This window comes from Hyla sarda, chromosome 2 (genome assembly GCF_029499605.1).
Source record: "Hyla sarda isolate aHylSar1 chromosome 2, aHylSar1.hap1, whole genome shotgun sequence".
Classification (NCBI taxonomy): Eukaryota; Metazoa; Chordata; class Amphibia; order Anura; family Hylidae; genus Hyla; species Hyla sarda.
Genome location: NC_079190.1, coordinates 401079008 through 401223186, shown reverse-complemented (window position 1 = coordinate 401223186; position 144179 = coordinate 401079008). Strand labels below are relative to the sequence as shown.

Below are 144179 nucleotides of genomic sequence, written 5' to 3'. Positions count from 1 at the left end.
GGGAAAAAAGCATTTCTCTGTCTGATCGTCAAGTAAAATAGCTTTGATGCCTTTAGATAATCCTGTGCAGAAATAATCTATCAGTGTAACCTTTTCCTTTGTCATAAATGTCACAGATAATGGCTGAAAGTGATATGTGTTCTTTCGCCCAAGCTGTGAAAGGGAACTCCAGGGGGTGACATTATAGTCAACAACTGAGTATGTGCTGTATTATTTTTGACATCCAATTACAAAATTCCCACAACAAATATGACAGCAATGTCTTGACACTTATGCCACATACATACATATACAGTACTTCTAAAGTCAATGGTTAAAGCACTACACCATATTATAATTCCCAGTGAACAAATATAGAGTGACATATTTGCATTACTTGATAATGCGTACAAAAAGAGTTAAATTCTTTGATGGGATAATTACAATACAACAAATAGTGTCGTTGAAGAGTAACATAAAATAAAAAGTATTAGCCTTGTTTAAAGAATAGAATCATCTCTGATGTACCTGAACTTGTTTACTGCATATACAGCATTAACTTCTATAGAAATCATGTCTATAAACAAATTACAGAACATACCCTAACATTAAACAAGACCTCAGACCACTAAATAAATCTGAGACCCCAAACCAGACCTCAAACCAGACCCTATAAACAAATCAGACTTTAGACTAGACCCGTAAATAATATAGTATCATAGGGACTGTAATGTGTGCTATCTACTTCCAAAAGCATACTGTGCCCCCTTTCTGTGTGCTGCCAGCCATGCTCCAACTTGGCATTACAGTGCTGCTGCGGCTCCTGTCCATAGGGTGAGTGCATGAACGTTCTTTGCGACTCAAAAAGCTTGCGTCTGTATCCCAGTCGATCACAATTGGTCATGTCCTATTATATGCTGCCACACATTCTAAGGTTGCCTTAGAAATAAGGTTTCTGAGTGTTCCAGCAAAGGTGGTCCTTGTCATTTATCAACAGTTAAATGACTTTGTACAGCCCATTGTAGTCTGTGTTCAAGCTGTTGGCAATAATGCTTGTGTCAGGAGTAATGAGCACTTTGCTTCAGAAAATAATTACATTTAATTATCTAATAGCTTTCATGCAGAACTTTAGGAACCAAGTAAGCACAGTCTGAAACCTGTGGTATGGGCATCAAAAGAGTGTGTCCCACTCATGATGCCTATGGCATACATATAAGCTAATCTGAGAGACTCAAGACTATTAACTTTCAAGTTACATGAAATAAAAATAAAGTTTAATTTGGACACACACGTCATTATGAAGTACAATAGGTCCTTCATAAATCAAGCCTTCATAGGGGTCTGTGGATGAAAAAATAAAAGCGTTATGGTTCCATGTGATTTTACAATTAAGTGACTTCTTTCATCTAAGACCCTGTGCTGAGCATTTCCTTTCCTTTGCATTGTCGAGATGTGGTGTGTCTGCACCAGCCTGTGCTACAGCCGACTAGAGGGTGAGCTGGACTGTTTCTTTCTATAGTAACTTAATTTACATTATATAATTTTATCCCATTTAACAGTTCATACTTTGAAAGCATGGAGGATGCTACTAAGGAGGAAGCCTAGATTCACATTCAACAGCTTTATTAAGTACACATATACGACTGTTCATTGGTGCCATTATCTAATTGGCCAATCATGCTACAGCATCTCATGCTGCCGAAATGGTCAAGAGATCCATTAGTTGTTCAGAGCAAGTTGCCCAATTAGAAAAACATAAGATCTGATAGATTTTGTCCATCAATTCATTTTTGGTGCAGACATGGTGAATTGACTATCTCAAAAAATGATGTCGTTCTGTGAGAAACAATTTCTAAACAATGGAGCACAAACCATCCAGTGAGCTATAAATAAGTGTACGGTACATTCATGGTATATATACATATATATACATATATATATATATATATATATATATATATATATATATATATATATATATAATGTGAAGAAAGTAGAGTGTCCAGCGCAACTGGATCCAACGGAGCAATTTATTAAATATAAAACCTCAGTACATAGACATTGTGGACACAGGTGACGTGTTTCGGCCCACCTAATGGGCCTTAGCCATACAGGTTACATATGTACACACAAGCCTTTTATACAGAACAGAACACACCTGGTACTCCCCCAGGAAGGAGGGGGAGAGGGAGAAGCCAGGTATGTGCCGTCCTCCCCATTTGCACAGATAAGAATGGACCAATAAATAGACGGCCCTAACATAACTCTGCAAAAGAAGGGGATAACAGAAGACATTCTTTAAAATGATAATGGGACACTGACCATATATCATAATACATATAAAAAGATATACAGACAAATCATTTTAGTAAACATATTCAGACATACTTAAAATAATTGTATGGCCAAGATCAGAACTATCGTTCTCTTACTAATGTGCTAAGAGAAAACGGTACAAATACACTATATACAAATGTAGTGCCTAATTCATACATGGACTGTAATACACTTAGCTAACTTATAAGAACAAAAAAGAATAAGGAATATAAGGATAATGTGATGAAATAAAGAACAATAAAATTAATGAACGGGCAGTATATATCTATGTGATGGAATATCTTAATCAAATCAATAATGTAAAATAGTATCTATTCTATTATTAAGTCCTATAGGAACATGGCTATCCAATCTCAAGAGCCAGTAGACCTCCAAGTCCAAGAGCTTCTGTCTTGTATTCCCCCCTCTAGGTAGGGATATTACCCATTCCAATCCCTGTAATATAAAAGATGATGTTTTGCCTTGATGTACTTTGGCACAGTGTTGGGATATCATTGACACATGCCTGGAGTTTGAGTCCAAAATATGTTTCCGGGTGCTGACTTTTAGGGTGGTGCTCGTGCAGCCGACATATTGCACCTCATCCTCCCTGCATGTAATAACATAGACCACATTGGACGTGTTGCAATTAATATATTGACCTATACTGCATATTACCTGTAAACCATGAGTGTTGATCCCTCATTGCAGGTCATCTACATGGTATATAGAGATGAGCGATTTTATTATTTTTTTTTTATTTCCCCCAAAAATTTGGTTCGGTCCGAATTTATTTGCGGTGAATCTGTATTAAAAACAATAGGAGTTTAGAACACTTTGCCTTGCTGTAACATGAATAGGGTGTGTGCTGGGTTAGTGAAATAATACTGTTATTCAGTATGACATGCAGATTAGAGGCATCGCTTTTAGAATCACTGTCGCAGAGCAGCACAATGACAGAGTGTGGAGGTAGCATCAGTATGAGGAGACCATATAGTGGCTGAATGACACAGCGTGGCGGTGGTGACAGCATGAGGAAATCATATAGTGCCTGAGTAACATAGTGTGGAGGAGACGCTAGCAAGAGCAGACCATACAGTGGCTAAATGACACAGCCTGGAGTTGGCGGCAGAATGCCACAGCATGGAGTTGGTGGCAGCATGAGGAGACCATATAGTGGCTGAATGACACAGCCTGGAGTTGGCAGCAGCAATAGCAGACCATATACTGGCTGAATGACGCAGCCTGGAGTTGGCGGCAGCATGAAGAGACCATATTGTGGCCGAATGACACAGCCTGGAGTTGGCAGCAGCAAGAGCAGACCATATAGTGGCTGAATGACACAGCCTGGTGTTAACGGCAGCATGAAGAGACCATATAGTGGCTGAATGACAAAAGGTGGAGGTGGCGGTAGCAAGAGCAGACCATATAGTGGCTGAATGACACAGCCTGGAGTTAACGGCAGCATGAAGAGACCATATAGTGGCTGAATGACAAAGGGTGGAGGTGGCGGTAGCAAGAGCAGACCATATAGTGGCTTAATGACACGGCATGGAGTTGGCGGCAGCATGAGGAGACCATTTAGTTGCTAAATGACACAGCCTGGAGTTGGCAGCAGCAATAGCAAACCATATACTGGCTGAATGACGCAGCCTGGAGTTGGCGGCAGTATGAAGAGACCATATTGGGGCCAAATGACACAGCCTGGAGTTTGCAGCAGCATGAGGAGACCATATGGTTACTGAATGACATAGCCTGGTGTTTGCGGCAGCATGAGGAGACCATAAAGTGGCTGAATGACACAGCCTGGAGTTGACAGCAGCATAAGAAGACCATATAGTGACTGAATGACACAGCCTGGAGTTGGCGGCAGCGTGAAGAGACCATATAGTGGCTGAATGACACAGCCTGGAGTTGACGGAAGCATGAGGACACCATATAGTGGCTGAATGACACAGCCTGGAGTGGATGGCAGCATGAGGAGACCATATAGTGGCTGAATGACATAGCCTGGAGTTGGCGGCAGCATGAGAAGACCAAATAGTGACTGAATGACACAGCATGAAGGTAGCGGTAGCAAGAACAGACCATATAGTGAATGAATGACATATGTAATGTGTACAGTTACATAGTTACATAGTTAGTATGGTTGAAAAAAGACATACGTCCATCAAGTCCAACCAGGGGATTGAAGGGAAGGATGTAAGGGGATAAGGGAAAGGGATGTAGTTTTATAATTCTGCATAAGCATTAATGTTATTTTGTTCCAGGAATGTATCTAACCCTGTTTTAAAGCTGTTAATTGTTCCTGCTGTGACCAGTTCCTGATGTAGACAGTTCCATAAATTCACAGTCCTCACGGTAAAGAAGGCGTGCCGCCCCTTTAGACTAAACCTTTTCTTCTCCAGACGGAGGGAGTGCCCCCTCGTCCTTTGGGGGGGTTTAACCTGGAACAGTTTTTCTCCATATTTTTTGTATGGGCCATTTATATACTTATATACGTTTATCATATCCCCCCCTTAAACGTCTCTTCTCAAGACTAAACAATTGTAACTCCTTTAATCGCTCCTCATAGCTAAGATGATCCATGCCCCATATTAGTTTAGTCACGCGTCTCTGCACCCTTTCCAACTCCGCAGTGTCCCTTTTATGAACAGGCGACCAAAACTGAACAGCATATTCCAGGTGAGGCCGTACCAATGCTTTATAAAGGGGGAGTATTATGTCCCTGTCCCTTGAGTCCATGCCTCTTTTGATACATGACAATATCCTGCCGGCTTTGGAAGCAGCAGCCTGACATTGCATGTTATTTTGTAGTCTGTGATCTACAAGTACACCCAGATCCTTCTCTACCAGTGACTCTGCCAGTTTAATCCCCCCTAAGACATACGACGCATGCAGGTTATTAGTACCCAGATGCATAACTTTACATTTATCCACATTGAACCTCATTTGCCAAGTGGATGCCCAGACACTTAGTCTATCCAAGTCATCTTGTAACTTATGCACATCCTCTATAGACTGTACCGTGCTACAAAGCTTGGTGTCATCTGCAATGATAGAAACAGAGCTGTTAATACCATCCTCTATATCATTGATAAATAAATTAAACAGCAGCGGGCCCAGTACTGAACCTTGGGGTACACCACTAATAACCGGGGACCAATCAGAGTACGAATCATTGACCACCACTCTCTGGGTACGATCCATGAGCCAGTGTGTGTGTGTGTATGATGCATGTACAGTATGTAATGTGTACAGTGTGTGTGTGTATGATGCATGTACAGTATATAATGTGTACAGTGTGTGTGTGTGTGTGTATGATGCATGTACAGTATGTAATGTGTACAGTGTGTGTGCATGGCGCAGATAGGCATTGGCCAACTGACTAGGTAGAATGTCTTTGTAGTAGGTCAGATTGTCCTCCCTCTCAGTGGGTGTAAAAAAGGCCCCCGTTTTGTGCAGGGGTCCAACAAGGTGGAGAGCCAGAAGTCATCCCCCTGCCGAATGGTGACAATTCGGCGGTCACTATGCATGCAAATGAGCATGCATTGTGCCATTTGTGTAAGTGACTTGGAGGGACTCCCTGCCTCCATCTCCACTGTATACTGCCACGATGTGTCTGGGTCCCCTGTCTCACCTTCCTCATAACCCTCTAGCTACTCCTGCTCCTCCTCTCCTGTCAGCCTCTCGCAAAACATAAACTGTGATCAACTGTGCCCCGCCCCCTCCTCCTCCACTTCTAGTTCAGCCACAGCAGGGCTCATATGACCATGAGATGTAGGTACCATCTTTCCAACACGTGTTGTAGTAAATGAAGCAGTGGAATGACGTTCATCCCGTAATCCTGGCGACTGACTAATAATGGGGCTTCCTCAAAGGGCCTGAGAAAACAGCAGGTGTCACGTATGAGCTGCCACTGGTTGACATTGAAGTTACACAGGGGAGTCCCCCTTTCTGCTTTGATCATCAAGAAATCGGTACAACATATGGAGGATGGAATTCCAACATGTGTAAACGTCGCAAATCAGACTATATTGGGGGATACCGTTCTGAAGCTGCAGCTCAAGGAGGGTGTGCTTTGCAGTGTACGAGTGGCTGAAGTGCATGCAAAGTTTCCTTCCCATTGTTAGGATGTCTTGCAGATGGAGAGAACATTTCAGGAACCACTTTACAACCAGATTGAACACGTGTGCCATAAATGGCACATGGCTCTGTCCGTTTCTCTCCTGTGTGACTCTGATCGCCATGGCAAACCATGTGAAGAACAGCGTGACACCACTGTGCCCTGCACACATGGTATGCTGGAGGGGCACTGAGACTTGTCCGTGCAGTGCAGGCTGAGGACACGGTGGAGGATGAGGAGGCAGAGTTGCACACTGTCACAGGACCAATGGCCTGAGAGCGGGGAGGTGAAAGTGGCGTGACCTGTCCAAGTTGCGGTTGTTGCTGTGCGGGAACCACATTTACCCAGTGGGCCGTAAAGGACATGTATTGTCCATGACTGTAGTTACAGCTCCACACGTCTGCTCTACTGTGCACTTTGGTACACACCGACAGGCTCAAGTACTGGCCCACCTTCTGTTCCACAAAATTGTGCAGAGCTAGTACTGCCTTCTTCACAAAGAAACGACAGCTTGGGACTCTCCACCTTGGCTCGGCACAAGCCATCAATTCTCTGAAAGGTGCAGAGTCCACCACTTGAAATGGGAGGGACTGCAGCACCAGCAACTTGGACAGGAGCACATTCAGCTTCTGCACCGTTGGATGAGTAGGCGCATATTGTTGTCTCTAGAACATGGCTTCGCTGATGGATTGCTGGCAGAATGACTGACTCTAAGTAGGAGGAGCATCTGGAGCGACAGAAGATGGGTATGACACACAGCTGCCTTCGGCTGAGGTGGTGGAGCCTTGGCTGGCTGAAACAGGGAGCGGCGTGCCACTGGGTGATGCAGCAGGCTGGATCACCATATCGGAGCCACGGTTCTCCCAGGCTGCTTTATGGTGACGCTGCATATGCAGGCCCGTCGCTACAGGACAGGCAAACCAAGCAATTGCTTGGGGCCCTGAGCTGGCTGGGGGCCCCCAAGCAAAGCCAGTGCTTGCCCGTCCTGTAGCGATTAACAATCCTGCTCTTGGAGTTTGTGCTCCAGGCCCCAGGCACCCAGTCAAAAAAGAGGAACCCAGAATGTCTGACATTTTTTTTTAAATAAACTCATTTGCAGCTTTGGAGTTCTTCTCACCTCAACACAATTGTGCTCCCCCCACCCCCGCTGCACTTGGTATGTTCCCTCAGCCCCGGACTCTTCTCTCAGCCGTCTGAGCAGGAGGAGGGGGAGGGGGGAGGAGAGAGCACAGAGCTGTGAGGAAAGGAGACCGCAGAGGCTGTACAACATGGGGCCTGACTATAGTAGGTGTCCCTGCATGTATTTGTGTATAAGCGTGTGTGTGTGGATATATATATATATATATATATATGTGTGTGTGTGTACATATGTGTATGTCTATGTACTGTGCCTGTGTGTGTGTTACTACTGTGGATGACTATATGTAAAGTGCATGTGTGTTTCTATACCAGTGTTTCCAAACCAGGGTGCCTCCAGTTGTTGCAAAACTACAACTCCCAGCATGCCCGGACAGCTAAAGGCTGTCTGGACATGCTGGAAGTTGTAGTTTTGCAACCTCTGTAGGCATCCTGGTTGGGAAACACTGATCTATTTTATCTGTGTGTGTATGAAGCATGTATAGTATGTAATGTGTACAGTGTGTGTGTATCATGTATGTAATATGTACAGTATGTAATGTGTACAGTGTTTGTGTGTATGATGCATGTACAGTGTGTAATGTGTACAGTGTGTGTATGATGCATGTACAGTATGTAATGTGTACAGTATGTTGTGTGTATGAAGCATGTATGACTAAGAGCGCCTATAGCGCTTGAAACGCGTTACTTGTTCCTTCCTTGTCCTATGGATTAAACCTGATTTTATCTGCATTGAGCTGAATCCGATCTCCTTCATTTTCTTGCTATGAAGCATGTATAGTATGTAATGTGTACAGTGTGTGTGTGTATGATGCATGTACAGTATGTAATGTGTACAGTATGTGTGTATGATGCATGTACAGTATGTAATGTGTACAGTATTTGTGTATGATGCATGTACAGTATGTAATGTGTACAGTATGTGTGTATGATGCATGTACAGTATGTAATGTGTACAGTATGTGTGTATGATGCATGTACAGTATGTAATGTGTACAGTGTGTTGTGTCTGTATGATGCATGTACAGTATGTTATGTGTACAGTATGTTTGTGTATGAAGCATGTACACTATGTAATGTGTACAGTATCTGTGTGTGTATGAAGCATGTACAGTATGTAATGTGTACAATGTGTGTGTGTATGATGCATGTACAGTATGTAATGTGTACAGTGTATGTGCATGATGCATGTACAGTATGTAATGTGTACAGTATGTGTGTGTGTATGATGCATGTACAGTATGTAATGTGTACAGTGTGTGTGTGTGTGTGTGTGTATGATGCATGTACAGTATGTAATGTGTACAGTGTGTGTGTATGATGCATGTACAGTATGTAATGTGTACAGTGTGTGTGTATGAAGTATGTACAGTATGTAATGTGTACAGTGTGTGTGTGTATGATGCATGTAAAGTATGTAATGTGTACAGTGTGTGTATGATGCATGTACAGTATGTAATGTGTACAGTGTGTGTGTGTGTGTGTATGATGCATGTACAGTATGTAATGTGTACAGTGTGTGTGTGTATGATGCATGTACAGTATGTAATGTGTACAGTGTGTGTGTGTGTGTGTATGATGCATGTACACTGTGTAATGTGTACAGTATGTGTGTGTGTATGATGCATGTACAGTATGTAATGTGTACAGTGTGTGTGTGTGTATGATGCATGTACAGTATGTAATGTGTACAGTGTGTGTGTGTATGATGCATGTACAGTATGTAATGTGTACAGTGTGTGTGTATGAAGCATGTACAGTATGTAATGTGTACAGTGTGTGTATGATGCATGTACAGTATGTAATGTGTACAGTGTGTGTGTATGATGCATGTACAGTATGTAATGTGTACAGTGTGTGTGTGTGTGTGTGTATGATGCATGTACAGTATGTAATGTGTACAGTGTGTGTGTGTATGATGCATGTACAGTATGTAATGTGTACAGTGTGTGTGTATGATGCATGTACAGTATGTAATGTGTACAGTGTGTGTGTGTATGATGCATGTACAGTATGTAATGTGTACAGTGTGTGTGTGTATGATGCATGTACAGTATGTAATGTGTACAGTGTGTTGTGTGTGTATGAAGCATGCATGTACAGTATGTAATGTGTACAGTAGCTGTGTGTGTATGAAGCATGCATGTACAGTATGTAATGTATACAGTGTGTTGTGTGTGTATATAATGCATGCAGTGGCAGATTCAGTGGGGGGAAACGGGGCAATTGCCCCTTCCCGTGCGTGCGCCCATTGGAAAGCAACGCGGAGGAGCAGAGCAGCGAACAGGACATGCGCTGGCCAGCATGGTAAGTGACCAGCGGCACATCAGCTTCAGTGTTCCGACCACCGATCCTCCAGTCCGGGGACCTACTGCTATGGTGGCCGGACCAGAGGTGCAGTGGTCGGAGCACTAAAGTAGGGCAGTAAACAGGCATACAGCCTCCAGCCATACACTGTATGGCTGGAGGCTGTATGTCTGTGGGGGAACATACTACACCTAATGTGGGGAACTATGCTGCACCTAATGTGGGGAACTATACTGCCTTATGTGGGGGAACTATACTGCACCTACTGTGGGGGAACACTGCTAGCCTAATGTGGGGAGAACTCTGCTGCACCTAATGTGGGGAGAACTCTGCTGCACCTAATGTGGGGGGAACTCTGCTGCACCTAAGGTGGGGGGAACTCTGCCGCACCTAACGTGGGGGGAACTGAGCCACACCTAACGTGGGGGGAACTGTGCCACACCTAATGTGGGGGGAACTGTTCCGCACCTAACGTGGGGGGAACTGTGCCGCACCTAACGTGGGGGGAACTGTGCCGCACCTTACGTGAGGGGGGGGGACTGTGCCGCACCTAACGTGGGGGAACTGTGCTGCACCTAATGTGGGGGCCTCGTATAGACGTTCGCTCACGTCGTGCTCCCAGCATTCAAGGGCCGGCGTTACTATGTCCTGACGCCGGCCCTAGAGCCTGACATGCGTGAACATCAAGGGGGGGGGGGCCTCCATGTCCATTTTGCTTGGGGCCCCCAAATTCCTGTGGCCTTGTGCATATTTTGCCATAGGGCCATGGTGCCAACATTGGGACCCTGGCCACACTTCACCTTCTGCCGACACATCTTGCATATGGCCAGCTTAACATCCTCCAGATGCTTGATGAAAAACTGCCTCACCTGTTCCACTTCCTCCCGAGAAGGCTGGCTGCCTTGAAGTCGGTGGCCTACCCCTCGCATGTTTAGCTCCAGACTTTTCACTTCTGCCACCATGCTGACTGCCAACCATGCTACAACCTTGCTGGCTCAGCTGCTGCCTCACGGGCAACCTGCAACCCTCTTCTCCTGATAAGAGGTTGTTGTTTAATTTATTTATCAATGATATAGAGGATGGCATTAACAGCTCTGTTTCTATTTTTGCAGATGACACCAAGCTTTGTAGCACGGTACAGTCTATAGAGGATGTGTATAGGTTACAAGATGACTTGGATAGACTAAGTGTCTGGGCATCCACTTGGCAAATGAGGTTCAATGTGGATAAATGTAAAGTTATTCATCTGGGTACTAATAACATGCACGCATCATATGTCTTAGGGGGGATTAAACTGGCAGAGTCACTGGTAGAGAAGGATCTGGGTGTACTTGTAGATCACAGACTACAGAATAGCATGCAATGTCAGGCTGCTGCTTCCAAAGCCAGCAGGATATTGTCATGTATAAAAAGAGGCATGGACTCAAGGGACAGGGACATAATACTCCCCCTTTATAAAGCATTGGTACGGCCTCACCTGGAATATGCTGTTCAGTTTTGGTCGCCTGTTCATAAAAGGGACACTGCGGAGTTGGAAAGGGTGCAGAGACGCGCGACTAAACTAATATGGGGCATGGAACATCTTAGCTATGAGGAGTGATTAAAGGAGTTACAATTGTTTAGTCTTGAGAAGAGACTTATGAAGAAATATAAAATCCCATCCCTTCCCCAATATTGCGCCACACCCCTACATCTTAATTCCCTGGTTGAACTTGATGGACATATGTCTTTTTTCAACCGTACTAACTATGTAACTATGTACTATAATGATGAAGCCCCTTCTGCACCGGCTCCCATCGGCTTCATCATCATCGAGTTGTGTCTGCACATCACTGATGTCCTCCTCAGGTTCCTCAACAGTGTCTGCTTCAGGAGCCTGAATGCTCGCAACACCACCTCACACGGCACTCTCCTCATCACTACTTGCCCACCTAGCAGAGGAAGCGGCAGATGTCTCCCCCACTTCTTGGCTGGGCAGTAGCTGCTGACTGTCCTCTATATCGTCCCCATTAAATAGTGGAGCTGAACCCACAGCATAAGATACTTCTGTGGTGGAGGAAACAGCATAGGACAGAGGCAATGGGAGCACAGGGACTGTTCCCGGGCCATGCCAACTGAGGGTTGTGTCTGAGGAACCCACCGACTTTTGACAGGGGGTGTAAGATGTCACTTGTGATTAAGTGGATGATCGTGTTAACCAATCGATGACGGCAGATGGGTTGCTGTTCGAGACACGACAACTAGCTGATCCCAGTAGCTCAGGCCTCTCGCTGCAACTCGCCCCTAGTCTGCTGCTATTTCTGCCTGATGAATTTACGCCTCTGCCACTCCTCCGTGCACATCCTGGCACTTCTCTGCCTGACATAATTAGTGGGTATATGAGGGGAGTACAATGCGCTCCACTACACTTAACCTCTTAGGGACCCATTTTCACCTTAAGAACTCAGCCCTTTTATGCAATTCTGGCAACTCTCACTTTATGCATTAATAACCCTGAGATGCTTTTACCTTTTATTCTGATTCCGAGGTAGTTTTTTCGTGACATATTTTACTTTAACATACTGGCACATTTTTGTCTTTACTTGCATCCTTGCTTTTGAATTTTTCAGGGACCAGTTAAAGTAAATGTCCGGTGCGGACTATTCCTATTCCATCCTGCCCGGACTGCAAAAAAAAGAGAAAACAAACTTTCACTTACCTTCCTACATTGCCCCGGAGCTCCGCAACAGCTGATAGGTTGGCCGGGCTGTCTGCTTCCTACTTCCTTTAGCCTGGGACCTCACACGGCGTTACAGCCTATCACTGGCCGAGGTGGGACATTGCTTTGGCCGGTGGTAGGCTCAAGCGCCGCGTGACTTCCCAGGCTAAGGGAAGTAGGAAGTAGATAGCCCAGCTGACCAATCAGCTGTTGCGGAGCTCCGGGGAAACGTAGGAAGGTAAATGAAAGTTTGTTTTCTCTTTTTTTGCAGCCCAGGCAGGATGGAATAGGAATAGTCCACACTGGACATCTCCTTTAAGTTTGAAGTGGATTTGAGGGGCTTTCTGTGAGAAATACCTCATAAATTATAGAAACTGCACCCCTCAAAGCATTCAAAATGACATTCAGAAAGTTTGTTAACCCTTTAAGAGTTTCAAAGGAATAGCAGCAAAGTGAAGGATAAAGTTAAAAATCTTCATTTTTTACACTTGCATGTTCTTGTAGAGCCATTTATTTTTATTTTTGCAAGGAGTAAAAAGGACAGAAATCCACCCAAAATGTGTAACCCAATTTTTCTTGAGTAAGGAAATTCCTCATATGTAGATGTAAAGTGCTCTGTGGGTGCACTAGAGGCCTCAGAAGGGAAGGAGCAACAATGGGATTTTGTAAAGTGAATTTTGCTGAAATGGTTTTTGGGGGGCATGTCGCATTTAGGAAGCCCCTATGGTGCCAGAACAGCCAAAACAAAAACACATGGCATACTACTTTGGAAACTTCACCCATCAATGAACGTAACAAGGGGTCCAGTGAGCCTTAACACCGCACAGGTGTTTGACGACTTTTCGTAAAATTCAGATGTGTAAAAGAAAAAAAAATGTTTTCACTAAAATGCAGATTTTCCCCTAAATTTTACATTTTTACTAGGGGTAATAAGAGAAAATTCCCCCCCAAATGTGTAACCCCATTTCTTCTGAGTATGAATATACCCCATGTGTGGACATCATGTGCTCTGCTGGTGCACTACAGTGCTCAGAAGCGAAGGAGTCACATTTGGCTTTTGGATAGCAAATTTTGCTGAAATGGTTTTAGGGGACATGTCGCATTTAGGAAGCCACTATGGTGCCGCGCAACAGCAAAAAAAAAAAAAAAAAAACACATTGCATACTATTTTGGAACGTAAGAAGGGGTGGCAGTGAGCCTTAACACCCCACAGGTGTTTGACGACTTTTCGTTAAAGTCACATGTGTAAATTACATTTTTTTTTTCATTAAACTGCTGTTTTTCCCCTAAAAGGTAAAATTTTTACAGGGGGTAATAGGAGAAAATGCCCCCCAAAATTTGTAAACCCATCTCTTCTGAGTATGGAAATACCCCATGTGTGGACGTCAAGTGCTCTGCTGGTGCATTTTTTTTAAACTACACCCCTCACAGAACTTAATAAGGGGTGCAGTGAGCATGAACACCCCACTGGCATTTGACAGATCTTTGGAACAGTGGCCTGTGCATATGTAAAATAAAAAAATGTCATTTTCACGGACCACTGTTCCAAAAATCTGTCAGACACCTGGGGTGTAAATCCTCACTGCACCCCTTATTACGTTCTGTGAGGGATGTAGCTTCCAAAATGGGGTCACATGTGGGGGTCCATTGTTCCGGCACCATGGGGGATTTGTAAACACACATGGCCTTAAAGTCTGGAAAATTTTCTCTACAAAAGCCCAATGGCGCTCCTTCTCTTCTGAGCATTGTAGTTTGCCCATAGAGCACTTTACATCCACATATGGGGTATGTTCTTACTCAGATGAAATGGTAATAAACATTTTGGGGGGCTTTTTTCCTATTTTCCCTTGTGAAAATGAAAAATTTAGGGTAACATCAGCATTTTAGTGAAAAAAAAAATATTTTTTTTCATTTTCCCATCCAACTTTAAAGGGGTTCTCCGGTGCTTAGACATCTTATCCCCTATCCCGCCCTCCCATAGGCTTGCATTGAGGAGCGGAGCGTGACATCACATGGGGGCGGAAGCGTGACCTTACACGCCGTCGGCCATGTGGTCGTCGGTAATCAGACCCGGAGCGAACACGCTCCGGGGACTGATTACAAACGGGGTGCCGTGTGCAAGATCGCGGGGGTCCCCAGCGGCGGGACTCCCGCGATCAGGCATCTTATCCCCTATCCTTTGGATAGGGGATAAGATGTCTAAGCTCCGGAGAACCCCTTTAACGAAAATTGTCAAACACCTGTGGTGTGTAAAGGCTCACTATACCACTTTTTAAATTCCGTGAGGGGTGTAGTTTCCAAATTGGGGTCACATGTGGGTATTTAAATTTTTTTTGCGTTTATGTCAGAACCGCTGTAAAATCAGCCACCCCTGTGCAAATCACCAATTTAGGCCTCAAATGTACATAGTGCGCTCTCACTCCTTAGCCTTGTTGTTTGTCCGCAGAGCATTTTACGCCCACATATGGGGTATCTCCGTACTCAATTTGCGTTACAAATTTTGGGGGTCTTTTTTTCCTTTTCATTTTTGTGAAAATGAAAAGTATGGGGCAGCACCAGCATGTTAGTGTAAAAAATCTATTTTTTTTACAATAACATGCAAGTGTAGACCCCAACTTTACCTTTTCATAAGGGGTAAAAGGAGAAAAAGGCCCCCAAAATTTGTAACACAATTTTTCCCGAGTACGGAAATACCCCATATGTGGCACTAAATTGTTGCCTTGAAATACGACAGAGCTCTGGAGTGAGAGAGCGCCATGTGCATTTGAGGCCTAAACTAGGGATTTGCATAGGGACGGACCCGGATGCAAGAATTACACTTTCCTCCCATACCAAAATTACCCTACCTCAGTGTTTCCCAAACAGGGTGTCTCCAGCTGTTGCAAAACTCCCAGGATGCCTGGACAGTCAGTGGCTATCTGGCAATACTGGGAGTTGTTGTTTTGCAACAGCTGGAGTCTCTGTTTTGAAAACAGTGCCATACCAGATGTTTATTTATTTATTTATTTTTTTTTTGGGAGGGGGGGGGCATAACTGTGTAGTGGTATATTTAGTGTTTTACCCTTTATTTTGTGTAGGTGTAGTGTAGTGAGTTTCGGCTGGGAGTTTGAGCTGCAGTTGAAAATTTGCTGCATCTCAAACTTGCGAGAAACTAACTGTAAACCCCCACCCTGTACATTCACATGGGTGGGCAAACCTCCAGCTGTTGCAAAACTAAAACTCCCAGCATGCCCTTTGGCTGTCGTGCCTGCTAGGGGTTGTAGTTATGCAACAGCTGGAGGCACACTGCTTGCACAACGCTGAAAATGTGTTACTTAACTCAGTGTTTCACAACCAGTGTGCCTCCAGCTGTTGCAAAACTACAACTCCCAGCATGTATGGTCTATCAGTGCATGCTGGGAGTTGTAGTTTGCAAAAGCTGGAGGGAGACTAGTTGCGAAACACTGATTTAGGTAACAAACTCAGTGTTTTGCAACCAGTGTGCCTTCAGCTGTTACAAAAAGCTACAACTCTCAGCATGCCCGGACAGCCAATGGGCATGCTGTGACTTGTAGTTATGCAACAGCTGAAGGCATACTACTAAAACTCCCAGCATGCCCTTTGGTTGCCCGTGCATGCTGAGGGTTGTGCATGCTTTGGTTGCCCGTGCAACTGGAGGCAGGGCCGGATTAAGACCATCATGGGCCTGGTGATAAATATTGTGATAGGCCTTTTTATCAAAGTATATAAAATGAAAACTCAACACAAAGCAATTTTGTCACATGTTTTACGCACATTTAATTACCAGGATAGCTGAATATATGTTAGTGTATATAAACTTTGCATATCTTTATAGAATCTATTCTTTAGCTAAAAAAAAAAAAATACTCACTTTTATGGGGACCCAGAGTGTCAAAGAGGTGTGGTAGATGGTCTGCTATACCCCCCAGACTGTAATACCTATCCGATTTGACGTCACATCTGCTGCTTCTTTGGTTAACACGCAGGGCTTGCTTGCCAGTGACTTGTTGCCACTTGTGAACCACAATCCCTATTCATGGTGCATGCACAGGATGTCAGACTGCTCATCCATCACAATCCCCATTCACGGTGCATAGGGGATGCATGTGTCAAAGAAGGCGCAGAGAAGTGTTGCCTTAGCGCACCCTAGCCACTCCTCTTTCACACTCAATGCATCCCTAAAATAAAGGATCAAACAACATCTATGAAGATATGCAAAGTATCCATACACCAACATCTTTTATGGCTATGCTAGTAATTTCATATGCATAAGGCTTCTTTCACACTGCCGTTAGCACACGGCAGTATGATGGCCATCGAGGGAGCCTGGGGGAATAGCGGGAGAAAAATTATAGTAAATGGGATCCATCGGGACCCATTATTGCACGTTGTGCCCCATCTCAAAAACTGCAGTTGAAGGCTGGAAAAAAAGGGGCCTAACGGCCGTTTATAGGGGTGCTCCACTGCTCAGCGTTTGGAACAAACTGTTCCGAACGCTGGAGCCGGTGCTGGAAGCTCGTGAAGTCACACCCCCTCCCATAGACTTGCATTGAGGCGGCGGGGTGTGACGCCATGAGGGGGTGGGGCAATGATGTCACCAGCTTCCTGCTCCAGCGTTCAGAACAGCTTGTTCCAAACGCTGAGAAGCGGGATACCCCTTTTAAGAACGGGGCAAAATAGCAGTGTGAAACTAACGTACGACAGATGCACTTTAAACCATTTTAATTTTCACAAGTGTAAAACCCGCCTATCTATAGTGCCCAAATGGTTATAATGCCATTTCTTAGTGGGACTCACAGGCAATATCTTCTCTCATCAGCGTCGTCCTCTTGTATTTTATTTTCCATCTAGCTCGGACCACTGTGACGATTCCTTCCAGACGTATATAGTTTCTGCAGAATTGGTAGGGAAACATTTTAGGCGCAGCAATTACCCAGCACTGCATTAAGTAGTACAGCTATAAGAAGATATGTCATTCAGAAACAAGGAAAAGCTCTTCACACCTAGCTTTTTCATGCTCCTGAATGGCATATCTGCTTAGCTCAGCTATTCTAGACGAATTTGCCTATAACATATAATCAAAGCTGTCTATAATAGCTGAGCTATGATAAGCAGATATGCCATTCAGGAGCATGAATAAGCTAGGTGAGGAATTGTCACCTAGCTTTTCTGGGCTCCTGAATGGCATATCTCCTTATCATAGCTCAGCTATTATAGATATATTTTCCTATAACTTTTAGTCTAATCTGTCTAGAAAAGCTGAGCTATTATAAGCAGATATGCCATTTAGGAGCATGAAAAAACTAGGTGAGAAATTGTAATGTAGCTTTTCTGGGCTCCTGAATGGCATATCTGCTTATCATAGCTCAGCTATTCTAGACAGATTTGACTATATGTTGTAGGGAAATATGTCTATAATAGCTGAGCTATGATAAGCAGATATGCCATTCAGGAGCCCAGAAAAGCTAGGTGACAATTTCTCACCTAGCTTATTCATGCTCCTGAATGGCATATTTGCTTATCATAGTTCAGCTATTATAGACATCTTTGACTATATGTTATAGGCAAATCTGTCTATAATAGCTGAGCTATTATAAGCAGATATGCCATTCACGAACCCAGAAAAGCTAGGTGACAATGTTTCTCCTAGCTTTTTCATACTCCTGAGTGGCATATCATATCTTCTTATAATAGCTCAGCTACTATAAACAGACATGCCATTCAGGAGCATGGATTGGTGAGACATTGTCACCTAGCTTTTCTGAACAACTACTAAGCAAAGGTAATGACTGGAAAAAAGCGCACACCACCAGTAATATAATTATAAGTGCAAAAGTTTTTATTTGAAACATCAAAAAAGCCATATATAGAGAGATATTTAAAAACAATTAAAATAGCTAAAAATAAAGCATAGCACAACCCTGGGGAAGGGCCATGAACCCCCTCCCACAGGTAAGTGACCCCGTCCGTGATAAACATTCAGTAATACTGATGGCAATCAATGTATAAAGTAACACTATGTCACAATCACCTAACCTGCCCCACAATAGCAAAAAGTTTTACAATAAGAATGGTGCTAGATAATACTTAGGCAAGAGACAGAGATGGACATCCAATGTGTAGAAAGACAGGGCCATGCCAGAACACCACGTGTTCCGTCGCAGAGCGACTTCCTCAGGGGTGTTGTTCATGCCTGGTGGACTAGTGATACCTTTGGGGGAAACTCCTGGGGCAGAGGCAGAGAGTAATGTGCGCCGGTGGCGGGACCTCAGGCAGGTGGCAGCTACAGCACACAATAGTTTTTTAAACTTGGCGGGCGCTGGCCGAACGGGGGGGGGAGGAGTCTCATACTCTACCCTGATGTCATGTGGGGCACGCAGGTCAGCAGGTCACGCAGCCACATCACCACCAGGGCCGTAGGTAAGCCTGTGGGCCGGCCTGGGATATTGCAGGGCCAGCCCTCTTTTACTGTTAACCAGAGACGGCTCTAGAACCTGTGAGGCCTTAGGCGTAACTCGAACATGAGGCCCCTGCATCATTTTCTGCAGACTTCACATAGTGATCCGATCGTCTGTGAGATGGCAAATTCTGTCTAGTTCCTCGAGACCACAATCACCAATAATACCAGTATACAAGGAGGGCAAAATTGAAAAAAAAAATACCATATAGCAACTTTTGGGGTGCGTCCGATTCTATGTAGTGCACTTTCAGATAAAAAGACTCAATCTTTATTCTGTAGGTCCATACGATTAAAATGACACCATTTTATATAGGTTATTTCTATTTAACTACTGTAAAAAAATTCTTGTATAAAAAAGGAGTATGCTTTAAAGTTTCTCTTCTCACCCCTATAGCCCTTTTATTTTTCCGCATACAGGGCTATATGAGGGCTCATTTTTTTGTGCTGTGATCTGAAGTTTTTATCAGGACCATTTTTTTTTTTTTACAACACCTTTTGACCGAGTTTTATTTTTCGTCCAAAAATACGCACTTCTGGACGCTTTTGCCTTTCACTGTGTAACTCAATTAACATTATATTATATTAGTTCAGACATTTGCACATGTGGCGATACCACATGTTTATAGTGTTTTTTTTTTACATTATTTCATTTGAAAAATGAGAAAAGGGGGGGATTCAAACTTATTAGGGAAGGTGTTCAATCACATGTAGTTAATTTTTTTATCATATATTTATATATATTTTTACACTTTTTTAGTCCCCATGTATAGGCTGGCCAGGATAGGCCAGCGAGAACAGGGACATAATACTGCGGGGCTATATACATCGACTGTGCTGTACCCACTGACCTGGTTACTAACTATATATGCATATGTTTATATGCATATATATGTAGCAGCCAGGGCAGTGGGTACAGTACAGGGCAGCTGATGTATATAGCCGCGCAGTATTATGTCACTGTATACCAACGACTGTGCTGTGTCATCTGAACTGGCCCATACTACATATATTATATACGTAATATGGGCCAGGCAGGGCAGAGAACACAGCACAGTCATTGATATACAATGACATAATAATGTTGGGCTATATACATGCATATAGATAGATAGATACATAGATAGATATGTGGTAGCCCTTGGGGGGTGTATAGTAGTGGGGATGTTGTATCGGTATATGAGGGGTTAATGTTAACCCTATAGTTCGTGACACCAGGCTGAGGGCTAGTATGCTGAGGTAATTCTCCGGCCTATCGCCGCCCTTCCCAGTAACGATAGGTGCATGAAATGACTGAAGGTCCACAAGGAGATTTAACTTGAACTTGAACAACTTTACTTAAGTGCTTACGGTACATCCAAGGCACAGTAACAGTCTAATATAACAGTCCTTATATTGCTCAGTGACTGACAGTTATTGCGGACCTTGATGTATTTAGAAAGTCTCTGAATTTAGGGTAGGTATTGCAGATCCGTCCGTCCGGTGATGCTGCAGAGTTTCTGGGGATTGATACACTCTCGATTTAGTATTGATCAGCCGTCGCCGCAAGGCTGAGGCCTAACTCACTGCGAGAATAGCTGCGCAGGTCCTTCTCGGTTGACAGCCCAGGAACAAGAGAGAGAATTATTGCCGCCGCTCCCTTATATGGCCAGGGGCGGGGTGAATCTGATTGGTCCGAATACCTGTCATTCACTCGTACACATAATGATGGGATTGCATACGTCATAGGGACCTCCACAGGTCCTCAAGCAGAAATACCATAGAGTTCACCTAGTCACGTAACCCGCAGGTCCTAGTATGCTTCGCGCAGGTAATTAACTATTCAATTACATTCATATAACTATATTTACATAAACCTTGCATAAGTTACTGGTTTACTAGATGGAATAGAGGTGACAAGGGGTAAACTATACAACATGGACCCCTACGTCCTAGGGACTCTGGCTATGGGGACCCATACACATAAAGGGACCGCATAGAATGCGGTACCGGGACACCACAGATAGATAGATATGCGCATATGTATAGCAGCCAGGGCAGTGGGAACAGCACAGCACAGCTGATGTATATAGCCCAGCAGTATTATGTCACTGTATATGAGTGTTTCCTAACCAGGGTGCCTCCAGCTGTTGCAAAACTACAACTACGGCATGCTGGTAGTTGTAGTTTTTCAACAGCTGGAGGAACCCTGGTTGGGAAACACTGCTGTATATCAATGACTGTGCTGTGTTCTCTGGCTGGCCCATACAGCATATACTACTATATATATATATATATATATATACATAGGGGATAGGGGATAAGTTGTTTTTGGCCGCAGAGGGCCATTCATGAATGCAGCCTGAGCCAGGCCAGGCCAGGCCACTGGGACTTAACTACAGAGCTTGTCACCTTCTGACCTTTTTCGCACTGATGGCCGCCTCTGCAGGTCGGAGACTGCCAGATTGGATGGAGCTCTGCTCACAGGGAGTGAAGATACAGACCGCAGAGGCTGTAAAGCTGTGAGGCAGTGTCTCTCTCTCTATTCAGCTCTGCGGTGAGCAGCCAGGGGAGGGGTCGGACGGGCAGGGACTATTAACTAATAAGCTGCAAGTCTTTGGCACATGACCAGCCCAATCAGCCCCCTCTCTTAAAGGGGCAGCAGGGGCTGGTCAGAAGCAGCGCTGGAGCCCAAAGGAAGTGTTTTATTTTTAAACTTCATTCCTTGCGGTCGGGGCCGGAGAGCAGGGAGCTGTGGCAGTCGGGCGGTCTGTGCGGGCCGCCGGGCATATTTTAACGCAGGGGCCTGGAGCTGCCGCTCCATCCGCCCCTACGTTAATCCGGCCCTGCCTCCAGTGTGCATATACATTCCCCCCGCTGCCCACACCTCATCTTCAATGACAGCACACAGCAGGGACATGTCAGTCTATTCCCCGCTGCTCATCCCCATACCCGACGGAGATGAGCAGCGGGGAATAGACTGACATGTCTCTGCTGTGCTCTGTGATTGCACTTGGAGTACGGGCAGTGGGGACATGTACCGACGGTGAGGGATGTAGCACAATGACAGCGCACAGCTATGGAGATGAGCAGCGAGGAATGGACTGACATGTCCTCGCTGTGCGCTGTCATTGAAGATGAGGAGCGGTCAGCAGGGAATGAATTTGCACACTGGTGGGGGGGGGGATAAATTAATAAATGCAGTCAGGAGGATGAAAACTCAGCTGAGAGCCCTCCAGTGTCAGCCATCCAGGGCTCCCAGCGGGGGATTTAATGGAGTATTCCAGGAATCTTTTTTATTTGACTATGCTACCGGGGATGTAAAGTTAGTGTAGTTCATAATATAGTGTCTGTACCTGTGTGTGACGGTTTTCTCACAATTCTTCTGTGATTTTCATCCCAATATTTATTTTTGACAGCATACAAAATGACTCCTGTCTCGGATTTTTCGCAGCTTGCAATGCGGTCGAGACCTGACTCACTAGTCAGCTGATGACAGGGAGCCTGTCTGATTCAATGGGTGGAGAGAGCAATCTGCTAGTAATGCAACAGCTGGAGGCACTCTGATTGAAAACCACAGGTCTGCAGCTCATTTATGTTTCAATGGGTGGGTAGCTTATGTGTGGGAAGGAGGAAAATGGTATCATGGGATTTGTAGGCAAACAAGAAAACTGAAAAAAGGAAATACAAGTTCACAGAAAGCTAGCCACAGTGTTATGGTAATCTGACAGTATAGCCATTTAGCCCAAGACAAGCGCAGATCCTTCCTAAGCATGTCCATTACTGCCTGCCAGGTACGTACTAAAATCACCTTATGTTGGATAACCCCTTTAAGGATGAAAGTAAAACACACAATGTATATGGCAGGGGAGCGGAGCATGCCACCCGCTTCCCTGTTTAACCCTTAGGGACGGAGCCCATTATGACCCTAAGGATGGGAGCATTTTTTGCAAATCTGACCAATGTCACTTTAAGCATTAATAATTCTGGGATGCTTTTACTTATAAATTTGATTCCAAGATTGTTTTTTCGTGACATATTCTACTTTATGGTAGTGGTAAATTTTCGTCGATACTTGCATCATTTCTTGGTGAAAAATTCAAAAATTTGATGAAAAATTAGAAAATGTTGCATTTGAAGCTCTCTGCTTGAAAGGAAAATAGACATTCCAAATACATTATATATTGATTCACATATACAATATGTCTAATTTATATTTGCATCATAAAGTTGACATGTTTTTACTTTTGGAAGACATCAGAGGGCTTCAAAGTTCAGCAGCAATTTTCCAATTTTTCACAAAATTTTCAAAATCGGAATTTTTCAGGGACCAGTTGAGTTTTGAAGTGGATTTGAAGGGCCTTCATATTAGAAATACCCCACAAATTACCCCATTATAAAAACTGCACCTCTCAAAGTATCCAAAATAACATTCAGTAAGTGTGTTAACCCTTTAGGTGTTTCACAGGAATACAAGCAAAGTGAAGGAGAAAATTCAAAATCTTCATTTTTTACACTCGCATGTTCTTTTAGACCAAGTTTTTTTTAACTTTTACAAGTGGTAATAGGAGAAAATTTTTAACCCAATTTCTCTCGAGTAAGGAAATACCTCATATGTGTATGCCAAGTGTTCGGCGGGCGCAGTAGAGGGCTCAGAAGGGAAGGAGCAACAATGGTATTTTGGAGAGTAAATTTAGCTGAAATGGATTGTGGGGGGCATGTCGCATTTAGGAAGCCCCTGTGGTGCCAGAACAGCAAAAAATACCCACATGGTATACTATTTTGGAAACTACACCCCTTAAGGAACGTAACAAGGGTACAGTGAGCCTTAACTACCCACAGGTGTTTGAAGACTTTATGACTTTACGTGTTTTTTTTTTTTTTTTTTTTTTTTTTACTAAAATGCAGTTTTTTCCCTAAATTTTACATTTTTACAAGGGGTAATAGGAGAAAATGACCCCCAAAATTTGTAACCCCATGTCTTCTGAGTATTGAAATGGCCATGTGTGGACGTCAAGAGCTCTGCTGGCAAACTACAATGCTCAGAAGAGGAGGAGCACCATTGAACTTTTGGAAAGAGAATTTGTTTGGAATAGTAGTCAGGGGCCATGTGCGTTTTCAAAGCCCCCTGTGGTGCTAGAACAGTGAACCCACCCACATGTGATCCCATTTTGGAAACTACACCCCTCACAGAATTTAATAAGGGGTGCAGTGAGTATTTACACCCCACTGGCATTTGACAGATCTTTGGAACAGTGGGCTGTGCAAATGAAAAATTAAATTTTTCATTTTCACGGACCCCTGTTCCAAAAATCTGTCAGACACCTGTGGGGCGTAAATGCTCACTGTACCCCTTAATACATTACATGAGGGGGGTAGTTTCCAAAATGGGGTCACATGTGGGGGGGTCCATTGTTCTGGCACTAAGGGGGCTTTGTAAACAGATGTGGCCTTCAATTCCGGACAAATTTTCTCTTCAAAATCCCAATGGTGCTCCTTCTCTTCTGAGCATTGTAGTTCGCCCGCAGAGCACTTTACATCCACATATGGGGTATTTTCTTACTCAGAAGAAACATTTTTTTTTTCATTTTCCCATCCAAATTTTATGAAAATTCGTCAAACATCTGTGGGGTGTTAAGGCTCACTATACCCCTTGTCACGTACCGTGAGGGGTGTAGTTTCCAAAATGGGGTCACATGTGGGTATTTGTGTTTTTGCGTTTATGTCAGAACCGCTGTAAAATCAGCCACCGCTGTGCAAATCACCAATTTAGGCCTCAAATGTACATGCTGCGCTCTGACTCCTGAGCCTTGTTGTGCGCCCGCAGAGCATTTTACGCCCATATATGGGGTATTTCCGTACAAATTTTGGGGGTCTTTTTTTTCTTTTTAGTGCTTGTGAAAAGAACAAGTATGGGGCAACACTAGCATGTTAGTGTAATTTTTTTCATTTTTTTACACTAACAGGCTGGTGTAGCCCCCAACTTTTCCTTTTCATAAGGGGTAAAAGGAGAAAAAGCCCCACAAAATTTGTAGTGCAATTTCTCCCAAGTACGGAAATACCCCATATGTGGCACTAAACTGTTTCCTTGAAATACGGTAGGGCTTCGAAATGAGAGAGTGCCATGCGCATTTTAAGACTAAATTAGGAATTGCATAGGGGTGGACATAGGGGTATTCTATGCCAGTGATTCCCAAACAGGGTGCCTCCAGCTGTTGCTAAACTCCCAGCATGCCTGGACAGTCAGTGGCTGTCCAGAAATGCTGGGAGTTGTTGTTTTGCAACAGCTGGAGGCTCCATTTTGGAAACACTGTTGTACAATATGTTTTAAATTTGTTGTGGGGACAGTGTAAGGGGGTGTATATGTAGTGTTTTACCCTTTATTATGTGTTAGTGTAGTGTTTTTAGAGTACGTTCACACTAGGGTGTTACGGTGAGTTTCCCACTAGGAGTTTGCGCTGTAACGAAAAATTTGACACAGCCCAAACTTGAAGCAGGAAACTTACCGTAAACCTGCCCATGTGAATGTACTCTGTACATTCACATGTAGGGGGCCAAACCTCCAGCTGTTTCAAAATTACAACTCCCAGCATGTACTGACAGACCGTGCATGCTGGGAGTTGTACTTTTGCAACAGCTGGAAGCACACTGGTTGGAAAACCTTCAGTTAAGTTCTGTTACCTAACTCAGAATTTTCCAACCAGTGTGCCTCCAGCTGTTGCAAAACTACAACTCCCAGCATGTACTGACAGACCATGCATGCTGGGAGTTGTTACTTTTGCAACAGCTTGAGGCACACTGATTGGAAAACCTTCAGTTAGGTTCTGTTACCTAACTCAGTATTTTCCAACCAGTGTGCCTCCAGCTGTTGCAAAACTATAACTCCCAGCATGTACTGATCGCCGAAGGCCATGCTGGGAGATGTAGTTATGCAACAGCTGGAAGTACGCAACTACAACTCCCAGCATGCCGAGACAGCTGTTTGCTGTTTGGGCATGCTGGGATTTTCAGTTTTGCAAGATCTGGAGGGATACAGTTTAGAGACCACTGTATAGTGGTCTCAAATTGTAGCCCTCCAGCTGTTGCAAAACTACATATTCCAGCATGCCCAAACAGCTGTCTGGGCATGCTGGGAGTTGTAGTTTTGCAACATTTGGAGGGCTACAGGTTAGAGAACCCTCCAGATGTTGCTAGGCAACTTACCGTCTTCCGTAGGATCCAGGGAGCCTTCCTTTTCTGCCGCACGACATCGCCGCCCAACGATCACCATCGCACGTTGCCTCCGGACGGGTAAGTGGATCTTCGTCGCCCGATCCCCTTCGGTTCCCCGTTCTGCCCCGCCTATTGTGGGTGGGCAGGACGGGGAAAACGAAAGTTAACCCCCCCCCCCCGCCCCCGATCTGCTATTGGTTGTCGCTTCTGGCAATCCAATAGCAGGGATAGGAGGGGTGGCACCCCTGCCACCTCACTCCTATCCCTTCAGAGGGATCGTGGGTGTCTTAGACACCGCGATCCCCCTTATATTCCGGGTTGCCGGGTCATCATAGACCCGAATGACCCGGAATCGGCACAAATCGCAAGTGTGAATTCACTTGTGATTTGCGCCAATCGCCGACATGGGGGGGTCTGATAACCCCCCTGGGCATTTGCGCGGGGGGCCTGCTGATCGATATCAGCAGGCACCCCGATCTGGTCCCCGCCCGGCGCGCGTCGGGGACCGAAATTTCCATGACCATATGGATACGCCCTCCGTCCTTAAGTACCAGGACGCAAGGGCATATGCTTATGCCCTTCGTCCCCAAAAGGTTAAGAAGTTCTGATTGCATCGGGTGTCAGAAGTGAGACCCGGTGCGATCAGTCCCTCAGCCCCTGTACTACTACCCCAAACATGGAACAGACTCTGTTCAATGATAGGGGTAGTAGTACAAGCACTAATGTAGCCTCCCCAGCCATTCCCAGACTCCCACAATGGGGGAGCTACTTCTCCCATCATGGAAACAAGTCTGCTCCATGATGGGAGTAGTAGTAGTCCCAGCTGCAGTGCAGGAGTCAGCTGATTTCCTCTCTTCTAAACATGCTCAGAAGTAATAACGGTTCAAAAACGGATATTATAAACCAGGTGCAAATGGATGACATTAACCTCTTAAGGACCCATGACGTATGCATACGTCATGAGTCCCGGTCCTGCGATATAACGCGGGGTCACACGGTGACCCCGCATCATATCGCGGCGGGCCCGGCGTCATAGTGAAGCCGGGACCCGCCTCTAATAGCGCGCGGCACTGATCGCTGTACCGCGCGCTATTAACCCTTTAGCCGCGCGCTCAAAGCTGAGCCGCGTGGCTAAAAACGAAAGTAAAAGTGCCCGGCTAGCTCAGGGAGCTGTTCGGGATCGCCGCGGTATAATCGCGGCATCCCGAACAGCTGTAGCACAGGAGGAGGTCTTCTTACCTTCTCCTGCGCTGTCCGATCGCCGAATGAATGCTTCAAGCCTGAGATCCAGGCTTGAGCATTCAATCGCCGAAAACAATGATTGATCCATTCCTATGGAGATGGATCAATCAGTGTAAAAGATCAGTACATGCAATGTTATAGCCCCTTATGGGAGCTATAATGTTGCATAAGAAAAGTGTAAAAAAATCATTAACCCTTTCAATTATCCCTTTCCCTAATAAAAGTTTGAATCACCCGGCATTTCCAAAAATAAAAAAACATTATGTAAATAATAATAAAAATAAACATATGTGGTATCGCTGCGTGCGGAAATGTTCGATTTATAAAAATATACCGCTTTTTAAACCGCTCGTTCAATGGCGTACGCGCAAAAAAATTCCAAAGTCCAAAATAGCGCATTTTTGATCACTTTTTATACCACAAAAAAGTGAATAAAAAGTGATCAAAAAGTCTGATCAGAACAAAAATGGTACCGCTAAAAACTTCAGATGACGGCGCAAAAAATGAGTCCTCAAACCGCCCTGAACACAAAAAAATAAAAAAGTTATAGGGGTCAAAAGATGACCATTTTAAACGTATACATTTTCCTGCATGTATTCATGATTTTTTTCGGAAGTGATACAAATTCATACCTATACAAGTAGGGTATCATTTTAACCGTATGGACCTACAGAATAAAGATAAGGTATCATTTTTGATAAAAAATGTACTGCGTAAAAATAGAAGCCCCCAAAACTTACAAAATAGTGTTTTTTCATCAATTTTGTCGCACATTGATTTTTTTTCCCGTTTCACCGTAGATTTTTGGGTAAAATGACTAATGTCATTACAAAGTAGAATTAGTGACGCAAAAATTAAGCCATTATATATAATTTTAGGTGAAAATTTTTAAGAGTTATGATTTTTTAAAGTTAAGGAGGAAAAATTGAAAATGAAAAAACGGAAAAAGCCCGGGTCCTTAAGGGGTTAAAGGTTCATCCATTTGCCATAGACTTCAATGTAAAATTTATAATATCTGTTTCTATTCCGTTATTTTTGACAGGAGAAAAAATACTGTATGCAAAGTCTTTTCCCTGTCAAAAAAAATGGAACAGGAAGCAAACGGGTGCAAACGGGTAATAAATGACATCAATGGGATTATTTTACAGCCGTTTGCAGCCAGTTTGAAAAATTATCAAACTGATTGATAACAGGCATTTATTAAGGGGGGGGGGGGCAGACGTTAATGTGAATGAGCCTGAGTATGCAGTTTTTTTTGTTTTAAGACGTGGGAAGTCTCAGGGTTAAGTAGTGAGTGTTCATGGAAAGACTCTTTAACTTGAAGATCCTGGGCCCAAATACATGTCTAAGAAAGTCACCATATGTCATGTGCCATGAATAGTACTATTGTCTTGGTATGTTATGGTGTCCACAGGGAGGATAAGTGAAGTAGGGCAGATGAATGAATAGTCCCTCTAACAAAGTCTCTTGTGTGGTCATGGTAGCTTGGTGGCAAATTGACCCTGTATATACACTGTGAACCCTTAGAATATAGGGTCTGTACAATGGGGAAAGCCCTTGAGGGGTACAAAATAGTAGATGTAGAGTGTATCCGTAATGGTATGTGCAATTAACTTAACAGAGACACATGGGTGACTTAAAAACAGTATATTTAGAAGACTTTACTCATGGATAATTGCATTATGATTCCTTATTGCAGGACACAAGGTGAAAAGATCATGCTCCCAAAGAGTCCAGTGTTGGTAAAAAAAAAAAAAAACAGTCCTTGTACAGCTGCCCTCTCTTCCATCTAGACAATTATCCCTCATGGAGTGTTGCTAATGTATACAAATGCAGTTCATTAAAAAAAATTGTGAATATATTTAAAAGACTTTACTCACATATAGTTGCATTATGATTCCTAATCACGGGGCATAAGATGAAATGGTCATGCCCACAAAGAGTCCAATGTTGGCAAAAGAGCCCTTGTACAGCTACTCTGACTCTCTAGACAATTCTCTCTCTCAGAGCAGAAACAGGAGTGTAGAGATTAATACCCTTTCAGCATGGACTGGGAACTGTTTTTGGGTAAAAAATCCTTTACCACCGCAACCAACCCAGAGCTCACTCAGATTAGACTTTATCAACTGCGAACTTGATAATAGGCAAAGCCAAGGCTGAGCTAACTTGTTGCATATCAGCTTTGATTGGCAGGGAAAAACACTAAGCTAGTCATAAACTGTCCCCTCACCTGGCCTAGCCAGGACCAGGCACACGCTACCCTGCTCACTATCTTAAGCTACACTAGACTCAACCAGTTTAAACTGGTTCTAGCACTCTGGGAAGTTGGACTTGGGATATTCCTCCCTCAGGAATTTCTAGTGGCTTCTAGCAGAAGCTGAGGAAAGGTCATGTGATCCAGATCTTATGAATCCTTACATATAATCAACCAATGATGGCAGTACAGAAGCATTAACCATTGTAACAGACAATATGACAGGTTATTGAAAAGCTCATTTTATTATGCTTTACATATACAGTAATATATATCTATATACAGTGACCCCCCGACCTACGATGGCCCCGACATACGATAATTTCAACATGTGATGGCCTCTCAGAGGCCATCGCATGTTGAAGGCAGCATCAACATACAATGCTTTTGTATGTCGGGGCCATCGCATAAACGGCTATCCAGCAGCGCAGACTGCTTCAGCTGCTGCCGGATAGCCGTTTACGGTGCCCTGTGTGCTGCGGTGATGGTCTCCTACCTGTCCTCGGGGCTCCGGAGCGTCCTCTTTGGGATCCCCTGCATCGCCGGCGTTCTCCATCGTCGTCATCACGTCGCCGCGCACGCCGTCCAGTCATCCAATAGGAGCGGCATGTGTAGTGACGTGATGGCGGCGACGGAGAGCGAGGATCCTCGGGAGGCAGAGACGTCTGGAGCGGCGGGGACACCCCGGGGGACGCGGCGACAGCGATTGAGGGCGATATCCAGGGCAGCGGTGACGAGCAGTGACAGGTCCGGAGCGACGGGGACAGGTGAGTATTACGTCCTATACTTTACATTGCACGGATCCCTCAACACACAATGGTTTCAACAAACGATGGTTAATTTGGAACGGATTACCATCGTATGTTTAGGGACCACTATAAAACTCAAAGTGTGTGTATGTATGTGTGTGTGTGTGTGTATATGTTCCAGCATCACGTCCAAACGGCTAAAGATATAACATGAAACTTGGCACACATGTTACTTATATGTCAACAACAAACATAGGATAGGTCATTTAACCCTTACTCACCCCCATTTGCCAGGGGCGAGGTTTATGTTTAACCCCTTAAGGACCGGGGGGTTTTCCGTTTTTACATTTTCGTTTTTTGCTCCTTGCCTTTAAAAAATCATAACTCTTTCAATTTTGCACCTAAAAATCCATATGATGGCTTATTTTTTGCGCCACCAATTCTACTTTGTAATGACATCAGTCATTTTGCCCAAAAATCTACAGTGAAACGGGAAATAAAATCATTGTGCGACAAAATTGAAAAAAAACGCTGTTGTAACTTTTGGTGGCTTCCGTTTCTACGTAGTACATTTTTCGGTAAAAATGACACCTGATATTTATTCTGTTGGTCCATACGATTAAAATGATACCCTACTTATATAGGTTTGATTTTGTCGGACTTCTGGAAAAAATCATAACTACATGCAGGAAAATTAATACGTTTAAAATTGTCATCTTCTGACCCCTATAACTTTTTAATTTTTCCGTGTATGGGGCGGTATGAGGGCTCATTTTTTGCGCCGTGATCTGAAGTTTTTAACGGTACCATTTTTGCATTGATAGGACTTATGCACTATTTTGCACTATTTTGGACTTTGGAATTTTTTGGCGCGCATGCCATTGACTGAGCGGTTTAATTAATGATATATTTTTATAATTCGGACATTTCCTCACGCGGCGATACCATATATGTTTATTTTTATTTTTATTTACACTGTGTTTTTTTTTTATTATTGGAAAAGGGGGGTGATTCAAACTTTTAATAGGGGAGGAGTTAAATGATCTTTATTCACTTTTTTTTTTCACTTTTTTTTTGCAGTGTTATAGGTCCCATAGGGACCTATAACACTGCACACACTGATCTTCATCATTGATCACTGGTTTCTCATAGGAAACCAGTGATCGACGATGCTGCCGCATGACTGCTCATGCCTGGATCTCAGGCACTGAGCAGTCATTCGGCGATCGGACAGCGAGGAGGCAGGAAGGGGCCCTCTCGCTGTCCTGTCAGCTGTTCGGGATGCCGCGATTAGCCGCGGCTATCCCGAACAGCCCGACTGAGCTAGCCGGGAACTTTCACTTTCACTTTTAGCCGCGTGGCTCAGCTCTGAGCGCGCGGCTAAAGGGTTAATAGCGCGCGGCGCCGCGATCGTCGCTGCGCGCTATTAGAGGCGGGTCCCGGCTTCACTATGACGTCGGGCCCGCCGTGATATGACGTGGGGTTACTGTGTAACCCCGCGTTATATCAGAAGAGCAGGACCAAGGACGTACCTTTACGTCCTTGGTCCTTAAGGAGTTAAAGTCCCATACAAGTCAATGGGAAATATATGTTACTGCATAACTTCCAAACGGCTGGGGATATTTTGATAATACTTGGTCACATGTTACTTATATGTCCACTTAAAATATAGGATAGTTAATTTAACCCTTAACTACCCCCATTTGTGAGGGTCTGGGTTTTTGTTTAAAGTCCCATGCAAATCAAAGGGAAATGTATGTTCCCACATAACTTCCGTACGGCTGGAGATATTTCAATACCTGGTACACATATTACGGGTCAGGATAGAAGGTCGCGATATGAGGATTGGATAGGAGGATGGGATAGGAGGACCGGGATAGGAGGTCGAGATAGGAGGACGGGATAGGAGGATGGGATTGGAGGTCGGGATAGGAGGTTGAGATAGGAGGACGGGATAGGAGGACGGGATAGGAGGTCGAGATAGGAGGATGGGATAGGAGGTCGAGATAGGAGGTCGAGAAAGGAGGTCGAGATAGGAGGTCAGGATAGGAGGCCGGGATAGGAGGTCAGGATAGGAGGTCGAGATAGGAGGTCAGGATAGGAGGTCAAGATAGGAGGACAGGATAGGAGGTTGGAATAGGAGGTCAGGATAAGAGGTCAGGATAGGAGGTCGAGATAGGAGGATGGGATAGGAGGACAGGATAGGAGGTCAGGATAGGAGGTCGGGATAGGAGGTCGGGATACGCGGTCGGAATATGAGGACGGGATATGGGATTGGGATATGAGAACAATATATGAGGACGGGTTATGAAGTCAAACAAAGATTAGGAAGGAAAAACTGGGCAACACCGGGTACTCCGCTAGTATGTATATATATATATATATATATATATATATATATATATATATACATATATATATATATATATATATATATATATATATATATATGTGTGTAGACATATAACTTACAACATACATTATTCATGTTTTCAAATGGAAATCAATGGCAGACAATGAAACTTTATATGCATATAGTTGCATACTCCTGGGACATATGTTTAAAAAGATCTCATTGAAAGTAATTACCAAATGTGTGTAACCCTATCCTAAGGTATTCATGCAGTGCAATGCAATATCAAGGGTCTTGAGTGCCATTGAAGTGTCACTCCATTGCGTCAACACTGTAGCCTCTTTAGCATTGAAAAGAAATGAAAATATATAAGTGCTCATAGCCAAGTCATATACAGATTCATAAAATAGGAGGAAGGTATGAGTACTTTAGTGTAAGTTCCCATACAAGGTATTTTTGTGTTCAATATTTAGCTTAATAAATACATTTATTTTGAGAGTTTTTTTTGTGTTTTACTCTAAACAGCCATTCAAATCTGCTGAAGTGGAAGAAAAAAACAAAAACAAATGCAAATTATGTTTTACAAAAGTTTATGTTTACATGATAATTTCTTTGGATTTTCTAGTAGAAAGTCATTAGCATATTAAATTCCTTGGAGGAATGATAAATGCATACTTGTAAGTTCAATGCACATGCCTGTACACTTTTTGTGCTTGTAATTAGTATTCATTTTACTATGCTCTTCCTAAATGATGTTAATTGGCTAGATAAAACTTCGGCATACGTGCTTTTTTTAATTACAAAGTTAATTTGAGTATTTTTTAGTTTTACACGGGGTCAAGATGTCCAAAAAAAGCAGCGTCATTTAGTAAAATACATTCAAATCATAATGAGACTGAAAATACAGTTCATCACTATTGCAAAGCCTGGAAGTTGCAGAGGCATCATTCTTCCAAGATGTATCAGTATCATTAGCGCTTTCCATTTCAGTAATTTGAATAATGAAGTTTAATTTGTTTCCAATCGTTAGATCTAATTTATGATATGGTAACCGAAGCAGTGCAGTGCTCTGAAGTTTGAAAGTTGCTTTGCAAGTAATTCTAGTGGTACAGTATATAATTTGGTAATACATTCAAACCTACCTACATTCAAAACATTAACATAGAATGTATTATTCACTTAAAGGGGTACTCTGCCCCTAGACATCCTTTGAATAGGGGATAAGATGTCCGATTGCAGGGGTCCCACCGCTGGGGACCCCCGTGATCTCGGCTCTGGCACCCCAGACATCCGGAGCATGGAGCGAACTTCGCTCCATGCCTGATGACTGGCGATGTGGGGCAGAGGCTTGTGATGCCACGGCCACAACCCCTCAATACAAGTCTATGGGAGGGGGCATGGTATCCATCATACCCCCTCCCATAGACTTGTATTGAGGGGACGTGGCCATGACATTGTAGTGGATGGGGGTCTTGTGATATGAAATATACCTTAAAACATTAATCATATATGTCTATAATAATGTAATGTCTATGTCTCTTTAATTCACACTGCTATATTCAATCTTGCATCTCTGCTTCTAGAAAATATCAGCTTAAAAGTAACAGATGGCAAAAAACCTTCCTTCCAACGTGGCAGTTTCAGGATATTAAGATTGAACTTTGTTCGATTACTAATATTTCTGTTGAAAGGAAATAATGATGGCCATATCAGGATGTGTGTCCTGGACACACACTGATATGGGGATATTGCCTGCTTGTTAATACCCGATCGATAGAATGTCAGGGTGACCACCTGGAAGAAAAGTCAAACTCAGCGCTTAGGCAGCATAAAATAGGGCTATAAACTTATCGCCTGACAGATTGCACACACATACACACACGTCATGGAAAATATGATCAGTAATATGGGTGTTGATTTTATGATGATCTTGAGTCCTTATAAACCCATGTAAAACGTTTGAATAAACAGAAGAGATTTGGTTATCTGAACCGTGTGTCAGTTGTCTCATTTCTCTCCTCCGATGCATGCATCTTCTCATACCTTCCAGTCTGCCCGACAATAGATAAACCAGCAGCCTGACTGAAAAGGCTTTCTATTACAAGTGGCGCCCGAACAGGGACTCGAGTTTGGCCTGATGCCAATTGCGACCAGAGCCATTGGGTTAACCAATCGTTGGATGGAAACAGACGAGAGTTGATCGCCTCCTGTACGGTAGGACAGAATTTTTCTTGTAACCTAACCAGTACACTGTCTCCCCCGCTTGGTTGCCTTATGGTTTAGTCAATTGTCTTACGGGCCACAAAAAGACAGGTATAGTTTTTGCTCGAGTTCTATTTACTGGACCTGTCAAAAAGTGTGTTTATCTATTGTTCGGATCTATGTGTTGATATGAGTGTGTGTGCTTGCTCATTACTTGTTCCCGGGAATGTATGGTGTATAGGTTTCTGGGGAATTGAATAGACCGAGGGCACTAATAACTGTTGCTGCAGAGACTTTTTGTTCTGTCAGTTATCAGGGTATTAGTGGATTAAATTGGGTGTTGGACACCTGGAAATTCAAGGAGTCTCTTGGGAGGCGGAATCTTGAACATACGTGTTGTGCTGCAAAGTATAATACGTGAGTCCCTCGGGTTATAAGATATTCCTGTAAGCCTTCTTTTACACAGAGTGTGTGTGTGGACAGATTCACAGTTTCACCGAGGAGTTGTATTACAGGGAATGCTAATAACCCTTCTTCCAGGAATCTGTGAGAGAAGGTATTAGTGATTATTGACGTCTGGCCAACAACCAGGAGATAAGTGCGTGAGCACGGGAGGAAATTCCCTGGTAATAAGACACCTCTGATCTGCCCAGAGCAGTGTGTTAGTGTATTGTATTTTGTTTGTATATGTCATGTCATGTCCTGATTGTGTTTGTGGGTTAATGCTAGGAGTTTCAGCAAGAGGGTGGAGATTGATTCAGGTTAACGTCCCAGGTTATCCTATTGAGTTGTTGGGGCGTCACCCTGTTTGGCCAGAGTTAGAACCTTTTTTAGTTTTCAGATTGAATATCCATTTTCCAATAGGAAATTGGAGAGTGGGATTGCTTTGGAGCGAAATAGAAAGTACAGCAAGAGCTAAAGGAATTGAACCAGTTAGGTGCCCCTGCCACCAGGAACAGCCAGAGGACTGTGAGAAAGACGAGCAGGAAAGAGCAACAAGGGTCTTTGAACTCCCACTGGGAGGGCCAAAGTAAAGATGGGACAGAAACCGGTAAAGCCGAAGAAGGGGATTTTAGCATGTGATTTGGTGGCAGAGAGAGAAGGTGAAGGGAATGTCAAAAAGATGAGGAAGTTGATGAAAATATGTAATATGCCACCTGTGATTGGTGGAAGGTTGCAACCAGAAGAGTGGCGGAAAGTGCTTAGAGAGAAAAAGGGATTGTTGGTTGATAATGATCTGTTGAAAATAGCAGAAGCATGGTACAATACAGCCAGATTTGTGGAACAGGAGAATTGGCTAGAGCAGGAGACGGAACATGGGAAGAAGAAAATGTATGTGTATCACAACTGTTCTGATAAAAAGTCCCCATACCCCATTAATGTGTTTGGACACCCACCGCCATATGCGGGAGAGCCAGGATGGGTGTGTTTTAATTGTGGTGCCCAGAATCCCCCCTGGCGAGATACATGTTATGCTTGTGGTGCCCATAGGCCTCGCCCACTTTCCTCCCCTGGTAAGGACTCAAAACTGCCTGCCCCCTTGTGTCCTATAATATCCAATCCAGCCCCACCCAGGGTGACACCAACTTCCGGTTGTGGCCATGCTGCTACTCCCAGAACTACCTCAATTTCCGCATCCGGAACTGGTGGCCATCTTGGTACTCCCGGAAGCATGGGTACTCCCACTTCCAGCCCCACCTCTATGTATCCCGTACTTAACCCTGATGGCTCATATTATGTTCCACCCACCCCTATCCTCCCTCTCTCCCAGGCAGATGGGTCCGAGCAGGGTGATGAATCAGTCAGAAACAAGTCCGGTATAGCTACCGGCGGGATAGAGGTGGATGACGGCACAGAACCACCCCCTGTAGGGCCAGACCACAGACGGCCGGCAGATTTGTATACTACCCCTGCCCGCTTCCAGATATCTGCCTATGGTCCATCTAGTAATCATACCACACCGATGGATAGTGCTGTAAGACAGTCTATGGGACACGCACGAGGGAATGCCCCATCTGATGCCCCTACAATGTATGTCACTTTCAACCCAAGTCAAGCAGCCACCCTTGTGTCTCAACTCCCAGACCCAGAGAAACAGCCCATGCCTTTTTACCGAAGGATCAGAGAAATCCAGCAGGCTTACTCTGCTTCATTTAAAGATTTACAGAGCTTATGTCAGATAAAAGCTGGTGACACCTACTGGCCAATAATGGAACCGCATCTCCAGAAGCGGTATTATCCTGAACACACCAGTTACCAGTCAGGTACCTTTTTCTGTGAGCGCCTCCTAAAGTGGGCTCAAGATAGATTGGCAGACCAAGCTACAAGTGTTCATGATGTTAGCCAGGATAAAACTGAGTCTGTTGAAAAATATTATGCCAGGCTCAAACAGCTTTTTCATGATTTAGGATTTGATTCAACCAACAAATCCCATACCCAAATGTTATCCTCTGCTTTTGTAAATGGTCTTAAGGACCCAGTGAAAAAAGGCCTTGTCCTCTCACGCCCAGAGTATAGAGTACTGCCACTTGACACCCTGCTACTTGTAGCAAAAGGCCTAGAATCCAGTCAAGCCATGACCAGAAAACCTGCCCCTCTCATGGTTACTAGGGACCAGCCCACCGACCATTCCCCACCTGAACGCAGGCAACTCCTTTGCTTTAACTGTAAAAAGCCTGGTCATTTTAAACGTGACTGCAGATCACGAAAAAGATCTGCATCCCCCCAATCCGATGGCCCATCTGACAATCAGGGGGAAAGATCCAATCAGGATCATGTTGTTCGGCTACCATAGGTCCTGGGCAAGCCTGTGTCTCACTCCCCTTCTATGGCAGTTACCTCAATTAATAATGATGGCCCTCTGGCTAAAGTGACACTACCCATTGAAGGGCACCCTACAACCTTTTTAATAGACACAGGTGCAGCCAGAAGTGTAATAAGGGCCCAGGATCTGCCAACTAAAACCTTTCTATCTAAAATAGATGTATCATGTGTGGGAGTTGATGGAGTTCCCCGTACTAGCCCCCTCACCAAGCCCCTCCGTATAGCCAACATACCCCACTTGTTTGCAAGATTTGTGGTCTCAGACACCTGTCCTCTTAATCTACTAGGTGCAGATGTCCTTTCTAGACTCCAGGCCTCAATCAAATTCAGTCAGGATGGTACTGTATCCATCTCATCCCCTCTGGAGGCTGATGATGTATCTGCTCTGTGTTCTCTTCCGATTATGTTGGCTCTTCAACAAACTCCCACCCATGCCATCCCACCAGAGGTGCTTGCCCGTATCCCAGAAAGTCTTTGGTCCACTGGTCCAGAAGACATTGGTAAACTTAAAATTCCTCCTGTTATGGTTACTCTTAAGCCAGGAGCTCCACTGCCTAGGAAACCCCAGTATCCACTCAAGATTGCCCAATCAGAAGCCATCTCAAAACAAGTTCAGACACTTGTTAATAAAGGGGCTCTTATCCCATGCACCTCCCCCTGTAACACGCCCCTATTCCCAATTAAAAAGAAGACTGCAAAGGGGGAACCTGAAAAGTACCGGATGGTCCAGGATCTCAGAGCTGTGAATGAAGCCACAGTGCTGGAAACTCCTATTGTGCCTAATCCTCACACTCTGCTGTCAAAAGTACCTCCAACTGCTAAATACTTCACTGTTGTTGATTTAAGCAATGCATTCTTCAGTATTCCTCTAGATCCCAGCTGCTGGTATCTTTGCCTTCACCCATGAAGGACAGCAATACACTTGGACTGTCATGCCCCAAGGGGCTCAGAACTCACCTAGCCAATTTGCTAAAGCCATGACTCTAATCCTATCCACCTGGCAAGAACAGAACCCATCCGTAGTGCTTATCAGCTATGTGGATGATCTTCTGTTATGTGCTGATGACCTCACATCTGCAGAAAAGCACTCTGAGAGTCTCCTCTGCTATCTAGCAGATCAAGGCTGCAAGGCCTCAAAGCAAAAGCTACAGTGGTGTGCCACTTCAGTTGTCTTTCTTGGTCACTGTATTTCACAAGGCACAAGACACCTTACGCAGGACAGGATCAAAGCCATACAGGCTATACCTGTGTCAACAAAGCCTAAGGATTTACATGCTTTTCTTGGACTAATTTCTTATTGCAGGTCCTGGATCCCAGAAGCCTCTCTATTGATGCAACCTCTCTACGATGCTTTGAAGACGGATCCCTTCGACCTCTCACAGGAGGCTATCTCAAGCTTCCACAATCTCAAGGCGGCCATCTCTACAGCACCTGCACTTGGCCTGCCAGACTACGACAAACCTTTCAAACTCTTTGTCTCTGAGAGACAAGGGCATGCCACTGGTGTCCTGGCCCAGTCTCAGGGCAACAAGACACGACCTATCGGATACTACTCTTGCAGACTTGATGCTGTAGCCAGAGGAGGTCCCTCATGCCTCAGAGCTGTCTTTGCTGCACAAGCATTGCTGGACAAAACATCTGACCTAGTTCTTGGTCATGATCTCATCCTCCTGGCTCCTCATGACATCTCTGCAATCCTTAATCAGACTCAACCAAAGCACCTCTCTACAGCAAGACACCTCAGACTGCAGTGCTCACTCTTGATCCCTGATAATGTCACCCTACTGAGATGTAATGTTCTCAATCCTTCCACCCTGCTTCCACTTCCTGAGGGGGGAGATGAGGAGGGTGATGGGGAGAATCAAGGTGAAGAGGTTATGGGTGATCACCCCCATGACTGCTTTGAGCTGATGAAAATGGAAACAACTCACTTACCATCTGTAAGTGAAAACCCACTGCCAAATCCAGTGCACCCTAACCAAAGTCATCATGCCTGTACATATCTTCAATCATGAGCCTACAGAGGAACCAGAGGTCCACCACAGGAGCAAAAGAGAAGCTCCCAGGGGAAGTCTAGACCCGCATGTATACATAGATGTCATTGGGGTCCCAAGGGGGGTCCCAAATGAGTTTAAGGCTAGAGATCAAGTAAAGGCAGGATTTGAATCTTTCCTGATGCCCCTAGTTACGATTAATAAAAATGTAGATTGGATTAATTACATTTATTATAATCAACAAAGGTTTATCAATTTCTCAATAGAGGCTCTTAAAGGACAAGCTGAACAACTCAGTGCTACATCTACTATGACATTCCAGAATAGAATGGCCTTAGATATGATTCTAGCAGAAAAAGGAGGGGTATGTAAAATGTTCGGGGATACCTGTTGTACATACATTCCAGATAATACAGGCCCCAATGGTAAAGTAACTCTAGCTATAAAGAAACTAGAAAGCTTATCATCAGAGCTCAAAAGAAATTCAGGAATAGCAGACCCCTGGGACCAATATTTTACTGGAATGGGAGGATTGCAAAAAATGCTGATGCAAATAGGAATATCAATACTAACAATTCTCATCCTCCTAGCCTTAATCGTCTGTTGTGTGCTACCATGTCTGAAGAAATTGTGTGAAAAAGCCGTGGACAGTACAACTCCCTTGATGGCAAACATCGACTATGAAGAATATCCAGACGAACCCCATGAACCCCTGAAAAGATATTCAACTACTCTAGTATTAAATATATGAGGGACAGCATCTGAAAACCTATGTACAAAGTCTGTGGCAAGGGGGGTCATGGAATAGCCATGACTCGTCTAACGTGCAGCAAGAAGAGAGTCGGAGAAGTACATAGGACAGATGAGATAGGAATTTAATTTTTAGGGAAAGAGTCTTGAAAATGTTTTAATTTATATTATCAAAAGGGGGAAAATGTAGTGGATGGGGGTCTTGTGATATGAAATATACCTTAAAACATTAATCATATATGTCTATAATAATGTAATGTCTATGTCTCTTTAATTCACACTGCTATATTCAATCTTGCATCTCTGCTTCTAGAAAATATCAGCTTAAAAGTAACAGATGGCAAAAAACCTTCCTTCCAACGTGGCAGTTTCAGGATATTAAGATTGAACTTTGTTCGATTACTAATATTTCTGTTGAAAGGAAATAATGATGGCCATATCAGGATGTGTGTCCTGGACACACACTGATATGGGGATATTGCCTGCTTGTTAATACCCGATCGATAGAATGTCAGGGTGACCACCTGGAAGAAAAGTCAAACTCAGCGCTTAGGCAGCATAAAATAGGGCTATAAACTTATCGCCTGACAGATTGCACACACATACACACACGTCATGGAAAATATGATCAGTAATATGGGTGTTGATTTTATGATGATCTTGAGTCCTTATAAACCCATGTAAAACGTTTGAATAAACAGAAGAGATTTGGTTATCTGAACCGTGTGTCAGTTGTCTCATTTCTCTCCTCCGATGCATGCATCTTCTCATACCTTCCAGTCTGCCCGACAATAGATAAACCAGCAGCCTGACTGAAAAGGCTTTCTCCATGCCTGATGACTGGCGATGTGGGGCAGAGGCTTGTGATGCCACGGCCACAACCCCTCAATACAAGTCTATGGGAGGGGGCATGGTATCCATCATACCCCCTCCCATAGACTTGTATTGAGGGGACGTGGCCATGACATCACGGGCGAGCATAGCCGTGACGTCACGAGCCTCTGGTGCGGCACCTGACGCTCCGTGGGGGAAGAACAATTTTCCATTGGACAGCCCTTTTTATTGTGAAAAAAAGGCAGCTACTATATGGCTCCACAGAGTACTATGGGTGCCATATTACACATAATGTAGGTACAGAGCCGCAATACATCCTTGTACACAAGCCCCTAGTCTGTCGCTAGTATTGAAGAGTATTTTCACCCAACACTTTTATTCCTTTATTGTACTCTCATCATATTTTTATCATGCTGTTAATTCTTACACATAGCTGCTTTCAATATTTTTTTTTTATATTCCACTATAGTTCCATTCAGATATGTGATCTAACAGCTTTGTTCAATGTGGGTTACTACCATCTAATTCCCAACAATTGTATTGCTCTTTATAAAGATGCTGGAGACATGAACGAAAGCCAGAAACTGGCAGCAGTGGAAGTTATTCAGGTTGGCCCTATTACCTATGCAAGGACTAAGACTCTAGGTAAGTAAGTTTGGTAAGACAATTCTAACATAAGTCTGATTTTACCTTTTTGTGTAAAGTTCCAAACCTGATGTAACTTCAATGGAATATTGTAAAATACCATTTAGAGATGTCTCATAAAGACAAACCCTTTTTAAAGAGAAGCCGATCAAACCCCTAGTGATCAGCGGACATTGTTCAGGGAAACTGTATCTGGATTTACAGTCGAATGAGCGGCTGTCCAATGCATAGACATGCCTGGTCCAACAGACTGAGAGCTTCGCTTACACAGCAGATTTCCATTCTGGCTCATAGTGGAAGTATAGTGGGTGGCTCTCAAGACCTTTATGATGCCCATATCCCCTAAGAGATTATATAGACAGGAATTGTGTTTTTAACCAGATTTTACTTCAACTCCTGCAGTGCATTGCATTTTTTCAAATTCAGAATAGGAGTAAGGAGAGGAACATCTGCTTATCTTCTCTGTGCCAAGCTAGCCTTTCATTGAACTTCATGAACTAGGGGTTTCCCAGTATGCAGATCATTGTGTCAAATAATTTGCACGCAGTACTCTTACCCCCCCCCCCACACACACACACACACACAAACATCAATAATGGTTGAACATTTTTCACTGTCTTTATTCTGCCCGTATATCATACCTTTCACACACTGCAGTCATAGCGATTATCACTTGCCAAATGTCTCTAAAACTGCAAATTGCCACCTTTGCGGCCCATGACAGACCTAGTAAGTCATAGTGCTGCTCACGGTCTATGGAGCGGGCTCCTGGCTTCAGCCCGCTCCATACCCTCTGACCCCCAGCTGTTTTAACCCCTTAAGGACACATGACGTTCTCATACGTCTCCATTTCCGAGTCCTTAAGGACACATGACGTATGAGAACGTCATGTGTTTTACCGGCCCCCCGCAACCATCTGGAGCGGAGCCGGTCCCCGATGCCTGCTGAAATCGTTCAGCAGGCATCGGGGCATATCGCCCAGGGGGGTCATTATGACCCCCCATGTCGGCGATGGCCGCAGATCGCTGGACAATTCAGTCCAGCGATCTGCGGCGGATTCCGGGTCAATCGGGTCTCCAGTGACCCGGTGACCCGGAATTACAGGCAGAGCCTGCAGGTGTGAGGTGGCACTGGTGCCACCTCACGATCGCCCTGATTCGTCGGCCGGATTACCGGCCGACCAATCAGGGCGCCTGCTGCGGGTGTCACTCCCGCAACCCGCTCCGCCCCTCTTCCGGAGGACGTGAGCGGGTGTGGGACGTGCACCCCGGGTGCTGGGGACCCCGATCCCCGGCGCCCCTGTTGGGATCGGGGCCCCAGGAGCAGCGGCGGCGGCGGAGACGACGAGGGACTGACCTGGTGCAGCGAGGATCGTTGGAGGTGAGTGACAGCCTCCTGCTGTTGCTTAGCAACAGCTCCCAGCATGCAAAAAGGGCATGCTGGGAGCTGTAGTTATGCAACAGCAGGAGGCAGACCACCACAACTCCCAGCATGCCCTTATGGGCATGCTGGGACTTGTAATTTTGCAACAGCTGGAGGCACATTCTTTCTATGGAAAAGTGTACCTTCAGCTGTTGTGTAACTACAACTCCCAGCTTGCACAATCAGCTAAAGTGCATGCTGGGAGTTGTAGTGGTGCATCTGGTGGTTGCATAACTACAACTCCCAGCATGCCCGTTGGCTGTCGGTGACTGCTGAGAGTTGTAGTTTTGCAACAGCTGAAGGCACACTGAGTTAAGTAGCAAACCAGTGTGTCTCCAGCTGTTGCATAACTACAATCCCCAGCATCCCCAGCCAAAGTAGTATGCCTCCAGCTGTTGCATAACTACAACACCCAGCATGCCCTTCCGCTGTCCGTACATGCTGGGGGTTGTAGCTTTTGCAACAGCTGAAGGCACACTGGTTGCAAAACACTGAGTTTGTTACCAAACTCGGTGTTTCACAACCAGTGTGCCTCCAGCCACCCCCCCCCCCCCCCCCCCCCAATGTGAATGTACAGGGTACACTCACATGGGCGGAGGATTACAGTAAGTATCTGGCTGCAAATTACCCCTTGTTACGTTCCCCGAGGGGTCTAGTTTCCAAAATGGTATGCCATGTATTTTTTTTTTTGCTGTCCTGGCACCATAGGGGCTTCCTAAATGCGGCATGCCTCCAGAGCAAAATTCGCTTTCAAAAAGCCAAATGTGACTCCTTCTCTTCTGAGACCTGTAGTGCGCCAGCAGAGCACTTTTCACACCCATATGGGGTGTTTTCTGAATCGGGAGAAATTGGGCTTCAAATTTTGGGGGGTATTTTCTGCTATTACCCTTTTTAAAATTGTAAAAATTTTGGGAAACCAAGCATTTTAGGTAAAAAAAATATATATTTTTTTACATATGCAAAAGTCGTGAAACACCTGTAGGGTATTAAGGTTCACATTACCCCTTGTTACGTTCCCCGAGGGGTCTAGTTTCCAAAATGGTATGCCATGTGTTTTTTTTTTTGCTGTTCTGGCACCATAGGGGCTTCCTAAATGCGGCATGCCCCCAGAGCAAAATTTGCTTTCAAAAAGCCAAATGTTACTCCTTCTCTTCTGAGACCTGTAGTGCGCCAGCAGAGCACTTTTCACCCCCATATGGGGTGTTTTCTGAATCGGGAGAAATTGGGCTTCAAATTTTGAGGGGTATTTTCTGCTATTACCCTTTTTAAAAATGTAAACATTTTGGGAAAACAAGCATTTTAGGTAAAAAAAAATTTTTTTTTTTACATATGCAAAAGTCGTGAAACACCTGTAGGGCATTAAGGTTCACGTTACCCCTTGTTACGTTCCCCGAGGGGTCTAGTTTCCAAAATGGTATGCCATGTGTTTTTTTTTTTCTGTTCTGGCACCATAGGGGCTTCCTAAATGCGGCATGCCCCCAGAGCAAAATTTGCTTTCAAAAAGCCAAATGTGACTCCTTCTCTTCTGAGACCTGTAGTGCACCAGCAGAGCACTTTTCACCCCCATGCGAGGTGTTTTCTGTATCGGGAGAAATTGGGCTTCAAATTTTGGGGGGTATTTTCTGCTATTACCCTTTTTAAAAATGTAAAATTTTTGGGAAACCAAGCATTTTAGGTAAAAAAAAATATATATTTTTTTTACATATGCAAAAGTCGTGAATCACCTGTAGGGTATTAAGGTTCACTTTACCCCTTGTTACGTTCCCTGAGGGGTCTAGTTTCCAAAATGGTATGCCATGTGTTTTTTTTTGCTGTCCTGGCACCATAGGGGCTTCCTAAATGCGGCATGCCCCCCAAAAACCATTTGTCGCTCCTTCCCTTCTGAGCCCTCTACTGCGCCCACCGAACACTTTACATAGACATATGAGGTATGTGCTCACTCGAGAGAAATTGGGTTTCAAATACAAGTAAAAATTTTCTCCTTTTTATCCCTTGCAAAAATTCAAAAATTGGGTCTACAAGAACATGCGAGTGTAAAAAATGAAGATTTTGAATTTTCTCCTTCACTTTGCTGCTATTCCTGTGAAACACCTAAAGGGTTAATACACTTACTGAATGTTTTTTTGAATACTTTAGGGGGTGTAGTTTTTATAATGGGGTCTTTTATGGGGTATTTCTAATATGAAGACCCTTCAAATCCACTTCAAAACTGAACTGGTCCCTGAAAAATAGTGAGTTTGAAAATTTTGTGAAAAATTTAAAAATTGCTACTGAACTTTGAAGCCCTCTGGTGTCTTCCAAAAGTAAAAACTCATAAATTTTACGATGCAAACATAAAGTAGACATATTGTATATGTGAACCCAAAAAATATATATTTTGAATATCCATTTTCCTTACAAGCAGAGAGCTTCAAAGTTAGAAAAATGCAAAATTTTCATTTTTTTCATCAAATTTTGGGATTTTTCACCAAGAAAGTATGCAAGTTACCATCAAATTTTACCACTATGTTAAAGTAGAATATGTCACGAAAAAACAATCTCGGAATCAGAATGATAACTAAAAGCATTCCAGAGTTATTAATGTTTAAAGTGACAGTGGTCAGAATTGCAAAAAACGCTCCGGTCCTTAAGGTATAAAATGGCCTGGTCCTTAAGGGGTTAAGTAGCTGGAGGCTGCCACTAATAGCCGGCATGCAGCATTTCAATCTTGGACTCAGGCAGGACGAAGTCTTGGGCCAGCCCTGACAACTATCATAAAAGATCATTTTCATTATTTGGACACTTTGACATAGATGTAATATGGGTGCTTTTTTACACCCAGACCTCCCAGAACTGAAGTTATGATGCTATAATTCTGGCACTGATGAGCAAAGGAGATTTAGTCAGTTTGTGGTGACCCAGGGTGAAACCACATGTCCTGTCAGGTGGATGTCACAGCCCACAGCTCCAGGTTTAAATGTCATTATTTATTCTAATGTGATTTCTATTGTTTAATGCGCTTGTATTTTCTCTGTCATGTAAAGTGTTAACTAATTGTGTAGCAGGATGTTTGGGGAATCACATGTACACTTTGCCCAATCATGGCCTCCTGCCTGCTCCCCAATGTCTGTCTAGATGAGGAGGAGTTAGTCAGTAGAGAGTTGTGTGAAGGAAAGGAGAGTGAGTGGAGGTCCAGGCCTCTGCTTTGTTACCTGTTCCTCACCATATGAGGACACGCCTGAAAGACCCAGTTGCTGCAAAGATTCCAGTTCTGAGTGACATCACCCTTCACCTGGATCGTGCCCACCAGGTCGTCCATCTGTCAATTTCAGGCCAGCTTTGGGGACAAGTACCAAAGAGCAATCAGGCCCCATAGCCAAAGCAAAGGATAAAGTAAATGAAGATTCTCTGGCCACTCCGATCCATACAAGTCCACCCTGGCAGTAAGCACTTACAATGGATTCCACAAAATGAAGTTGCAACAGTAAGTGATAGTCAGCTCCCAAGTCAAGCCCAATTCCAGTCAAGTTAATCTAGTCAGGTCAAGGCTAGGTCAGTCAAGTCTGTCAAAGTCAAGTTTGGACAAGTCAAGTCACAACTAATTTGAGGAGGACTACAAATCCTAGAGCAACATGAGAACAAGTGTGGTTCCCTATAGCTTCATTCAGCAAAATTGCACTGAAATTGAACTGTATTTTGTGTATTATCATGTTGCAATTACTGAAGTAAAGTTCACAAGTGGTTTTTCTAACCTTGCATTTGTGGTATTCCTTAACCGGCGCTTGGCAGTGTGGTGGGTTAACACTACTGGAGTCACAAACTCGTCATAGTCATTTATCCCATAAGTTTACATTTGTATGCCACCCTAGGCCACCACAATTGTGTCCATAATGCAGTAGCAATAAAGCTACTTTTTATGCCTACATAAAAGTATCATCAGATAACATGTGTTTCATTTGTACATGCCAAAGGTGTGAAAACTGTACTCGCTTCTAGAGGTGCAGAAAGTTCAAAAACCCTTGCCACATAATTGGTCATATCTCAGCAAATGAGAATGTAAAGCATTTGTTAATTATGTTATATATGTTAAGTTGTAGCATCCATTTTTGTATTACAGACTTGATTGGTTGTCAGTTATGAATTAACTTCTTGAAAGTTGGTGACAGATTGTCATTTGTCAGATTTTTTCATCAGTTACAGTATGACAGTTTTACCAACAGTTGCTGATATGGCTCTAATTTATTACTATATTTATAACAAACTTAGCACTCTTTATTATTTCTCAGTGTTTAAAATGTATTGGCTATCCACAATTTATCATATCACGTGACAATTTGGCCTTTGTAAAACAATCAAATTGTAGATGTAATGAAAAAATGAAAGGTGACAAGCAGGTAGGAGCAACAGTGCCCCAGGAGTGTCATGAGAGGAATTTACTTATATTTCATTAGTATGCATGATTACCAAACTACACTATCTGTACTGATATATAATTATTACCTAACAAGGCAGGTATGGCACATGCAATAAAAAGGTACTAGGAAAAATGACTACAATGGGTATAACCTGTGACCCAGTTCTATATAATGGAATGGCATGTCACTTTTGTATGCTAAGTCTATCCCATGTAACCACTGGACAGTGCCATACACAGTACATTTTATGTAAAGCTTCATACTCATGGCAGTTCCTCCAATGACTCCCTATTTACGGACTCAAAAGAACGAATAGCAATAAAGTTCAGGCACTTCTAAAAATAAGATAAGGAATGATGAAGTATCAATGGACAAATGTTTCCTCCATTAATTCTTTATTTGAAGGGACACGGGGAGATTTTCCAAAACGTGTGATGAGAAAAAGTTGACCAGGTGCCCATAGCAACCAATCAGATCGCTTCTTTCATTTTTCAAAAGGTTCTCTGAAAGATAAAAGAAGTGATCTAATTCCTATATGCAAATGATCAACTTCTTATCTGCACGAGTTATGATAAATCTCCTCTTATGCCACCTGTAAATGTTATATTTAAAGTGTCCCTGTCATTTATCAAAAATTTTGACAGAGACAAAGTCTGGATGTTCAGACCCCCATCAGTCATGAGAATGAGAGCACTGTGCTGCACACCTCTACAATGGGAGGAAGGAAACAATACAGGTGCTCTCCAGCAGGGGGAACTAGAAAGTGCCAACTCTTTCAGCGGTAGAGGGGGCACATATGCTCATTCATGATATGCAAGGTCACTTACATGATTTCGTGTCGTCACTTGTATATGCCTCCATCTTCAGACCCCATGCAGCGGCTAAACATCTACTGACTGTCATTTGTAGGAGGGCCTGTGCAGGAAACCGGCTGTCACTCAGGACTTGCATGCAAATGGAAAATCCCAGGCAGAAAGACCCTGTTTGCTCCAGAAGCTCCAATGAAAATCTGGCCCTGTATGCATCTACTTCTTGAGATCTCAGGCAGTCTGCACCTTCAAGATCCACTTGTTGGACACCCTGGATTGAATGTGTTTGTGGATATCCTGATTATTTATATAACAATTTTAAAAGAATCAGACATGTTGAATTCTAACATGCCTGATTCTTTTGACAGGGAAATAAGCTACTGCCAGAGGAACCTGGAGGATATTCATCCCACCCTCATCCAGAGCATATGCAGGTTTAGTGAAGCCAAGAGAGATAGCCTTCAGCCAAACACTCATGAGTGTATATGACCAGCCTTAGTGACATGTAGTCTATAATAACAACAAATTTAGAAAGAGTTTTCATAATCAGCGCAGCTGCGCCTTTCAATTAGTTGAAAAACACATTTACATTATAATAACCGCCAATGTGTACAATGCTAAAATTCTGAGTATTGCAAGCCCTGAGCAATTTTTTCATAATAATATGTAGTCAGCTTGCCATGGCTTTCCAACAGCAAACAGCTGCCAAACATGGGCTTAGTCTCTGCTTCTCACTGAGTCAATGCTCTACTGCCACTGGCAGTGATACCCCTTTGTTGTAGGCTGGGGTAATGGCATGTATGTAGACTGGTGAGTGATGTATCTGAGGTGAATGTTCTTGACACCAAGAGTGTAAACCCACCACACTCCAAGGTAAAGCAGTTGCCAGTGCCAAGTGCTGGGTAAAGAATACTTCCAATGCCAGGTTGGGGTAACCACTTGAATTATACTTAAACAATTGTAGGAGAGGTAGTACAAACAGTACAGTTCAGTAGATGGATGAAGGATGCAGTAAGAAACCACAGTTGCATTTAAGGGCTTGCTTGGACTTCTTGTCTTTGACCAACTCTGACTTGACTAGGACTGGATTTGACAGGACTTGCATGGACTTGACTAGACTTGACTAGATTGGATTCAGACTTCACTCTTTGAGAGCTGACTAGCACTAACTAAAGCTGCTTCATAATAGGGAATCCATTTTGAGTGCTTACCGCCAGGGTGGACTTTATTGAACAGATGTGGCTTGAGGAACTTCACACCTTTACCCTTTGGATTGGACCGCAGCGAGCCGATGAGTCAATATGGCGGTCAGAGGTCCCCTCATCTGCCTAAATAGTATTAGCAATCTAATGATCGCTATAAATAGTCGCCTATGGAGACATAAAAAATTTAAAATAAATTATGAAAAAAAAATGGGAATAAATCCCTTCTCCAATAAAAAATAAAATTGACCCTTTTCCCATTTTACCCAGTAGAAAACATATTTGGTATCAGCTAGTGTGTAAATGTTTGAACTATGTAAATATAACGTTAATGATGCTGTACAGTAAACAACGTAAACATTAAAAAAAATGTCCAAAACTCATCCTTTTTGATCACATTACATTCCAATTTTTTTATTTTTATAAAAAGCTATTCAAAAAGTCACGTCTGTAAGTGATACCAGAAAAAACTACAGATCATGGTGCAAAAAATGAGCCCTCATACAGTGAGCCCTTATAAGAAAAAAATTAGAACATTATAGGGGCCACAACAGGACAATATGTAATCATGGGTATCATTTTAATTGTATTGAACCACAGAAAGAGGAGAACATGGCAGTTTTACCGTAAAGTTTACAGGGTAAAAAAGGAAACCCTCAAAAGTAGTAAATTTTCTTTTTTTTTTTCATTTTTTTTTCTTTTTCTTCAATTTCCCCAAACAAATAATATTTTTAGTTTTTGCCATACATTTTTTGGTAAAAGGAGTCATATACTTACAAAGTACAATTGGTCACACAAAAAACAAGCCCTCACATGGGTCTGAAGATAGAAAATTAAGAGTTATGGCTCTTAAAAGGCGAGGAAAAAATAATGAAAATGCAAAAATAAAATTGTGTCCTCAAGGCCAAAATCAGCAGTGGTTAGGGGTAAAGGGATATTCCGGCTTTAGATATTTTATCCCCTATCCAAAGGATAGGTGATAAGATGTCTGATCTCGTGGGGCCCGCTGTTGGGACCCCCAACGATCTCCCTGCAGCACCTGCATTATGTGTGGAGCTGTGCCTCCAGGCTCGGACACCGGAAGTTTTCGGGACTGGAGACGTGACGTAATGCCACGCTCCCGTAACGGCCTTTGGATAGGAGATAAAATGTCTAAAGCCGGAATACCCCTTTAAGTAATGGCACAAGAAACCATTCTAAATGTGTCTATAGAGTGAACTGGCTAAAGTAATAAAACCAGAAGCTGATAACCTGTAAATGAGCTGAGAGTGATGAAAACACACTGTGAATAGAGCAGATTTACCACTTCATGTTTTCTCTCATATCCGAATTATATCAGATAACCTAAATATTTCTAGCAGCCAGCAGTCCCTGTTGCCCCATTAAATAATGTCAGTCATGCAATGCTCGCAGTCAGTCTCTAGATGGCACACTTACACACAAAGATGTTGGTGCAGCATGTGTCAGCAGGTTAATTGTGAAGGAAAGTGAGTATGTAGTCTATTTATTTCAGCTATTTTACAAGATGATAGGATAGCAGATAGGCTGCGGTGATTTCAAGCTAAAGAGTAGAACAAATGTGCTGCATCTATTGCCATTCTTCAAAACAGAACTAAGTATTGTAACCACTATCAATTTCTACACAAGCTGCAATCCCTGATGTATTTATGCTAGCAGAAATTGCTTTAAATATCATCGGGATCTTTACTTATAACCGTCCAATTCTGGCAAAATGACATTATCTAGCATGAGCATTATCATAAAGTAAAGCATCATAACAGCCGTGAAGTGAGGATTGTATATTGTTTGCTTGATTGTCTATTGGTTACCGGTCTGGTAGAATACCATATTTATTGATGTATTCTTTCCTAATTTCTGCATGCTATTATTACTCATGTGTACAGTTAATATTTCTTAGCATATTATTTAAACTCTCATTTTCGCAGAGTTGTTAGAACATATACCACATCGTAATAGCTTCATTTATTATGGGATGGCGGCACAAATACAGACAGTATTTATGACAGCCACGAAGCCTCCTGCTGAGTTCCAGTCTGAACTGAAGAATATGCTAATTATTACAGGAAATGAAAGTTCTTCCTCCTGTTACATTTGAAAGACATTAGCACAAAATGGTGCATTGATTGAAATAGCAAGATCAGTGTTGCATTATGTGCAAGTGTCTTCTGAATGGAGAAAATGAGCACATATGATTTCCTAGATTAATCTGCACGAAGAAACATTAGGATCATTAGATGACAGGATGTAAATGCTGCAGGTGTATAGATAGTGGCCACCTGGTGGCCATTTAGGGAAAAACATTCAGTTCTGTAGCTAAATCTGGCACTGCTTCCAGCACCCTAGGTCACACCATGAAACGTTATGCAGATCCTCACTAACCTCTTTTACAGAAGGATCAGGCAGACATACATTTAAAATAGTTGTTTTAGCAATGATATCATATACTGATATTAATACTATATACAAAACAAGATGAGCTTGTAAGATTGTATCTTTATGAATTTGCAGATGCAAAGATTTCCATCATAACAAAAAACATTCAAAATCATATACTAAGGGAAGGGTGGGTTCACAATGCATTTCTGTTTCTGTTTATCATACACATTTTATACTCGTAAGGGCCCGTTCACATGGGTGGATCCGCAGCATATTTTACACTGCGGATCCGCCGCCAATGGCCCCTACAGTGTGTTTTAGATGTGCCTGCTCAGAGTGGCAATCTGCCGCTACGAGCAGACACACTGCTGCGATGTGTGAGTCACCGCACACATGTGTGGTGTACTCGCACACATCGCAGCCACTCCTCCTGCTCCCTGAGTAAGGCCGAGAGCAGTCGTGATGTGTGCGAGTATAGTGCGCATGTGAGCGGCGACTCTCACATCGCAGTGTGTCTGCTTGTAGCAGTGGATTGCCACTCTGAGCACACTGTAGGGGTTCATCATCGGCGGATCTGCAGCATAAAATACGCTGTGGATCCGCCAGTGTGAACGAGCCCTTAAACGGAAACATCAACATTAAGGGTCTATTCACATGCACAGGATCCTGTGCATATTTAATGCTGCAGATTTCAGTGTAAACAAAATGACTGAACGCAGCTTCAAATCTGTAGCTTCAAATCCTGCACTTGATACTTTACTTGTGAATACACCCTACAGGATGCTAAAAAATGGTTGCTGATTGCTGCTGTATGCGTCCTTTCCCATTGACTTATATTATTATTGATATTTTTTATTTTATACATATTGCAATGTACAGTATACTTTTTTTCTTAACACACTAAAGAAGTTGACTTTGTTTTTGTATACAGCTAAATTGAATGTGCTGTAACAGAAACAGAGACAAAAACGCAGTGTGAAGCCGGTCTAACACATAAAGCATTAAAGCATCCATGGTTACCACAATGTATAACATATAACACAACTGTACAATTAGCTGCTTTGTTTTGTACTTTTTTTTTTGCAATATACATTTATAGAGTTTCATCATTTTCCAGGACCCTCGATGTTAAAACATGGTATCACAGTTAATATGTTCACAGGGACATGGTATAGATAAAACATTGAAGTGTATAAATAGTGTCACAAAGACAGTAGATGGTGGAATAGAAACTCCAATTCAGATAGATCTGGATAGTTAAGAATGATCTCATGTGACAAATGGCACATAATAGCTTGTGCTTTGTCACTATTTACTCATGAAGAAGTAAGCCGGGATGAGAAATGGATGAGGTGATCACTGATTACTCAGATTATCTTGTCGAAAATGAATGTATTGTCATGTTAAAGGGACGCATAGAACCATTGCATCACTACAGAAACAAAAAGACCTGATCGATGATTTGCCTGTATTCACATTGGGATCTTAAATGGGCACTGTCATGAACTTTTTATATGTTGCAGTACTGATGTACTACAACATATTTCTAATATACTTAATTTTTTTTTTTTTTAATGAAAACACTTTATTTTTATTTTGAAATCCGGCCACTAGGGGTCTCCCTCCTAGTGGCCGGCTGCAGCCTGGCGTGACGTCACGCCTGAATTCGGACCGATGTCGGCCGGGCAATCAGTCCCAATTCATTCAGCCTGCGCTCGCTCCCTGCCTGTCAATCAGAGAGGCGAGAGTAAGCGCTGAGAGCGCATTGGCTCCCTGGCCTCACATGCCGGCCCCGCCTCCCGCTGCTGCCTCAGGTAGGACTCAGGACTCACCAGGACTCACTTCGGTATGTCTGTTTCAGGTGGGGGTGGGGGGATTTTAGCACCGCGGACATGACATTTATTGCTTTCAGAGGGGGAGCGTTGCGGGGGTAGTGCCGCGGCCATTAAATTTATTGCTTTCAGCGGGGGGGGGGGGGCGGCGTAGTGGGGGTAGCACCACGGCCATGGCCATAACAAAGTTATTGTTTTCACCACAGGGTGCCTCCAGTGGTTTCACCACTAAAACTCCCAGCATGCCCTGACAGCCAATAGATGTCAGGGCAAGCTGGGAGTTGTAGTGGTGAAACAGCTGGAGGCACCCTGTATAGGTGAACTAAGGGCAGAAGTGACGTTGCGCCTGCTGGGGAAGTCTGTCTGGTAAGTGAGCACAATACCAGGCAGACAAAAAGGCATTTCCAGGATAGTAAAATAAAAATTAAAGGCAGGGAGGGGGTTAGGGATAGATGGGCAATAGGCAGGGACAGAAAGAAAAAAAAAGGATGGTGGGAGCTACTCTTTAAGTATAGAGTTTGAGACCTGTGTTAAGTATAGTCATATGTGAGATTTTTAGACTCTATATTAAAGGAGAAATATCATACAGCAAAACTTATCAGAAGGATAGGGGATATGTTTAAGATTATAGGCGGTCCGACTGCTGGAGCTTTCCTTGATCTCCTGCACAGAACCATGGCTCTCCCTGGAAACAGGGCATGTCGACCCCCACGCGAAGCGGCGGACGACACGTCTCCTCCATGTATCTCTATTAGAGATCCTGGGATACAGCCTTTGGCTATCACAGGCTCTCCCACAGAAATACATGGAGGGGGAGTGTTGGCCGCTGCTCTGTGCATGGGTCGACACACTCCTTCCTGGGGAGAGCCGGAGTCTGGTGATGGAGATTGCGGAGGTTTCAGGCAGTAAGAATCTACTCAACCTAAAACTTTTCCCTTATCCTTTGAATAGGGGATAAGTTTTTCTACATGAAACTTCCCCTTCAATCTCATGAAGTATAGCCCAATGTTTCAATGGACAGCTATTTCTCAGTTACTCCTCATATACAGTAGTGCAAAAAAGTATTTAGTCAGCCACCAATTGTGCAAGTTCTCCCACTTAAAAAGATGAGAGAGGCCTATCATTTTCATCATAGTATACCTATATCATAGTATACCTACCTCAACTATGAAAGACATAATGAGAAAACAAAATCCACACAATCCCATTGTCTGATTTTTCAAGAATTTATTTGCAAATTATGGTGGGAAAAAAGTATTTGGTCAATAACAAAAAATCATCAAAATACTTTGTTGTATACCTTTTGTTGGCAATGACAGAGGTCAAACGTTTTCTGTAAGGCCCCTTTCACACTATACGTTCATCTGTTTTTAAAGATCCGTTATATGTTCCGTTATGAAAACCCTGAAATCGGCCATTACAAAATCCCATTATAGTCTATGGGAAATTATCCATTTTAACCCGTCATAGTGCATGCAGTCCGTTTAACGGCCAATTTTCAGGGTTTTCATAATGGAACATATAACGGATCTTTAAAAATGGATGAATGTATGGTGTGAAAAGGACCTAAGTCTTCACAAGGTTTTCACACACTGTTGCTGGTATTTTGGCCCATTCCTCCATGCAGATCTCCTCTAGAGCAGGGATGTTTTGGGGCTATCGCTGGGCAACACGGACTTTCAACTCCTCCAAAGGTTGTCTATGGGGTTGAGATCTGGATACTGGCTAGGCCACTCCCAGACCTGGAAATGCTTCTTACGAAGCCACTCCTTTGTTGCCCGGGTGGTGTGTTTGGGATCATTGTCATGCTGAAAGATCCAGCCACGTTTCATCTTCAATGCCCTTGCTGATGGAAGGAGGTTTTCACTCAAAATCTCACGATGCATGGCCCCATTCATTCTTTCCTTTACACGGATGAGTCATCCTGGTCCCTTTGCTGAAAAACAGCCCCAAAGCATGATGTTTCCACCCCCATGCTTCACAGTAGGTATGGTGTTCTTTGGATGCAACACAGCATTCTTTCTCCTCCAAATACGACGAGTTGAGCTTTTACCAAAAAGTTCTACTTTGGTTTCATCTGACCATATGACATTCTCCCAATCCTCTTCTGGATCATGCAAATGCTCTCTTGCAAACTTCAGATGGGCCCGGACATGTACTGGCTTAAGCAAGGGGACACATCTGGCACTGCATGATTTGAGTCCCTGGCAGCATATTGTGTTACTGATGGTAGCCTATGTTACTTTGGTCCCAGCTCTCTGTAGGTCATTCACTAGGTCCCCCTGTGTGGTTCTGGGATTTTTGCTCACCGTTCTTGTGATCATTTTGACACCTCGGAGTGAGATCTTGCGTGAAGCCCCAGATCAAGGGAGAATATCAGTGGTCTTGTATGTCTTCCATTTTAAATAATTGCTCCCACAGTTGATTTCTTCACATCAAGCTGCTTGCCTATTGCAGACTCAGTCTTCCCAACCTGGTGCAGGTCTACAATTTTGTTCCTGGTGTCCTCGACAGCTCTTTGGTCTTGGCCATAGTGGAGTTTGGAGTGTGACTATTTGAGGTTGTGGACAGGTATATTTTATACTGATAACAATTTCAAACAGGTGCCATTAATACAGGTAAAGAGTGGAGGAAAGAGGAGACTCTTAAAAAAGAAGCTACAGGTCTGTGAGAGCCAGAAATCTTGCTTGTTTGTAGGTGACCAAATGCTTATTTTCCACCGTAACTTAAAAATAAATTCTTTAAAAATCAGACAATGGGATTTGATAGATTTTGTTTTTTCTCATTATGTCTCTCATAGTTGAGGTATACCTATGAGGAAAATTACAGGCCTCAAGGTCGCAGACCTAGAGGACCGCAGTCGTCGCAAAAATGTGAAGATCAGAGGGATTACAGAGATGTCCCCCCCTGCCGACATAATGCACTATGTCCATATACTTCTAAAAAATGTCCTACCTTCTTGCTCTCCCCAGGAGTTAGAGGTGGACCATGCCCACCGAGTCCCCAGACCCAGGCACTTAGATGATTCCGTACCTCGCGATGTCCTGGTGCAAATTCATTTTTTCTCTACTAAAGAGTGCCTCATGGAACTCTCCCGCAAAAATTATGGCTTACCTGGCCCATATCACCATCTGGCTTTGTATGCAGACCTCTCCGCTGCCATGCTACAAATGCGCAGAAACCTGCAGCCGTCACCAGCGCTCTTTTGACCGTAAAAATCCAATACAGATGGGGCTTTCTTGTCCATCTACTTATCCGCTGGGATAATCAAGTATCTGTTGTCCGCTTCCCTCAGAAAGGCCAAGATCTACTACAACGATGGAACGTTCCTGTAGAGCTCCCCCGAAACCATCCATCCCCTTCAATAACAAGCTCAGGGATGATTGGTCTACTGTAAGGTGACTTTTGTGCTCCTATATGCTCTTCGTTTTGTACCTGAGCTGATATGTCCTACTAGTCTCTGGCTTCAGCATGGACACTCGCCCCACCTGTGTCTATTGGCTCTTGCCATGGTTTCTTACCTTTTTTCAACATTTCTTATTGGTTGACAATTGTTTAATTTCTACTGTTTACACTGTTTACAGATATTACTGGTGGATTTTCTTACGTGTCCTTTTTGTGTTATTCCCACTATTGTGACCCGTATGTGCTGGCTGGGAGGCACACTGGGTCCCTATCTTCCCTGATAAACTGCTGTATTCTCTCATTACTATGTAAGTTCCTATGGTTCTCAAAATAATATGTATCAATGTAAATGGACTCAGCCCCCATAAGAGAGTTTTTCTATGAAAAGAAGCTTTGTCTTTAAGAGGAGATAAGTAGGCAGATGGACCGTAAGGGTAGGAGATATCGGCGTTGGATGAAGGAGCCAGGAAGAGTAGCAGCATAAAATCAAGGTAGGTTTATTGGATGCAATGCGTTTCACTGCGCATGCGCAGCTTCATCAGGCCTGCGCATGCACAGCGAAACGCGTTGCATCCAATAAAGCTACCTTGATTTTATGCTGCTACTCCTCCTGGCTCCTTCATCCAGCGCCGATATCTCCTACCCTTACGGTCCATCTGCCTACTTATCGTTCTCAAGGAGGGCTGCGGATGAGGACATACACACTTTCAGGCGCTTCCCATTGTTGTGTGTGTGCACACAACCAATTCTGGTAAGCGGCGTGGGATAGATCTTTTCCCCCTCCCTATGGGCCTGACCTGCTGATCCCACACATGGAGCGCCTTCTGTTTTCCTTTAAGAGGAGATGTCATATGTGCCCAAGAGACACATTTGCTTAGCATTGAGGCATACCATGTTAAACATCATGCTTACCCTCACATATTCCATTCTCACTACTCATCTAAATCTAGGGGTCAGAAATACTGTAGCTTTTTCTGTGACTTAAACGATCTCTGACCCCACAGGTCATTTTGTCCTCCTAGTTTTCTCTATCAATACTAAATCTTATACCATCCTATCCTTATACGCACCCAATCATGGGCAGTTGCATTTTATAGAACGCACACTGAAAACAGCCTCCCAAAACAAAGTAGGTCCTTTTATTATGTGCAGGGATTTCAACTTGGTACTGGATGCCACTTTAGATACTACTACCTCTCACCGCAACCCGCCCACCTTATTTGCTCATTTACTATGGTCCACTGAGTTATATGATGTATGGTGCATTATGCATTCTAATGAAAGGGACTATACCCACCACTCCACTACTAATAATATGTATTCGAGACTGGACATGTTTTTAGTTGAACGATCCGACCTAGATGTTATTGCTGATTCCACTATCGAAACAATCAAGTGGTGCGACCGCGCAGCCCACGCAGCTATTACTCTCTCCCTGCAATACTTGTGGAGAGCTATCCCCTTTCTACTATCCCATCTGACACATGCCCAGTCTCTGGGTATGGAACTCTCACTTTATTTTATGAATAATGCTCTTCCTTATACCCGATGACCTTGTGAAATTGCCATATGGCTTCCATAAGGGACTTTAAAAAAAAAAAATACTGGGCCTTCTGTAAAAGAGAATGTGACAAGCAACCTTAGCGCAACTTAATAGTCTTGAGGCACTTAAGGGTTACCCCTTCACCCACTACCTCTGCCCAACTGCTGTCCCTATGCCAGGAACTCAGGAACCTAATCTTAACCTGAGGTGTGTCAAAGCACAATATTACCTAAACCTGAGGTGTGTCAAAGCACAATATTACTCTCAAAATGATAAAGCAGGTGCTCTTCTGGCCAACAGACTAACAGCCAATCATGCTCGCTCCCGCATTGCCCAGCTGGTACACCCTTCCTCTGGTACCTCTTTATATACTCCCAAGGGTATCTCTAATGGCTTTCAAGCTTTCTATTCTTCCCTCTATAACCTGGAATGCACTATCCCTTACCCTCCCAACCTCTTTTCGTCTATTCAATCTTTCCTCTCTACCCTCAATCTCCCATGCTTAAATAATGACCAACTTGCATCCCTAAATTCTACATTCACTCCAGCTGAAATAAAGAAGGTTATTAGCTCTATCCCCTCTCAAAAAGCCCCTGGCCCTGATGGGTTTATTAACCTTTATTATAAAACCTACCTAGACACTATTTACTCCACTTGCATAATTTTTATAATTCGGCTATCCTTAAAGAAGCTTTTCAAAAGAAAATCTTCACATGCTGATAGTTACCCTTCCTAAACCGGGCAAATCCCTGACAGTATTACAGGCCTATTTCCCTGTTGAATCAGGACCTGAAGATTTTTGCTAAGCTGCCTTGGTCCTGGCTTTTGATGCCCAGAAGGCATTGAATAGGCTTTGCTGGTCATACGCCTTCTCAGTCCTCAGACATCTGGGTTTTGAAGGCCCTATATATTCCAGTGTAGGAATAAAGTGTCTGCGACACACGACATGGTTCAAACACAACTTTATTGTCAGCTTATGCAGCACACAGGCAACAATTGTTTAGCTTCCAAAGCTACTTCAAAGCCTGATTCCAGGAAGCTATCCCTCCCCTTAAGTAGTCCCAAAAATACAACAACTTTATTGACACTTACAAAGAATAGAAATGCATATTAAAAACATATCAAAATCAGCTCCACCATGTTGTGGAGCCTCAACTCTCTGTAAACCCAAAAATCTCATATATTTCAGATCCGCATTATGGAATTCACTCATGTGCTTGATTAACCTTAGTGATCCTATCTTAGTCTGTAGAGAATGGACATGTTCATTAAAGTGCTTAAATAAGGGCCGGATAGTCTTGCCAATATGAAAATGTTCACAGTCGAAAATAATGGCCTGTGCGCTGTATAAACTGACAAAGTTGTGCTGGATCAATGACATGTGTCGTAGACACTTTGGGGGAGATTTATCATGTGTGTCTAATTTAAGTCTGTGTTTAGAGCAGTGCATGTGTTAGACATCGGTCTAATTTGCGCCAAATTTACCAAAAGTCGCACGGACTTTGTTAAATTTGTCGCAAGATCTTCCCTCCTCCTTCCCTGGTCTATATTAGACAGAGCGTATATCACTCACACCCTAAGGCCTTGTCTTAAGGCTGAAACGCATCACTGTACCTGTACCTGTGTTCCTGTATGTGCTATCAAGTGAAATAAACGTTATCCTCCGAGTTTTGGACGCTGGACTTCCTTCTTTTGTTCTTATCACTCACACCCTCTCCAACTTCAGAAGCTGCCTTGTTAGTTTAACTTAGGTAGGTACTCCTTATATAGGGAATTTGGCTGTTCCCCCTTGCTTTCTTAATCCTGTACTCTTCAGCTAATCAAACTATGTGCATTTCCATTTTATTGGAGCTTTTTGAGGTGGTGTTTGCTGTCTTGCCTCATGGAGCCCTCTGCAACCCCCTGATGACTCTCATCCACTGGCTCCCCTTTCTGGCCAGGGGGAATCTGTTATTGGCAGTAGAAAGCATAAACTCAAGTCCAAAAATTTCTCCCAGCGCGAAACGAAAATTTTAGCTGAAGAGGTTTGTTTTTTCTCTTTATTTTTTTATTTAGTTTTCTTTTCCTTTTTTTATTTTGTTTCATTTTTTTGCCATTCGTACGTTCTGATTGCCTAGGAATGTGGGTGGGGGGATGGGGAATGTATTTAAATTTTTTTTTTTGTGTGCGAACTTGGGAAGAAGCTGAGTTGCCCCTAGCAAACAATCAGATCACTTAGTTCATTTTCAACAGGCCATTTGGAAAAAGAACTAAGCGATCTGATTGGTTGCTATGGGCAACTCCACAACTTTTGCTAGAGACAGGTTTAAATAAATCTCCCCAGATGCCCATATAAAGAAGTGGCCATAAACAAACAAAATACCCATGCCAACCTATGGGGTTCCTAATAGGGGCAACAGATGTCAGCAGAGAACAATGTGGTAAAAATGTGAACAACGCAAATCTTGAAAAGCAAAAGGAAAGGTTTTACTCTATATTATCCATCTGCTATAAATTCCTAGAAGGGTTAATTTATTAACACAAACTAGTTTTGTTTGACTTACATTTGATTTTCAATTTTCTAAAAGTTCACACCAGAGAAACCCTTTAACATTCCATTGACAATTAAGGTTAACAAAAAAAAAAAAAACATTTGTCCAATTTTTTATTTGACATTTATAGTTTTTAGGGTAAGAGATGAAACACTGTTTAATGAAGATGATGTTAGTTATAATTTCTGCTATAAATATAGCACAGTGCAAAAAGACATGTTAATTTATGTTTTTACATCCATACTGTTGGAGTTACCTTTGTAATGCAGAAAAATTACAATTAAACATGGTTTATTGCAATGCATTAATTGGACTTTATTTTAACAAATACAATATAATGAACTTTGAAAAAGGAGATGGAAACAAGGAAACTGAGGTCAAAATCCTTACATTTGAAAGCAAAAACCTTACTGCTCAGGTATGGCAGAAAGTAACAACCAAACAAAAAATAAAAGGGGATGAGGCACAAAATTAAAAAGTAAATGGACAATGTTAAAAAAAAAAAAAAAAAAAGTGGTTGCAGGGACAACACAGAATATATGCATGCATTTTTCGCTTATCTCCTTGGTGTTGCACTGTCAAACAGAGTGTAGGACCTACAAAATTATACTTGGGAAGACATTTCCGCCAGGTTTGCCTTGGTCTGAAGTTTCCGCGTATATAGGTGATTTGCGACTGTCGCATACGAGGTTTGCGAATGTCGCACATGATAAATACATGACTATGAACAAAGTCATTCTATTTTAGACATTTATGCTTTCGAGGAACAGAAAAGTTCTAAACCATTTGTCGCAGAAAAGTCGAAAAAAAAAAAGAACTGCGACAAACCATGCAACAAATTTAGACGAGAAAAAAGAGTCTAAACAGCTTAGTAAATCTCCCCCTTTATTCCTACACCTGTGTTATTGGAACTGCTACTGCTAGTCTGCTTTGTGCACCGTCCAGACCCCTGGAGCGGTCACCCGTGAGTCTGCTTACTCCATATAATACAGTGAATATTACAGTAATGCAAGCTACTTTCTCTATTTGCACGTTTGCATATACCTTCTCTCAAGATGCTAGAGCACACCGATAACGACCGTGAATCGGAAGATCCTATGTTGAAAGCACCTGCGCCGGTGCTTGTGGACATGGACCTGATTGCCATCTCAGCTGGTGTTGGGAGCCTAAACCCTGGAATGGAGAGTTTCCTCCTTAGCCGAGCGGGAGGTATAAGCTCTTCTGGACTTTACAATCTTTACAATCTTATTGCGCACATGAGAGAGCGCCGCGGGGTCTCCGCAGTTACAAGGAGATTTCACAATTCAATGAGGACATTACGTTTGCTCAAGCATAGAAAGATCAGCATGCTGAGCATGCCTTGAAATTAACCTGTTTGGTCATGACCCGCACGGAACAAGAATATGCTGCTGTAGCTGATGAGTTATTATGAGCCAAAATGGAACTAAAGACACAGTGAACATCAATTCAGTTCCAGAATTTCCTAAAACGGTTGGATAAGCATACCATTCCCATTCAGGAGGAAATTAAGGAGCACAAAAAAGAAAAATTTATCAGAGACAAATTGGACTATAAGTCGGGCACATTATTTCAATGGGGACTTACTAACCCTAGACAACGTCGTATGAAACCAAGGAGGAAGCAGCCACAAAGAAAGAGTGATTACTGGACTACAGACTCTGGATCTGAATCCAGTGTGGATATGCCTTTACCCGCTGCTCCCAGAGGAAACCCAGCCAGCCAGGTGGCTAAGCAGGACGAACACCCTTTAGGCGGCGCATCAGGAGGGGCCGCAAGAGACACAACAAACATAAAAAGCTGTGTGAAGCGCAAACAGGTCTGCTGGCAGAAGTAGGTGCTGCACTGGACACCACAGGTAATTCCATCTCTATAATTAATCTCACAGATATTACACTGTCTAAAGATTGCAGATCATTGTTATCTTAGGGTCTTAATTTTTGTATGCACCAGGAATTTGATTACACAGAGTTCCAATTAGATCTCAACAGGGCCATTCGTAAAACAAATTTGTTCAGATATTTTTGTACCCAGAATAGTGCTGTACCTGGTAGACCTGTGGGTATAGGGGAAGTGCCTGTCAGATCGGAGAGTGTGGGATACAGCTTTGGTGGCCTGATTTCTAGTCAAGAGCATAGGGTGATGCAGGATTTGCTTGAATTAACCCCTGTAGATCAACCCGTTATGGTGCCTGTCACTGAGACTTTTTCAGGTAGAATTCCCTCCAACTTCAATCCCCCTTTGCCTGCCGTCTGATCCATCGAACAATTCTGAGAACGCATCTTGGAAGAAGTCAGAGCCTTAGTGTATCCAATGCCTCCTGAGAATATTTCGCCATGGGAAAAAAAAACGCATTGAGATGGCTTTGATCTAGGCCTGACATCGTGGTGAAGCCGGCAGACAAGGGGGGCAATATAGTTATAATGTTTAAGGATTATTATTTACAGGAATCATACCACCAGCTGAATGATGTTGAGACTTATGCCCCCCTTGATTTTGATCTCACAAGAAGATACCAAGAGGGTCTACGGAGCCTTCTCAGGGAAGGGGTTGAGAGATGGGGTTGATTTGGAAGTTTCCAAAACGACCCTACTGGTATTTTATTCCTAAGAAGCAAAAGAGTGTTACTAACCTGCTTGGTAGGCCCATCATAGCTGGCAGGGGCTCAGTTACTGAGCCCCTGTCACGCTACTTGGATTGGTTGCTCCGTCCTATCCTCCAGACCCTGCCCTCCTATATCAAGGATGCAGGGGATTTTTTATGCCATCTTGACCAAATGATCTGGCATGAGGACTATAAGCTCATGACACTGAACGTGGAGAGCTTGTACCCCCGCATCCCTCAGGATGCGGGTGTACAGGCCGTAAGACACCAGTTGCGACATACGCAGTTGGATGGCGATTTTGCTGATTATGTTTGCAAAGTTTTATTTTTTGTCCTCAGTCACAATACCTTTTAGTTTGGTCAGAAGTAGTACTGGCAGCGGTCGGGGACCACAATGGGGTCCGCGATGGGGACGCCGGCCGTGCCAACCTTTGCTAATATTTTGTGGGGAATCTGGAGGAGTGGATGGTATTGTCCCTTAGCAACTAATTCCTGAGACATATACATCTATTTCTAAGATATATATGGACAACATTTTTGTCTGGGCAGGGTCAGAGGAAGAGTTTACCTCTTTTGTTACATATTTGAACAGCATTACATACAACATGGTGTTCACCAGTGATTTCAGAAACAAATCCGCCACTTTTCTTGATGTTCAAGCCACACTGACCGATACCAAAATACATACTACAGTTTATTTCAAACCTACTGCTACCAATGCATTATTACATCATGACAGCTATCACCCCTCTTACATCAAAGAATCCCTACCGTACGGACAGTTTGTCCTTTGCGATGTATCAACAATGATGATGCATCCTTTGACCTACAGGCCAAAACTAGAAGAACATGGATACCCTGTCCCATTGGTAAAGAAAGTATGGAACAAAGATAAGCACCGTGACAGACAGCAACTTCTTTGCAAGTTTAACAGTAATCAGAAGAAAGATAGTTTCTCTTTCATTTTTAGACACAGTCCTATGAATGAATGTATAAAATCTGCCATTAGAAGAAATTGGCACCTAGTGAATGAAGACCCTGTTTTGAATGTGAGAACCCAATTCAATCCTTTGGTGTCTTTTCTCCAGTGTAAAAACCTCAGGGATACACTCATTAAAGCTGGGTTGGATACCTCTACCCCCAGAAATTGGCTACGTGAGGCTACTCCTAAGGCAAACCATAAGTGTGGGAGTTGCTGATGCTGTGGCAGCTTTCTGGGGGTACAGTTTATTCTTTGCAAGTTGTTGTATTTTTGGGACTACTTAAGGGGAGGGATAGCTTCCTGCAATAAGGCTGTGAAGAAGCTTTGGGAGCAAAACAATTGTTGCATGTGCGCTGCATAAGCTGACAATAAAGTTGTGTTGGATCCATGACATGTGCTGCAGACACTTTATTCCTACACCTGTGTTATTGGAACTGCTGCTGCTAGTCTGCTTTGTGCACCATCTGGACCTATGGAGCAGTCACCCGTGAGTCTGCTTACTCCATATTATACTTGTATATTACTGTAGTGCCAACTACTTTCTCTACATGCACGTGCCTATATAAAATGCAATTATCTTGCTTTACTCCACACCCTCCATTAGGGTTTTTGCTAATGGCACCCTTTCAGAGGAGTTCGACAATAGCAACGATACAAGGCAGGGGTGCCCCCTATCCCCTCTCATTTTCATTCTATGTCTAGAACCGCTGGCACAGGCGCTGAGGCATCGGGACAAGATATTGGGTGTCTCTATTGCTGGGAGACAACATATCATATCCCTTTATGCAGATGACATTATTTTGTCACTCACTGATCCTTCTGCCTCGGTGCCTGCTGCCATGCTTCTGCCTCGGTGCCTGCTGCCATGCTATTATCCAATCTTTTGGCTTCCTCCCATACTATCTACTTAGCACTACAAAAACAAAGGCACTTCCTTTAAATCTAGCGCCATCTTCTGTCTCTGAACTTCGAACTGCCCATCCCTTTGACTGGCAAACCACCAGTCTTAGATATCTGGGGATAAACTTATCTTACCCCCATAAACTTCTATATTCTGACAACTACGACTCCTTCTTACGGGATATTAGCAAGCAAGCTGATCGACTAACAGGCTTTGATATATCGTGGGTGGGTAGAGTAGCCGCTTTCAAGATGTTACTCCTTCCTCGTTTTCTTTACCTTTTTCGGACCCTTCCTATTCCTGTCCCTAAATCTTTCTTCTCTAAAGCTCAATCACTACTTTCTAACTTTGTGTGGTCCGGTAATAAACCTAGATTAGCTGCTTTCATCATGACCAAACCATGAGATTTGGGTGGCCTGGAAATGCCTGATTTGTGGTTCTATAGTGTTGCTACCCTGGTAGGAACATTACGTGGCTGGCGAAAGGCCAACCTTTCTGCTCCCTGGGTGCACATTGAAAATTCTTGTGTCTCCCCTTATCAGATTAAAGATGTTCTTCTCCTTCCATACTGGTCTTCTTCTAACCTCTCCTTCTCAAACCCTATAGTGACAGTTTCCTATAAAGCATGGAAGGACTATCTTTCCATGGTTGGCACACCTACGCCCACTGATAGGGCTCTTATACCCTTGTCGCTAGTACAAGCCATGGTCCCCCACCTAGATATTAGAAACTGGGTACAGCTTGGTCTATCTCATGTACATCAACTGTACTCTCTTGACAACCTCCTTCCTTTCTCTTCTCTCCAATCCGCCTTTAAGATTCCCCATTCTGACTTCTACAAATACTTACAACTTAGGCATTCTCTTCCTACTACACCCCTTTCTTCTTTTCCTATTCATAAACCCTATCTGGATTTCTTATTCAGTAACATAAAAGTTCTTTGTCCTTTATACTCAGCAGCTTCCCACACTACTCAATTCTGTAAGTCACACCCTTTCTGCACATGGGATAATGAGCTGGGCACTGTGTTGTTGGAAGACTAATGGAGGAAGGCCTTTGGGTGTTCCCATATTGAATCCCTAATAAAATCTACATTACGGTGGTATTACACCCCTGATCGATTGTCCCACATGTATCCTAACACTTCCATGCACTGTTGGAGTAATTGTGGCCAGAAGGGCACTCTATTACACGTCCTATGGGAATGTCCACTTATTTTACAATATTGGTCCTCCTGTAAACATTTGTTGGAAGAGGTACTCCATATTGATCTAATGTGGTCCCCCCAAATGGCTCTACTATTTATTAACCTTGATAATATCCCTACTAAAGCCAGAGACCTAGCTTGCATTATTTTGATTATAGTGAAAATCTTTATTACAAGCCTATGGAAGTCACCTCAGGTGCCTTCACTGGACATGGTTGTACAAAAAGTTAATAACACATAAGTTCATAAAAGAATAATTGCCTATGGCTATGGGTTTTACCCAAAATTTCACGCCCATTGGCACCTATGGTCTTCTTCTAAATATGTTACTACTGTCAATTGATTGGTCAGCTCTGCATATGCTCCTTCTCTACTCCTCTACCCTCCCTTTCCTCTTCACCTTTCCTCCGTTCCCCCAATCTACCTCCCCTCCCTCCCTTTATCCCCCCCCCCCCTCCTGTTTTCCTTTTTCTTTCCTGCCTTTTTTTTACTTTCTGGATTGTAGATTGTTTTTCCATAGGTTGGGGACTGTTTACAGATCTCTTATGGAACCTGATATTTAATCTTCCATCATCCAACTTGAACTTGGATAACACAGACTTCCGATTTCCTTTGACTCTTTGGACATTTGACTTATATGGACAATATATCATTTATATTTGGCCCCACCAATGTTTTCAACCTTTTGGTTATATGTTTCTAACCTTTTGGCTAAATGTTTTCTCTTTTCCTATGAAATTTTGTGATACCATATCTTTTCCCTTGCATGGGACCTTTGTATTTTCTATTATATACCAAAAAAACTTGTTCATAAAAACTATTGAAACAGAAAATGACAGGCCTCTCTCATATTTTTTTAAGTGGGAGAACTTGCACAATTGGGGGCTGACTAAACACTTTTTTCCCCCCACATTTGGTTTGGCTACATGTTCATGTGTTCTGAATGGCCAGAGGGGGTCTAAGCATCTGCCAAACTGCTGGCAGCTTATCTGCTGGAAAATATACAGATTGGGTAGTTGAAATCTAATATGTCTGATCTTTCTCTTCCTCAACATCATCTGTCGGGAAGAGGCCCCCATACACATTAGACAGGGTCAGCCGACTTTTTACTAAAATCTGCTGGGGGCCTAAACCAAAGACGACAGCTAAATAGAGTTTTCATTGTCCCATATTTGCATGTTTTCTGCTCTACTGGGGACACTCATTGGTGCAAATGTTTGCAATCTCTATACAGCAGACTGCATAAAGGCAAATATATGTTGGTACCATTTATCAGCAAAACGCAAAAGTATAATTTTTGCATTCAGTAAATTTTTGGTGTTAGTGTACGTTTAGTCCACGTGGCAGCCATTGGAGGAGGACAGGAATAAAGAGTGCTCACTGGCTCTATAAGAGGAGGCACGTGCATATGCATTAACCCTATTGGACACGCCAGAACAGAAAATGTTGCAGCATGCGACAGTGCCGAAAAGAGCCTACAGCAAGGCAAAGAAGCTCCATACATAGCACAGTGCCAGAGACGTAACTTGTAGCTTCTGGCTTCCAATGCAAAATCTGCAACAGGGCCCCACATGCCAATTATAATACTGATCGCTTATGGGGAAGATGTGCTTTGGGGTCCCCTTAGGCACCAGGGTCCCTATACGACTGCTACATCTGCACCCCCCTAAGGCTATACCCCTGCATGGTACTGGTAATCAGCAGCACACACTGCATACCGGAGGACTCCGTCTGCCAGAATTACTGAGAACCACAGTTGGGATAGATCAATATGAATCAAATAATTAAGTCTCAAGGTTTATTTTTTTCTTCAGTAACAGCATAAAAGAACCCCGACCTGCGGCTCTTGGTCCTGGTGTATATTTAGAGGATATTTAGTTAAATAATAGATGAGTCTAGGTAGGTAACCCTCTTACAGGCAACACTACCTGCCATAGCTAGCACTTGCAATCTTGAATTGTAGATGAGATTTGGACTTTAAACAAAAAGTAGAATAATAGCTCACAACAGGGGTCAAGTCCTGTGAAAAAAAAGTGTGGGAACTCACCCAAGATTTCCACTCTAGGGCTGGTCCTGCAGGACTCCTGCCAATGGGAACGGTGTTCCTACTGCGGAAAAGGGGCAGGAACTCAGTTCCCATGCATTCCTGCACTTGAGCCCAGGCTCACAATTAACAGTGAACCACAAGCGACAGTGGCCACAGCTAGAAACTAGCATGTCCAATTCACCAACTGTGGGCTGCACATTGACTTGCCACTGTTTAAATCATTAAGCCAGGTTCTGCTTGCAATTCAGTAGCAATGCAAGTAAGAGGCAAGAGCCAAATAAGAGCCAAATCAATTATTAAAATAGTTTGTGTGTTTTCAGAAGTAATTTCCCATGCAGCTCAAAGCGCACAACTTAGGTGAGTACTTTGACTTACTGGCCCTCTCTTTCTCACTTAATTTCTAGTTTCACAGCCACACTACTCCATAATATTTTCTATTCTGCTGCAACTTTTGAGTGTGTGAGACCTAGAGAAGCAGGAACTCCTCTTTTCGCAGTGTTATGTGTATGGTAGACATCATAGCATCCAGTCTTTACCCAATCTGCATTTAAAGAAAACAATCAGAGAGGAGAGGAGGTGATAAACATAGGATGCAAGTCATCTGGGAGATTTATCATTGAGTTTAAGCATGGTCTTGGCTGAACTAAAATGGTAGCAGAATTTTACTGGAGACTGGTATGGGAAATGCTGGTCTTAGAAGAATTCCCCCACAATGGCAAGAAAAAGTACTTATTTTATGTAGAAACATGACAGCTTAGTCTGAAATGACAGTCGCTCTTTAAAGCTTTCACGCAGTGACCCTTAAATTAATGAATTAAAAAACTTTCATATGTCACTCACAACATTACTTAATGCAAAGTGTAATTATTAATTTGTTCATTGAAGCAGCATTTCAGCAGAAAGGTCAATTAGCTCTGTTTTACAATTTCTGAAACTATTTTTATGCATTTGCACAGTCACATGTTTTAAATGTGCTAACGCTGGGAACGCATTTATAACACAAAAAAAAAAAGTAGATTTTAATATTCTCTAAATGTCCTTTGTCTGCCTAGATTAGGGTAGAATTGATGCAGTGGATCAGTAGAGTCAGAGAAAAATTATATAACCTCTTAGAGTACCAGAAAGTCTCAACAATTTCCTTCACTAGGGTATTTCATTAGAGATAAATGCTGTACAATTTGCATCTAAAATTGGGAATACATTGAATAAGTAATGTAAAATGTAATGAGGCACATGGCTATTTCATTTTACGTACAAAAGGTTTATTTGAAGAGCTGAATATTTCAGAGACAAAAATCAGGTAATAGATGGACATTTCTCAAGCCAAAATTCACTAAAATACAGAATAAAACAATATATGTGCTGCATCATCAAAGCATTATATAATGTATTAGTGCTCACTTGTTATGAATTTGAGATATATTATTTCTGTTTAAGTAGTTATTGCCATTTTACTATCAAGAGGATTTATAATTATATATATATATATATATATATATATATATATATATATATATATATGCGCTCATTAGACCCCAATAAATTTTTACTATTAAATCTCTTTTCAAACTAGATATTGATAGTTTAAATGGACACTGTCAGATTCAAAAACTTTTTATATGTTTTACATCTTGGCAAAATATTAACCCTTCTAATATTTTATAACAAAATTGTATTTCCTTTTTATTGAAATTATGGCTTATAAAAAAAAAACAAATGACCACTAGGGGTCGCCATACAATCCAGAACATAATCCCGTCCAGCTCTAGCATGATCTTTGTCCAACTGAAGCACAGGCAGGGACAAATTCCAGTAAGCAGGACTAGCACTCCTCTGTACTCATTCCTGTCCTATTACACTCCTGTCTGAAAACAGAGGGAAGTTACAGAGCAGCCTGCAGTGATTGGATGAAGAGACCCATCACAGCAGACTAGGGAGGATGCTAGAATAGGTGATAGACACATAAAAGATGCATGTACATGATCAGGATTAGGTACTGAGTAACATTTTCTGGGATATGACAGGTACTCTTTAACGTATGACATTTTTCAACCCAAATGCAAATAAGTTTGCAAAATTTACAAACTTTTGGCTGAAACACACATCCACCCCACCTCATATGGGATAAGCATATTATTAAAGGGCAATATGGTAATTAACCCCTTAAGGATGCAGGGTTTTTCCGTTTTTGAACTTTTTTTTTCTCCTCATCACCTTCTAAAAATCATAACCCTTTAAATTTTGCACATACAGACCCATATGAGGGCTTTTTTTTTTGCGCCACCAATTGTACTTTATAATGACATCAATCATTTCACCACAAAATGTACGGCAAAACCAGAAAAAATATTTGTGGGGCAAAATTGGGGAAAAAAAGGCCATTTTGTAACTTTTGGGGGTTTCCGATTCTATGCAGTGCACCGTGATCTGAAGTTTTTACTGCCACCATTTTTGTTTTGATGGGACTTTTTGAACGCTTTTTATAAATTTTTTGGGGGTATATAAAGTGACCAAAAATACTAAATTTGGGACTTTGGGCTTTTTTTTACGTGTATGCCATTGACCATGCAGTTCAATTAACATTGTATTTTTATAGTTTGGACATTTATGCTCGCAGCGATACCACATATGTTTATTTTTATTATGTTTACATATTTTGTAAATGGAATTTGGGAAAAGGGGGGTGATTCAAACTTTTAATATGGAAGGGGTTCATGTGTGTTTTTTTTTAACTTTTTTGTTTACACTTTTAGTCCCCTTAGGGGACTTTTAGGAGGAATCATTAGATTCCTCATACAGATCAATGTGGTTCCATAGAACCACATTGATCTGTGTACCCTGCGCTCGATTGACAAAGCCTGGTCCTGCCAGGCTTTATCATTGTCAGAGCCACAGCCAGCACAGGACATCAGGTAAGCCCTCCGGCTACCTCCACAGGGGATCTCCCAACCCCCCCTCCCCCCGATCACGCTTTGACAACGGCAATCTAAAATGTTAATAGCCGGCCGCGGCATGTGGGCTATTAACGGAAGCCCCCAGCTACAGGAATAAGCTGGGGGCCGGCCGGCATGACACGGGCTTGAGTCATACACCGCTACCCGTCTCAGGACGAGCCTGCTCATCCTTAGATTGCAACCGGTTAAAAGTTATCAAACAAAACAACATAACCTGACAATTTTATTACTGGCTCTGGCAATCTATTCTGGCAGACCATATAAATAGATCACCAATATGACTGATCAATGCTATGTCTATCCAAAGGCACTTAACAGTATTAGCTATGAAAATATGACGAGATTGCTATAAACAGTCCTTTGTGAGGACTTAAAAAATGTAAAAAAAAAAATGTAAAAAGTTCCCCAATAAAGTCCCCCAATAAAAAATGTACTGACCCCTTTTCCCATTTAACACATAAATGAAAGTAAAACAATTAAATAAATAAACATATTTGCTATGACCACATGTGTACTTATCTGAACTAAAAAAAATATTATATTATTGATCTGGTACAATGAACGATGTGAATGTAAAAATGACCAAAGTCCAAAATTGTTAATTTTCGGTCACTTCACATTCCAGAATAAGAGGAAAAAAGCATCAAAAAGTCACACATACACAAAAGGGGTATCAGTGAAAATGACAGAATACAGCGCCAAAAATTAGCCCTTATACTGCCACATATACAGAGAAAAGATATAGGGGGTCCGAACAGGGCAATTTTAAGCATACTTCTTTTGTTAAAAAAGTAAAATTTTTGAAAAGCTGTTCAATAATAAAAAGCACATAAACATGTGAGATGAGCAAATTTTTGGAAAATTTGATTCGACCGAGTGGCCGAATTTTCTGAAAAAATTAGATTTGATCCGAATTTATTCACAAATCGCTATTAACCCCTTAAAGGGGTACTCCGGTGGTCAATGTGTTTTTCCGTTTTTGATTTACCCTATTTGTTTTGTTTAATTTCTATTCTTGTTGTTTAGCCTACTCTATTTCTGTTCTTTGTTGTCTTTCTATCTCCCACTTTGTTTTCCAATCTTTTCTTCTATTTCCTGTTTCTTGCTGTGCTGGAAACTATAAATCCCAGCATGCCACATACCTTGCTGGTTTGGGGAGGCTCCTTTTTTTTGTTTGTTTGTTTGTTCCACCCTTTACCCATCCTACTATTTTCCTGTATCGGCCCCCTTATACACAGCACACTAATATAAATCAGCCCTGGTTGGGATACACTGTCATACACACACAAAAGGGACTACAACTCCCAGCATGTGTCATTCAGGAGTCTTCAGTCTGTGGTATAACACCAGCATGCTGCCTCTGTAGTCTCCTGGGAGTTGTAGTTCACCACACCTCTGTAGGGCCTACACGAGTCTTTCCCAACCAGGGTGCCTCCAGGTGTTGCAAAATCTACAACTCCCAGCATGCCCAAAGTCTGTCAGGGCATGCTGGGAGTTGTAGTTTTGCATCAGCTGGAGGTACACTGGTTTGTAAATATTAGCATACACACACACAACAGGGACTACAACTCCCAGCATGTGTCCTTCAGAAGTCCCCTCCCTCCCCCTTCAAACACAGAAATCATCCCCAGTATGAGATTTATTCCCCTGCAGTCTATACATCCCCAGTCTGTGCACCTTGTTATCCTCCCCTTCACATAACACTTATCTTCTCTGTATTTCTTCTCCTGTGCAGACCTGCGTCCTTAGAATACAGAGCAGGGGGAAGGGGAGGTGAGGAGCTGTGTACTCAGCTGGATGAGATGAGGGGTGTGGCTTATTTTTCTCATTCAGACAGAGAAAAAAAAAAGCGGTGACATCTTGTCCACAACAGACTCAGAACTGTGGACAATAGTAAAAGAAAACCCTCTGAACTACAGAACTTCCTGCCCAACAAACAGGTAAGCAAAACACACACATGCTGCCAAAGCATATAACACATGTATATTGCAAAAAAACTAAACTTACAAAGAAGATGAAATATAGTCAAAAAAATTAACCACCGGAGTACCCACATTAAAGTTATTTGTTTTTGCAGCCCTGGCACAGGGAGAGTATAAAGTTTTTTGCTGCATTTCTCCTTTAAGGGGCTTATGTGCTTTTTATCTAGCCTATTGAGCATTCTGATGGTTTGACCAGTGATGGGTCTGACCTCCATGACAAATCAGTCATTGAAATGAAGAGGTCAGGGGGCTTAATTTTTTAAACAGGTGCAATAGCTGAACAGCAGAGCCTACTACTGAACCTGATTCCATTCATGTTAACAAAAGAAAAATTTTCTAGGTTAATATAAATAAAAATAAAAAAAGTTAAGGCTCTCAGAATGTAACAAATCAAAACCATTCCAGCAGTCTTAAAAGCCAGAATTAGCCCTGTCCTATAGCCTGCGGGGGTTATACCCTGGGGAATATTTCCTGCACACGCATACAGAGCACAATCCATGTACGCTTCAGCACTCAGTATGCAGGAGCAGGGACTCCTGTCCTTAACAGTAGTTCTGTATGTTGCGTGATATTTTATAGTAATAAAATAATAATGCTCACCACTTAATAGTATCCTCCCACAGCCAGCATGAGTCCTGGTCCCATCCTTAGCACCAATAACACTAAAAAAGTCTGAAGGTGTGATGAGATGCTAGAAACATGTTAGACCTGTGTGTTATGCATCTGTCTTTACCATTGTGCGATTTATGAAAAAATTTTACTTAGAAGAACCTTACCCTAATTGTTCTGAGAATTAATTGTAGTTTTAATATATTAAGACACCAAAGGAACAAATGCGTTTATGTGGATCAAATATTCAAACTTTATTGCAGCAAAAATGATACAAAGAATAGACAAATCACTGTAAAAACAATTAAAATCATGACAAAGAAAATTCCAAAAATAGTATTCCAGTGGACAAGAACCAAGTGACGGTGGCTGGGACAAGGAAGTAAATGTATATGGTAAATGGATCAAATACTGATCTCCATTAGGCATGTGCAGAAGAAAAATTTATATATTTTTTTTTTGTTTCGTTTTTTAACCTCTTCAGGACATAGGGCGTATGGATACGCCCTGAATCCTGAGTCCTTAAGGACCGAGGGCGTATCCATACGCCCGTGGGAATTCCGGCCCCCACCGCTAGCCGGTTGGGGACCGGAGCCGGATGCCTGCTGAAATTGTTCAGCAGGCATCCCGGCATATCGCCCAGGGGGTCATTATGCCCCCCCATGTCGGCGATCGCCGCAGATCGCTGGACAATTCAGTCCAGCGATCTGCGGCGATTCCGGGTCAATCGGGTCTCCAGTGACCCGGTGACCCGGAATTACTGGCTGTTCGGGGCCAGAGCCTGCAGGGGTGAGGTGGCACTGGTGCCACCTCACGATCGCCCTGATTCGTCGGCCGGATTACCGGCCGACCAATCAGGACGCCTGCTGCGGGTGTCACTCCCGCACCCGCTCCGCCCCTCTTCTGGAGGACGTGAGCGGGTGCGGGACGTGCACCCCGGGTGCTGGGGACCCCGATCCCTGGCGCCCCTGTTGGGATCGGGGCCCCAGGAGCAGCTGCGGCGGCGGGACTGACCTGCAGCGTCTGGATCGTTGGAGGTGAGTGACAGCCTCCTGCTGTTGCTTAGCAACAGCTCCCAGCATGCAAAAAGGGCATGCTGGGAGCTGTAGTTATGCAACAGCAGGAGGCAGACCACCACAACTCCCAGCATTCCCTTATGGGCATGCTGGGACTTATGGTTTTGCAACAGCTGGAGGCACATTCTTTCTATGGAAAAGTGTACCTTCAGCTGTTGTCTAACTACAACTCCCAGCTTGCACAAACAGCTAAAGTGCATGCTGGGAGTTGTAGTGGTGCATCTGCTGGTTGCATAACTACAACTCCCAGCATGCCCGTTGGCTGTCGGTGACTGCTGAGAGTTGTAGTTTTGCAACAGCTGAAGGCACACTGGTTGTGAAACCAGTTTTTTTTTTTACCTAACTCAGTGTTTCACGACCGGTGTGCCTCCAGCTGTTGCAAACTACAACTCTCAGCAGTCACCGTACACCATGCACCGTACATGCTGGGAGTTGTAGTTTTGCAACAGCTGGAGGCACACTGGTTGTGAAACACTGAGTTAGGTCACAAACTCAGTGATACATAACCAGTGTGCCTACAGTTGTTGCAAAACTACAACTCTCAGCAGTCACCGACAGCCAACGGGCATGCTGGGAGTTGTAGTTTTGCAACAGCTGGATGTTCCCCCCCCCCCCCCAATGTGACCGTACAGGGTACACTCACATGGGCGGAGGATTACAGTAAGTATCTGGCTGCAAATTTGAGCTGCCGCAAACTTTCTGCTGCAGCTCAAATTGCCAGCGAGAAACTACTGTGAACCCCCGCCCGTGCGACTGTACCCTAAAAACACTACACTACACTAACACAAAAAATAAAATAAAAAGTAAAAAACACTACATATACACATACCCCTACACAGCCCCCCTCCCCAATAAAAATGAAAAACGTCTGGTACGCCACTGTTTCCAGAACGGAGCCTCCAGCTGTTGCAAAACAACTCCCAGTATTGTCGGACAGCCGTTGACTGTCCAGGCATGCTGGGAGTTTTGCAACAGCTGGAGGCACCCTGTTTGGGAATCACTGGCGTAGAATACCCCTATGTCCACCCCTATGCAAGTCCCTAATTTAGGCCTCAAATGCGCATGGCGCTCTCACTTTGGAGCCCTGTCGTATTTCAAGGCAACAGTTTAGGGTCACATATGGGGTATCGCCGTACTCGGGAGAAATTGTGTTACAAATTTTGGGGGGTATTTTCTGCTTTTACCCTTTTTAAAAATGTAAAATTTTTGGGAAACCAAGCATTTTAGGTAAAAAAAAATTTTTTTTTTTACATATGCAAAAGTCGTGAAACACCTGTGGGGTATAAAGGTTCACTTAACCCCTTGTTACGTTCCCCGAGGGGTCTAGTTTCCAAAATGGTATGCCATGTGTTTTTTTTTTTTGCTGTTCTGGCACCATAGGGGCTTCCTAAATGCGGCATGCCCCCAGAGAAAAATTTGCGTTCATAAAGCCAAATGCGACTCCTTCTCTTCCGAGACCTGTAGTGCGCCAGCAGAGCACTTTTCACCCCCATATGGGGTGTTTTCTGAATCGGGAGAAATTGGGCTTCAAATTTTTAGGGGTATTTTCTGCTATTAACCTTTTTAAAAATACAAATTTTTTGGGAAAACAAGCATTTTAGGTAAAATTTTATTTATTTTTTTTACATTTGCAAAAGTCGTGAAACACCTGTGGGGTATTAAGGTTCACTTTATCCCATGTTACATTCCCCGAGGGGTCTAGTTTCCAAAATGGTATGCCATGTGGGGTTTTTTTTGCTGTTCTGGCATCATAAGGGCTTCCTAAAGGTAACATGCCCCCTAAAAACCATTTCAGAAAAACGTACTCTCCAAAATCCCCTTGTCGCTCCTTCCCTTCTGAGCCCTCTACTGCGCCCGCTGAACACTTTACATAGACATATGAGGTATGTGCTTACTCGAGAGAAATTGGGCTACAAATAAAAGTAAAAATTTTGTCCTTTTACCCCTTGTAAAAATTCAAAAATTGGGTCTACAAGAACATGTGAGTATAAAAAATGAAGATTGTGAATTTTCTCCTTCACTTTGCTGCTATTCGTGTGAAACACCTAAAGGGTTAAAACGCTGACTGAATGTAATTTTGAATACTTTGGGGGGTGTAGTTTTTATAATGGGGTCATTTATGGGGTATTTCTAATATGAAGACCCTTCAAATCCACTTCAAACCTGAACTGGTCCCTGAAAAATACTGAGTTTGAAAATTTTGTGAAAAATCGGAAAATTGCTGCTGACCGTTGAAGCCCTCTGGTGTCTTCCAAAAGTAAAAACACGTCAATTTTATGATGCAAACATGAAGTAGACATATTGTATATGTGAACCAAAAAAAATGTATTCGTAATATCCATTTTCCTTACAAGTAGAGAGCTTCAAAGTTAGAAAAATGCAAAATTTTCAAATTTTTCATCAAATTTACGGATTTTTCACCAAGAAAGGATGCAAGTATCAACAAAAATTTACCACTATGTTAAAGTAGAATATGTCACGAAAAAATAATCTCGGAATCAGAATGATAACTAAAAGCATTCCAGAGTTATTAATGTTTAAAGTGACAGTGGTCAGATGTGCAAAAAACGCTCAAGTCCTTAAGGCCAAAATGGGCTCCGTCCTGAAGGGGTTAAAAAAATTTCGGTTCAGCAATATTTTCAGTTTTGATTTTCAGATACATTCGGTATTCGGGTGTCCAGGTTTCATTTTTTTTTTTTTTTTTTATACATTTGGTATTCGGGTGTACTGTGGGTTAATTTTTTCAGATACATTTGGTATTCGGGTGTCCGGGGGACTCATTTTTTCGGATACATTCGGTATTCGGGTGTCTGGGTTTGATTTTTTTCGGATACATTCGTATTCGGGTGGGTTTGATTTTTCGTATACATTCGGTATTCGGGTACATTCGGGTAAATCTTTTTTAAGCAGGGGACCATTATCGGGAGTGTGTGCAGGAAAAGAGGGCAGCCGCAGAGATCGGAACATTGGAAGACAGGTAAGATGATATAAATTTATGTGATTTATAGTAATACATAATGTAATGTTGAATGAATGAATGAGTGAAGGAATGAATGAATGAATGCTGTATGAATGATTGATGTGTTTGATCGATGTGTTTGATTGTCGGGTGATTTATGTATAACATGATGTTATACATAAATCGTCCGACAATCAAACGCATCGATCAAACTGTTGCAAAACTACAACACCCACCCAGCATGTGGCTGTCTGGGCATGCTGGGAGTTGTAGTTTTGCAACAGCTGGAGGCACACTTTGGCAAACACACGCATGCTTTTTAATTCATTTTCAAATTCCGCTGCCTTTTGTCAGAGATGGGTTACCAGGTCAGTGACATGCATAGTAATTGCCGTAGGAACATTTTTCATTCATAAAACCGCAGACTTAATTGGATATTTGCAGTGTAGAATGTTTGGTGTCCTAAGCGTTCTACATGGCAATTATCCAAATAAGCCTGCAGTTTTATGAATGAAAAATTTTCCCACAGCAATTACTATGCATGTCATTGACCTCAATCACCCGACGATCAAACACATCAATCATTCATACAGCATTCATTCATTCATTCATTTATTCATTCAACATTACATTATGTATTAATAAATTATTAATACATACAGAAATGTTGAATGAATGAGCAAATGAATGAATGCTGTATGAATGATTGATGTGTTTGATTGTCGGGTGATTGAAGTCAATGACATGCATAGTAATTGCCGTGGGAACATTTTTCATTCATAAAACCGCAGACTTTATTGGATAATTGCAGTGTAGAATGTTTGGTGTCCTAAGCGTTCTACACGGCAATTATCCAATTAAGCCTGCAGTTTTATGAATGAAAAATGTTCCCACGGCAATTACTATGCATGTCATTGACCTGGTAACCCATTTCTGACAAAAGCCAGCGGAATTTGAAAATGAATTAAAAAGCATTGCGCGAATGCGTGTGTTAGCCAAAGTGTGCCTCCAGCTGTTGCAAAACTACAACTCCCAGCATGCCCAGACAGCCGCATGCTGGGTGGGTGTTGTAGTTTTGCAACAGCTGGAGGCACCCTAGTAACAGTAAAACAATATCTAACAATCAGAAACAGTGTAGCGCAAGGAACAATAAAAAAAATCAGAAAAAATTCTTTACTTTGGTTTTTTTACCGCATGCATTCGGTAAATAATTAATGCATTTGTTTTCGGATAACGAATGCATTCGTTTTTTTACCGCATGCATTCGGAGAATAACGAATGCATTTGTTATGTTGCTATTTGTTTTATCGTTGCTATTCGGAAATATTCAAAAAATGTTTTCGTGCATTCGGAACGGCCCGAATGCACGAAAACTGCAAAATTCGGTAAATTTGACATTCGTGCCGAACCGAATTGCACAAGTCTAATCTCCATATAGGGCACCAGGGAGCTACAGATCACTATAGTAAAGTGCAATCGTCCAAAAGTGCATAAAGAAAGGCTCCTTTGTTAGAGACAATATAAATAGATAAAGTGCAATAATAACAGTACATATTAAATAACCCTAGTCTCCATCTGAGTTACCAAAGGTTAATAAGTAAGTATTAAAGTGCAGTCATTCAAAAAGTGCATAGTAAGTACAACAGGAGACCTAGAGCGCAATAGTTAGTAATACATGCTATGGAGAACATATATCAACATGATAACAGATACATGATACAACCTGGTGAGTAGACCCAGCCAACCGCCAGACCCAACGTTTCGCTTATCGCTTCAACCGGGGTGTGGCCTATAGATGGAACTACCTCTTATTTAAAGGACAATGGAGCCAATCACATTTGGCTCCCTGTGTCAGCTGGTAGCGGTGTGGTAATATGCACATACTGGCGTCACTAAGTGGTGCCTGTCAGAATGAAGCCAGGCGAGGACGCCTACATAGGGCGTCAGAGATAATCCATACATTAGGATGGTGTAATTTTACTTTGGGTGAACCGGTGTATGGTGGGGAGTCCCGTGCGGTCAGCTGACCAACAAGCGGTGATCACGCGATCGCGCTCCAAAACATCCTCAGAGATGTATGGAAGCTGCCGTGGGACAATAAAGTGCCGCTGGTGCACAGAAAAATAGATGCCAGGGAGATATTGCGACGGATATAAAGAATCGGCCCGATGTCTCACGTGCGTCGCTCATTAGATGAAGGAACACACATCCAGGAGAGGGACAATGTACCTGGTAAATGAGAGTGAATATATATATATATATATATATATATATATATATATATATATATATATATATATGGAAAATTAGGGTATATAAAAAATATTAATGAAAGCAAATGAAAAATTTTAAATCATTGTATATGAAATATCAAAAAATGGTAAGTACATTGAACACATATATAAAGTGTATGTAAAATATATATATAAAAATAAGACACATAAGTATTAACGACATGCATAATATAAGAAATAATCATTATTTAAGATATTCAACCATGTATGCATGGTGTCAAAATGAGGCCGTGCACCTCTGGCGAGCATGTGACTGGAGTTATTGCATCAGTAACAAAAAAAAATAATTAGGGTACCAAGGGAAGTACCATAGTCCTCAAAAAAAAAAAAAAAATCAAACACAGCAAGGGAATTTATATGCATGAAAAATGAGCAACTACTTTTCCTTGTGTTCTTCTATTACTTTGTTAAATTTTGTGTTAGGTGGGGTAGGTGTGGGCTTTAAAGTCCCCATTGGTCTTGGCTAATGATAATTTCATAATATCATAAATCTTGTTTTCCTACAATTTCTTGTATATGTTCATGGAGTTGGATAATGGTGATTAGCTTCTTACCCATGTAGATAATACACCATGGTTATTAATGGTTCGATAAATGTTTTCCCTTGTAGGGTAAGTATTCTTTTCTTTCTACACTATGCACTATATCTGCAGACCTTTTCACTGGCACGGCACTTGTTTCTCCCTTTTCTTGTTTGTCTTCCCGTGTGTGTTTGATTTTTGATGACTATGGTACCTCCCTTGGTACCCCTAATTTTTATTTTTGTCACTGATGCAATAACTCCAGTCACATGCTTGCCAGAGGTGCGCGGCCTCATTTTGACGCCATGCATACCTGGTTGAATATCTTAAATAATGATTATTTCTTATATCATGCACGTCGTTAATACTTAACTGTGTCTAAATTTTTTAATATATTTTTATATACACTTTATATATGTAATCATTGTACGTCCCGTTTTTTTATAATTCATGCACAATAATTTTTCATTTTTCATTTGCTTTCATTCATATTCTTTATAATACACTAATTTTCCATATGAATATATATATATATATATATATATATATATATTCACTCTCATTTACCAGGTACATTGTCCCTCTCCTGGATGTGTGTTCCTTTATCTAATGAGCGATCCACGTGAGACATCAGGGCCGATTCTTTATATCCGCTGTAATGTCTCCCTGGCATCTATTTTAATGTGTACCAGTGGCACTTTACTGTCCCTCGGTGGCTTCCATACATCTCCGGGGATGTTTTGGTGCGTGATCATGTGTTCACATCACGAGACCGCTGTTTGGTTGCACCATCAGCATGGGACTTCCCACCATACACCGGTTCTCCCAGGGTAAAATTACACCATCCTAATGGACGGATTATCTCTGATGCCCTATGTAGGCGTCCTCGCCTGGCTTCATTCCAACAGGCGTCACTTAGTGACGCCAGTATGTGCATGTTACCGCACCGCTACCAGCTGACACAGGGAACCGAATAAGAGGTAGTTCCGTCTATTGGCCACACCCCAGTTGAAGCGATAAGGGTGTTGAAACTTGGGGTCTGGCGGTTGGCTGGGTCTACTCACCAGGTTGTATCATGTATCTGTTATCATGTTGATATATGTTCTCCATAGCATGTATTACTAACTATTGTGCTCTAGGTCTCCTGTTGTACTTTACTATGCACTTTTTGAATGACTGCACTTTAATACTTACTTATTAACCTTTGGTAACTCAGATGGAGACCAGTGTTATTTAATATGTACTGTTATAATTGCACTTTATCTATTCATATTGTTTCTAACAAAGGAGCCTTTCTTTATGCACTTTTGGACGATTGCACTTTACTATAGTGGTCTGTAGCTCCCTGGTGCCCTATATGGAGATCAGTATTTGATCCATTTAACATATACATTTATTTCCTTGTCCCAGCCACCGCCACTTGGTTCTTGTCCACTGGAATACTATTTTTGGAATTTTCTTTGTCATGATTTTAAAGGAGAACTCCAGAATAGGAAATTTATCATCCATGCTTTCGGCAGTAAAAAAATAAAGAGGTACATACCTTCCTTCGCTTCCCCGGTGCCTCCGGTAACCGTCTCTGGTCTCCGCTGCGATCCTCTTCCTGGTTGCCGGCGAGTCATACTACACTCAGCCAATCACCGGCCGCAGCGAAGTCCCAATTCGGTCGGCGATATGCTTAGCGGCAGTGTGAGAACACTTCAAGACACACAATTCTTCACTACACCGACACCTGCTGCCAGGGCCGAAAACGTGACACTGCCGCTCAGCCTATCGCCGGCCGAGTTGGGACTTCATTGCGGCTGGTGATTGGCTGAGTGCAGTATGACTCGCCGACCACCGGCAACCAGGAATAGGATCATGGCGGAAACCGGAGACGGTTACCGGAAGCACAGGGGGAGCGAAGGAAGTTAGGTACCTCTTTAGGGATTTGTCTATTCTTTGTCTCAATTTTGCTGTAATAAAGTTTGAATAGTTGATCCACATAAACGCATTTGTTCTCTTGGTGTTTTGCTAATTTAGCGTTGGGTCATTAACCCTTGTGGACTTTTCTTTGTGTACTTAATATATTAAGGTGAAGACACATTATTCAGTAATGGTGTTCTGAGAAAAGTCAGAACAAGATTTTACGCAGATTATTTATGAGGAGTATATTGATGGTGATACATAATCATATCTCACATATTGTGGCCTCTATTTAGTAGCATAGCACTAGCATTAGTATACCTGCTTTTTTACACAGTTCAATGCCAATTCACGAAAAACTACAAGGAGTTATATCATCACCCAATAGATATTTTGACTGGTAATGGCTTCTCTGGTTAGACATTTCCTCTGCAGCAGCCTCTGAAGGGGAAAGGTAAGGTTATCTTCACATTGCAGAAACTCCAGGCGGAGCTTCCAGTGCCGACTGGTTGCGAGGACCCATAGGAAGTTGATGTCTGCAGAGAGAATTCCACCTGAAGAATGAACATGTTCATTCTTTTAGCAGTGAAATTCTGAAGTCTTACTGTGCAGCGGAATTCAGTTGCCAGAAATGGGATTCTCCTGAGCAGAATTCTAGACGGAAATTCCGTAGTGTGAACCTAGCCTAACAGTAAAGAAATTGCTCAACAGCTTTTAATCGTAGCACATAAAGAGAGGGGAGAGCAAAGTCCAAAAAACCCAATTGAGGAATACTGAAATGACCTGCATCATAAAGAAAAACCCAATGTCAGGGGAATGTCAAGAGGCCACCAAACAGATGACATTGTCAGCCAGTCCTGTCGGTGTCTAATGTGTATGACCAACTTTATACACCACTATTAACATTTATGACAATGTACTATCAACAATCAGCACAGAAACAAGAAGAAGAGAAAGTACTCTTTTTATAACACTCATTAGAAATGCCCAGTATGTACACCAAAGTAATGAACAAGTATCAGGTTGTAAATAAGCAGCAACTTGTAACATAGAAAGCAGTTCTATTCTTTCCACATTTAAAAATATCTTTACTAAATAATAAGCCCAATTACTTTGACTATGCTAATCTGGTCAGACAATTTGTGGCACGTTGCTTCCCTGGTAATCTTCCAAATCTATTCACAGACATTAAATAGGTTAATGGAACCAAATAATTATAATGAGGTAATTTAATATAAACTTGGAAAGTCAAAATAATTGAAGAGATTATGCAGCTCTAAATATGATCAACATTATTTACCTCAATTAGAATTAACATGTAGTATATTCATTTCATAGAGTTATATTTAGCTTTAAGGCACAAATATATTCATAATCCATGTTGGTATGATCAGTATTGAAAGGGTTTTCTACTGTACCCTAAGGGATACTTATTTAATAGGTGGGGTCTTCTGTTCCTTATCACTTCACCAGTTACAATAAGGACCTCTGGCTCTAGAGGGGCTGTTCTGTTTTACACAAACAACCCCCAGTTTTAAATGGTCACTGAGTAACATTAGTGGCACTACGTGGAAAAAAGACACTATTTGCCCAGTTTACCCACTGACTAAAACACATCACTCAGGGCTCCAGAAGAAAGACCCTTTGTACAATCCTTTTTTTAGAAGAGTCCCTCGACAATAAGATGATTACAAAGTGGACATGCGTAGTGTAATCTGGATCAGTCTGTATGTTTCACGTTTATATATTTATTATAACTTTATCTATTTTTAAATTATTGACTGAAGCAAAATATGGAATGTATTCAAGCCTTGGTACATTGCTACAAATCCCATATTCAAATGGCATTATGAAATGTAAGATATGACAGATTCTTGATATGTGATATTTTTTTTTGCAGAACGTGATCTATACAGAACGTGATTGAGAAGTGGGTTTTGCTAAAAAGTTTTGTCATTCATCAGGAAAATAAATTAAAAAAAAAAAAGCAGGATGGATGTTTTTCTAATTTTTGTTATGCTGTATATTGGTGCCTGCTATGCACCTTGCTAACTCAATGTGTATGTTATTGGGAAATTAGAATGTGAAAGCTGATTTCTAAACGATGATTAAATATGTAAAAAAAAAACAAAAAACTTTTATTTATATGGGAATGTTTCATTCAAATAGCTTTGTTCATTGTCTTACTATTTACATATTTTCATATTGCAGCTCCCCTGCTGCTAATGCCCCAAATAGTCATGGAAAGATATGGTCACCCATTAAAATGAGTGAGGAAGAATGTAACACCTATTCATGCTGACTCCCAACAAGAGAACCATCCTCTACAACTTCCATGTTGTAGTCCTCCTAATGGTGGTCCTCCGAAAGGTCAACCCTTGTAAGTGCCAGTGATTTTTGCTCTGATAATACTATTATTTTTACCATTATACTGCTGATAATTCTTTGCATTTGTTATGATTCATCCATTGTCATTTACTTAAAGAAACAAGTTGTCCATGTTATTTTCAAATGAGGAAAGTACCTGAATAAATCTGACACTTTCCAGTTCAGTCAATTCAATTAGTTGAAGATCACTGGCACTATGAGCTCAATGTCTGCACTAATTAAAAGAACTGTGAATTTTTGAGGTCAGGGTAGGGACATGTATCTGCATATACTTTCAATTAATTGGTTGCACTCGTTCAGCAAGAAGAATAAATTATTTGCACTTATTCAGTTCATATTATCATTACAGGGTTCTGTCACACTGATTATAATAGCAATGTATTAAATGAAACAATGCAAGGGGGATACAAAAATAACACCGAAAAAGTGTTACATGTGTTGCTATCCTTTTGGAGACAATTTATAGTGATGCTAGTGAGTGGCTCACCTGTTCATGCTGTACTGTGGGCACAATGCCACTTTAACCTTGAAGAGTTCGGCCAGGACACCGCCGGTACTGGATCACAATCCATCATGCGAACTGTGTTTACAAGCTTCCGGATCACCAGTATTAAAAACATTGCTTTAGACTGGCATTCCCCTCGGCCATGTCCAAACTAAGTATCAGGTATTAACTGAGCATGGACACAAACATAATAGAACAATAGGAAGTTTATTACCAAATGTGTTTCAAAAAGTAGACTCTTTTCTTCATTAGGGCCTGTTTTTACTCCTGGTGATTCAGATGCATTCAGCAGATTAAATGCTATAGGTTATATTTCCATATCAGCCATAAAATGGGGGACAGGTATTCCTGTCAAGACATGGTGAGTTCATGGAGCAGAAGGCTTGGAAGCAGGAAAAATAATCAAGTATAAGGATCTGAGTGACTTTGGCATAGGTCATAGTGTGATGGCTAGATGATGGCGGGTCTTGTAAAATATTCCTGGTATACAATGATTAGTACCTACCAAAAGTGTTCAAAGGAAGGTTTTAAAGGGGTACTCCCCAGGAAAAAAATTTAATCCTTCCAGTACTTATCAGCCGCTGCATGCTCCACAGGAAGTTCTTTTCTTTTTGAATTTACTTTCTGTCTGACCACAGTGCTCTCTGCTGACACCTCTGTCCATTTTAGGAACTCTCCAGAGCAGGATAGGTTTGCTATGGGGATTTGCTCCCACTCTAGACAGTTCCTAAAATAAACAGAGGTGTCAGCAGAGAGCACTGTGTTCAGACAAAAAGGAAATTCAAAAAGAAAATAACTTCCTCTGGAACATACAGCAGCTGATAAGTGCTGGAAGGATTTTTAAATAGAAATAATTTACAAATCTGTTTAACTTTCTGGCACCAAAAATGTTTTCCAGTGGAGTACCCCTTTAAGCTTTGTGATTTAAGCACAGCTCCAGAAATAATGATTTTATTGATTTTTTTTTATCTTCCAGACATTTTTAATTAAGATTTAGTATAAGTTAAGTTTTAACAGTGAGATTGCTGGATTTTTTGTTTTTAGGAGATCTTGTCTTTTCTGATCCACTGAAGTCCCTAATATTGTTAAATGTCATGATAAACTTACTTCTAAACCTGTGGATCAGGTCTGTTGTTTGTTTTTGTCTCAACTGTCAATAGAACACAATGCTTTGGATGAGTATAGACACTGCAAACAAGCACCAAAATCTTATCCCAACTCTAAGGCAAAGTGGGTAAAGCATCAAAGATTCACACTGCTTTACTGAAGGAAGGAAGGAAGAGTTGATTCAAAATCAGAACATTGTACAGCAGTACATGACAAGTTGACAAGTTAAAGAGACTTTGGGTGATGCAAGACAATGACCCAAAGCAAACAAGTAAGTCAACTAAAGAATGACTGAAAAAGAAGATGTATGCTTTTGAATGGTTAAGTCAAAACCTGGCCTTAAAGTGGTTTTCCATGGAAAATGAATTGATGGTTTATCCATGGTCTATAATATCAATAGGTGATATTTCTACCGATTTCTGTTCTGTACTGCCTTGGCACCCGGAGGTAAACAATATATTACGTCCAAACCCTCAGCTCCATACATTGTATAGTGGTGACACAGAGTTACTGAAGCACAGCTCCTATTGAATTGAACAACATGTGCTGGAGCAACTGAGGACTAATATTACAAAATGTATTGAGCCAATGCAGCTGATTGGGGGAGGGGGGGGGTATGGGGTATCAGCACCCTGCCGATCAACTATTCATAGACTAAACTGTGAATAGGCCATCAATAAATTTCCCTGGAATAACCTTTTAACCATTGGGTTGTTGTAAATGAAGCTTTGCAGAAAAAGGAATCTCAAAAATACTCCAATATTCCACCTCAACATGGTGCAAATCTTTTTTTGTAGCAACAGTAAGTGTTTGGCAAAGATGGTTACTGCAGATGGGAGCCCTAAAGGTCATTAGCCTCTTCCATACCCATGTACAGTTATGGTGTGGGTTGGGTGAGGGAGTATGGTGTGGGTTCAGGAGCCAAGCCTGCGCTATACCTAACAGGTGCCAGCTGCTATCCGCAGCTAACACCTGCTGATAATGGCCAACATCAGAGATTCCTTTAATGTTGATTATTTAACTGCAATGATTATTAGCTATCATGGCATCTAAACAGTATTTAGGTGAATTATTGGTGGCACAGTGGAACCAATCAGCAGTCTGTAATATAATTGTCTGCTCTGCTAGGCCTCAGTGCCTGCTATGACTGAACTGCCAAAACCTATGGCAGGCTGTACCAGTAGAGTGCTGATCTAATAGATAAATGTAAAGTATATGCATAACATTGCTCTATATGAGTAATCACATTTTACTTATAAAAGCCCCCTAAGGGGACAAAAAAAATTAAAAAGATATTCAAAATATAGAAAAAAAATCCCTTCAAAACATTCAAATCACCCCCCTTTTCCAATTTACAAAAAAAAAAAACTATAGACAAAACCAAAAAAATTTTTATATCGCCAGATGCTGAATTTACTGAACTATTAAATTATCACATTCATAATCCTGTATGGTTAACATCGTGAACGCAAACAAAAAACTAAATACAAAAAAAAGTGGTGCCAATAAAAACTAAAAATCATGGCACAAAAAAAGGCACTTACGTAGCCCCTAGTTGAAAAAATTAAATCTTTTTGGGGTCAGAACTAGGGATGAGCGAATTGAATCTGAGGAATCCGAATTCGTTATGAATTTCAGGAAAAATTTGATTTGTAACGAATGCGAATATTGCCACGATTCGATCGCGTGCATGGCTTCGTTAAACTCCATTTAGTGCGGTCCAGGCTCCAAGGGCATCTAAAATGGCAGATCCACATGTGAGGACATGGGGAAAGGAATTCTGGCAAGGCGAGAACAAGGGTCAGTGGGATGACCCTGAATCACATGCAGCCGCCCCCTGTGATGTCACAGCCCTATATAATCGGCAGCCATCTTGCGGCCAGTCACATCAGCGTACTATTACAGAGAGAGACAGAGGGACAGAAAGCAGTGTGTGTTGCACAGAATAGCATTTGTACAGCAGCGATTCCCCTCCCAGTTACATCTGCGTTCTATTGCAGAAAGAGAGGGACAGAGAGCAGTGTGTTGCACAGAAAAGCTTTTTTACAGCAGCGATCCACCTCAAGCCCAAATCCAGCCTAGAAGCACTGATAGAGAAGGGAGTGAGATTAAGAGAGAAAGTTTTGGGTGTAGTACACAGCACACACTGGTGCGTGCAACAACTGAAAAGCTAATAGTAGCCAACCAGTAAGGGTGAGCAGAGCACTAAAAGTGTATTGTCCTCTATTAAGTGTAACCTAAGCGTACATCTAAGTGGTGTACCATTTTGTTCCTGTTAACCCCTTAAGGACCAAGCCCATTTTGGCCTTAAGGACCAGACCAATTTTATTTTTGCATTTTCGTTTTTTCCTCCTCGCCTTCTAAAAATCATAACTCTCTTATATTTCCATCCACAGACCCATATGAGAGCTTGTTTTTTGCGTCACCAATTGTACTTTGTAATGACATCACTTATTTTACCATAAAATGTACGGCACAACCAAACAAATATTATTTATGTGGGAAAATTGAAAAGAAAACCGCAATCTTGCAAATTTTGGAAGGTTTTGTTTTCATGCTGTACACTTTCCGGTAAAAATGACATGTTTTCTTTATTCTGTGGGTCAATATGATTAAAATGAAACACATCATATATGCTTTTATATAATTGTACTGCTTTAAAAAAAATCTCAAACCTTTTTAACCAAATTAGTATGTTTGAAATTGCCCTATTTTGACCACCTATAACTTTCTCATTTTTCCGTATATGGGGCGATATGAGGGCTCATTTTTTTTGCACCATGATCTGTGTTACGTCGAGCGCTCCAGGTTCCCGCTCCTCCCCGGAGCGCTCGCTACACTCTCGCTACTGCAGCGCCCCGGTCAGATCCACTGACCGGGTGCGCTGCGATACCGCCTCCAGCCGGGATGCGATTCGCGATGCGGGTGGCGCCCGCTCGCGATGCGCACCCCGGCTCCCGTACCTGACTCGCTCTCCGTCGGTCCTGTCCCGGCGCGCGCGGCCCCGCTCCCTAGGGCGCGCGCGCGCCGGGTCTCTGCGATTTAAAGGGCCACTGCGCCGCTGATTGGCACAGTGGTTCTAATCAGTGTGTTCACCTGTGCACTCCCTATGTATACCTCACTTCCCCTGCACTCCCTCGCCGGATCTTGTTGCCCTTGTGCCTAGTGAAAGCGTTCCCTTGTGTGTTCCTAGCCTGTGTTCCAGACCTCCTGCCGTTGCCCCTGACTACGATCCTTGCTGCCTGCCCCGACCTTCTGCTACGTCCGACCTTGCTTTTGTCTACTCCCTTGTACCGTGCCTATCTTCAGCAGTCAGAGAGGTTGAGCCGTTGCTAGTGGATACGACCTGGTTACTACCGCCGCAGCAAGACCATCCCGCTTTGCGGCGGGCTCTGGTGAACACCAGTAGTGACTTAGAACCGGTCCACTAGCACGGTCCACGCCAATCCCTCTCTGGCACAGAGGATCCACCTCCTGCCAGCCGGCATCGTGACAATCTGTAGTTTTTATCAGTACCACTTTTGCTTAGATTTTACTTTTTATTCATTTTTTATACATTTTTTTTTTAAATAAAATGTGACAAAAAAGCAGCAATTTTGGACATTTTTATTTTTTTTACGTTTACGCCGTTCACCGTAATGGATGATTAACAATATATTTTAATAGTTCATACTTTTACGCACGCGGTGATACCAAATATGTGTATTAATTATTTTTTTACGCTTTTTGGGGGGTAAAATGGGGAAAAACGGACGTTTTACTTTTTATTGGGGAGGGGATTTTTCACATTTTTTAAACTTTTTTATTTAACATTTTTTAACTTTTTGTTTTTACACTTTTTATGTCCCCATAGGGGACTATTCATTGCAATCATTTGATTGCTAATACTGTGCAGTGCTATGTATAGGACACAGCACTGCTCAGTATTATCGGTGATCTTCTGCTCTGGTCTGCTCGATCTCAGACCAGAGCAGAAGACCCCGGGAGACGGCCGGAGCAAGGTGAGGGGACCTCAGGCCACCATGCTGGATGATCGGATCCCCGCGGCAGCGCTGCGGGCAATCCGATCGTCCATTCAAACTACCGCAATGCCGCAGATCCTGTGATCTGTATTGATCACGGCATCGGAGGGGTTAATGGCGGACATCCGCGCAATCGCGGATGTCCGCCATTGCCGGCGGGTCCCTGGCTGCTGATATCAGCCGGGACCTGCCGGGCATGACGCGAGCACCGGATCATGTCGGCGAGTAAATGTACGTCATAGTGCGCTAAGTACCAAGTCACCATGACGTACATTTACATCCATTGTTGTTAAGGGGTTAAAGTCTTAAGAGCCTAGATACTGTGAAAGGCAAGCCAAAAGTACACACCTGCTGATGTTGTAGACAAATACTGTTTTAAGCATGCTGGAGAACATTGTCCGCCCCTCATAAGTGCATAAGACATACGTACATCTAAGTGGTGTACCATTTTGTTCCTGTTAAAGTCTCCAGCCACCTCCAGGCTCTCATCTTGCAACTATATGGCCTCCTCATGCTTCCAGGCATGAGCAGTCAAGCGGCAGAATCATTGATCAATGATTTCCTATGAGAAACCATTGATCAATGTAAAAGATCAGTTAGTGCAGTGTTATAGCCCCCTATGGGGGCTATAACATTGCAAAAAAAAAAGGGGAAGAAAAAGAGAATAAAGATGATTTAACAAAAGTTTGAATCACCCCCCTTTTCCCATTTAAAAAAAGAAAGTGTAAATAAAAATGAACATATGTGGTATCTCCGCATGCAGAAATGTCCAAATGATAAAAATATAAAACTGCACAGTCAATGGCGTACGCGCCAAAAAATCCAAAGTCCAAAATAGTGTATTTTTGGTCACTTTTAATATCATGAAAAAGTGAATAAAAAGCGATCAAAAAGTACGATCAATACAAAAATAGTACTGCTAAAAACGTCAGATCACGGTGCAAAAAATAAGTCCTCATACTGCTCCATACACGGAAAAATAAAAAAGTTATAGGGGTCAGAAGATGACAATTTTAAACGTATAAATTTTTCTGCATGTAGTTATGATTTTTTCCAGATGTATGAAAAAATCAAATCTATATAAGTAAGGTATCACTTTAATCGTATGGACCTACAGAATAAAGATTAGGTGTTATTTTTACCCCAAAAAAATTACTGCATAGATACGGAAGCCCCCAAAATGTACAAAATGCCGTTTTTTCTTAAATTTTGTCGCACAATGATTTTTTTGGGTAAAATGATTGATGTCAAATTAAAATTGGTGGTGCAAAAAATGAGCCATCATATGGATTTTTAGGTGCAAAATTGAAAGGGTTATGATTTTTAAAAGGTAAGGAGGAAAAAACTAAAGTGCAAAAATGGAAAACCGCTCAGTCCTTAAGGGGTTAAAAAAAATAGAAATCAAATACATGATAGATAATACGTACTGCAGAAAGCATATAAGCAAACAACTAGTCCTTGGGATAATATATTTCAAAAGCACTTTTGCATTTGCCTGATATTTTACTAACTACATGATAGCCAGATACATTTGTCAGGTGTTTTTTCTGCTAACAGAGTCGTTAACTTGTAGCCTCTGGGCCCCGATGCAAAATCTACAAGGCCCCATGTGCCAATTATAATACAGTTCTCTTATGGGGCAGATGTGTTTGGGGCCCCCTAAGGTACATAATAACATAGTAATATAGCTCATAAGGTTGAAAAAAGACCAGAGTCCATCAAGTTCTACCTATAACCCTCATGAGTCCCTACTAAGTTGATCCAGAAAAAGGCAAAAAGCCCTCATACCAGAGGAAAAAATTCCTTCCAGACTCCAAATATGGCAGTCAGAATAAATACCTGGATCAACGTTCTGTCCCTATAAATCTAGTATCCATAACCAGCGATGTTATTATTCTCCAAAAATGCATCCAGACCCCTTTTGAACTGTTTTACAGAGTTCCCCATGACCACATCCTCTGGCAAAGAGCCCCATAGTCTCACTCTTCTTACAGTAAAGAACCCCCGTCTGTGCTGGTGTAGAAACCTTCTTTCCTCTAAATGTAGAGCATGCCCCCTTGTTATAGATACAGTCCTGGTTATAAATAGATCATGGGAGAGATCTCTGTAAGGTCCCCTTATATATTTATTCATAGTTATTAGGTCTCCCCTAAGCCTTCTTTTTTCTAAATGAAATAACCCTAATTCTGATAATCTTTCTGGGTACTGTAGTCCTCCCCGTATTACTCTAGTTGCCCGTCTTTGGACCAATCTCCAGCTCCACTATATCTTTCTTGTACACTGGTGCCCAGTACTGTACACAGTATTCTATGTATGGTCTGACTAGTGATTTGTACAGCAGTAGAATTATGCACCCCATGATTTTATTTGCCTCGGCAGCAGTGCCCGACACTGATCACTACAGTTAAATTTACTATTAACTAAGACTCCTAAGTCCTTTTCCATGTCAGTCGTCCCAAGTGTGCTCCCATTTAATACATAATCCCAGCCCGGATTTTTCTTCCCCATGTGCATTATCAGTGTTGAACCTTATCTGCCGCTTCCCAGCCCAAACCTCCAACCTATCCAGATCCATTTGTAACAGTGCACTGTCCTCTATAGTGTTTACTGCTTTACAGAGCTTAGTATCATCTACAAAGATTGCTACTTTACTATTCAACCCCTCTACAAGGTCATTAATAAATATATTAAATAGAACAGGACCCAAGACGGCCCTCTGTGGTACCCCACAGTAACAGTCACCCAATCAGAATAAGTACCATTAATAACCACCCTCTGTTTCCTATCATTGAGCCAGTTGCTTACCAACTTGCACACATTCTCCCCCAGCCCCATCCTTCTCATTTTATGCACCAGGGCCCTGATGCGACTGCTACCTCTGCACTCCCTATAGCTATGCTCCTGCCTGCTAATGCTTGTAGTGCCTATTTCTTCTTGTCATACTGGCATCTAGTGAGAAGAAAAATAGATTTGCAATGGCAAATTCAGTTCTGAATTGCTCAGCTTACTAAAATGGAGTTAAAGTGTCAATGTGACAAGTAAATAGAAGAGGAGACATGAGGACAGTTTCAATCTATTCTGTGTCTGTTTTATTGCTGACAACAATGCCATGAACAGGAGCTCTGTATACAGACCTGCCCTTTGCGCATTGCTTCAAATGACCTTAAAACAAAATAGTTAATGATAGGTATAATATTTTATTATTACAGATTGGTCGTCTCCCCTGAAGATGAGCATGTGTAACCCTTACACATTTCTCTTTTCAACAGTTTTTCAAGAATTTTAACAATATTACCTTGTTTATTCCAACAACACAAAAGAAGAGCATCATAACACCTGGATAACAAGAAGTTCATCAATTATAAGTCCCATTCGCAGAGACATATAGTGATGACTGGGCATGCTCGAGTTACACTGTGTTTACAAATGATCATACAAAAGAGAAAGGGGGATATGTAATATTGTGCATAAAGCCAATCCTGCATGATGATCATGATCGTGAGGTAGATAAATATGGGGGGTCCCAGTGGGTGGACATAAGGGGACAGAGAAAGAATAATTTAATATCAATGGGAGTTTGCTAACCCAGGAATAAGGAAAGCAGGAGAAAACCTACGACTATGGCAAATAAATAAGAATGTTTTGAAGCCATTATTATGGAAGACATGGGAAGTACAAAAACTGGTTTTTAACAATAATAACAATAATAAGACAATTACCTTTCACAACTACTGACACACTCAACAAAAAGAGGGGTACTTATAAACTTTATTTAACTGGTAGGCCAGATGGAATATTGAAAGTACAGGTTGGGGTCACCTAGGTAATAGTGACCACAACATAAGTTTTCATTTACTGCTCATGTACTTTAATACAATATTTCATAACGAAGCAACAAAAAAACATTTCATAACCTGCAGGAAGCCCAATTTTCATCAACTAATGGTTGACTTTAATGACATAAACTGTGACAAACTGAGATAAACTGTGTCTGGTTTTTTCAGAGTAACACACAGCCCAACTTTCATTTTGAAACATGAGCTGAGATTGGCTGCTGTGGAAAAACCAGACCATTTCTGTCCTCAGGTAGATAAGTAAATCTGGGCCAATGTCTTCAAAAATAAATGTACTCTAACTCATTTTCTACCTACACAGGTCTTGTGAACAATAAATATTGTCTGTGAGTAAACACAGTAGAAACAGGATAAAACCAATGTAATTAAATAAAACTGGATGAGATTAAATAAATGTGAAAAAGTGTTTACGTTTCTGCAACTTGAAGGAATGAAGAATTATAAAGAGGAAAACAATTTAGGTAAAAGACATATAAAGGCAGTACCTACTGTAAAATAATCTTTTCTAAAGGGTAGAGTCACACATTGTTTTTTCAGATATATTTGATTTGTAAAAATGCAACCATTTTTTAACATTAATGTGCTGTATGTAAGTCTATGGGAAATTGGTTGTGCACACAATATGTGAAAAAAACATACACAGTTTTGTAGCAGCATAAATGCCATGTCACTTATTTATGCATCTGTAAAAATGTATCAAACTGTGAGAGAAAAAAATTTAGTGATTTCCCCACCAATCACAGCTCAGCTTTCATTTTACCAGAGCTCGTTAGCTGAGCTGTGATTGGTTGCTGTAGGAAAATCACAAAACATTTTCTCACACAATACATATATATATATATATATATATATATATATATATATATATATATATATATATATATATATATAGTCTTGGAAATAAATATCTCTATGTGTGTGTGTGTGTTTATTTCTTTTGTTAGGTAAACCCAGTGCTGCATTACTCTTAGCCTGAGGCGATGACCTATAAATGCAGCATTAAATTTTTTTGTATAATTTGTCAAACCTAAAGGCCACACAAACATGGTGTTTGAACAAAAATTTACTATGCACAATTCAATGAAAAACTTCACAATTCACTTTATGAACAGCCCAGGGCACATGGTACCCTTAATTGGTCCCTACTCACTAAACTTTAACCCTTTGTGGACATCAGGGTTTTTCATATTTCCATTTTAGTTTTTCCTCCTCACCTTCTAAAAATCATAACGCTTTAAATTTTCTACCTACAGACCGATATCAGGGCTTGTTTTTTGCATCACCAAATTTACGGTGAAACAAAAAATATATATTTGTGGGGCAAAATTGGAGAAAAAAAAACATTTTGTAACTTCTGGGGGCAGAGCAATTTTTTGTAAAAATGACTCTTTATCTTTATTCTGTAGCATGTTATTAGCATGTTTAAAAATTACCTCTTCCCACCCCTAAATCTTTTTTATTTTTCCACATACAGGGCTAAATGAGGGCTCATTTTTTTGGACCGTGACCTCTAGTTTTTATTGTTACCATTTTTGTTTTGATGGGACATTTTGATCGCATTTTATAAATTGTAATTTTTTTTACATATACTGCCATTGACTCTGCAGTTTAACTAACGTTATATTTTTATAGTGTGGACATTTATGCAATGTTTATCTTTATTTTTGTGTACATATTTGGTTTTATTAAAGGGGAAAAGGGGGTCGATTCAAACTTTTATTAGGGAAGGGGTAAATTCACATTTGTTAACTTTTTTTTTAACTTTCTTTACACTATTTTATAGTCCCCATAGGGGACTGTTACATGCAATCTTCAGACTGCATACACTGTTCAATGCTATGCCATACCATAGCATTGATCAGTGTTACCTGTGCTCGATTGCTCCAGGCTGCTGAGGCTTCCTGAAGCATAGAGCCACCGATCAGACAGAGAGGAAGCAGGTAAGAGCCCTCCTGCCATCCCTTTAGCTGATTGGGACACCGCATTTTCACTGCGGTGGTCCCGATCAGCTGAGCTGGAAATTTTTTTTTTTACATTTTAGATGCTGATCACAACATCTAAGAGGTTAATGCCAGACATCACTGAGATCGCTGATGTCCGGCATTATCCAGTCCTGAGCCAGCATTATAGAAGGGGACTATGTCCCCTACACTGACCTTGACACCAAACATCAGTTTCCTTAATGCACATGCAAATATCCCTAATAAAAACTGTAATCTGCAAGCCTGACCCTAACACTTATAACACACAGACAATAGGACCCAGAGACAAAACAAAGACTATGCAGTACTGAACCAAGGACAATTGTAATATAAGGAATATTGGGGAAAACAACACAGTCCCACAGATACAAAAAAGGGATAACACAAGGATATGGGCTAAGAACATAACTAGGCTAAAACAAAATACTGGAGAAATACATGAAACATACAGACATTATACACACAGTGCACATGCCATAATTCGTACTACACTGCAAAAGGAAGGGATCTTTAAAAAGAGGCTATCAATCAAACATTTCTACTCTAAATGAGCTGTGAGCTGAGCAGTCATGATCGGCTGATCCATCAGCTCACAAGCAAATCTCTAAATCAATGGGGAATATAATTAAAACTGCCTGTGGGGAAAAAAAAATATGTGCAACAGTGCATAAGATATTTTAGACATTTTTGCACCAAACAACGTACCACTTTTGGCACAGTAAGTCAACAGATGTGACAGTAAGTCAACTAGAAGGTGCAAACTTCAGTTACTAAGTTATATATGTGCCAGATTCTGAAATAGCTACAAATTCACTTATAAATTTTGTACATTCTTATACTGGCTTCTCTAAAGGTTCTATGGAATTAGACAGCTTTTAATCTCCCCTACTGTCTTTAAAAAAATACAATCCTACAACTGAAATATATGTCTAAAATTCCAGCCACTAGGGATCTTACTTTCACTGAATTTGCTGTTCACTATAAGAGTCAAAGGGGTACTCCCGCCCTAAACATCTTATCCCCTATCCAAAGCATAAGGGATAAGATGTCTGATCCTGAGTGGCTGAGAGGGGGGCTGGTACCCCCACGATCTCTCCTGCAGCACCCCCTGTCATCTGCTGCATGGAGCGAACTTCGTTCTGTGCCTGATGACGGGCGATACAGGGGCCGGAGTATCGTGACAACATGGCCCCACCCCTTGTGTCATCGCCTGCCCCCTCAATACAAGTCTATGAGAGCGGGTATGATGGCCACCACGCCCCCTCCCATAGACTTGCATTGAGGGGGAAGACTGTGACATCATGAGGGGGTGGGGTCATGATGTCACAATACTCCAGCCCCTGTATCACCCATCATCAGGCACAGAGCGAAGTTCACTCCATGCAGCAGATGACAGGGGGTGCTGCAGGAGAGATTGCGGGGGTTCCCAGCAGCGTGACCCCCACGATCAGACATTTTATCCCCTGTCCTTTGGATAGGAGATAAGATGTCTAGGAGCAGAGTACCTCTTTAAGGGAGCTTTTCAAAACTGGAGCTCACTAGGCTCACAAAACTTCAAAAATGTTTGGTTCACGGCAAACGGGTTGTCTCGAACTGGGAATACAATAGCCCTAAGATATGTGTTTTACACTGCCTAAGAGCTCTTAAGTCCTGTATAACACTGCTAGGGCCACATAGAAATGTATTCAAGAAGTTTTAAGGTGGTTACAGTGACATATGGTAACCCATGTTACCTAATAGCTTGTTTAAAAATACACTGCACTAGTGGATTTTGTATGCTTTTAAACACAAAATTAAGGGTGCATAAAGTATCCACACAGGAGTATCAGAAGACAGCATGGCTCTTTACATGTTATGTTATACCCAGGTTGAAAAGCTATATGTTTAAGTAAACCCAGAAAATACAGGTAACTTGGCCTAAAATGTATAAACCACCTTCTCTCTCAATGCTTTTAATGCATATTTATGTTAAACCCAAAAGTGTTTGCTTATGAATACTAGTGTGAACTGTGATGTCTTATCTTCTTTAATGATAAGTGGTGGCAGCATTTACCGATGATGTGTAGACTGGTTTGGGGGAGGTGGCCTTAACTCCTTTGTACTGGATGCAGTAGGTGAGCATAAAAGTAAGTGTGAAAGAAGAATTATCTTCTTCAGCCACATGCCAGGGTCACTTGTGCAGACTCTCATTTCTGAGAGCAAGTAGTACACAATGCAAAACCTCTGTATGGCAGTGTATTATGCCTTTCAGCTCATGCAGCCAGAGGCAGCGCAGAGTAGGTGTACTAAGATAGAAAACCTAAGGGCATTCATTAGGCCCATGGCTACCTTTGCAAACCATCAGCAACCTGTGATCACATCATCGGAGTGCCCCTTCCTTCTGTAAAATGGCTTTGATGCCATTGAAGTTGTTATTGCAGTTGCAGTAGAAGCCTGGTTATATGTATCAGCCCCACTCATGATCTTTTTGATGCAGGGCCAGTTCTGCCTATGGGCAAAATAAGCAGCAGCCTAGAGTGCCATCTCTGCCTGCTGCAAGAAGTTAGTAGCCAGCCAGAATCCGAAGCAACCGTCTCTCATCCGAAGCCCCCCCCAACCAGCATAACTGTTGCACCCCCTAACCAAATCCCCCCCTCCCTTCCATAATAATCTGCATTCTTCAGCCTGCCATACATCTGCCCCAACCTCTCCTGAGCGATCACATCTGTCCGCCTCATAGGAATGCTGCTTTCAGCGTCAATTTGCTCCTCAGAGGCAGACAGGCATGATTGCTGATGTCCTCTGCCTCATGACATCACAACTTGGTCTCCGCCCCTCCGCCACTGCTCAGGATATAAAGGAATATGATGGCGCTACTGACAGCCGATGGGGGCTTTTATGTGGATTCTCACAGCATGTACAGTGCATGATTATGTATGTTTGTTACAGCGTGTCACCCCAGTAGTAAGTAGATTACATGAGCAGAGGTTTGTTACAGTGTGTCACCTCAGAAGTAAGGAGATTACACAAGGAGGAGGTTGTTAAAGAGTGTCACCCCAGTAGAAAGGGGATTACATTAGGAGGAGATCTGATACAGTGTGTCACCCCAGTAGTAAGGAGATTACATGGGAAGGGGGTTTGTTACAGTCTGTCACCTCAGTAGTAAGGTAATTACATAAGGAGGAGGGTTGTTACAGTGTGTCACCCAAGTAGTAAGGTGGGGCATATAAAAGGGCGGGCCAATGGGAGGGGTCAAGGGGCGGCAAAATTAGCTTTCGCCTAGGGTGGCAAAAATCCTTGCACCAGCTCTGTTTTGATGTATACACCCATTATAGAGGATGAAGCATCACAAACTCATCATGTATAAATACATCATGGAGTGTAAAGTTAAAATCCCTTTTAAAGTATTTTATTATTTCCCTTGCATGAAAGGTAAGCCCTATATTAACACAATAATTATTTGTAATTGAAGACATTTTTGAAAGTCTGAGAAAGGACAATTATTTTGAACAAATAATAGATGGAATTAAAAAATTTAATTATCTTTTGTAATTCTCTCCTTACTGTTGTATTGATGTCATGTTTTCAAATCTTTTCTTCTGTGCCTCTTTTAAGATTTCACAAGCTTTTAGATCATTATTGATGAAGACTAATTTTGGTTTGTAAAGATTTTCGATGCTGGATTTTATCCCTTCGATTAAAGCTCACTTTGAAATGAATACACTGTAGACTAAGAGATGACCCATGGGGTATATTAAAGGGGTATTCCGGGCCAAAACTTTTTTTCATATATCAACTGGCTCCGGAAAGTTAAACAGATTTGTAAATTACTTCTATTAAAAAATCTTAATCCTTCCAATAGTTATTAGCTTCTGAAGTTGAGTTGTTGTTTTCTGTCTAACTGCTCTCTGATGACTCACGTCCCGGGAGCTGTGCAGTTCCTATGGGGATATTCTCCCATCATGCACAGCTCCCGGGACATGACATCATCATTGAGCAGTTAGACAGAAAACTTCAGAAGCTAATAACTATTGGAAGGATTAAGATTTTTTAATAGAAGTAATTTACAAATCTGTTTAACTTTCCGGAGCCATTTGATATATATAAAAAAAGATTTTGCCTGGAATACCCCTTTAACCCCTTAAGTACTCAGGGTTTTTCCGTTTTTGCACTTTCGTTTTTTCCTCCTTACCTTTTAAAAATCATAACCCTTTCAATTTTCCACGTAAAAATCCATATTATGGCTTATTTTTTGCATCGCCAATTCTACTTTGCAGTAACATTAGTCATTTTACCCAAAAATGCACGGCGAAACGGAATAAAAAAATCATTGTGCGACAAAATCGAAGAAAAAATGCCATTTTGTAACTTTTGGGGGCTTCCGTTTCTACGCAGTGCATATTTCGGTAAAAATTACACCTTATCATTATTCTGTAGGTCCATACGGTTAAAATGATACCCTACTTATATAGGTTTGATTTTGTCGCACTTCTGGAAAAAATCATAACTACATGAAGGAAAAAAATGTTTAAAAATGTCATCTTCTGACCCCTATAACTTTTTTTATTTTTCCACGTACAGGGCAGTATGAGGACAAATTTTTTGCGCCGTGATCTGAAGTTTTTATCGGTATGATTTTTGTTTTGATCGGAATTTTTGAACACTTTTTATTCATTTTTTAATTGTATAAAAAGTGACCAAAATACGCTTTTTTGGACTTTGGAATTTTTTTACGTGTACGCCATTGACCGTGTGGTTTAATTAATTATATATTTTTATAGTTCGGACATTTACGCACACGGCGATACCACATATGTTTATTTTTATTTTTTTTTACACTGTTTTATTTTTTTTATGGGAAAAGGGGGGTGATTCAAACTTTTATTAGGGAAGGGGTTAAATGACCTTTATTAACACTTTTTTTTACATTTTTTTTGCAGTGTTATAGGTCCCATAGGGACCTATAACACTGCACACACTGATCTTTTACACAGATCACAGGCGTGTCTTAACACGCCTGTGATCAGTGTTATCGGCGCTTGACTGCTCCTGCCTGGATCTCAGGCACGGAGCAGTCATTCGCCGATCAGACACCTAGGAGGCAGGTAAGGGCCCTCCCGGTGTCCGGTCAGCTGTTCGGGACGCCGCGATTTCACGGCGGCGGTCCCGAACAGCCCGACTGAGCAGCCGGGTCACTTTCACTTTCACTTTAGAAGCGGCGGTCAGCTTTGACCGCCGCTTCTAAAGGGTTAATACCATACATCGCCGCGATCGGCGATGTGTGGTATTAGCCGCGGGTCCCGGCCGTTGGTGAGCGCCGGGACCGACGCGATATGATGCGGGATCGCGGCGCGATCCCGCTTCATATCGCGGGAGCCGGCGCAGGACGTAAATATACCTCCTGCGTCGTTAAGGGGTTAAGGCCTTTATTTTCTTAAAGACACATATTCATTGTACCTCAAATAACCCTCCTACCATATTAGCCAGTTGTCCTTTTATTTATGGTAGAGCCATTATTCTTCTGACCATCTCTGCTTAAAGTCTGTATTCTTGATTCCTATGCTATCTTTGCTAAGTAGGCTAATAGTATATGTTAAGCCCCTCAACACGTTTATAACACTGCACAACATCTCTAAAGCCCTGTATAACACTGATAGGAATGTATGTAAGCATTCTAAAAATGTAAAGTGTTTTTAAGGCTTAGTTATGACAACATGTTTTGGCAACACATTTTTTAGGTTTATTCACACTAAAATTGAGCGGCAGTATTCCTGGCAGTCGTTGGATGCCTGTCGGTGCTAAAATGCACACACGGGTATCGGAATATGCAGTGGTTTTTTCCAAGTGTTCAAAAATTATCCTTATTTGGCAGTAGCAACGTGTGTTAGTGTGCCAAGCGAAGAAGATGGCATGAATTTTTTCAAGCATTACAAAAATTATCCATTTGTTAGAGGTAGCAACAGAATTGGTGTCCCAAAATAGTGAAAAAGAAGAAATTGCTTTTGTATTGACAGCTTAATTAAATTATCCCTTTTATTGGGGACGATGGGATGTATATGTGTAGACCTGGCTTGAAGTAGGGTGATGGTGGATTGGTGTTATTAGTAGTACCCACTGGAGGAGGCTGATTGATAACAGTTATGCACAGTGGGGTTTAGTTGTTGCTGTAGCCGGTGGACAGCAGGAGAACGCAGACTGGTAAGAATAGTAGTAGTCTACTTACAGTAGGAGGTTGAAATATGGATTTGATTAAAATTTTGCCAGACGGCCCAGGTTTGTCTGGAATTAGCAACAGCAAGAGGGACTAGTAATAGCCAGTGGACAGCAACATATTAAAAAATTGATTTTATAAAAATGTTGCCAGCCATGTGGCCCAGGCCTGTCTGAAATTAGTCAAATTGTTTACTGTATGCACTGTGCTGCCCACCGACAACAACATGGAGTCGCCCACTCTCTGCACCACATGATTGTGCATAGCGGGAACTAGTGGTAACTGTAGACAGCGGGCAGCAGACAGTGGTGAGGTCGTGCTAGCTGTAGCCACCAGACAGCAGATATTGGTGGATACTTGTAGCCAGGCCTTGTGATGCCTCTTCATGTGCTGATGTAGAGGCCTTATTTCTACAGTCGGACCCTGGCTGTGCCTTACTTTCTCTCTGCACATACGGCACTTTGACTGGTTTCCTGCATCTGTTTAAGAATTTCCACACAGTAGGATACTGTAAAGAGTTAGAAACATCACCACCCGACTGCGCCACTGTAACATTTTTCTCTCACCTGCTTCACAGCTGCTCAGACCAACATGCCTGCTAACATCCTCATCTTTGAACTCTTCTTTATCATCCCCAAAATTCCTCTCAGTAAGAACTTCTGATGTGTGATTGTGGCCTCCTTAGCACATCCACCATGATGCCTTACAGCAGTGTTTCCCAACCTTTTTCGGCTCGGGGCACCCCGCGAAAAAATCCCAACTCACAAGTGACGTCTTCTCTGATCAGCGTCATTCCCTGTTCTTCTCCGTCTGATCCAGACCGTCCTGACCATTTCTTCCAGCCACAACTCTTCACCATTAAACCTGCAAAACACTTCTATTAGGCTCAGCACTTTACCAGCATTAGCCTCCAGATTCCCCTTTTACAAGTGAAGAGGAATACAGAGGTGTATGGGTGTAAAGGGGTAACAGAGGGGTGCAGAAAGGTGTACATGGGAGAAAGGTGTGTAGAGAAGTGTACGTGGGTGACAGAGGGCTGTACATGGGGACAGAGGGGTGTAGGTGGTAATAGAGGGGGGACAGAGGCGTGTAGAGGAGTGTACATGGGTGGCAGAGGGGTGTAGAGGAGTGTACATGGGTGGCAAAGGGGTGTAGTGGAGTGTACATGGGTGGCAGAGAGGTTTAGAGGAGTGTACATGGGTGGCAGAGGGGTGTAGAATAGTGACAGATGGATGTATAAGAGTGTACATGGGTGACAGAGGGTGTAGAGGAGTGTACATGGGTGGAAGAGGGAGAGGAGTGTACATGGGTGGCAGAGGGGTGTAGAGGAGTGTAAATGGGTGGCAGAGGGGTGTAGAGGAGTGTACATGGTGGCAGAGGGGTGTAGAGGAGTGTACATGGGTGGCAGAGGGGTGTAGAGGACTGTACATGGGTGGCAGAGGGGTGTAGAAGAGTGTACATGGGTGGAAGAGGGAGAGGAGTGTACATGGGTGGCAGAGGGGTAAAGGGGGTAATAGAGGGGTGACAGAGAGGTGTAGAGGAGTGTTCATGGGTGGCAGAGGGGTGTAGAGAAGTGTACATGGGTGGCAGAGGGGTGTAGAGGAGAGTACTTGGTTGATAGAGGGGTGTATAATAGTGACAGATGGATGTAGAAGAGTGTACATGGGTGGCAGAGGGGTGTAGAGGAGTGTACATGGGTGTCAGAGGGGTGTAGAGGACTGTAAATGGGTGGCAGAGGGGTGTAGAGGACTGTACATGGGTGGAAGAGGGAGAGGAGTGTACATGGGTGGCAGAGAGGTGTAGAGGAGTGTACATGGGTGGCAGAGGGGTGTAGAGGAGTGTACATGGGTAGCAGAGGGGTGTACATGGGTGACAGAGAGGTGTAGAGGAGTGTACAGGGGTGGCAGAGGAGTGTACATGGGTGGCAGAGGGGTGTAGAGGAGTGTACATAGGTGACAGAGGAGTGTAGAGGGGTGTACATGGGTGGCAGAGGGGTGTAGAGGAGTGTACATGGGTGGCAGAGGGGTGTAGAGGAGTGTACATGGGTGGCAGAGGGGTGTACATGGGTGACAGAGAGGTGTAGAGGAGTGTACAGGGGTGGCAGAGGAGTGTACATGGGTGGCAGAGGGGTGTAGAGGAGTGTACATAGGTGACAGAGGAGTGTAGAGGGGTGTACATGGGTGGCAGAGGGGTGTAGAGGAGTGTACATGGGTGGCAGAGGGGTGTACATGGGTGACAAAGGGGTGTAGAGGAGTGTACATGGGTGGCAGAGGAGTGTACATGGGTGGCAGATTGGTGTAGATGAGTGTACATGGGTGACAGAGTGGTGTACATGGGTGACAGAGGGGTGTAGAGCGGTGTACATGGGAGACAGAGGGGTGTAGAGGGGTGTACATGGGGGCAGAAGGGTATAGAGGGGTGTACATGGGTGGCAGAGGGGTGTAAAGGGGTGTACAAGGGTGACAGAGGGGTGTAGAGGAGTGTACATGAGTGGCAGAGGGGTGTAGAGGAGTGTACATGGGTGACAGATGGGTGTAGAGGGGTGTACATGGGTGGCAGAGGGGTGTAGAGGGGTGCACGTGGGTGGCAGAGGGGTGTAGAGGGGTGTACATGGGTGACAGAGGGGTGTAGGGGGGTGTACATGGGTGACAGAGGGACAGAGGGGTGTACATGGGTGGCATAGGGGTGTAGAAGGGTGTACATGGGTGACAGAGGGGTGAACATGGATGACAAGATGTAGTCAGAGGGGTGGACAATGGGGGTGAACATGGGTGACACGGGGATGGACAGGGATGACAGAGGGGTGGATAGGGAATGGCATAGGTGGACATGGATGACAGAAGGGTGGACATGGGAGACGGGGTCAGAGGGGTGGACAAGGGTGACAAGCGGTTAAAAGAGGGGTGGAAGGGAGTGACAAAGGGACAGAGGGGTAGACTGGGGGTGGTCAGAGGGGTGGACAGGGGGGGTGAACATGGGGGACATAGGGATGGACATGGATGACAGAAGGGTGGGCACGGGAGATATGGGGGTAAACAGGGATGACAGGAGGGTGGACAAGGATGACAAGGGGGGATGGACATGGGTGATAGGGGGAGATGGACATGGGTGATCGGGGGTAGACTGGGGGTGAACTTGGGTGACAGGGATGGATAGGGGGGTGGACAAGGTGGACATGGATGAGAGGGGGGGTGGACATGGGTGAGGGTGGGATGGACATGGGTGAGAGGGGGTATGTCCATCCCCCCTCTCACCCATGTCTATCCACCCTTCACCCATGTGTATCTCCCCCTCTCTCACCCATGTCCATCTCCCCCTCTCTCACCCATGTCCATCTCCCCCCTCTCACCCATGTCCATTCCCCCCTCTAACCCATGTCTGTCCTCCCCTCTCACCAATGTTCGCCCCCCCTCTCACCCATGTCTGCCCCCCCTCTCACCCATGTCCATACCCATGTCCATCCCCCCGATGGACATGGGTGAGAGGAGGATGGACATTGGTAGGAGGGATGGACATAGGTGAGATGGGGGGACGGACATGGGTGAGGGGGGGAGGCGAACATTGGTGAGAGGCGGGGAAGGACATGGGTGAGAGGGGATGGACATGGGTGAGGGGGGAAGGACATGGGTGAGGGGGGATGGACATGGGTGAGAGGGGATATGTCCATCCCCCCTCTCACCCATGTCCATCCACCCCTCACCCATGTGTATCTCCCCCTCTCTCACCCATGTCCTTTTCCCTTTCACTCACCCATGTCCATCTCTCCCCTCTCACCCATGTCCATCCCCCCCTCTAACAGAATGTCTGTCCTCCCCTCTCACCAATGTCCGCCCCCCCTCTCACCCATGTCTGTCCCTCCCCCCTCTCACCCATGTTTGTCCCCCCCTCTCACCCATGTCCATACCCATGTCCATCCTCCCCTCTCACCTATGTCCATCCCCCCGATGGACATGGGTGAGAGAGGAGGATGGACATTGGTGAGGAGTGATGGACATGGGTGAGAGGGGGGGGACGGACATGGATGAGAGGGGGGATGGACATGGGGAGAGGGGGGAAGGACATGGGTGAGGGGGGATGGACATGAGTGATAGGGGAAAGACATGGGTGAGAGGGGGGAATGGACATGGTACAGTACCTTAAGCAAGCCATTTTTTCTTCCTTCTCAGGTAGGGCACTGACTCGGGGCTCCGGCAGGGCACTCATTCACTGCGCCTCAGGGGGAGGGGGGCGCTGGGGCATGGGTCACGACACCGGCCTGGCACAGTTTCCGCATTCTATCCCTCTCTGTCAGGGCACTCACTGGGCAGCAGGGGGGAGGGGGACCCCGGGGCATGCACGCACACACAGCGCACACGAACTTCCCTTCCCCCCTGCGATGACGGGGAGGGAAATGAAAAAAATCAATAAATAAATTTGATGGCAAAATCCTGCAGCACCCAGGGCACCCCTGTGTGTCGTGGCATCCCGGTTGGGAATCACTGCCTTACAGTATCCCCACATTGCCAACCACCACCATTCCCACTGGTGCTATGCTCGGCCACGTTATCCCATTCTACCAACTTAGCAACATGCTCCAAAGGCTGACTGTGATACAGCTCCTCCTTGTGGCCAGTGCTATCCTTCTGGGAAGCAGTAGGGGAGGGAGGAAACAAAGACAGTGATGAGGAAACAGAGCTTTTCAGACGGACAACCCCTTTACCAGACATATTGTTTAGGTATTGTAAATGATTTTGAGGTTATTTTGATCTTTTTGGGGTGATTTTTCACTCTCCTACTCATCAAATTTAACCTTTCAACACTTTAAATTGTCGTGTTATCTTACAACCAGGAAAGTATAAGGCAAGTTCAACCTCTTCAGGACACATGTCGTACCGGTACGTCATGGGACCCTGGTACTTAAGGGCCCATGACGTACATGTACGGGCGTGGGAATTTCGGTCCCTGCCATGCAGCGGGCAGGGATCAGGCCGGGGTGACTGCTGATATCGATCATCAGGCACCCCGCGCAAATGCCCAGGGGGGTCATTAGACCCCCCAATGTCGGCGATCGCGGCAAATCGCAAGTGAATAGCCCTTCAAATCCCCTTCAAAACTGAACTGGTCCCTGAAAAATATTATAATAAATTATGTGAAAAATTGGAAAATTGCTGCTGAACTTTGAAGCCCTCTGATGTCTTCAAAAAGTAAAAACATGTCAACTTTATGATGCAAACATAAAGTAGACATATTATACATGTGAATCAATATATAATTTATATGGAATATCCATTTTTCTTATTAGCAGAGAGCTTCAAAGTTATAAAAATGCTAAATTTTCTATTTTTTCATCAAATTTTTGAATTTTTCACCAAGAAATGATGCAAGTATTGACAAAATTTTATCACATAAAGTAGAATATGTCACGAAAAAACAATCTCAGAATCAGAATGAAAAGTAAAAGCATCCCAGAGTTATTAATGCTTAAAGTGAAAGTAGTCAGATGTGCAAAAAATGCCGGGTCCTACAGTGAAAATTGGCTGGGTCCTTAAGGGTTTAAGTAAACCAAGAATATAGACGTACAGTTGCTTTTGATGGATAATGTGTGTTGGTTGCACACATTTTTAATTGCCCTGCTATGTCACAACAACCAGGTAGATATAAAGCATGTTTAATGAAACCAAGAATAATTACGAACAGTGGCTTTACAATGTACATGCTTGTCACTTGCACACGCTTTTTAGTTCACTGCTATTTAACAACTAGGAAGATATAGGCCCAGATTTATCAAAGAATGTCTACGGTAGAGCTATTTTCCCATGTTTAACCTGTTGGGGACGAATGGCGTATGCATACGCCATTGCATCCTGGTACTTAAGGACGAAGGCGGGGCAGGACGGGGAAACCGGTGGGGACCGGCGGTGAAGATCCACTTACTGATCCGGAGGCAGCGGGCGACGGTGATCGGCAGGCGGCGATGACGTGCGGCAGAAGAGGACGGCTCCCTGGATCCCTCGGATGCCAGTAAGTTGCCTAGCAACATCTGGAGGGCTACAGTCTGAGTCCACTATACCACTATAGTGGTCTCTAACCTATAGCCCTCCAGATGTTGCAAAACTACAACTCCCAGCATGGCCAGACAGCTGTTTGGGCATGCTGGAATATGTAGTTTTGCAACAGCTGGAGGGCTACAGTTTGAGACCATTATACAGTGGTCTATAAACTGTATCCCTCCAGATCTTGCAAAACTACAACTCCTAGCATGCCCAAACAGCTGTTTGCTGTCTGGGCATGCTGGGATTTGTAGTCTTGCAACATTTGGAGGGTCACAGTTGGGAGCAGTGGTCTATAAACTGTAGCCCTCCAGATGTTGCAAAACTACAAATCCCAGCATGCCCAAACAGCAAACAGCTGTCTCAGCATGCTGAGAGTTGTAGTTGCGTACCTCCAGCTGTTGCATAACTACATCTCCCAGCATGCCCTTCGGCGATCAGTACATGCTGGGAGTTGTAGTTTTGCAACAGCTGGAGGCACACTGGTTGGAAAATACTGAGTTAGGTAACAGAACCTAACTGAAGGTTTTCCAACCAGTGTGCCTCCAGCTGTTGCAAAAGTACAACTCCCAGCATGCATGGTCTGTCAGTACATGCTGGGAGTTGTAGTTTAGCAACAGTTGGAGGCACAATGGTTGGAAAATACTGAGTTAGGTAACAGAACCTTACTGAAGGTTTCCAACCAGTGTGCCTCCAGCTGTTGCAAAAGTACAACTCCCAGCATGCATCGTCTGTCAGTACATGCTGGGAGTTGTAGTTAGGCAACAGTTGGAGGCACAATGGTTGGAAAATACTGAGTTAGGTAACAGAACCTAACTGAAGGTTTTCCAACCAGTGTGCCTCCAGCTGTTGCAAAAGTACAAGTTGTAGTTTTGAAACAGCTGGAGGTTTGCCCCCCCCCCCCCCCCCCATGTGAACGTACAGGGTACATTCACACGGGCAGGTTTACAATAAGTTTCCTGCTTCAAGTTTGGGCTGCGGCAAATTTATTGCCACAGCGCAAACTCCTAGCGGGAAACTCACCGTAACACACCAGTGTGAATGTACCCTAAAAACAATACACTACACTAATACATAATAAAGGGTAAAACACTACATATGCACCCCTTACACTGTCCCCCCCCCCCCCCAATTAAAAATGAAAAACGTATTGTACGGCAGTGTTTCCAAAAAGGAGCCTCCAGCTGTTGCAAAACAACAACTCCCAGCATTTCTGGACAGCCACTGACTGTCCAGGAGTACTGGGAGTTTAACATCAGCTGGAAGTACCCTGTTTGGGAATCACTGGCTTAGCATACCCCTATGTCCACCCCTATGCAATCCCTAATTCAGTCCTCAAATGTGCATGGCGCTCTCTCATTTTGGACCCCTGTCGTATTTCAAGGAAACAGTTTAGGGCCACATATGGGGTATTTCCATACTCAGGAGAAATTGCGCTACAAATTTTGGGGGGCTTTTTCTCCTTTTACCCCTTATGAAAAGGAAAATTTGGGGGTTACACCAGCCTGTTAGTGTAAAAAAAATAAAAGAATTTACACTAACATGCTGGTGTTGCCCATACTTTTTATTTTCACAAGCAGTAAAAGGAAAAAAAGACCCCCAAAATTTGTAACGCAATTTTTCCTGAGTACGGAAATACCCCATATGTGAGCGTAAAATGCTCTGCGGGCGCACAACAAGGCTCAGGATTGAGAGCGCACCATGTACATTTGAGGCCTAAATTGGTGATTTGCACAGGGGTGGCTGATTTTACAGCAGTTCTGACATAAACGCAAAAAAATAAATACCCACATGTGACCCCATTTTGGAAACTACACCCCTAACGGAATGTGACAAGGGGTATAGTGAGCCTTAACACCCCACAGGTGTTTGACGAATTTTCATTAAAATTGGATGGGAAAATGGAAAAAAAAAAATTCACTAAAATGCTGGTGTTACCCTACATTTTTCATGTTCACAAGGGAAAATAGGAAAAATCCCCCCAAAATTTGTAACCCCATTTCTTCTGAGTAAGAACATACCCCATATGAGGATGTAAAGTGCTCTGCGGGCAAACTACAATGTTCAGAAGAGAAGGAGCGCCATTGGGCTTTTGAAGAGAAAATTTGTCCGGAATTGAAGGCCACGTGTGTTTACAAAGCCCCCATAGTGCCAGAACATTCGACCCCCCCATATGTGACCCAATTTTGGAAACTACACACCTCACGTAATGTATTAAGGGGTGCAGTGAGCATTTACGCCCCAGAGGTGTCTGACAGATTTTTGGACAGTGGTCTGTGAAAATGAAAAATTTTATTTTTCATTTGCACGCCCCCCGGTTCTAAAGATCTGTCAAACGCCAGTAGGGTGTAAATACTCACTGCACCCCTTATTAAATTCTGGGGGGGTGTAGCTTCCAAAATGGGGTCACATGTGGGGGGGTCCACTGTTCTGGCGCCACGGGAGGGTTTGTTAACGCACATAGCCCCTGACTACCATTCCAAACTAATTCTCTTTCCAAAAGCTCAATGGCGCTCCTTCTCTTCTGAGCATTTTAGTTCGCCGCAGAGCATTTTACATCCTAACATGGGGTATTTCCATACTCAGAAGAGATGGGGTTACAAATTTTGGGGGGCATTTTCTCCCATTAGCCTTTGTAAAAATGGTAAATTTGGGGGAAAAACTGCACTCTAGTGAAAAAAAATTTTTTTTTCATTTACACATCCGATTTTAAAGGGGTAATCCGGTGAAAAACTTTTTTCTTTTAACCCCTTAAGGACCCAGCCATTTTACAGCTTAGGACCCGGCCATTTTTTGCACATCTGACCACTGTCACTTTAAACATTAATAACTCTGGAATGCTTTTAGTTATCATTCTGATTCCGAGATTGTTTTTTCGTGACATATTCTACTTTAACTTAGTGGTAAAATTTTTTGGTAACTTGCATCCTTTCTTGGTGAAAAATCCGAAAATTTAATGAAAAATTAGAAAATTTAGCATTTTTCTAACTTTGAAGCTCTCTGCTTGTAATGAAAATGGATATTCCAAATATTATTTTATTTTATTCACATATACAATATGTCTACTTTATATTTGCATCATAAAATTTATGAGTTTTTACTTTTGGAAGACACCAGAGGGCTTCAAAGTTCAGCAGCAATTTTCCAATTTTTCACAAAATTTCCAAAATCACAATTTTTCAGGGACCAGTTCAGGTTTGAAGTGGATTTGAAGGGTCTTCATCTTAGAAATACCCCACAAATGACCCCATTATAAAAACTGCACCCCCCAAAATATTCAAAATGACATTCAGACAGCATTTTAACCCTTTAGGTGTTTCACAGGAATAGCAGCAAAGTGAAGGAGAAAATTCACAATTTCCATTTTTTACACTCGCATGTTCTTGTAGACCCAATTTTTGAATTTTTACAAGGGGTAAAAGGAGAAAATGTATACTTCTATTTGTAGCCCAATTTCTCTCGACTAAGCACATACCTCATATGTCTATGTAAAGTGTTCGGCGGGCGCAGTAGAGGGCTCAGAAGCGAAGGAGCGACAAGGGGATTTTGGAGCGTACGTTTTTCTGAAATGGTTTTTGGGGGGCATGTTGCATTTAGGAAGCCCCTATGGTGCCAGAACAGCAAAAAAAAAAACATGGCATACCATTTTGGAAACTGGACCCCTTGAGGAACGTAACAAGGAATAAAGTGAGCCTTAATACCCCACAGGTGTTTCACGACTTTTGCATATGTAAAAAAAATTAAAAAAAATTTCAATAACATGTGTGCTTCCCCCCAAATTTCACATTTTTGCAAGGGTTAATAGCAGAAAATAGCCCCCAAAATTTGTAACCCCATCTCTTCTGAGTATGGAGGTACCCCATAAGTTGACATGAAGTGCACTATGGGCGAACTACAATGCTCAGAATAGAAGGAGTCATATTTGGCTTTTTGAGAGCAAATTTTGCTCGTGGGCATGTCGCATTTGGCAGCCCCTATGGTGCCAGGACAACAAAAAATACCCACATGCCATACAATTTTGGAAACTAGACCCCTTGAGGAACGTAACAAGGAATAAAGTGAGCCTTAATACCCCACAGGGGTTTCACGACTTTTGCATACGTTAAAAAAAAAAAAAATTCACTAAAATGTGTGTTTCCCCCCCAAATTTCACATTTTTGCAAGGGTTAATAGCAGAAAATACCCCCCAAAATTTGTAACCCCATCTCTTCCGAGTATGGAGGTACCCCATAAGTTGACCTGAAGCGCACTACGGGCAAACTACAATGCTCAGAAGAGAAGGAGTCATATTTGGCTTTTTCAGAGCAAATTTTGCTCGGGGGGCATGTCGCATTTAGGAAGCCCCTATGGTGCCAGGACAGCAAAATAACCCCCACATGGCATACCATTTTGGAAACTAGACCCCTTGAGGAACGTAACAAGGGGTACAGTGAGCATTTACCCCCCACTGGTGTCTGTCAGATCTCTGGAACAGTGGGCTGTACAAAATTTTTAATTTGCGCAGCCCACTGTTCCAAAGATCTGTCAGACACCAGTGGGGTGTAAATTCTCACTGCACCCCTCATTACATTCCGTGAGGGGTGTAGTTTCCAAAATGGGGTCACATGTGGGGTTTTTTTTTTTTTGCGTTTGTCAAAACCGCTGTAACAATCAGCCACCCCTGTGCAAATCACCTCAAATGTACATGGAGCACTCTCCCTTCTGAGCCTTGTTGTGCGCCCCCAGAGCACTTTGCGCCCACATATGGGGTATCTCCGTAGTCGGGAGAAGTTGCATTACAAATTGTGGGGGGCTTTTTTCCCTTTTACCTCTTGTCAAAATGAAAAGTATAGGACAACACCAGCATGTTAGTGTAAAAAATTTATTTTTTTACACTAACATGCTGGTGTAGACCACAATTTCACCTTTTCATAAGGGTTGAAAGGAGAAAAAGCCCCCCAAAATTTGTTAGTCAATTTCTCCCGAGTACGTCGATACCCCATATGTGGCCCTAAACTGTTGCCTTGAAATACGACAGGGCTCCAAAGTGATAGCGTCATGTGCATTTGAGGCCTGAATTAGGGATTTGCATTGGGGTGGACATTGGGGTATTCTACGCCAGTGATTCCCAAACAGGGTGCCTCCAGCTGTTGCAAAACTCCCAGCATGCTTGGACAGTCAACGGCTGTCCGGCAATACTGGGAGTTGTTGTTTTGCAACAGCTGGAGGCTCCATTTTGAAAGCAGTGGCGTACCAGACGTTTTTCATTTTTATTGGGGAGGGGAGGGGGGCTGTGTAGGGGTATGTGTATATGTACTGTTTTTTACTTTTTATTTTATTTTGTGTTAGTGTAGTGTAGTGTTTTTAGGGTACAGTCACACGGGCGGGGGGGTTACAGCGATTTTCCCGCTGCGAGTTTGAGCTGCCGCGCAAAATTAGCTGCATCGCAAACTGCAGCCTGATACTCGCTGTAAGCCCCCTGCCCATGTGAATGTACCCTGTACATTCACAAGGGGGGGACCTCCAGCTGTTGCAAAACTACAACTCCCAGCATGCACAGTCTGTCAGTGCATGCTGGTAGTTATAGTTTTGCAACAGCTGGAGGCACACGGGTTGGGAAACACTGAGTTAGGAAACAGACAATGTTTCCCAACCAGTGTGCCTCCTGTTGTTGCAAAACCACAACTCCCAAACATTCTCAGGCATGCTAGGAGTAGTAGTTCGGCAACATCTTTAGAGCCAGATGTTGCCGAACTACAACTCCCAGCATGCTTGGAGTTGTAGTTTGCAACATCTGGAGGACTACAGTTTGCAGACCACTAATACAGTGGTTCCCAATCTGTGCCCTTCCAGATGTTGCAAAACTACAACTCCCAGTATGCCAAAACTGTCCAGGCATGCTGGGAGTTGTAGTTCTGCAACATCTGAAGGGCCAGATGTTACAGAACTACAACTCCCAGCATGCCTGGACAGTAAGGGCATGCTGAGAATGTGTAGTTTTGCAACATCTGGAAGGGCACAGTGGTCTCCAAACTGTGGACCTCCAGATGTTGCAAAACTGCAACTCCCAGCATGCCCAGACGCCAAGGGCTGTCTGGGCATGCTGGGAGTTGTAGTATATAGGGTCCCAATACAGCAATGCATGTCGCTTTACGGCGATGTGCAGTGCTGTAAAGGGCCCGACCGCGGCTGAAGATATACTCACCTGTCGCCGCCGCTGCCATCTTCCTCGCCGGGATCCGGGTCTTCAGGGACGAGGTAAGTACCGGGGCCGGTCCCCAGCACTCCCCCGTCCCCCGCCGCGTCCTCCGGTCTTCCTCCCGTCCTCTCCGGACTTTCAGGGGCCGGGCAGGACGGGAGGAAGTAACCGCCCCCCCTCCTGCGATTGGTCGGTTAACTAACCGACAGATCGCAGGGAATAGGAGGAGGTGGCAGGCTTGCCACCTCGCTCCTATACGTTAGCATGGTCCTGGCTGTCTGTGACAGCCGGGATCATGCGAAATTACCGGGCGGTCGGGTCCCAGAGACCCGATCAGCCCGGTATCGCCGCAGATCGCAAGGGCGATTTCCCTTGCGATTTGCGGCGATCGCCGACATGGGGGGCATACATGGCCCCCCTCGGCGTTTGCCCTGGATCCCTGCTGAAGGATTTCCGCAGGGATCCGCTTCCGATCTCCGCCGGGTGAGCGGCGGAGACCAGGAAAAGACATGACGTATGCATACGTCATGGGTCCTTAAGACCCAGGGTGTGACGATGTATGCATACGTCATGGGTCCTGAAGAGGTTAAATCAACTGGTGGCAGAAAGTTAAACATATTTGTAAATTACGTTTATAAAAAAAAATCTTAATCCTTCCAGTACTTATTAGCTGCTGAATGCTACAGAGGAAATTCCTTTCTTTTTTTTAACACTGATGACATCACGAGCACAGTGCTCTCTGCTGACATCTCTGTCTATTTTAGCAACCATGCATAGCAGAAGCATAGCAGATGTATGTTAAGGGCAGCATGGTGGCTCAGTGTTTAGCACTGCTTCCTTGCAGTGCTGGGGACTTAGGTTTAAATCCCACTAAGGACAACAATAAATACAGCATTGCTATTATTATAATAACGTCAACAGAGAGAACTGTGCTCGTGATGTCATCAGAGAGCATTATAAAAAGAAAAGAATTTCCTCTGTAGCATTCAGCAGCTAATAAGTACAGGAAGGGTTAAGATTTTTTAATAGAAGTAATTTACAAATATGTTTAACCTTCTGCCAACAGTTGATTTAAAAGAAAAAAGGTTTTCACCAGAGTACCCCTTTAACGAAAAGTCGTCAAACACCTGTGGGGTGTTAAGGCTAACTGGACACCTTGTTACGTGGCTTGATGGGTGCAGCTTTCAAAATGGTATGCCATGTGGGGTTTTCTGCTGTTCTGGCACCATAGGGGCTTTCTAAATGTGACATGCCCCCCAAAAACCATTTCAGCAAAATTCACTTTCCAAAATCCCATTGTCGCTCCTTCCCTTCTGAGCCCTCTACTGCGCCCGCTGAACACTTGACATACACATATGAGGTATTTCCTTACTCGAGAGAAATTTGGTTACAAATTTTGGGGGGCTTTTTCTCGTATTACCACTTGTAAAAATTCAAAAACTAAGTCTACAAGAACATGCGAGTGTAAAAAATGAAGATTGTGAATTTTCTCCTTCACTTTGCTGCCATTCCTGTGAAACACCTAAAGGGTTAACACACTTACTGAATGTAATTTTGGATACTTTGAGGGGTGCAGTTTTTATTATTGGGTCATTTATGGGGTATTTCTAATAGGAAGGCCCTTCAAATCCACTTCAAAACTGACCTGGTCCCTGAAAAATTGCGATTTTGAAAATTTTGTGAAAAATTGGAAAATTGCTGCTGAACTTTGAAGCCCTCTGATGTCTTCCAAAAGTAAAGACATGTCAACTTTATGATGCAAATATAAAGTAGACATATTGTATATGTGAATCAGTATATAATTTATTTTCCTTACAAGCAGAGAGCTTCAAAGTTAGAAAAATGCTAAATTTTAAAAAATTTTATCAAATTTTTGAATTTTTCACCAAGAAATGATGCAAGTATCGACGAAAATTTACCACTACCATAAAGTAGAATATGTCATGAAAAAAACAATCTCGGAACCAAATTTATAAGTAAAAGCATCCCAGAGTTATTAATGCTTAAAGTGACAGTGGTCAGATTTGCAAAAAATGCTCCCGTCCTAGGGTCATAATGGGCTCCGTCCCCAAGGGGTTAAATGTGTGGAAAGTTTGACTAGTGTGCATCTTATTTATTAAGATGATATAGCAGGATGATTAATTTTGCGCAGCTCTGCTGTGGTGGGAAAAGCTCTACCACATACACTTTTTCTTGATGCTTGTGAGGGAGGGAAGTAGACACTTTCCCTTTCCTGAATTTGGAAGGTTAGGTGTTTTTTTAACCTTAACTCCTTGGGGACGAAGGGCGTATGCATACGCGCGTCCCGTCACTTAAGGATGGAGGGCGTATCCATACGCCCACTGCATTTCCGATCACTGCTGCTTGCCGGGAGGTGATCGGACCGGGATGACTGCTGATATCTATCAGCAGTCATCCCGTGGCAATGCCTAGGGGGGTCATGAGACCCCCCCATATCGGCGATCGCAGCAAATCTCAGGTGAATTCAGACCTGCAATTTGCCGCGATCCGGGCAAATCGGGTCACTGGTGACCCGATCTCCTGGAAAATAAGACTGATCGGAGCTGTCAGAGTCAGCTCTGACCAGCCTAAAGGATAGGAGCGAGGTGGCAGTGTTGCCACCCCCTCCTATCCCCTGCCATTGGTCGGTCAGGCTGACAACCAATGGCAGGAGGGGGGGCGGGGGGGTAAGAGTTCATTTCCCCCGCTCTGGCCACCGATCGGAAGTCGGTACACAGCGGGGGAACACGGGCGGATAGTGGGCAGCATGGCCCGGCTTACCCGGACCTGCGGAGGCGGCATCCCGGAGCAGCGGCACAAGCAGGAGGAGCAGCGGGCGGAAAGTGCGGCTGAGAAGGCTGCAGTGAAGATCGCGATAAGTGATCTTCACTGTGGCCTTCTAAAAGCTGCAAAACTACAACTCCCAGAATGCCCACACAGCCAAAGGCTGTCTGGGCATGCTGGGAGTTGTAGTTTTGCAACATCTGGAGGGTCACAGTTTGGTGACCACTCTGTAGTGGTCTCTAAACTGTGATACTCCAGATGTTGCAAAACTACAACTTTCAGCATGCACTGACTGTCTGGGCATGCTGGGAGTTGTCGTTTTGCAACATCTGAAGTGGCACAGTTTGGAGACCACTATATGGTGGTCTCAACTCCCAGCTTGCCCAGACAATCAGGGATGCTGGGCTTGTAGTTCTGCAATATCTGGCCCTTCAGATGTTGCAGAACTACAACTCCCAGCATGCCTGGATAGTCTGGGCATGCTTGGAGTTGTAGTTTTGCAACATCTGGAGGGCTACAGTTTGGAGGCCATTGTTCTTCCCCAGTTGTTGCATAACTACAACTCCTAGCATGCCCAGACTGTCCAGGCATGCTGGGAGTTGTAGTTCTGCAACATCTGAAGGGCCAGATATTGCAGAACTACACGCCCAGCATCCCTGACTGTCTGGCCGTGCTGGGAATTGTAGTTTTGCAACAGCTGTAGGCACACTGGTTGGGAAACACTGAGCTAGAGTCTGTTTCCTAACTCAGTGATTCCAACCCGTGTGCCTTCAGCTGTTGCAAAACTACAACTCCCAGAGTGCACTGACAGACCGAACATGCTGGGAGTTGTAGTCTTGCAACAGCTGGATGCACATGGGTAGGAATCACTGAGCTAGAGTCTGTTTTCTAACTCAGTGGTTCCCCACCAGTGTGCCTACAGCTGTTGTAAAACTACAACTCCCAGCATGTACGGTCTGTCAGTGCATTCTGGGAGTTGTAATTTTGCCACAGCTGAAGGTTTGGGGCGCCCCCCCCCCCCCCCCCCATGTGAATGTACAGGGTACATTCACACGGGCGGGTTTACAGTGGGTTTCCTTCAAGGAAACTTACTGTGAACCCCTGCCTGTCTAAATGTACCCTAAAAACACTACACTAACAAATAATAAAAAGTAAAACACTACACATACACCCCCTTACACGTCGCCCCCCCCCCCCCCCCCCCCCCCACAATAAAAGTGAAAAACGTCTCATACGGCAGTGTTTCCTAAACGGCGCCTTCAGCTGTTGCAAAACCACAACTCCCAGTGTTGCCGGACAGCCATAGACTGTCCTGTCAGGCTGGGAGTCTTGCAACAGCTGGAGGCACCCTGTTTGGGAAACACTGCTGTAGGGTTTTGGTGGAGACAAGCCCCATCCTTGTAACCGGGTCCACCACCATTGCAAATTCCTTATTCAGGCCTCAAATGCGCATGGCGCTCTCTCACTTCAGAGCCCTGTCGTATTTCAAGGCAACAGTTTAGGGCCACATATGGGGTATCTCCGTACTCGGGAGAAATTGCGTTATAAATTTTGTGGGTATTTTTCTCCCATTACCCTTTGTAGAAATGGTAAATTTGGGGAAAAAACCTGCACTTTAGTGAAAAATGTTTTTTTTCATTTACACATCCGAATTTAACGAAAAGTCGTCAAACACCTGTGGGGTGTTAAGGCTCACCGGACCCCTTGCTACGTGCCTTGAGGCGTGTAGTTTCCAAAATAGTATGCCATGTGTTTTTTTTTTTTTTGCTGTTCTGGCACCACAGGGGCTTCCTAAATGTGACATGCCCCCAAAAACAATTCAGCAAAATTCACTCTCCAAAATCCCATTGTCGCTCCTTCCCTTCTGAGCCCTCTACTGCGCCCGCCGAACACTTGACATACACATATGAGGTATTTCCATACTCGAGAGAAATTGGGTTACAAATTTTGGGGGGCTTTTTACCTATCACCCCTTGTAAAATTTCAAAAAATGGGTCTACAAGAACATGCGAGTGTAAAAAATGAAGATTTTGAATTTTCGCCTTCACTTTGCTGCTATTCCTGTGAAACACCTAAAGGGTTAACAAACTTACTGAATGTCATTTTGAATACTTTGATGGGGTGCAGTTTTTATAATGGGGTAATTTATGGGGTATTTCTAATATGAAGGCCCTTCAAATCCACTTCAAAACTGAACTGGTCCCTGAAAAATTCCGATTTTGAAAATTTTGTGAAAAATTGGAAAATTGCTTCTGAACTTTGAAGCCCTCTGATGTCTTCCAAAAGTAAAAACATTGCAACTTTATGATTCCAACATAAAGTAGACATATTGTATTTGTAAATCAATATATAATTTATTGGGAATGTCTGTTTTTCTTACAAGCAGAGAGCTTCAAAGTTAGAAAAATGCAAAATTTTCTATTTTTTCATCACATTTTTGCATTTTTCCCCAAGAAATGATGCAAGTAACGACAAAAATTTACCACTAACATAAAGTAGAATTTGTCACGAAAAAACAACTCGGAATCAGAATGAAAAGTAAAAGCATCCCAGAGTTATTAATGCTTAAAGTGACAGTGGTCAGAATTGCAAAAAATGCTCCCGTCCTTAGGGTTATAATGGGCTCCGTCCCCAAGGAGTTAATATGCTGCTTGCGCCAAAATTTAGACAAAAGAAATGCTCTAAAAGCAATGATAAATCTCCCCCATAATGCATGTTTCATTGAACCAGGAAAGAAAACGTACAATGTTTTTACAAGGCTTGTGTAGGAAGGAAAAGGAGGTCCCCCTATGATCAGAGGATGAGAATGATCACTTGCTATGGATTCTTGTATAGGCCTTATAGAATTTGTGCAAGGATGTTGTAGTTAGGATAAGGATTCTGGCTCCTGTTCACACACACTGTCTGTTTCTGTTTGTTTCCTATCTCTGACCTATATCTATCTATCTATCTTTTTTTTTCTGTATATATCTCTCTCCTTCTCTGACTGCACTGGAACGGGCTTGTGAGCCTTTAACTGTGTAAGACTCAGCTCCCCCACTCCTATCGGTTTTTGAGCTGATTGACACTTAAACCAGCAAATCATATGATATGCTGGTCACTTGTACTTTTTTCACTGCCCCCTGTTCTTTCTATTTCCTCTGGAAGTGTTCCATGATTTTTTTTGCACTTTTACTGGTTTGTGCGAGTCAAACTGTTAAAAGTTCTGAAGTTCAATGAGCCATGCCAAATCCAATATTAGGATCCAATCCATGTTCACCGAGCTCAGCTCGCTTAACACTAATATTAACATTGTAAACAAGTCGTTGAAATAAATGTGGCAATCACCCATACTTAAATAAGACCAGAGCTGAGCGAGCTTTCTGAAACTTTCAGAAAGAACTTGTTTACCGTGAACCAGCAATGAAAGAGTTACTGTGATCACACCAGGTCTTACCTGCTTTGATCATTAATTAAAGGGTGCTCGCACTGAGCTCCCTGGCCAGCAGAGAGATCTGTCATTTTCCTCCATAGACTTCTATGTAGGGAAATGGAGCGAACTCTCAGCTGGCTGGGGAGCTGAGCAAAATGCTGCCCGTTTCCCCGGCTTTTGTTTTACAAACCCAGCAGGTCTCAGGAGTAAGATCAGATGCAATCAACAACTTTTGATATGTCTGATATCAGAAAGCATGGTCTGACCCAGTTACCTCCAGGGCTCTGCCACTGCATGGTCAGCGTGTGCACAATACATCTACCTTGGAGCCATCTGAGGTATAGTTGCCTATTATCCTTGGGTCTATTGTGACCGTCCATTATGTTTATCTACTAACGTGGGATGTGACCAGGGATACACTGGATTTTTATGAGTCTGCTAGCTGTGATGCATATTTGGGTATTGGGTGACTGCTATATCTTAGGTGTTTTCACCTAACATGTTACCTCCTATGGTCTATTGTGTTTTTTTTTTTTTTTTTAATTATGGTGCGCCCTATGTTTCTCTGCTTCTGTGCTTGCCTTATACTTTCCCCATCCAACACATGAAATGCATGCACTTTATGTATTGAAAGTTGTTAAAAGGATAGTCCCATCTTGCTAAGAGGACTTTCCAGCCTTCTTTTGGGTTTTTCAGAGCCCCAGGAGCTATTTTAACAGTGTAGCTTGCGGTACTATGATGCTTATACAACATCTATTAAAGTCAATGAGGGGCATTTATCAACCCTTTTACCCAAGTTTTTCTGTGTAAATTTGTCGCAAAAAGTCGCTACTGCGACACCGTGACTTTTTGTGCGACAATCATCTATGCGAGCAAGAAGAGCAAGTTTTGCTTTTTTGACTACGGTACGCGGGTTTGAAAACTTTACTTGGTTTAGTAAGGTATTTATTAACTGCAACAGTCGCAGCTGTGCAATAAAATGTCGCAACAGCCGTAAAAATTGACTAAATTTACTCCAGCTCCAACATGAAGCAGGAAAAGCTACTGCCGCCCGGGCTCTGACATACTTTCTCCCCGCTACCCTCACTTCGCTACATGGACACTGCGGTGATTTGCATCCCACCTCCGTCAGCATACACAAGCCCCCTCCCCCCCGGCCTTCACCTACGCTGTGCCCATCCGTAACCCCCCCGGCCTCCGCCCCCACCAGCACCCCTCTACTCCACCCAGACCCCCCCGGCCTTCTCCTGCACTGTGCCCGGCCTCCGCTCCCATGTCTTCGGTTGCGCCGGCCTCCGCTCCCACGTCCCTCCGTCAGTTACGTCACTAGCAGGGCACCCGGAGAAAAGGATCGCTGCGCTGGATGGGTGAGTGTGTGTGTCTGTCTCTATCTCTGTCTGTGTGTGTGACTGTGTGTGTGTGACTGTGTGTGACTGTGTGTGACTCTGTGTGTGTTTGTGTGTGTGTAACTGTGTGTGTGTGTGTGTGTGTGTGAGAGACTGTGTGTGACTCTGTGTGTGTGTGCCCTGGCTCCCTTTGCAGGACTACAACTACCAGCATGCCCTTACTGTAAGGACATGCTCGGAGTTGTAGTTGTGCAGTGCAGGCTAATGACAAGCTTGTCCCCTGCCCCCAGCTGTAGGACTACAACTCCCAGCATGTCCTTACTGTAAGGGCATGCTGGGAGTTGTAGTCCTGCAGCTGGGGGCAGGGGACAAGCTTGTCACTTGCCTACACATCTCCTGCACCACACAACTACAACTCCCAGCATGTCCTTACTGTAAGGGCATGCTGGGAGTTGTCGTCGTGCGGGACTGGAGATGTGCGAGCAGGTGATAATAAATGTACTAACCCATTTTTTTTTTCTCATTTCAGATCCGTGTATCCTGTGGACTACTTCGATGACCAGCGTTTTTCTTTGTTTGATTTTAATAAATTGGTTAACGAGGGCTTGTGGGGGAGTGTTTTTTGTAATATTTTTTTTTTTTTTTAAACCTGTTGTGTTTTTCCTTACTTTACTTGACAGGCTTAGTTGTGGAAGCTGTCTTATAGGCAGAGTCCATTACTGAGCTGGGCTTAGCGTTAGCCACAAAAACAGCTAGCGCAAACCCCCAATTATTACCCCGGTACCCAACGCCACAAGGGTGCCGGGAAGAGCCAGTACCAACAGGCCCAGAGTGTCAAAAATGGCGCTCCTGGGCCTAGGCGGTAACAGGCTGGCGTTATTTAGGCTGGGGAGGGCCAGTAACAATGGTCCTCGCCCACCCTGGTAACGTCAGGCTGTTACTGTTTGGTTGGTATTTGGCTGAGAATAAAAATAGGGGGGACCTTATGCGTATTTTTTTTAAATATTTAATTGTTTATTTTTAAAAAAAATACGCATAGGGTCCCCCCTATTTTTATTCTCAGCCAAATACCAGCCAAATAGTAACAGCCTGACGTTACCAGGATGGGCGAGGACCATTGTTACTGGCCCTCCCAAGCCTAAATAACACCATCCTGTTACCGCCTAGGCCCAGGAGCGCCATTTTGACACTCTGTACCTGTTGGTACCGGCTCTTCCCGGCACCCCTGTGGTGTTGAGTACCGGGGTAATAATTGGGGGTTAGTGCTAGCTGTTTTTGTGGCTAACGCTAAGCCCGGCTTAGTAATGGACTCTGTCTGTAAGACAGCTTCCACTACTAAGCCTGCATAAAACAACCTGGTTGGCTGATTACTGAATGGGAGATGGGAATAACCCTTTAATGCATTATTAAAATAATGGCTATGTAGCAGTATATTTACTTAAGCTTCTTTTATCTACAACCTGTTTAAAGACTGTTAAATACTAAGCCTGACAAGTTAGGAAGAGAACTATAGAGAAATATTTTTGGGTACAAATAATCCTGCAAGTAATACTGGTGATTCCCAAACTATAATGCCTGAATAACATAGCTAGCTTACCAAATAAACATGTTAGACTCAACAAAATAGTTTTGTCTAATGTACCTTACATGGACACAAGGCTGCAAAACTACACAAAGATCTGACTTTATAAAACTTTATATAAAAAATATGTGCGTATTCACTTTAAGTGTGACTTTTTTATCTTCAGCAGTTACAGAATCCCATTAAAGGAATGAAGGTGCTACATTAAGTCAATAATGCAGAAGATAAAGCTTCTAATGGGTGGTGTATTTAATAAACTGTGCACATTTTAGAAAGCATTACATTTATACGACAAAGTTAATGGGTCTTTGGATTTTTTTTTTCTTTTAAAGTGACTTGATTGATAAAAATAGCTAAAATCTTTAACTGCCTCTATAATAATCACATTAACTTTAGGATGCGGCAGTAAACCAGAGTCGCATCCTAGGCTGAGGAATTTAACTGGCATGCCCCTTTTTCTTCTTTTCTTTCAATAAAATATTATATAATAATATTTTGTAGAAATCATGGATATACCTTTAAGAAAAATCCAGTGCCTCATAATATTCTTTTATTGGTGTATAGAACTGGGCACATTGTTTATGTACCGTATATACTCGAGTATAAGCCGACCCGAGTATAAGCCGAGACCCCTAATTTCAACCCAAAATCCCAGGAAAAGTTATTGACTCGAGTATAAGCCTAGGGTGGGAAATACCTCATCCCCCCCTGTCATCATCCAGACCCGTCATTAACATCCTCATCATCCCCTTGTCATCATCCCACACATCCCCCCTTCATCATCCCCTTGTCATCATCCCACACATCCCCTTATCATCCCACACATCCCCCCTTCATCATCCCCTTGTCATCATCCCACACATCCCCTTATCATCCCACACATCCCCCCTTCATCATCCCCTTGTCATCATCCCACACATCCCCCCTTCATCATCCCCTTGTCATCATCCCACACATCCCCTTATCCCACACATCCCCCCTTCATCATCCCCTTGTCATCATCCCACACATCCCCTTATCCCACACATCCCCCCTTCATCATCCCCTTGTCATCATCCCACACATCCCCCCTTCATCATCCCCTTGTCATCATCCCACACATCCCCTTATCATCCCACACATCCCCCCTTCATCATTCCCTTGTCATCATCCCACACATCCCCTTATCATCCCACACATCCCCCCTTCATCATCCCCTTGTAATCATCCCACACCCCCCCCCCTTCATCATCCCCACCCCCCTTCATCATCCCCACACCCCCCCCCCCCCTTCATCATCCTCTTCTCATCATTCGCCCTCAGTGGTCTTCAACCTGCGGACCTCCAGAGGTTTCAAAACTACAACTCCCAGCAAGCCCGGGCAGCCATCGGCTGTCCGGGCTTGCTGGGAGTTGTAGTTTTGAAACCTCCGGAGGTCCGCAGGTTGAAGACCACTGCGGCCTTCAACATGCGGACCTCCAGAGGTTTCAAAACTACAACTCCCAGCAAGCCCGGGCAGCCATCGGCTGTCCGGGCTTGCTGGGAGTTGTAGTTTTGAAACCTCCGGAGGTCCGCAGGTTGAAGACCACTGCGGCCTTCAACATCATCCAGCCCCCTCTCACCCCCTTTAGTTCTGAGTACTCACCTCCGCTCGGCGCTGGTCCGGTCCTGCAGGGCTGTCCGGTAAGGAGGTGGTCCGGTGAGGAGGTGGTCCGGGCTGCTATCTTCACCGGGGGCGCCTCTTCTCCGCGCTTCCGGCCCGGAATAGAGCCGTTGCCTTGACAACGACGCATCTGCGTCGTTGTCAAGGCAACGTGACTATTCTGAGGCCGGGCCCGAAGCGCTTAGAAGAGGCCTCCCCGGTGAAGATAGCAGCCCGGAACCACTATCCCACCGGACGACCTCCTCACCGGACCACCTCCTTACCGGACAGCCCTGCAGGACCGGACCAGCGCCGAGCGGAGGTGAGTACTCAGAACTAAAGGGGGTGAGAGGGGGCTGGATGATGTTGAAGGCCGCAGTGGTCTTCAACCTGCGGACCTCCGGAGGTTTCAAAACTACAACTCCCAGCAAGCCCGGACAGCCGATGGCTGCCCTGGCTTGCTGGGAGTTGTAGTTTTGAAACCTCTGGAAGTCCGCAGGTTGAAGACCACTGCGGGTGGGGGAGTTCACTCGAGTATAAGCCGAGGGGGGTGTTTTCAGCACGAAAAATCGTGCTGAAAAACTCGGCTTATACTCGAGTATATACGGTAAATAAATAAAACCATGATATATGTTCCACAGATTTATTCTATTTGCAAGAATGTATATATTTTCCAGAAAGCCCACGACCAATTCCAGTGTTATAACATTAACATGCCCTTGTAAATCCATCTGGTAAAGTGCAACATCCTTACAGTCAAGCAATTTAATATTTTGAGGAAATTATGAGGTGAAGAAATGCCAAAAATTTCCAAAAAAGATTGTTCAAAGATACGCCATGTATACTTGGCTGACTAGAAAACTTTATGATACTAAAAATGATAATCCAAATTAGAGTTTATTTGTGGTCAGTGTAAATCTTTTTGTTATACTTGTTATATATCTTTTGTTTTTAAAGTGTCCCAGTCATTTACCAAAACTATTGACTATGGTTACATAGATACATATTGTTCAGATCGACATCAATCATTAGAACGAGGTAAGAGAAGTCCATGCTGAAGCATTTCTGTGCTGGCTTTTATTCCTATCTTGTTGAACTAGTTGGGCTCCTTAGACTTATCATGGAGTCATCTAGTGCAACTGGACAGAAATTGCTGCAAGCCAGGAAGGGAAAGAAATAAGCACCTGCTTCTCCCAGTTTGCGATATAGACCATGGGGATCTGAACACTCAGACCCCGACCAATGAAAACTTTCCATAATTGGATGGGGTGGTTGATTGTAAATGTCGAGGAATAACCATTCGGACCACCATATTGTGATGGAGGACACTAATTAACATACAAAGCCATAGTCAACTAAATGAAGAGCCAATGGAAAAAAATGGCAATATGGTTCTAAAAAAGAAAATCTGTTAGTGATGGAGAAGAAGAGAATTCTGAAAACCAGAATGGGGATTGACCAGAATAGATACAGATAGGAGTGTTGCCACTAATTCAAATGTGAAGTCACAAATGTAATCCCCAAAAGTCAAAATATGATAGCAGAATACCCATACTCCTGATTATTGAGGGTTCATGAGGCCGGATCAAAAAATCCCATAAAGTCAATATTGAACTAGTGATCAAAGAAATATCTGACTGTGTAGGCCTTGCAGCAGGCAAAAGCCAGAAGAGGAAGCACACATTATAGATAGTTACGTAAAAATGATATCCAACCTTCACACCAAATATGGATGCAAATTTTTTACAATTTTACAAACACATTTTGTTATAAAAAAAAATATGCATGAAAATACGTTATGTGAACATAACTTTAGTCTTTGGAAAATAAATATACATAAACCTTGTATTCTAGATGCATGCCAGAAAAACTAAAATATTTTTATTGGCTTGACCAGATAACAACCATGGACGATTATAGACATCCTGGTTGGCGGCCATTCTGGCACCTGGATTTCTATACTCATCCATGGTTCTCGTGGGCGCTGCCCAGTGCACCCACGAGATCGCGGCAGGGACTGGGCTGTAACACAAAGCCGGGACCCTGCCGCACTGTCAAGACCAAAGTAAACTTCAGTCCTGGCAGTTTAACCCTTACAGCCGCGGTCGGAAGTGACCGCTGGCTGTAAGTGTTATAACAGAGGGAGGGAGCTCCCTCTGTCTTCCCTGCAGCACCCTGCAGCGCAATCGTGGGGTGCTGTGTGTGATCACCTGCCGCACTGCCGGGAACGAAGAAAACTTCAGGTTCCGGCAGTTTAACCCTTACAGTCACGGTTCGAATCGACCGCGAGCTGTAAGGAGTTTTGACAGAGGGAGGGGGCTCCCTCTGTCTCTCTCTTGTAGCACCCCGCAACGATTGGGGGCTGCTGCTTGTTACCTGGGCAGCCGGGGTCTTTGCAAGGTCTGTCCTGGTTAAAACTAGCAGGCAGCATATATCTGCAATGCTTTAGAATACTAAGTATTCCAAAGCATAAAAAAAGTGAAAAAAGTATAAAATAAATAAAAGTGTAAAAACAATAAGTATAAAAAAGTGTAAAAAAAAGTTTAAAAAGTGTAAAAAAATGTAAAAAAATTTAATAAAAATACATTTATTAAATAAATATCATGAAAAAAATGTATAATGTGTAGGATCACACGGCGCACACGGAGCTCATTATTATGACTGTTGGCAGGCATCCGCAGCACATAATATGCTGCGGATGCCTGCCAACAGTCATAATAATGAGCTCCCTGCAGCGGCTTGGTAGCTTTGTGTGTCCACTCATAGCGGCGGATTTCCTGATGGCAGTCATGAGAGGACACACTGAGCTACCCAGCCGCAACAGTGATATTGCCCTTGTGACTGCTGGGGGGCATCCGCAGTGTGAAATATGCTGTGGATGCGCTCTGTGTGACCCTACACTGCGACCCGTTCATACTGCGTTTCCGCAGTGTTAGAGGTATCCATCAGCATCACGTCAAAAAGAGTGATGCTAACGTATACTGTAGCAGCTCCATTCATTTCTGAATGAGACTGCTACAGTATACATTGGCATCCCTTTTTTGACATGACAACGGACACCAATACTGCAGAAACGCAGTATGAATGGGGACTTTTCATATAATGATGCCCTGAGAGCCAAAGGGGGCTCCTCTTCTTCTTGGTCCTACCAGGCTGTCAGGCAACCAGATATGGCATAAGTAGGGGTACTGTCCAGCCCGGGACATACACAGTGATAAAATATGGGGCGTATTTCCTCCATTTCAAAAGCGACTTACCAAAATGATGTCCCACAAAAAAATAATTTGTGGGAAAAAAAAGCTAATGCTATTTTTTCCACTGGCTTTGAAATAATTTTAGCCACACAATAAGGGCTCAACATACTCACTTTTGCCCTAGGTGAATACTTTAGGGGTGTAGATTCGAAAATGGGGTCACTTCTGGGGGTGCAGTATTGTTCTGACAGCTAGAATGCTTTGCAAGATGAAGTGCGGCCTATAATGTGTATAATGATATCCTGAAAGCCAAATGGGGCTCCTCTCCTTTTGGGTCCCACCATGTGGCCATGCAACCAAATATGGTCTAAGCAGGGGTATTACCGAACACGAGACGAACATTGTAATAAAATATGGGGCGCATTTTCTACTTTTCAGATGCAATGTACAAAAAATATGTCCCACAAATGATGCATTTGTGAAAAAAAAAGAACATTAAAATGTTTCCACTGACTTTGTATCCATTTCAGCCACACAAAAAAGACTCAAAGTACTCACTTTTGGTCTAGATGAATACTCTAGGGGGTGTAGTTTCCAAAATGGGGTCACTTGTGGGGGTTCTGTATGGTTCTGACAGCTAAAACCCTTTGCAGGCATTGTGCTGCCTATAATCCATTTGGCCTAAAATTTTGCCCTGAAAGCCAAATGGCGCTCCTCTCCTTCTGGGTCCTACTACGCTGCCAAGGAACCAAATATGGCCTTAGTGGGGGTATTTCAAAATACGGGCCGAGCAGCTTAATAAGATATAGGGTACATTTCTTTCAATATCAGAAGTGATGTACAAAAAATATGCCTCACAAATGGTGCATTTGTGAAAAATGCTAATTTAGAATTTTTAACACTGACTTTGTAAAAATTCCTGCCAAAAAACTATGGTGTTAAAATACTCACTGTACCCCCTAGCGAATACCTTGAGGGGTCTAGTTTTTAAAATGGGGTCAATCGAGGGCATGTTCCTATGTTCTACCACCTTCAAATTTCTGCAAACCTTGAATAGCACATAAAAAAATATGTACTTTTCAAATTTTCTAAATTTCAAGTTAAATTGTTAGGCTTCTAACTAATTTAAAATGTTAATTAAAAACAAAAAATGCTGTCAAAATAAAGTAGACATCTGAAAATATAAGTTTCATAAACTATTTGGTCAGTAAGTATAAATATATGCAACCTATTAGTATTAAAATAGCAAAAAATCGTACTTTTTAAAAAAAAATCATGATTTTTTGCATTGTAAGAAAAAATACAAATGATATTGGCTTACTTTTACTATGTACATGAAGGACAACTTGTGACAAAAAAACATTGTCAGAATTATCGTGATTGGCTAAACGTTACCAGAGTTATTCTCTAATAAAGACAGACATCCCCGATTTGAAAAAACAGGCCTGGTCTTTCAGGGGCGTACAGGTTTATTTGTATTGGTCCTTAAGGGGTTAAAGGAATACTCCAGGGAACTAGACTTATCCCCCTATTCACAGGATAGGAGATACTGTAAGTGTCTAATCAAGGGGGGTCCAACTGCTAGGACCCCTCTGCGATCCCCTTCACAGGACCTGGCAACTCACCCATCTTCACAGTGCAGTGACCAGCACCTTTCAAGACAAGTAGGAGTGACGACACACTCAGTCAATCACCCGCTTAGTCCAGGACCCGCCTCAGGCTGGTAATTGGCTGAGTAGACCTTCACTCCTGCTCACCTCCAAGGGTGAGGTTGGGTGAGTTGAGCCCCATGCAGGGGATCGGGGGGGGGGGGGGGTCTAAGTGGTCGGATCCCCTCAATCAGACATTTATTCCCTATCCTGTGGATAAAGCACAAGTTTAGTTCCCTGGAATACCCCTCTGTCCATTTTAGGAACTGTCTGGAGCAGGCGAGGTTTGCTATGGGGATTTGCTCCTGCCGTGGACAGTTCCTGACATGGACAGAGGTGTCAGCAGAGAGCACTGTGGTTAGACAGAAAAGAAATTCAAAAAGAAAAGAACTTCCTCTGGAACATACAGCAGCTGATAAGTACTGGAAGCGTTAAGATTTTTAAATAGAAGCAATTTACAAATCTGTTTAACTTTCTGGCACCAGTTTATTAAAAAAAAATTCCAGTGGAGTACACCTTTAATGTTGGCTTATTGTGGCATTTAATCAAATTCAATAATTAAAAATGCCAAAATATTAGTAGTAGTAGTAGTAGTAGTAATCCATGAAATACTTACATAATAAAACGTAAATATACATTATAATGTATAATGAAATATTTATAGTCCTAAAAATGTAATGTTCTTTTCATCATTTCATGATAATTTTAAATTAGGGATTGTTTAAATAATCTAATATTTATAAGACAAGAAACTTGGCACTCAAAGGTTGCAGTATAGGTGATTTATTTCATATGCAATCCACAAGGTAAATGGATAACGTTTCGGTCAAATATTGACCTTCATCAGATCAGGGATTGCTGCGGAGATTGAAGACGTCGGCCTAAAGCCGTGGAATTTGATGCGACAGCCGTCGCTGTACACTCGTACAGCGACGGCTGTCGCATCAAGTTCCACGGCTTTAGGCCGATGTCTTCAATCTCCGCAGCAATCCCTGATGTGATGAAGGTCAATATTTGACCGAAACTTTATCCATTTACCTTGTGGATTGCATATGAAATAAATCACCTATACTGCAACCTTTGAGTGCCAAGTTTCTTGTCTTATAAATTTAAGGAGTGGGATCCTACTTGTGCACCTACACTGATCAAGAGTGCCTTATTCTATTACTTAATCTAATATTTATGCCATGATTAATTATAAATTAATAAAATAGTAAATAATGTGAAAAATTAAATCTGTACCTTTTTGTACTATGTGTATGTATTTCATAGAGTTGAATGTAATGGGTATACAGTGTTTTTACATAACCTATCTGCACAATTATGGATTTAATATATGCTTTAAATCCATCCACAAATGTACAGTTTATTTGTCAGCAAGAGAGAAAAGAATTCACCGTCAGCTATAAGTACCCTGCCTCTGCATTGTACTGAAATTGTCACTCGCATGTATGATCATCGATTATTTCTCTCTCTCTTGACAGGCACCGTGTCATATGTATGGAACTTATTTCTTGTTTGAAACAATTTACCATTTTCCTTAGAAAATAAGTTAACATAATTTCCAATAGACCATTGTGTATTGATCCAAAAAAAAAAAAAAAGAGGAAAAGATTGTGGCAAGTGAAATGGAAACATCATTGATGTGTGCAGGAAAAAGAATCTACCTGGAAAATGTATTTTAGTGATGATGATTTGTGATTCGAAATGTAAAAAGAAAACAAAGTACAATTTATAAAGAATTGACTAAAGGGTAATCGTTGACTGCAGATCCTCACACTTTTAATCACAATTAATATTAATAATAGGCTTAGTTGATATTGAACATTCTATTAAAAGTCTCTAGAGACCACAGAACAAGCAAATATGTATTAATAAAATCATTGGACATTACAAATTTCATCCCAAATCAATTATCTAATAATGTCATAAAATATGTCATACAAAGTATCTTTTTTTGATCTATTTATTTATAAGAGGTAGGCCTAGGCAGTTGCAATATTCATACTGCTACATACATACATACATTCTTTTTACCCATTAAAACCACCTAAATAGAGACACAAATGCTAAAACCAATAGATATCTGTAGGATTCTTCGACTGTTTTGTTCAGTTCCTCAAAACTTTAAAATATATTGTCAAGACTATAATTTCTTTATATAAAGGCCTGTCTTTTAAAATTTTAAAGACTTAATCTTAATACAAATAGATATTAATCTATAGATCTCACTGATTTCCCTTCAAAGTGTATATCATTTATACATGGGCTACCTAAGACTATGTTCACACGGCAATGTCTGCACAGAAAATCTCTGTGCGACATTGACCCTGAATGCAGAGCACACCAAAAAAAAAAAAGGATGCAATAGTGATGGGAAAAATCTTATTTAACAAAATGTTTATTTTTTATTACAAAATTTTAATTAATTTTTAAACAGGGATCAATTTATATAGGCGGGCAGGGCACTAAAAATGTAGCCGACAATAATAAAAATTTGTGTCACTCCTGACCCCTGATGCAATCGTCCATAATATAGCAGAGATGCGGAGCGGCTCTATACAGCGCTCGCATCTCTGCACTATACTCCAGGCCGGCCAGTTATGTGAATAGAAATTCACATGACTCATTCATCTTTTCCGCCCAGAGTGGGGATTGGCCGGATGGTGGCAGCCAATCCCCGCTCTCAGCGGAAAATATGAATGGTGATTGGCCGGTCGGAGTACAGAGCAGAGATGCGAGCGCAGGAGAAAGATGCTCCGCATCTCAGGGATGAAGGATGATCGCAGCGGGTGTCAGGAGTGACACCCATTGTGATCTGTCCTTAACTGCAGGTACTACTGCTCCCAACATGGAGCACACGCTGCACACTGCTGGGAGCTGTAGTACCTGCATTAATAGACAGATCGCAGTGAGTGTCACTTCAGGCACCTGCTATGATCCTCCTGTGTAATGTATAGATGCGGGCGGCCGGCCGCTCTTTTATGGTCCCCGTCACTGATGCACTGATGTATATATACACATATTCATATTTTCCACGGAGAGTTGTGATTGGCTGGAACCATCTGACCAATCACAGCTCTCTGTGGGAAATATGATGGGGCGTATATATACGGCAGTGCAAGGGACCATAGAAGAGCAGCCGCCCACGTCTATACATTACACAGGAGGATCGCAATGGGTGTCAGAAGTGACTAAGGCGTTCTGTCAATTTGTACAGGTACTACTACTTCCATCATAGAACACTGTGTTCCATGCCGAGAGTAGTAGTACTACCTAAAAGAAAAAAAAAAAAAAAGTGAAAAACACACACACACTACATTTATATTATTGTCGGCTACATAAATTGATCCCTGTTTAAAAACGTATTAAAATTTCCTTATAATAAAGATACATTTTGTTAAATACAATTTTTTTCCATCACCTCTGTATCTTTTTAAATATATTTTTTATGGTATGAAATTTTATTAAAAAAGGTATCTTCACTTTTTTTGGATCACTAAAGTCCAAAAAAGCATAAAAACCGCCTGCAAAAACGCCAACAGTTAAAACCCACATGTTGTTTTTATTTTATTTATTCCCATAGACTTCTATGGGAGAAAACACCACGATTTCAGCCTTGCAGCAGAATTGGAATTCTTCTTGGCATTTACCCCCCCCCCCCCCCCCAAAAAAAAAACAAGTGGAAACTTAGCCTAAGGGTTACCAACATCATATATTACTCTGGCTGACATGGAAATACATTCTACTTAAATTTACTATTGCAAAAGTGCCAGAATTTTGGTGCTTAAACACCAAAAGCTAGCACATGGGATTTTGTATAAAGCATGAAAGAGAAAGTAAGCTTCAACCATTGATCCTCAATCCCGAACAGACCAAGCTTGGTTACAGTTGTCCAGGGTTGTAACTATTGAGGGTGCAGAAGTAACAGTCGCACCAGGGCCCTGGTGCCTAAGGGGGCCCAAAGGCACCTCCGTCCATAAAAAAAATACCTGTATTATAAATGGTGCACATTAGACACGGAGCCCTGTTACAAATTTTGCATTGAGGCCTTGAATATACAAGTTACGATTCTGGCTTTGTTGGATACTGTCACGAATCACAAAACCAAACAGAGACCATAGTTCAATAAAAATAACACCTTTTATTAAAATAATAAAACATAGGAAAATAACAAACAATAGCATAGTCCAAGGACTTCGTAAAGCACAACCAGAGTAGATGTCAGTCAGGCCATGGTTATACACGAATCAGCGTCAGGAACAATGGGAACACTCTTTAAGAGCAAAGACCACAGAAGGGCAGAGGTAGACTGAACAGTTGCAGTTTAACCCCTTAACGACCAAGGACGTATATTTACGTCCTTGGCCGGCTCCCGCAATATAACGCACACGGTGACCCCGTGTTATATCGGGTCGGTGCTGGCATGTATCTGAAGCTGGGACCTGGGGCTAATAGCGCACGGCAGCGATCGCGGTGCCGCACGCTATTAACCCTTTAGACGCGGCATTCAAAGTTGAACGCCGCGTCTAAAACTAAAGTGAAAGCTGCCCGGCTGTTCAGTGGGGCTGATCGGGACCACCGCAGTGAAAATGCGGTGTACCGATCAGCTGGGACACGAGAGGAGGTCCTCTTACTTTCCTCCGGCGTGTCCCTTCGGCGATTGATTGCTCCAAGCCTGAGATGCAGGCTTGAGCAATCAACCGCCGATAACACTGATCACTGCAAAGCTATGGCTTTGCAGTGAACAGTGCTGGCAATCTGTCTATGCAATGCTATAGCCACCTATGGGAGCTATAACACTGCAAAAAAAAAGTTTAATAAAAAGTTAATAAATGCGATTTAAGCCTTTCCTTAATAAAAGTTTAAATTACCCCCCTTTTCCCATAAAAAAAAAAAAACACCATGCAAATAAAAATAAATATAAACATATGTGGTATTGCCACGTGCGTAAATGTCTGAACTATAAAAATATATCATTAATTAAACTGCACGGTCAATGGCGTACGCGCAAAAAAATTCAAAAGTCCAAAATAACGTATTTTTGGTCGCTTTTTATATCATGAAAAAATGAATAAAAAGTGATCAAAAAGTCCGATCAATACAAAAATGGTACCGCTAAAAACCTCAGATCACGGTGCAAAAAATTAGCTGTCATACTGCCCCATATGCAGAAAAATTAAAAAGTTATAGGGGTCAAAATATGACAATTTTAAACGTATTAATTTCCGTGCATGTAGTTATGATTTTTTCCAGAAGTACAATAAAATCAAACGGATATAAGTAGGGTATCATTTTAATCATATGGACCTACAGAATAAATATCAGGTGTCATTTTTTGATATGTTGTAGTACTTATGTACTACAACATATCTGTAATATACTTTTATTATTTTTATTAAAATGGTTTAATTTACATTTGAAAACCAGCCACTAGGGGTCTCCCGGGCATCGGTCCTTTTTCATTCAGCTTGCGCTCGCTCCCTGCCTGTCAATCAGACAGACAGGGAGTGAGCGCATTGGCTCCCCGGCCACTGGCTGGGAGGCAACTCCTCCCGCACATCGCCGCCGCCTCGTCACCGCCGCTGTCCCTGCACGCCCACTGCCGGACTCTGCAGTAAGTGTAATGAGAGAACGGGGTATGCAGGAGGGGGGTTTGTGATGGAGGGAACGGGGTATGGCGCGGGGGAGGGAGACGGAGGGGACGGGCTAGCGCCGCAGCGCTGCATGTAACAAATAGTTTATCAACACAGGGTGCCTCCAGCTGTTTCAATACTACAACTCCCAGCATGCCCTGACAGCCAATAAATGTCAGGGCAAGCTGGGAGTTGTAGTGGTGAAACAGCTGGAGGCACCCTGTGTAGATGAATTAAGGGCGGAAGTCCCCCCCAGCAGGCATCAGTGACGTGGTACCTGATGGGGAAGTCTGCCTGGTAGTGAGCACACTGCCAGGCAGACAAAAGGCATTTTTAATATAGTAAAAATAAAAATTAAAAGCAGGGAGGGGGTTAGGGATAGATTGGCAATAGGCAGGGACAGAAAAAAAAATAGGATGGTGGGAGCTACTCTTTAAGGGGTTAAATAGCCAAGACCCAGCAGGAAAGGGGCTGGATAATTAGCAGGTAGTCAAAGAAATGAGGAGCTGCTAGTTAGTCTCAGCTGAGTATTACTGTCTGCTGAGAAGCAAGCAGTGGAGTAGAGGAGGGGTAAAAACTCTGACAGATACAATCCAAGGTCCTTTATTTAAGATGCCAATTACATACTGATAACCTCCAAATGTGACGTTGTACCACATTCATGATGTGTTTTACATGCTTTTTCGACACTTTTTTGGCAGGTCCAACAAAGAGCGTGTTCTTGGCAAAAAGGATGTGTAGAAAAGGGGTATAGCCTACATGTGACAAAAAAAAGTGCCAGACCTTTGGCATGTGATTCTGGTTTGAAGTACACCAACTAAAAGTTGACATAAACTTAAACCACACAGTCTATGGATTTACCAGATTTATCCATCTGAGACACTTTGATAAATGGGACATATTGGAGGTCTGTCTAAGTTGCTATTTGGGCATTGAGACATCATGCAATATCAGTATTTTACGAAAGCTATATATACTTTTCAGTGAGCAAAGATGAAATGAACTGATCAGCCATAACATTAAACCACTGACAAAGAAGTGAATTAAATAGTTTTTACATTGTCTGAGACTCATGCCCATTGTAAACGTACCAGCAATAAGCCAACAAATAAATGAACTCCATTTTGTTTTGTCAACAAGTGGAGGGAGTTTTATTGAACAGTTACAAGAATTATGATAAGTTCAAACAAACCCCTCCAAATCATTACTCTCTAAAAAAATAAGGGTGGACAAGCACCAATGGGTTTCCCACAACGTTGATCACTGCTCACAACAGGCAACTTCTATGCCCATAAAAAATTGCCCTGATTGGCTACAATGGGGCAAAAAAGTATTTAGTCAGCCACCAATTGTGCAAGTTCTCAAACTTAAAATGATGAGAGAAGCCTGTTATTTTCATCATAGGTATACCTCAGCTATGAGAGACATAATGAGAAAAGAAAATCCATAAAATCACATTGTCTGATTTTTAAAGAATTTATTTGCAAATTATGGTGGATAATAAGTATTTAGTCAATAACAAAAGTTCATCTCAATACTTTGTTATATACCCTTTGTTGGCAATGACAGAGGTCAAATGTTTTCTGTAAGAAAACACACTGTTGCTGGTATTTTGACCCATTCCTCTATGCAGATGAGCAGTGATGTTTTGGGGCTGTCGCTGGGCAGGATTTCTGGCTCTCACAGACCTGTAACTTCTTCTTTAAGAGTCTCCTCTGTCATCCTCTCCTGGCACCTCTTTGAACTTCTTATCAGTATAAAAGACACCTGTCCACAACCTCAAACAGTCACACTCCAAACTCCATTATGGCCAAGACCAAAGAGCTGTTGAAGGACACCAGAAACACAATTGTAGAGCTGCACAGGGTTGGGAAGACTGAATCTGCAATAGGCAAGCAGATTGGTGTGAAGAAATCAACTGTGGGAGCAATTATTTGAAAATGGAAGACATACAAGACCACTGATAATCTCCCTCAATCTGGGGCTCGGCAAAAGATCTCATCCGTGGTGTCAAAATGATTACAAGAATGGTGAGCAAAAATCCCAGAACCACACGGGGGGACCTAGTAAATGATCTGCAGAGAGTAACACACCATCAGTAACACACTACGCCTCCAGGGACTCAAATCATGCAGTGCCAGATGTGTCCCCCTGCTTAAGCCAGTACATGTCCGGGCCCATCTGAAGTTTGCCAGAGAGCATTTGTATGATGCAGAAGATTGGGAGAATGTCATATGGCCAGATGAAACCAAAGTAGAGCTTCTTGGTAAAAACTCAACTTGTCGTGTTTGAAGAAGAAAGAATGCTGAGTTGCATCCAAAGAACACCATACCTACTGTGAAGCATGGGGGTGGAAACATCATGCTTTTGGGCTTTTTCAGCAAAGGGACCAGGACTACTTATCCGTGTAAAGGAAAGAATGAATGGGGCCATGCATTTTGAGATTTTGAGTGTAAACCTCCTTCCATCAGCAAGGGCATTGAAGATTAAACGTGGCTGAGTCTTTCAGCATGACAATAATCCCAAACACACCATGGCAACAAACAGCGGCAACAAAGAAGAGGCTTCCTAAGAAGCATTTCAAGGTCCTGGAGTGACCTAGCCCTTCTCCAGATCTCAACCCCATAGAAAACCTTTGGAGGGAGTTGAAATTCCGTGCAGCCCAGCGACGGCTGCAAGACATCACTGCTCTAGAGGAGATCTGCATAGAGGAATGGGTCAAAATACCAGCAACAGTGTGTTTTCTTACAGAAAAAGTTTGACCTCTGTCATTGCCAACAAAGGATATATAACAAAGTATTGAGATTAACTTTTGTTATTGACCAAATACTTATTTTCCACCATCATTTGCAAATAAAGTCTTTAACCCCTTCAGGACGGAGCCCATTTTGGCCTTAAGGACCGGAGCGTTTTTTGCACATCTGACCACTGTCACTTTAAACATTAATAACTCTGGAATGCTTTTAGTTATCATTCTGATTCCGAGATTGTTTTTTCGTGACATATTCTACTTTAACATAGTGGTAAATTTTTGGCGATACTTGCATCCTTTCTTGGTGAAAAATCCGTAAATTTGATGAAAAATTTGAAAATTTAGCATTTTTCTAACTTTGAAGCTCTCTGCTTGTAAGGAAAATGGATATTACGAAAAAAAAAATTTTTGGTTCACATATACAATATGTCTACTTTATGTTTGCATCATAAAATTGACGTGTTTTTACTTTTGGAAGACACCAGAGGGCTTCAAAGTTCAGCAGCAATTTTCCGATTTTTCACAAAATTTTCAAACTCAGTATTTTTCATGGACCAGTTCAGGTTTGAAGTGGATTTGAAGGGTCTTCATATTAGAAATACCCCATAAATGACCCCATTATAAAAACTACACCCCCCAAAGTATTCAAAATGACATTCAGTCAGCCTTTTAACCCTTTAGGTGTTTCACACGAATAGCAGCAAAGTGAAGGAGAAAATTCACAATCTTCATTTTTTATACTCACATGTTCTTGTAGACCCAATTTTTGAATTTTTACAAGGGGTAAAAGGACAAAATTTTTACTTGTTTTTGTAGCCCAATTTCTCTCGAGTAAGCACATACCTCATATGTCTATGTAAAGTGTTCGGCGGGCGCAGTAGAGGGCTCAGAAGGGAAGGAGCGACAAGGGGATTTTGGAGAGTACGTTTTTCTGAAATGGTTTTTGGGGGGCATGTTACCTTTAGGAAGCCCTTATGGTGCCAGAACAGCAAAAAAAAACACATGGCATACCATTTTGGAAACTAGACCCCTCGGGGAATGTAACATGGGATAAAGTGAACCTTAATACCCCACAGGTGTTTCACGACTTTTGCAAATGTAAAAAAAAAAAAAATTTTTTACCTAAAATGCTTGTTTTCCCCCAAAATTTTTATTTTTAAAAATGGTAATAGCAGAAAATACCCCTAAAAATTTGAAGCCCAATTTCTCCCGATTCAGAAAACACCCCATATGGGGGTGAAAAGTGCTCTGCTGGCGCACTACAGGTCTCAGAAGAGAAGGAGTCACATTTGGCTTTTTGAACGCAAATATTTCTCTGGGGGCATGCCGCATTTAGGAAGCCCCTATGGTGCCAGAACAGCAAAAAAAAAAACACATGGCATACCATTTTGGAAACTAGACCCCTCGAGGAACGTAACAAGGGGTTAAGTGAACCTTTATACCCCACAGGTGTTTCACGACTTTTGCATATGTAAAAAAAAAAATTTTTTTTTTACCCAAAATGCTTGTTTTCCCAAAAATTTTACATTTTTAAAAAGGGTAAAAGCAGAAAATACCCCCCAAAATTTGTAACACAATTTCTCCCGAGTACGGCGATACCCCATATGTGACCCTAAACCGTTGCCTTGAAATACGACAGGGCTCCAAAGTGAGAGCGCCATGCGCATTTGAGGCCTAAATTAGGGATTGCATAGGGGTGGACATAGGGGTATTCTACGCCAGTGATTCCCAAACAGGGTGCCTCCAGCTGTTGCAAAACTCCCAGCATGCCTGGACAGTCAACGGCTGTCCGACAATACTGGGAGTTGTTTTGCAACAGCTGGAGGCTCCGTTCTGGAAACAGTGGCGTACCAGACGTTTTTCATTTTTATTGGGGAGGGGAGGGGGGCTGTGTAGGGGTATGTGTATATGTAGTGTTTTTTACTTTTTATTTTATTTTTTGTGTTAGTGTAGTGTAGTGTTTTTAGGGTACAGTCGCACGGGCGGGGGTTCACAGTAGTTTCTCGCTGGCAATTTGAGCTGCAGCAGAAAGTTTGCGGCAGCTCAAATTTGCAGCCAGATACTTACTGTAATCCTCCGCCCATGTGAGTGTACCCTGTACGTTCACATTGGGGGGGACATCCAGCTGTTGCAAAACTACAACTCCCAGCATGCCCGTTGGCTGTCGGTGACTGCTGAGAGTTGCAGTTTTGCAACAACTGTAGGCACACTGGTTATGTATCACTGAGTTTGTGACCTAACTCAGTGTTTCACAACCAGTGTGCCTCCAGCTGTTGCAAAACTACAACTCCCAGCATGTACGGTGCATGGTGTACGGTGACTGCTGAGAGTTGTAATTTGCAACAGCACACCGGTCGTGAAACACTGAGTTAGGTAAAAAAAAAAAAAACTCTGAGTTTCACAACCAGTGTGCCTTCAGCTGTTGCAAAACTACAACTCTCAGCAGTCATCGACAGCCAACGGGCATGCTGGGAGTTGTAGTTATGCAGCCAGCAGATGCACCACTACAACTCCCAGCATGCACTTTAGCTGTTTGTGCAAGCTGGGAGTTGTAGTTAGACAACAGCTGAAGGTACACTTTTCCATAGAAAGAATGTGCCTCCAGCTGTTGCAAAACCATAAGTCCCAGCATGCCCATAAGGCAATGCTGGGAGTTGTGGTGGTCTGCCTCCTGCTGTTGCATAACTACAGCTCCCAGCATGCCCTTTTTGCATGCTGGGAGCTGTTGCTAAGCAACAGCAGGAGGCTGTCACTCACCTCCTGCTGCTGCCGGCACACAGGTCAGTCCCGCCGCCGCAGCTGCTCCTGGGGCCCCGATCCCAACAGGGGCGCCGGGGATCGGGGTCCCCAGCACCCGGGGTCGTCTTCCCGCACCCGCTCACGCCCTCCGGAAGAGGGGCGGAGCGGGTGCGGGAGTGACACCCGCAGCAGGCGCCCTGTTTGGTCGGCCGGTAATCCGGCCGACGAATCAGGGCGATCGTGAGGTGGCACCAGTGCCACCTCACCCCTGCAGGCTTTGGCTGTTCGGGGCCGTCAGAGACGGCCCCGAACAGCCAGTAATTCCGGGTCACCGGGTCACTGGAGACCCGATTGACCCGGAATCGCCGCAGATCGCTGGACTGAATTGTCCAGCGATCTGCGGCGATCGCCGACATGGGGGGGCATAATGACCCCCCTGGGCGATATGCCGGGATGCCTGCTGAACGATTTCAGCAGGCATCCGGCTCCGGTCCCCAACCGGCTAGCGGTGGGGGCCGGAATTCCCACGGGCGTATGGATACGCCCTCGGTCCTTAAGGACTCGGGATTCAGGGCGTATCCATACGCCCTATGTCCTGAAGAGGTTAAAAATCAGACAATGTTATTTTATGGATTTTTTTCCCATCATGTCTCTCATAGTTGAGGTATACCTATGATGAAAATTACAGGCCTCTCTCATCTTTTTAAGTGGGAGAACTTGCACAATTGGTGGCTGACAATACTTTTTTGCCCCACTGACTGTATATCCCCACATTGGCACCTGTGGGATGTATTAGGAAGCTAGTGAACAGTCAGTTCTTTAAAGGGGAACTCAATTGCAATTTCTATTTAAAAATCGTAATCCTTCCAGTACTTATCAGCTGCTGTATACTACAGATATGCTACAGAGAAATTTGTGAAGTTCTTTCCAGTTCGTGTTAGGAACTGTCCAGAGCAGGAAATGTTTGCTATGAGGATTTGCGTCTAATCTGGACAGTTCCTGACACTGACAGAAGTGTCAGCAGAGAGCACTGTTGTCAGACTGAAAAGAACTTCACAAATTTCTCTGAAATATACAGCAGCTGATAAGTACTGGAAGGCTTCATATTTTGAAATAGAAGTAATTTACAAATCTGTTTAACTTTCTGGCAACAGTTGATTTGAAAACCTTTGTTTTCCACTTGTTTCCACTGAAGTACCCCTTTAAGTAGATTTGTTGAAAAAATGAGTAAACATAAGGATGTTGACAAGGGCCAAATTATGATGGTTAAGATGGTTAATGTAATTAGGTCACAGCATCACAAAAATGGCAATTCATGCCCATAAAGAGTGAAGGCTAGGACATCTGACCAACTCACACAGAACAGCTACTGTAGCTAAAGTAGAAAGGTATAAGAATACACAGTGCACTGCGACTTGCCACATAGGGGAGTACATAAAGACAGAGTAGTAAAAATTTTACTGTTTACCCCTGTCCACAGCCAAATAAGAATCTGAACCGAACTATAGAATAATTGAAAAGTTTTCTTAGTCATTATTATTATTTATATATTTTGTGT

At 42.9% G+C, this 144179-nt stretch overlaps 1 long non-coding RNA gene across 1 annotated transcript; it reads left to right on the top strand.

The window, feature by feature from the left end:
* Positions 1 to 41922: 41922 nt before the first annotated feature.
* On the top strand, positions 41923 to 96192 carry LOC130356815 (uncharacterized). The gene is made up of 4 exons (XR_008889006.1): positions 41923 to 42057; positions 85863 to 86031; positions 87705 to 87922; positions 95829 to 96192. It is a non-coding gene; the product is annotated as an uncharacterized LOC130356815 (long non-coding RNA).
* The last annotated feature ends 47987 nt before the right edge of the window (positions 96193 to 144179 follow it).